We start from the raw sequence: 130,617 nt of genomic DNA on the forward strand, positions 1-130,617 counted from the left end.
AAAATATTAAAAGTATTTAAGATAGCAGATTATACAAATAAAAGGCTAGATTAAAATTAAACCTAAAATAAAAGGAATAATTTACAAATAAGATAGTTTTTTAAAAAAAATGCAAAGTATATAAATGTATAGGGACTAGGACTAGAAATAATCCAGGTCCCAAAACGCTGCACCTTGGAGTGGACTAAAATGGAATGGTGTACAAATTTTTGGGGAAAAATTAAAATAAAACACATGGATGCTAATGGGGTCTGCTGGAATGTGATGCAAAAATGAGGGATTAATTGTGGAAATTTCCCATTTGACATATAAATGCACAAATTGGGTCTGGGCATGGATCAACACGCGGCCCCCACCCTTAAACACCACCGTTTCAATATTAAAAAAACACAAAAAAGAACCACTGAGCTCTGTCATTTTTACTAAAACTTATATCTAACCGCCCCCATTTTTCTCCTATTCTTTACCTTGGCCGACTATTAGGCTTCACCGGCGTATAATACGCCTCCACCACCGTCGCGGTTTTAGCCAGACCACAAGGATCTGTCAACCATCAGGCCGGAGGAGCCAACGTCGACTAAATCGACAACAAAAAAGGTAAATAAACTCCTCTTTTAGATTTGTCAAGTAGATTCAAAATACGGTAAAAAAAGAATAAGAACAGAAAAAAAAGTGCGAAAACCTTGAAATCACTGCTTTTTCTATTTTTTGTTGCTTTGTAATGCTCTCCCTTTTTGTTATAAATGTGCAGCAAGTAAAGATCAAGAAGAAAGAAAACGAGAACCCAAAAAATCAAAAAAGAAAAAAATCGATCTGAAAATCACCTTCAAGTCCTTTTTTGTATTCTCTCTATGTAACCTCTCCCGTTTTACAATCGGTTTTTCCTCTCTAATCCCCCCTATTTACAACCGGTTTCCCTAAAATACAATCGATCCCCCCATTTCAAAATACCATCCGTTTCCCCTCAAATCCCTCATCCAAAATACAATCTGTTTTCCCCTCCTTTTAAATATAAAAAATCGTCCCCATTCCAATGATAGATTTCGGCTTTTAAAGCCAATATATTTGTTTTGTTCCTTTTGTTTATTACTTCCCCCATCATTCGCATGTTTTCTTTGCTGTTGTGTTTGTTCTTGTTGCAGGTGGTGGGCACGGTGGAGCAGGTGGGAGTGTCAGACGCGTGGGGCGTGGTGGACGAGGGGGCCACGCATGGAAGCTTGCGACGGCTAGCTTGGGGAAGCAAACTAGGGTTTGCTGAAAATGGGGTTAATCTTGGGCTAGGGTTATGTTTGTTTTGGGTTTAGGGTTAATTTTGGGTAGTTTGGGCCATATGAAATTTGGGCTGCAATGTATTTGGTTTATGTTTTATTTTTATTTTGTTTTTGTTTTGCACTGGGCCCGGGCAAAATGGGCTCGTACATCATTAAAAGACTAATTTATGATGATTTTTAGTTGATAAATACTCAGGATCATTAATGGGATAATTTCATTTTTTTAAACTTGGGTGAGTGATTTGTGACAACTGAGATCGAGATTTGAGTTGCAATTGCTTATTTATATTAGGGTGAATTGAGCTTAAGTCAAGACTCTGCAGATATAAAATCCTTGTGTTTGAATTGCGTTAACAAATAACGTTTGTGTTGGTTCTTTTCTGCTCTTATTTTTTACATTATATGCTTTTGTTCTAATTGTTGATTTATCGTATTTGTAGGCTAATTATTTTTCATAGATAACACTTATCTTTTAACTCGTATCAAAGACAAAATAAGAAAAGCAATAAATATCACAAATTTTTTACAACTAAACCCCTATAACATCCATCTTTTTAACGCTGAAGTAATTTAATACATCAATCCTTTTTTTACATTCGTTATACCAAATGAGGCGTAAGGGCTTATAGTGTTATAAGGATGAAGGTGAAGATTGGGGGTGATATTGGTTTGGTTTAGTCGAGCTTCAAGGATTTTTTGAGCTAGCCATCTTAATTCGGTCTGGCTTGATTCAATTCTCAGTTTTTCATAATAATCTTTTATTTTGATTTTTTAGTCTTATTTTGACAAAATAAATTTTGTTTTGTAATTTTTAGATATTATTTGACAAAAATTTAAATTATTATTTATAAATATTTTTAAAAAATAATGATTTTCAAAAAGTTTTAAATTATTTTTACTAATTTAAATATAAAATATTTACTTGTATATAAAAAAACTAAAATTAATATATATTAAAAAAATTGTAACCTTAATTTTAAAGCTTACATTCCATAAATCATATAAATATACCAATTCGGTTCGATTTTCAATTTTTTAAAATTTCTTACTTAACCTGGTTACTATCTCTAACTTAAAAAAACGTATGATTAATGAAATCTCCTAATCTCTCTTCTAAGGACGGAGCCAAAAAAATTTTGGGGGATAAAGTTGTATTTTTTTTATAACAAATGTAAAATTTTACCAGTTTAACAGTCTATATATTTATAAAATTTAAATGATTAAATCAAATTTTTCTCATTCTTAGGAGGGTCAAACTATAATTTTTATTATATTAATTTAAAATTTTTAAAATTATAAAAAACTAAAGATGAAAATTTTCATTTTAAGGAGTCCAAGGCCCTGCCAACCCCCTTCACTCCACCCTTGCTCTCTTCACAGATTTATTATAGTATTAGGCTCAACAAATCCTATAAGGTGGTATCACAGTTCTCAAAATATGCTAGCAAACAACAACTAAGTTCTTAATGAACCTTTGGGGGTAAGGAATACCACCAAGATCGTACCACTCCCTTCAAAAAAGTAATGGAATATGGCATTGTAAGGGATCTTTGATGCCGCATATACCATGGAAATACCTAAAATGATTCAAGTGATCTGCAAGACTATTACAAGTTTCTGAATAAGCTTTTATCTTGGTGGTATTGGGACCTATCAAACAACCATAGACAATGGGTTGTTTTATACACTAACCACTCGTAATCATCCTTAAATGATTGTTTCAATTCCTTGAACTTTTGCTTTAGGATTGCTACTTGTTTGACTAAAACAGGACCAACACATGGGAACTGTTAATCATGCTAGTGGTGTTCAACATTCTAGTGGCGCATCATGCGAGTCTATTGTCTGTTGTGATTTCTAGATTCAAAATGATGTTTGTTTTCAGAACTGGAGCTTTGAGCATGATGTGGTGGAGGAGGTAGAGAGTCTTTCCGTGGTCGAGGAGGTACCCGGTTTTGTCTTTGTTGTCAGGGAGTTGGTCGTTTATTATTGTTTTTTGTTTATGGTTTGTTGTTGTAAGGCCAATGTGTTGAATAGGAATCGTTTTCAGGTCTGGTCTCGGGAGTGGAAAATTCGCTGTTATTGAGCTGATGTAGAGAGAAAGGTGGTATAGTCGTAGAGGCCCTAAAAGAAGACTTGGGAATGGATAAAAGGACTATAAGCGCCTGGGGTCATGTAATTGAAATTTTAGAAAATGTCAATTCCACCCCCTTAGATGTAAGCAAGCCAATTCCACTTCAAATTTATGGTTAAAATATATCATAAGTCCTTATATTATTTATAAATTTGAAATTTAATCCATATACTTTTATTTCTAAGAATTTAATTTATTTACCTTTCATATTTTAAATTTCAAAAAAAAACAAACTTAATAGTAAAGTAATTGAAAATTTGACTTCATTATAAATATGAATTTAACAAGATAATTTTAACAATATTAATAATTGAACTAAACTTTAAAATCTGAAAAAATAGATAACTTAAATTTTTAAAAATAAAAATATAAAAAATAAATTTTAAATTTATGAGATATATGAAAATTTATTCCATATTTTAACTTTTCTTTTCAAAAATTTTAAAATGTCAGTACATGTAGATGGCACATTTATTTTCGTACCCAAGTGTATTTACTTTTTTACACCTAATTTCAAAGTGTTAGGTTGAACTTCAACGTGATAGTTTTTTTTTTCTTTTATCAAATATCGTGACTTTATTTTAAATTAATCTACATTTTGTATTATTATGTAAATGATTTTTAGCTGTTTAGCACTTCAGTATGTACTTTAGGGTAAATTACACTATACATCCCCAAACTATATAGTATATTATAAATTATCTTTAAATTTTAAAACAAATTAATTAATTCTTAAAAATATTAATATCATTTCAATTAATCCATTCTGCCAATACAACTATCAGCTTAAGTATTGGAAGTTGACTTAGATATGACACAAAATATATTTAAAATACATGTAATTAAATTTTAATTATGGGTAATTATTATGTAAATAACTTAAGTTCGATGTGTATGGGATATGATGTAAAGCATACTTAAAATACATAGATGAAATTTTAGATACATGTACTTATTATATGAATAGTTTAAATTTGATGGTTTGTAATTAAATTCAAACTGTTAGGGTTGTTTGGTTTTCCGAGTCTTAGATTATGTTTTGTAATAGGATTACGGAAACGTAAATTATGGGTGGAGTATGAGATTATATTGCTTGGTTGATTTGATTGGAATGTAATATTGATGTGTTTGGTTGACGGGATGTAAGATTATTTCGAAGCACGTTTTACTTAATTGTCCTTGTTATGGAATTTGTTTTTTTTAACAATTTTAATTCCTTTAATATATTTTAGACTCAAATTCTATAAAAGTATGATAAATTATTACAAGTTTTTCTTTTTTATTACAATTTATATATTAATAAGTAAATCTATTTTGTTGAAATAAATTTATAAATCATAATTATATATTAATAATGTTAATATTCACCGAGTTAAAATTCAATCAACATTTATGAAATATATATATTTTAAAATAAAATCATATTCATTAAAAAAACGAATAGATTAGAAGAACAAAACAAAGTGGAAACAACTCAGGGCACAACTATATTCAAACCAGCAAGCTTGCCCCTTACACTTTTGCCTAAACCCCCTAGTTTTCACCCAAATGCTCCAATCTATCAACATGAACAATACCAACAACAGAAGAAGGACAACTAATACAATCAAAGTAGTTCGCTTTCAATAAAGTCACCATTGCTAATGTACAAGCTGTTTTATTAGCGTCCATACCAATCCATTAGACATATAGAGTGAAAACTTGAAATTATATATCATAATCAAAAACGTCCAAAGCACTAGAAGAGAGAACTTTCCACAATATTTGATTGTCAAATTCAAGAATAATATCATCCCTATAACATGATCGAAACTAAGATAAAACTTTAAAAAGGATAAAAATTTCCATAAAATTGGAGATACACTACACAAAATTTCCCCTCCTCATTATGCACAAATGCAGCCCATTCCATATGTCCACTATCAACAAAAATCGCACCGCATTTATGATTTTTATTTATTTATTTTAAGTTAGTTTAATAATATATTGTATTTGTAAATATTATAAAAATATATTTTATACCGTAGAGAAGCTGAAATAAAAATTTTAAAACGTTTATTTTGAGTTTGACGTGCAGCCGCGGGATATTTTACTGAAAAGTAAAAAAGATAGGGGCCTCAAATGCCTTGGACTTTCATGAGATAGTTTCTTCTCTATGCTGCAACTCCAATCTTGACATGGAGTCAGCACTTTCAGTTACAGTGCCCACATTGGCTCTCTTCTCCATCCCCAGAGCCTTAAACCGTCATTTCTACTACAACAATTGCTCTCTCATCGCTCGATGCATCCGTTCTCGTCTCTTTCCTCAGGGCCGAGGAGTTACTCTTCTTGCTTCCCGCTCTTATTCGTCTCCACTTAGGAGCTTGTGCGCTGCTCCAGTTCCCCAACGTTTACACCGCCGTTTGGAGTGCGTCGCGAGTTCCGCAGCTTATTTTGGGGCTGCTGGCGGCGGCGGCGTTTATGGCGGCGGCGATGGAAGTGGTAGCGGTAGCGGTGGCGGAGGTGGAGATGGTGGGGAAGGAACGGGCGACGGGGACTTGAAGGCGAAATTGGGAGCGGGAGCCGTTGACGAGCCATCTGCTTTATCTCCCGATATTATTATTCTTGATGTTGGGGTATGGTTTCCCTTTTTTTTTACTCCGTATTTTATTCATAAATTTAGAAAGAAAAGAACTAGCGTCAGGTTACTGATTCTTTCCCTTAATTTCTCCGGGCTTAGGGAATGACTTGCGGCGGGTGTGCTGCGAGTGTGAAGAGGATACTAGAAAATCAAGTAAGTTGTCTCAATTTTTTTCTCGCTTCTTTTGTAAATCGAATCAGTTATTCCTATCTCATTGTATCACCGATTTGAAATGCAGCCCCAAGTGTCCTCTGCTAGTGTCAATCTCACAACAGAAACAGCAATAGTGTGGCCGGTTTCCGAAGCCAAGGTTGTACCAAATTGGCAAAAGGAGTTAGGGGAGGCGTTAGCTAGACAATTGACTAGCTGTGGCTTTAATTCTAACCTTCGAGGTACTAAGTATTTTCATCGTCTTGGTCGTCCAACTTTTTGTTGTTTGAATATGCTTTGCATGTTTCTTTTCACCTATTTCTAGAAAATGTGCTCGATTAGAAAACTTCATCAATTCTGTGTAAAGCAAACTGTTTGTGCTTCATTTGGTAAGTGCTTTTTTTGTATTTAATTTGAATTTTTGTTGCTTTTTTCCACTTCTATTCTTTTTTTCCTTTTTTTTTTTGCTAAAAGAGTGGAAGTGTTAACCAAAGGGAGCCTTGATAGTTGATAAGACCAAAAAGTGTTGCTAAAATTTCATCATGGTAGTAAGGATTAATCACGATTTGAGTTAGTATGCATTTAGATGGCATGGTAGAGCTATGTACTTAAGGGCCCGTTTCTAAAATTTTGGTGTCATGCACATGGCTCTCGGAGACCATGAGTTGTATTGTTCATTGAGGTTTCAGTCATAGATTTGAACTTCCTCTGTACTAGTAGCTTGAAGTATAATCTATCATCTCTCATGTAAGATTATCAATTATGAAATATTGGACGGGCCAAAATGTTCATGGTCTTGAATAATAAATATTATAGCATCTCTTGTGAATGACGATCCATTAAGCTCCTCTAACTTTAGATGAGAGAGTCATAACACATGTTGACATTTTTTTTTCATATGATTCATGTATGTTTGGTGGGTTTAGTGATAGGTCAGAGAACTACTGAAGGAGATGTCTTACTATAATAATGAAAAAGGTTTTGTTGAAGAGCAACCATAATTCCTTATGGTATGTCTCTGAAACTCAAGACTCTCATCTATATATAGATGCAACAATACAAGCATTGAAGTCATAGATATAATTAATTTACCATTTCTCCTTTCAATAGGTCAGCTGTGGCGGCCACTTGGATAAAATGGTTGGAGGATTTTCTGGTTGTGCGGAACGCTAATCTTTTGAAGAATTAGTTGTGTCCATTCTATAGTAGCTATAACAAGAGTCCTCATTCTATGTTAATTTACAGCAAAGTTGTTGTATTGCAGTTGAAGACTGAAGGAATACTAACAACCTTAATTTTGTTTTGGAGGTTCTTATCGGTGAATCTCTTGCGAGTAACCTGTATGCATTACAAGGGGGCTATCTAATAACAGTTTGTTAAATAAGACATGATTGCTTCAGCTTCATATTATGGCCGTGTATCTCTTAATTTCCTATAATTTTCCTCCCAATTGTTTTACACTTATTAATTATTAATTTGTTTCCCCATATTTTAACCCATACCATATGGTATTTGCCATTGTTTGAGAGCATGGATTGATATGATCCTAAATAGATTGTCATGGTGGGATCTTATCTATGTAGCCATCTCAGTGTAAAAAAAAAGGCTCTCTTGTTGTTTTGCTTTGAGATAAATTTCTAGAAAAGATTGTGCTGCCAGTCAGTCAAGTATAATTTAACTAGGAAACTTTTCTATTTATTCTTATTGTTCGTGGCCAAGTTTAGCCTTTCTGATCTATTTTCTTGACAGACTTCCCTTGGTTTGCTTCCTGATATGACTTGTGTTCTGGAGAGTTGTAAATTATTCCATAAGTTCCTCCTACTAATCTACATTATGGATTGATTGCTTGGCTTATTTCTTCCATATAGATTCAGGTCGAGATAATTTCTTCAAAGTTTTTGAACGGAAGATGGATGAAAAGCGCAGCCGCTTAAGAGAAAGTGGTAGGTACCTTTCCACATTCTTTTTACTTTTCAGTAGATAAAGTGGTAGATACCTTTTCATATTTCTTTTGCTTTTCAGTAGATTGTTAATAGTATGCTAATGTTTGTCTTCCTAAGTAATTCGGGTTTAATTGCTTACACTGTTATAGGTCGCGAGCTTGCTGTCTCCTGGGCTTTATGTGCTGTGTGCCTCATTGGCCATGTCGCCCATTTTTTAGGAGCTAAGGCTTCATGGATGCATGCATTTCACTCAACAGGGTTCCATTTGTCATTGTCTTTGTTTACATTGCTTGGTCCTGGGCGTCAACTTATCTTTGAGGGTGTGAAAAATCTTTTTAAGGGAGCTCCAAACATGAACACTTTGGTTGGTCTTGGGGCTTTATCCTCTTTTGCTGTTAGTTCTCTAGCTGTGTTAATACCAAAATTGGTAAGTCTTGATACTTTTTCCTACTTGTGTAGTCTATACTTGTGTAGTCTATGGATATCCACCTTTGTGTATGTAGACATACGTACATATGAAATGCAGTAAAATAACTTACGTTTTGAAATCTATGTTGTTTATAGCATGTTTATGACTTCAAAATTTTGAGTGTCATGTTATGACTTCTGTTTTTCCTATTAACAAAGCCATGTCTTGTTGTAAGCATACTTTGACTTCTCATTGTAAATAAACTTCTAGGTTATTGATTCCTTTTTCAGTACTTAGTATCAGCTTCTCATATTTCATTTCAATTAGTTTCACCATTGAGAGTAATTTTGTGTTTAGAGTCAGCGTATATGATATTCAGATTATTATTTATACATTCTAGAGTAGTTTCAGTTCAGGGTTTCCTTGACTTGTTGACTCTCTTGTTATTCTTTTTGCCTTCCTTCCTTCTGTTATTGTATTTGAACTGAAATACACCTTGTATGAGTTGACAAATACCAAAAGTTGCATGCCACGATGTATTAAGGCCGTTTAGCATGAAAAACCAAATAGCATCCACATATTGGAATTTAGAATAGGTAGAAGAAAAGCCAATCACAAATATTCTAAGTTTACCGTCACTTGCTAACTACTAAATTTATTATGGAATTGTTGCCAATCTCAACTTTTGTGGTTCATTCTGACTTCTCACTATCATAGCTGTTGGGTGATTGTATGGTCAAAAGAACATAAAGATGTTTTAAGCAAATAAATTGAAGGCCTTTATCATCTATTTCAGTCTTGTATAGTATATACGGGGATACTTCTCAAGCAGGCATAGTAAGAGGATAAAAATGGAACCTAGGGGGTGTAAAAAACCTGGATATCTTATCAGAAACGATGAAGAGTTTTATAAGACCGACATGGCTGCTGAGATTTGTATGCTTAGTTCTTCCATATATATATGCTATTTATCTGAGAGATGTGACTGTTCATTATCTGTTAAGTAAATAAGAAAGAAACATGGTAAATTTGACTATTCAGAATTTGACTATTTAGGATTGAATAGTTGGGAGTCCTCACAAATATTTTGTTTCTTTATATGGGTAAGACAGCTTTTTCTTTAGTTAGATTCTGGTTTATTCCAGTTTTATAATATTTTATTGGTTCTTGCATGGAGTTCCATCTCCGGTTGTTCTTACTAAATTGTAAAATTCTTCAAATAATTTGAAAGCAGACGTTTCTATCATATGGTTTGAGTTGCAATTTGATTTGCTAGTGTATTTGCAATGATTGGTCTGGTTTTCAGATTCTGTTGCATGATTAAAGTGGGGGTGTAGACTGTAGAGAGCATGTGAAGGGGACATTCAGGTTAGACATCAGTCCTTTTTAATTGATATCGTGTTTGCAGGGTTGGAGGGCATTCTTTGAGGAACCAGTCATGTTAATAGCCTTTGTCTTGTTAGGAAGGAATCTTGAACAGAGAGCAAAAATCAAAGCAACCAGTGATATGACTGGACTTCTTAGTAGTTTGCCCTCACAAGCTCGTCTGATGGTTGATGATTCAATTGTTGAAGTTCCTTGTAGCAGTCTCTCTGTTGGAGACCAAATTGTCGTACTGCCAGGAGTAAGTAAATTAGACTTGTGCTTTAATCTGTTATCATCTCGTATCTTAGTGCTTTCCTGTTTGGTGTGTCTGATGTTTACTGTTTATAATTTTGTTATTCATGTTCAGTGTTTATTCTATTAGCAAAGAGTGTTGTTCCTTCTTAGGACATATGAGTTATGTTGCTGCTTTCTTTACTTTCTAAACTTAGGAAGCTATATTACTATTGCTGATTTTCACTGTGATCCATTTAATATGTTGAAGTGCTAAACAGTTTCATGAATTTTCTTTTATTGTAGAAGACTTTGTTATTTCTTGACAAATATTCTTGTTTTCTTCTAGGACCGTGTTCCTGCAGATGGAATAGTCAGAGCCGGTAGAAGCACCATTGATGAGTCAAGTTTTACTGGGGAGCCAATGCCAGTAACCAAAGAACCAGGGGTATGGTTTTAAATTTGCCATCTTCATTCCCTCCTCACGGAAAAAAAATTTCCTTCTCTATCTCTTCGTCCTCTTTCTACCTGATTCACTTTTCATCTTTGAATTGCGTCATCTAATGTCAATCACTCAGTCCCTAGTATTAATACTGGCCTCCTTTCATCATATTATACCAAATTGAAACTTATGTTTGTGCTAGAGTCAAGTTGCAGCTGGAAGCATCAACCTTAATGGAACTCTTACAATTGAAGTACGGAGACCTGGTGGTGAGACTGCAATGGGAGACATTGTTCGTTTGGTGGAAGAAGCACAGAGCAGGGAAGCTCCAGTGCAGAGGTTGGCCGACAAGGTTCTTCAATTTGTTCCCTATATTTTTTGCAGAACTTATTTCATCTTCAGTGGGATAAAGGGATCTTTTGGTAGATACATTAAAAATACAAGGAATGTTATCAGAGAACTTGTTTGGAATTACTGTTCACATGGTTAACATGGATTGCTTAGTTGTGGAAAATAGGGCACTAGTCTTATCTGCTCTCCGGTGCCACCTCAGATACTAAATGGTTTTAGAACACCACCTCCCCCCAGGTTGAATAACTCTGTTAGGCTACTTTTTACTTACACACATGGCAATCTTTCGTCTATGCAACATGGTTTTCTTCAGCCTTTCAGCTGCAAACTAAAGAAGTAATTCTGGAAAGCATATCATGTCTGGATAAAATTTTGAATGATGCATATTTGAAGATTATAATGGAACAGTAAAATTTTTATTTTTCCTGCATCAGTTTCACATGACCTTTATCCTTGCATGCATGAAGCTTTATACATGGTTGATAAATTCTGGTTGATTCTGATCTCCATGGTTTAAAAGTTAAAAAACTCTGTTGAAGTGAGGAGCTGTTGATGTGAAAGGTGACTTAATTCCTCCCCTCCCCCCCTTTTCTTTTTTCCTTTTCCTAGCTCAATACAAAGAAATGAAATAATCAATCAACATAAAGAGTTGTATTCTGGTATCGTGTTCTTAATTAATGGGTGTAACGAGAAAGAAAAAGAACCATGGCATGTGTTGTTTACTTTTGGTGGAAAGGCAATTTAACTTTCTTCAAAAAAAAAATTGGAATTCCAGGTGGCTGGACACTTCACTTATGGAGTTATGGCTCTCTCTGCTGCTACCTTTATGTTCTGGAATCTGTTTGGTGCACGAATTATTCCAGCTTCTATTTATCAAGGAAGTACAGTTTCACTTGCCCTGCAGCTTTCCTGTAGTGTTCTGGTATGATACATGGAAATCTACATCCATATTGAACGATTTTTGTGTGTGCATTATATAACTAGAAAGTGAAAAAAAAAAAAAAGAAAAAAGGAAAAGAAAAAAAGAACAGTTCACATATTATCTGATTGAGAAAAAAATATGATGAATTGGTTGATATTGCTTCTTCAAAGTGCCTCCTAGTTGTTGCTTTACTTCATAATCTGATGTAAATGTGGATGTTTTGGCATCCATTTTGATATACTCTAGAATTATATTAGTAACTTCCATTTTGTTTTCTTTCTTAACTTTTTAGTGAGTTTCATTGAACCTTTATCTGTTGACATAGGTTGTTGCATGTCCATGTGCCCTGGGTTTAGCCACCCCTACAGCTATGCTGGTAATCCTTGTTTCACCATTTTACACCATGTTAGACTAGTGACATAGTTGAAGTTATAGTTGATATTGTTTTATTGCCTATATTTGGTATTTTCAGGTCGGAACTTCATTAGGGGCAACAAGAGGATTGCTTTTGCGTGGTGGAAATATTTTAGAGAAATTTTCTATGGTGAATGTAATTATATTTGACAAAACGGGAACCCTTACTATTGGCAGACCTGTTGTGACAAAGGTTGTAACTCCAAGTGGCATGGATCATAGTGATTCCAGGTTGAGTGGTTTCTGAAACTTTAACATTAAATGGCTCATATTGAACTTTCTGGAGTAGAACTATCAGTGATCGAGTGTATTTAATCTAAAACTATCTTTACGTAAATTTTTGTCTCTTTTTTCTTCATGAACTGCCTATGTTGCTATCCAAATATATATTTTCTTGTGGACTGATTCTTATTCTGCTCATGTTTTTCATGTTTGATGATGAACAATTTAGGAGATCGATAAAACTTGAGTCTTCATTCAACCGTCAGTTTTGCTGTTTTTTTGCAGAAGGAAAAACAAAACATATTAAAGCAAAAGATAAATTTTAGGGAGTTTAAAATTTAAAACTGACTTTTATGATGAGAAAAGGCTTGGTTTTACTTCTATGTGGAACTATTTTATTTATATTGGTTTATTTTTTGCTTTTTATCCATTCTTTATATTATGATTTTTCTATTTGCTCTTGCCTTATAGCAAAATATGAGAAACAATAAAAAAAAAGTGTAAAGGATATGTAGCCTAAATAAGATGGTAGTCCTAGCTCATAAAATTTATGCATATGTGCCGTTCTGGCTCTATATTGTTATAAGTTATTCAGTCTGGAAGTGTAATATTTGCTAAAAGACCAGTTTCTGAATCCATGATATGAAATTAATTGAGAATCGATAATTTTGATGGTTCATCTACACTATGGCTGGATAGAAGATATCCTTGGTGCAAGTCCCAGTTTAAAGTTGCCAAGTATTATGCTAACAAAAATGTGTGCAGCTTTTGCCAGGTTATACATTTTTTATGATGATAAAATGTGTGCTTTGGTGCAGACAACATTTCAATGGTAGTTGGTCTGAAGATGATGTTCTTAAGTTAGCTGCCGCTGTAGAATCAAATACCATTCACCCAGTTGGTAAAGCAATCGTGGAAGCTGCCCAGGCTGTGAAAAGTCCAAACATAAAGGTGCTTAGCATTTTTTTCCCCCTATCTTTGATATAGGCTTCTGTTTAGGTATAAATTTAATCCTTCCTTTGATACACAAATATGCAATAAGAAACGCAAAAATTTATAGTAAAGAACAAATAACTGTGACTTAGCTTTCAATATTACTGTCATTTTCAATCAGCAATGAAATTTCCTTTTCTTCTTTTTGAGCTTTCAAGCTCAACTTACAGTGACAGTTCTTCAGTTTTCCGGAAACATCCATGTTCATTACATCTGTCTGGATAGTGATGATGTCCTTTCCATTTATCTATTGGCTGTGATTTTCATGCAAAGGGCTTTCTTGCAGGTAGTGGATGGAACATTTGTTGAGGAACCTGGATCTGGCGCTGTAGCTGTCATTAATGATAAAACAGTGTCAGTTGGGACATTAGAGTGGGTTCAGAGGTATGTATTCTCCGTGTGTGTGTGTTTTCAGTTATTATATAGTATACTAGTAAATGTGATCTTTAAGAGCAGTTTCATTTAGCAGAAATTCATCTTTTTATTTTTAAAAAAGTTGAAGGAATGATTAGGTAATTTCTGACATAGGGATCATCAGGTAATTTCTGTCTGACATAGGAGTTTATTTTCTGCAGGCATGGTGTTGGCGATAGTTTGCTTTTGGAAACAGATGAGGAGCTTAGGAATAAATCTGTGGTTTATGTTGGAGTGAATAATAAGCTCGCTGGTCTTATTTATTTTGAGGATCAGATCAGAGAAGATGCCAGGCACGTCGTTGATTCTTTATATAGGCAAGGAATTAGTGTGTACATGCTTTCTGGGGACAAAAGGAGCACTGCTGAGTATGTTGCATCAATTGTTGGAATCCCAAAGGATAAGGTAAGTTTTTTCCCGATGATTGAACACATTATCCATATAGGTTAGCATTTGGTGTGAAATATTACTTGCCTTTACGTCCCTGCTTACGCATGGGGATTTATAATTTTTAATATATTCTAATTTTTTTTAATTATGAAAATTAAATTTATGATAATAATTTAAGGTTGATTAATTTTTTTAAACTTATTTCTGAGGCATGTTTGGGATAATCATTTTAAATATGGGTTAAATTTGGATATTAAATGAAACTCTAGATAAACTTACAAAATAACTATTTTTAATATTTTTAAAAATGTTTTAGAAAAATTACCAACAAATTATGTATAGATTAAATATACGACCATTAATAATATTATTTTTGTTATTGCTAAAATTAAATTTATGATAATTTATAAAGATATTTGTTTTGAATATTTATTTTAATTTTAAATTTTTTTTTGGATTGAGTAATGGTCAAATACTAGTAACTTTAAATACATTATTTAAATTTTATTTTTGTAAGGATTTATTTCAGTTTATTTATTTATTTATTTAAAATTTTGCTTGTAGAATTAAAAAGTTTTAAGTGGAAATTGATAGGATAATAATCCTAGAAACATAAATAAAACAATTTGCAAGCAAATCAAATATGGATTTAAATCAACTTGGAAGTAGATGCATGAAGAAAAACATTTCTGTACTTTATTCAAAATTAAAATAAAAAAATAAGTAGTTAAATATTTGTTTACTTGAGACATATGCTAATATTAAATCAATCCGCGATTCAACATCTAAACTAATAGTTTTTAATGCATTATTTCACAATAAAATAATGATGTCATTTTCATATAAATTCATAACAATAAATATACAATATTTTAGAAAAAAAACATGAACATGAATATATAATTTCTCTCTCTCTCTTTCACTCCTTAGTTTAATTATGTCCCTATCTCCGTACTCTTTCAAAATTTTGAAATTTAGTCTTCTACTTTAATTTTAGGAATTTAACCCCTCTACTTGACTGATTTAAAAATTAAAATCAAATTGACAACAGTTTTATTAGACTTCTATTTATTTTGAATATGTGGCATTTTAATATTCAAAGTTTGTTTTAAAAAATAAAGTTTAAGTGATCATAAACATAAACATATTCAAATTTAATAGATATCAATTAACAATGTTGTCAGTAACTTTATTTTGTAAATGAAAATAGTAGATGGACTACATTCTTGAAATTAGAAGCAAGTAAAAAGACTAAATTCATAAAATTAAAAGTAAAGAGACTAAATTTTAGAAGATTGAAAAGTGTAAGGATTGACAGGTAATTATACCTTTTTTCTCTCTTTCTTTCCCTCCCAACTCCAACCAAAACCAACAAAAAAAAGCTCCTAATGTGTCATCATTTGGGACCTACACTTCTACAGTACTCCAATGTTTCTTCTTTTTATATATAGTTATAGATGTTAGTTTTTGAGCTCTGCTTGAGAAAGAGATGGTTAGAGCTACTTGGGTTGTATCAACTTTAAGAAATCATTGTTGAAGTTAAACGTATCCTGACTGGTATTAAGAATTACTGTTTAACATATATGTAAACTACTAACCATTATGAATGCTAATCAATCTATCATAGGCCCAACACTCTGTAAACAAGCTAAAGCTTTAGATTTATGGACTATATTTACTATCAGAAGAAATTTGCTTTGTTTAGTCCAGGAAGAGAGAATCAAGAAAAGAGGTGGGAGGTGGTTGGGGTTTATGTTGGTAGCATTAGTTGACAGAAATTTATGGAAGAATAACAGGATAAAAAGCAGATGCAACTTAAGAATCCATGCTCGGTGAAGGATTAGAAAACTTTCTCAATCTGCAATATTTTGTTCCTAGCCTATAAGAAAAAAGAGGCAATATGTTATATGAAGATTATTCATACTTTCCCTTTTTACAGAATTTATAGTGACCATCTAGAGCATTCAGACACTAAATCGAGCTTGATTAGATATTAAAGATGGTGCTATATGGTTTCCAGGTGCTCTCTCAAGTTAAACCAGATGAAAAGAGGAAGTTTGTAAGTGAACTTCAGGAGAATCAAAATGTGGTAGCTATGGTTGGCGATGGAATCAATGATGCTGCTGCCTTGGCTTCAGCACATATTGGAGTTGCCATGGGTGGTGGTGTTGGTGCTGCAAGTGAAGTATCTTCTATTGTATTGATGGGCAATCGACTGTCACAGGTATCGTCTTAAACTAAATTTTGTGTACCAAATGGTCGAAATAAATTTTTTTCTTATTTTAAAAGTTAAATCTGTTGAGTTCCATTTCAGTTAATGAATTAAATTTTTATTTAGGGTGAACACATATGCGTAAAAAAATGTCAATTTTATTCTGTCAAACATATTCTTTCTATATGCAACTTGGTGCAAGCATTTCAAGCATATTGGCTATGTCTATCACAATTCTGGCAGGCCTTAAAAATCCGGAATGAACGCAGTAGTATATGATGAAATATATTTTGTGAATTCAGTTGCCTTTTCTCCTATCAACTCCATATTCCACATTGCCAAATGTATAACGTAAATCGACTCGATTTATCTTCATGCAGTTGCTTGATGCCTTGGCGCTAAGCCAGCTAACAATGAAAACTGTGAAGCAAAATCTTTGGTGGGCTTTTGCATACAACATTGTAAGTTTTCATCTGTTTTTTTTTCTTTTGGATTTGCTTATGGCTCTCTTTCTTGCAAAGCAAGCAAGTAATAAACTTTGATAACAAGTGTTTGCCGCTTCTTGTAGCATTGTTGTTACCAGAAACAATTTCATACCAACCCTTTATATCTTACGACTTCTGTAAATATTGGGTGTGCCTGAGCCTGACTGAAAGGCAAAATCCAGTTTGTTCCTTCTAATAATTCACTTTTATTTTACTTCTTTATGTGAACATCTGATACTGCTTTGGTTTTTACTAATATAGGTTGGAATTCCAATTGCCGCTGGAACATTACTGCCCCTTACGGGGACAATGCTAACGCCATCAATTGCTGGAGCCCTTATGGGTCTGAGTTCTATTGGGGTGGTAACAAATTCGCTGCTCTTAAGATTCAGATTTTCCTTACAACAGCAGCAAGCTTACAGATCATCACTGCAACCGCCACCGCCACCGCCACCCTATGCTGCCGTTGATATCAACAATGATCTTGCGATGGATCATTCAAAAGCAAAATTGAAGAAGCCTGATTCTATAACATAGCTAAGAATATATTCTGCCTCTTATAGATGGAATGAGCTACAACTGCAGAAATGTTAGAAATTAAGGGACCCAACTCTTTTTCCTCACTTACATTCAAATAAGTTAAAATCTTTTCGGCTGATAATCTGTAAACAACTCAATGATCCCTTAATTTCTTTTTTCTTATAGTGTATTTTCATTTTGCTGGCTATTGAATTTTTTAATCTAATTTTTGTTTATAATTTGAATATCACTGTTTAAAATCAAATGTAATATTATTCTAATTTGGTAACTATTCAAATTTTCATAGTAAAGATTTGGTTAAAAACCTAATAGAAAGTAGTTTTTACATATTGAATCCGCATATGTAGGGATACAAATCTTCTGAAAAAAATTATGAATGATAGATTAGACCGTTATTGTAATGAACTGATAACTGTAAATTTTGTTTAAATAGTATATTTTCAATCAGTATAGAATTCTAAAATTAATAAAAAAAGAAAAAAAAATGATGGGATCAAACTTAGAATGATGTTCCTTCCTTTCAGTCTATGTTCCTGTACCGTAAACTGTTAACGGCACTACAAGAAATAATAGAAAATTGTGAATCCTGCTGTGATTAATACATCGGTTGGCTGGGTTGTAAGCCGGTGTGCGTGGATGCTGCTACTGGTACGTTAAGGGACATATAAGTGGTATTTTGATTGTGTGTATTAACAGGTTCCATGCTCTACTTGCACCAAGATGTAAGGGTCTAAACTCTACTCTCAAAAAAATTTTCACATCCGTACGCACCACAGGATCCCGATCGCACCAATTGCACCCCTTGAGTTCAATGATGACAAGGGGCGATAGAACATGCAAGGTTTCATCGGCTCTTTCACTTCATTCTCATAATGTTCTCTAACCATAATATATTTCATATATCCAGACTGAGATTAAGAGGTTTTTGCAGTCCTTGTATGGCCTGGAAAATAGAAAAGGTAAAGACACAAAACATGCAGGGAAAGAGAAGAGGAAGCCACTTGATTGCTACACCAAGTTAGAGCAAGGCCTAATGCTTTCACTGAAGAAGAACCCATTTCTCCTTGCTTCTTATCCCTGTTAGTGCTAATCCAATACAAGTTAATATCAACAGCTGACAGGTGTAACTAATCACAGTTGTTTGCTTTCTTTTCCTTTGTTTTCGTTTTAGTAAGGGTTCCCCACATAGGAGCAACTGGCCACCATATGTGCCTACCCAAAATAAAGCAGACAATCTACCGAAGCCAAAGGCGATCTTTACGGATAGACAATCACAAAGGGTATGAAAGTTGGCAGGAGGATTATACCAGATCAAGACAATGCTGCCAATTACGCACATGGCAGTACGACATTGCTAAAATAATATATATATACCTGGTGACATTAACGTCAACCAATTGAATTGGTCTGGGTGGTGTAGTTGGTTATCACGCTAGTCTCACACACTAGAGGTCCCCGGTTCGAACCCGGGCTCAGACAGAATTTATCTTTTTTCAACCATTTTCTCAGTTTTGCAATTTATGAAACCAAAGAGAAGAAAGATATATGGTAGCTGAGAAAATGCCAACAGTGTAAGCCATACTTTGCAATTATTATCGTTAATACAATTCATCGTGGTCCTCAATTTATACAAAAACATAGATAAATATAATTCAAGTTTGCATCAAGCACGAACCTTTTAAAGAATCTTCACGATCCACAACATGAAGTCTTAATGATAACCAAGAGGAGCAGGCGCGGCTTTCAATTCCTTTCCGGCAAAATGAATATCCTGCTTATAACAACATTGAAACCACCCCATATATATCACAATCAAGTCCCCAAAAACAATGTATGAAACTGTTAGAGGCAAATATGATGGCAAGAAACATTGATATATAGTGAGGGAAAGTAATACGTACAGAAGCGAAATGGTTTACGTCCCTATGGTGAGCTTCATCAGCACAAATTACAGTTATAACCTCCTTCAACCTAGCATCTTTAGGCAATCTCCAATAATCTATTGCAATGGCAGGGGCTGCAACATTTTCTATTGCACCACTTTCAATGTCCTTCAAGTACTCTGTATACGAGTGAATGGCTTCCTCCTCCAAATACCCAACAATTCTATGTGCCAATTTGGGTGAAAGCATATACAGAACAAAGAAAGCATTGAAGAAGACTCCCTGCACAGTTAGAACAAGAAGCCTTTCATACCACTTGGGTTTCACAAGCTCCACCATTGTCATTAAATGCATCCTCTCGTTCTCTGCTTCTTCAAGCAACGCTTTGATCCAACCACCACTTTGTTGGAACTTACGGAGAGATTTCAAATGCAGAAGCATCCCTCCAACCATGCCAGGGACGGCCGCTACTGTTTCCAGCATCATAGCTCGAGAGCCGTATCGTCTCTGCGTTTCAAGAAAGCCATATATCAAGTCCATTGTCACCGTTATTGTTGGAACTGTTGTTCCAATAGGGTCGGAAGCGTGTAAATTATTGTACTAAAAAATCACACAAAGTTCAATTCCCAGGGAAGAGAGGTGGATCACATGGATCTCTTAAATACCAAGTCTTTCCTTAGACAGAATATCCCTTCTATAGTAATTTAATAGCACAATTAAATACTACTATTATACCCTCAAATATTGAAAGAAAAATAGGACAAGAAAGAACACAAGAGATTTAACGAGGTTCGGTAAATTATACCTACGTCCTCGGGCACTAACACCAGATGATAACTTTACTATCTCCAAAATATTACAAACAAATAGAATTCCTTAAGAATTCTCAAATGGGAGAAGAGAGAAAACTAAGAGAGAAAGATTAGTTGGGATGGTTGAAATGAAAAATGAAAAGGCCTATTTATAGTTGAGGTTCAGGGACTAACTTGCAAATGGCCTAAAAAATTAGGGACCAAAATTGCAATTATCCCATTCAACTTTTCAACATTCGGTGCAACTTGCTCAACCTTTTTAACAAGTTGCTTCCTACCTTTGTTGACTTTTCAACAATCTCCACCTTGAAGATTTGATTAGGATAATCACATCTTCACATACTTCCTTCAACTCCCCAAATTCGATAAAGCTATCTTTTGTAGTGCCTCCAAATGCGCTCTCGAGCGCCATACACCTAAAGGTGCTCAAATTCTCAGGATGTTAATCAAGTTCAAACAATGATTAAACTTGATTGTTGTTACCACCTTGGTCATCATATCTGCGGGATTATCTGCTGTCGGAATCTTCTGAAGTAGAATTTTTCCTTTTTCAAAGACTTCCCGCACAAAGTGATATCTTACGTCGATATGCTTGGTTCTTGAATGATAGACTTGATTTTTCGCTAAATGAATAGCACTCTGACTGTCACAATATAGACTAATGTGACTTTGAACAACTCCCAAGTCTTTCAATAATCCATTAAGCCAAATAGCCTCCTTAACAGCTTCTGTAACTGTCATATATTCTGCCTCTGTAGTAGACACAGCTACTGTAGACTGTAAGGTAGACTTCCAACTCACTGGGGCTTTCGCAAGAGTAAACAGATACCCCGTAGTTGAACGACGTTTATCTAAATCACCAGCAAAGTCGGAATCAACATATCCAACTACAAACTGACCAAGTGCTTCATCCTGTTCAAAAATTAAACCAACATCTACGGTTTTTTGAAGATACCGTAGAATCCATTTCACAGCTTGCCAATGTCCTTTTCCAGGATCATGCATATACCTGCTCACAACTCCAACAGCTTGTGAAATGTCAGGCCTCGTACACACCATCGCATACATCAAACTCCCAACTGCATTAGCATATGGGACTTTTGCCATGTATTCTCTTTCTTCTTCAGTTTTCGGAGATAATTGAGCACTAAGTTTCAAATGAGAAGCAAGTGGGGTACTTACATGTTTTGTGTTTTCATTTACACCAAAACATTGTAATACCTTTTTCAGATATTGCTTCTGATTCAAACAAAGCTTGCCTCTCTGTCTATCTCTACTTATCTCCATGCCGAGAATCTTCTTGGCCTCACCTAGATCTTTCATCTCGAACTCTTGATTCAACTGAGCCTTCAGCTTATCTATCTCATTTTGGCTCTTCGAAGCGATTAACATATCATCAACATACAAGAGTAGATAAATGAAAGATCCGTCATGCAGCTTCTGCAAATATACACAATTGTCATATTTGCTTCTTGTGTACTTCTGCCTTCTCATAAAGCTATCAAATCGCTTGTACCACTGCCTCGGGGATTGCTTCAATCCATATAGCGATTTGTTCAGCTTACAAACCCAATTTCTACCACCAGCATCTGTGTATCCTTCGGGCTGAGTCATATAGATCTCCTCTTCTAACTCACCATGCAAGAAAGCCGTCTTAACATCAAGTTGAGCTAGCTCCAAATTCAACTGTGCTACCAAGGCCAACAAAATTCTAATGGAGGAATGCTTCACAACAGGGGAAAATACATCATTGTAGTCAATTCCCTCCTTCTGAGCGTAGCCTTTAGCTACCAATCTTGCCTTGTAGCGAATATCCTTCTTGCTAGGAGATCCATCTTTCTTTGCGAATACCCACTTGCATCCGATTGCCCTTTTACCTTTCGGTAATTGCGCCAACTCCCAAGTATTGTTCTTCAGGAGAGACTGCATTTCTTCATCCATGGCGCTTTTCCATTTATCACTTTCTAAGCTTTGCATTGCTTCTTGATAAGTGATAGGAATATCATCAACAACGGGAAGGGCGTAGGCTACCATATCAGTAAATCGAGCAGGTTTACGAATTTCTCTCCGTGGCCTTGCAACTGCAACTGGTTCTGGTGTACTTAGTGGTTCTTGGGTCAGAACCTCTTCAACCTCTAATTCCTCCATTGTGGCTGGAGAATTAGACTTATTAACTGGGCAAATCCCCATCTGCTCAAACTCCACCTGTTTTGGAGTACACTCCACCTGCTGTGGAGTATTGCTCGTCTGAATATCTTTATCTGCTACCTTTTTCAATGTGGCAGATTCATCAAAGGTAACATCTCTGCTACAGATCATTTTCTTTGTGCTTAAGCACCAAAGACGAAATCCCTTCACTCCAGAAGTGATTCCCATAAAGAGAGCTTTCTTTGCCCTCGGATCTAACTTTGACTCCTTCACATGGTAATATGCAGTGGATCCAAACACATGTAAGGAATCATAATCTGTAGCCGGTTTTCCAGACCATACCTCCATAGGAGTTTTTCTTTCTAATGCAGATGATGGCAAACGATTAACAAGATGGCCAGCGTATGTCACAGCCTCAGCCCAAAATTGCTTGCCCAACCCAGCATTGGACAACATACATCGAACTTTCTCCAGCAATGTTCGATTCATACGCTCTGCCACTCCATTCTGTTGTGGTGTATCCCTAATTGTGAAGTGTCGAACAATACCATACTCTTGGCACACATCGAAGAACGGATCACTTTTATATTCCCCTCCATTGTCCGTCCTAAGCCGCTTGATTTTCTTGCCAGTCTGGTTTTCGATCATAGTTTTCCATTTAAGAAAAACTCCAAGCACTTCATCTTTAGTTTTCATGGTATACACCCAAACTCTTCTGGAAAAGTCATCAACAAAAGTAACAAAGTAGTGTTTTCCTCCCAACGAAGGTGTTTTGGAAGGCCCCCACACATCTGAGTGAATATATTCCAAAATACCTTTTGTATTATGGATAGCAGTGCCGAATTTCACTCTCTTTTGCTTTCCCAGAACACAGTGCTCACAAAATTTTAATTTGCAAGCCTTTGCACCTTTCAACAATCCTTGCTTTGCCAGAATTTGCAAGGATTTTTCGCTGGCATGTCCCAACTTCATATGCCACAACTGCATTGAGTCCAAGTCTTTGTTACCGGAAGCTGCAGCGACTGCTCCAATAACTGTACTACCTTGGTAGTAATACAAGTTATTTTTCCTGATGCCCTTCAATATCACAAGTGCGCCAGATGTCACTTTCAAAATCCCATCTCTCATAGTAACAACTGAACCATTGGATTCCAAGGCTCCCAATGAGATGAGATTTTCTTCAAACTGGGCACGTACCGAACATCAGTCAGAACTCTGGTTGATCCATCTTGATTCTTTAATTGGATTGAACCTATCCCAACAGTTTTACAGGCATTGTCATTGCCCATATAAACAACTCCTCCATTTAGTTCTACTAAATCAGAGAACCACTCCCGTTAGGGGACATATGATAGGTACAACCTGAATCCAATATCCACTCATCTGAATGGAACGACGATGATGATGCAACCAGTGATAGTTCAGAGTCACTAGTATCATGCTTAGCAACACAAGCATCTACAGCAGCTTTTCCCTTATTCTTCAGCTTTGGACAATTTTTCTTCCAGTGGCCTTTTTCATGACAAAAAGCACATTCATCTTTCCCGAGTCTGGACTTTGACTTTGATCTCCCCTTTTGAGTTTTCTTCCGAGTGTATGAACGACCTCGGACTACTAAAGCTTCTGTATCTCTGATTGAGTTTTTCTGTTTGTCCTTCTTTCTCTGTTCATAACTGTATAAGGCCGCACAGACTTCGCTCAGAGATATATCACTCCTGCCATGAAGTAGAGTAGTTTCTAGGAACTCAAACTCCTCAGGAAGTGACCCCAACAGCATCAAAGCCAAATCTTCATCTTTGAATGTCTCATCCATATTCAGCAAATCAGTGACTAACTGATTAAATTTGGTGATGTGATCATTCATTGTGGTACTTGGGACGTATGTGAAGCGAAATAGTCTTTTCTTCAAGTGGAGCTTATTTTGACTGTTTTTCTTCAAAAAATTTTCTTCAAGTGCCACCCACAACTTATTTGCAGAAGTCTCCTTTGAAAAAGCATACCTCTGCTCTCGAGAAAGGCATGATCGAATTGTGCCACATGCCAACCGATTGATCGCCTTCCAATCTTTCTCCTGTACATCATCTGGTTTTTCTTCATCAATGGCAATGTCTAGACCCTGCTGAAAAAGGGCATCTAGAACCTCACTTTGCCACATACCAAAATGGCCTGTGCCATCAAAGATCTCCACGGCCAATCTTGCATTTGCAATTGTCGGTCTTGTCCACATGGACGATGTTGAAGCTCCTACACCGACCGTTTTCTCCATAATCTTTCAATATACCTAAGGAAATCTTTTCTGATGTGGAAGATCAGTTTAAACTGCAACCACAGAGCATACTACGATTAACCTTCGGCTCTGATACCACTTGTTGTTCCAATAGGGTCGGAAGCGTGTAAATTATTGTACTAAAAAATCACACAAAGTTCAATTCCCAGGGAAGAGAGGTGGATCACATGGATCTCTTAAATACCAAGTCTTTCCTTAGACAGAATATCCATTCTATAGTAATTTAATAGCACAATTAAATACTACTATTATACCCTCAAATATTGAAAGAAAAATAGGACAAGAAAGAACACAAGAGATTTAACGAGGTTCGGTAAATTATACCTACGTCCTCGGGCACTAACACCAGATGATAACTTTATTATCTCCAAAATATTACAAACAAATAGAATTCCTTAAGAATTCTCAAATAGGAGAAGAGAGAAAACTAAGAGAGAAAGATTGGTTGGGATGGTTGAAATGAAAAATAAAAAGGCCTATTTATAGTTGAGGTTCAGGGACTAACTTGCAAATGGCCTAAAAAATTAGGGACTAAAATTGCAATTATCCCATTCAACTTTTCAACATTCGGTGCAACTTGCTCAACCTTTTTAACAAGTTGCTTCCTACCTTTGTTGACTTTTCAACAGGAACAATATGTAAGTCGTGAGTTCGAGCATGCCACTACGAATAGTTCAGGATTTGTATAAGAAAATATCAAAATAATTAGAAAAAGGTCAAAAAAAAAAAAAAGGAAAACCTGGAAGAAAATATCTGTAGGAAGGCGAAGGAGTTTAACAGTCCAGAAAGCGAATTTATCAACGAAGTTCTTTGGGACATGACGCTTTTTCAAGTCAATTGACAGCTCTGCGCTGTAAGTTTCCCATGGCTACATTAGGAGTCCAAACAAACAGACGTCAAAGCTAAGGAGTAATGGAAATCACTCAAAACGAATCTCTAAATCTTTCAGATCAGCTTTAGATGAAATAATAATAATTTAAAATGCTGTAACAGAACATAATAAGGAGTTCATTTCTCAATTCTGCAACATGTAAATGTTTAAGTAAAGCTGAATTACTCTTTTGACTAACACGAAGTTATTCATTTTAAATCTTTAAATTATCCGCTAATAATTTTAAAAAGAATGCAAAGAACAGAGCAACTATAGATTGTTACACAACAAGAATAAATCAAGTTTAACGTAAATGGAGAAGACGTAAAATAGAACAGAAGAAGATAATAAACCGCTAATTATCATGAAACGAGATTTGAAGTTTAAAGTTAAACTATGGAAAAAAGATAAAATGGTACCATGAAACAATTCCAGGGCCAGTCGGTGCCGTCCGTTCTGGTGATCTTAGGTCTAGAAATCCCCCAATAACTTAACGCCGACGAATCCTTTCCCTTCGTCTCTTCCGTCACTGAGTTCTCCATTTTCTCTTCCCTTCCAGAAGACGCATTTCCCACAGAAGCAGGAGTAGAGCTCATCATCCTTCTCCATTCAAATCTTACAAGCGTCACAACGTTATGTTGTCCGCTTAACTCCAAGCTTCTCTCAACTATGGCGGAGCTGCAAACGTGACCGTTGCTGATGCTTCGGCCATGGCTCAGGTGGCTCTGCATCACCGACCTTACTATAAAACGATTCATTTTCTTCCCTCTCTTTTTTCGTTTCGTTTTATTTTGATGATGAATTTGTGGAAATCGAATAAAAGCGTGGAGGTTATATAATATGGAGCGAAGAAGGGGAAATAGTTGATGTTAGTGAGCTTCATACGCAGATCAGATATTTGAAAAAGCGTCAACCTATTATGACGTTCATGTACACCACATTTTTAGCGAGCTGCCAAATTGTTGTCGAGAAACAATAATTGCCGCCAAATAAGCCTCAATTAAATTTTAAGCGGAGCTGCTACTACTAGGCATATAGATGAAATTAAATAAAATAAGCATAATTTAATTAGTAAATATACACAAAATTTGACTAAAAAAATTAGAAATATTAAACAAAGTGTTCATGCACATGCCAAATTCCAGCAAAGTTGAGTGTGATACATACTTTCACATTACTTGATTTAAATTATTTATATTTTATAAATGAATAATTCCAATTCAACTAAATTTATATTTTCTTTTATTGTTCTTCTATTCGATCTTTTAACATTTTAGATTTTTTGTTAAGTCTAATTAATATTTTTTTAATATTAAAAAAATACAATTAAATAATATGAACCTAATTTATGCAATAAAAGGATTGAAACTTAGTATTACTTTACTCGGAATTAGAGGTGTACATGGATTGAGTCGAGTTTGGGCAAGTCCAACCAATATTTTAGGCTGGGTCCGGACATGACTCGAAAAACGGACTTAAAATTTTATCTAAGCCCGATTCGAATAAGAATGCTAAAACTTGGCCCAGCCCGATTGTATTAAATTTTTTATATATTTTTTTAATAATATAATACATAAAAAAATTGAAACATTAAAATAAATGTTTCCCAACGTATTAAAAATAAATTTTTAAAAAAATGTATACTTAAATAATGCTAATATAAATCGAACTTAACAAGTAAATGCCTCTAAAATAATATCAAAATTAACAATAAAACAAAAGTTATACAATATCCAAATAATAACAATAAAATAATAGTAACATAATAGTGAAATGATAGTAAAATATTGAAAAAATAATAACAAAATAACAACAAACCAGCAAGAAAACAAAAAAAAATTAGTTTTTTTCTATTCAAGTTTGCGTTGGATCGACTCAAAAAAGCCTTATATATGTTTTAATTTATTTTCTATACAGAACTTATTTTTTTGTCTAAATTTATTTTTCAAACTTATATTTTTACTTAAACACTCCTACTTTTTAGATAAATTTATCCGGCCCACCCATGAAGAAGTCTTGGAATGCTTCATTCGTCATCATCAGAACCGTTGCGAGCTACTGGTGGGGTAATAATATGTCGGCCATGATGTTTTTAAGTCTCAAGGCTAATATCGTTTAAATTCTTCAGTCTGAATCTGCTAAACCAAAATGGGTTCAATTTGCACGAAAATTAACGATATCAACGCCATTGTCTGTTTTAACATAAGTCCATTCACGCCCGCCTTCATTGTACATTGCACGTCTAATGCATCGCCTGTTACCACCACTGGTACCAGCGCAAAGGCTGCTTCATCAACGCTGAATCTCTTTCTTTAAATCGTCACTGTCCGTAACATACTGCCTTGGTCAGCTTTACAAATGTAAAATAATATCCCTAACGGTTACAACAACTGTCTGGGTGGTGTAGTTGGTTATCACGCTAGTCTCACACACTAGAGGTCCCCGGTTCGAACCCGGGCTCAGACAATGGTTTTTTTTTTTTTCAATTTTCATAAGAAACACCAGAGAAGAGCAGGAAGATACGGTGGTTTTTTCCTTCATTGAAGATACGGTGTTAAGATAATGTCAAATACTCTCCATTTATAATGGTCACTTAATATTGGAAAATTTATCATATTAATCGTGGTCCAATCGTCCATACATCAATATACAAAATGTAACGTAATTCAAGTATGCATCAAGCAAGAATCTCGGACAGATTCTACACGATCCAATATCAGTCTCAATGATAACCAAGAGGAGCAGGCGCCTCTCTCAATTCCTTTCCCTGAAAATGAATATCCTGCACACAACAACATTGAACCCAGCGCAAAAAAGCATTAACATCATAATCCAATCCAAAAAATATTATTAAATAACAGATAATGAGAAAGAGGGAATATAATACGTACAGAAGCAAAATGATTTACATCCCTATGATGTGCTTCATCAGCACGAATCACAGTTATGACATCCTTCAACGTGGCATCTTTAGGTAACCTCCAGTAATCTATTGCAATGGCAGGGGCTGGTACATTCTCAATCGCACCACTATCAATGTCCTTCAAATACTCTGTATATGAGTGAATGGCTTCCTCCTCCAAATACCCAACAATTCTATGCGCCAATTTGGGCGAAAGCATATACAAAACAAAGAAGGCATTAAAGAAGACTCCCTGCACGGTTAGAACAAGGAGCCTTTCGTACCACTTGGGTTTAACAAGCTCCACCATTGTCATCAAATGCATCCTCTCGTTCTCTGCTTCTTCAAGCAAGGCTTTGATCCAACCACCACTTTGCTGGAATTTACGGAGAGATTTCAGGTGCAGAAGCATGCCCCCAACCATACCAGGGACGGCCGCCACTGTTTCCAGCATCATAGCTCGACAGCCATATCGTCTCTGCATTTCAAGAAAACCATACATCAAATACCAAAATAGTTAAACGAAAGCTTTCAAAATCATGTCAAGACAACTACGGATCTAAGCAAGTGTTGGCGTATACACATGTATAAGTCAAATGCGAGAAGAACGCATGAAAGTTGAATTGAACCAATTACATAACAATGTAATCATAAAACGGAAAAGGTAGAAGGAAAACCTGGAAGAAGATATCTGTAGGAACGCGAAGGAGTTTGACCGTCCGGTAAGCGAATTTATCAGTGAAATTCTTTGGCTTATGGTGCTTCTTCAAATCAATTGACAGGTCTGCTTTGTAAGTTTCCCATGGCTACATGAGTACAAACAAACAGAACAAATTATCATCGGTCAAACTACAGAGCAATGGAAATTTCTCAAATCCTTAGAACTCTTTCAGATCAGTTTTATATGAAAAGATTAATAATAATTTCAAAATCCTTCAAAAAATAAATAAATAATGAGTTTATTTCCGCTACATGTAGATATTTCTTTCAAGTTGACTCTTCGATTTAACGAATTTATTCATCTTTAATCTTTAATTTTATCCGCTAAAAAAATCAAAGAACAGAGGAATCGTACTTTGGTTTCTATAACATCCAAACACGACCTTAGATTTTGATCTACAGTTACAAGTCAGTTAGACCCAAGAAGGAAAAGAAAAAATAATGCAAAAAAAGGCTAAATCAATAAGATCATTAAACCTTTCAGAAAATTATTAAAAAAAACCAAAGAAAAGTCAAGTTTAACGAAATGGAAAATGCATAAAAAAGGAACGGATGATAATTAAACGCTCATATCTTGTAAAAATAAAATGAATTTTGAAGTTTAAAGTTTAAACTAAAGAAGATAATATGGTACCATGAAACAATTCCAAGGCCAGTCGGTGCCATCCTCTCTGGTGATCTTAGGCCTTGAAATTCCCCAATAACTTACAGCCATAACCTCATTTTCCTTCGTCTCTTCCTTCACCGAGTTCTCCGTTTTGTCTTCCTTCTCAGATGTCGCTTTTTCCACAGAAGCAGGAGAAGAGCTCATCATCCTCCTCCATTCAAATCCACCAAACGCCACACCGTTACGTTGGCCGCTCAACTGCAAGCTTCTTCCAACTATGGCGGACCTGTAGACTTGCCCGTTGCCGATGCAGATGCTGCTACTGCAATAACTTCGGCCATTGATCAGGCCCCGCATCACCGACCTTACTACAAAACGATTCATTTTCTTCTTCTTTTGCGCTCTTACTGTTAAAATGCAACAAAAGCATGGAGGGGTAGCGGTTATATATAATAGAGGAAAGAAGCTAGAGAAGGATCAAGAAAGGTTGGAGGAGGAGGAAAACAGTTTATGATTCGCTGTTTCGCGGTGTATCTTTATTGACTTACTGGGGTCTTAATCTGCCGTTCCTTGGGGGGCAAGAAATTTTATGCTAAGCTCAGATTTGAAGAGGGTCAAATATGATGTGACTTTTGCACTACCAAATTGTTACCCAGCGAATATCGCTGGAGTGTGGCGGCTACATTCTGATCTGAATTCTCTACGGGTGAAAAAATAGTTATTTATTGAAGATATTTTTTTATTAATAATCAACGGCTGTAATTGGAATCCTACAAATCTGAAGGATGAGATCTAATCAAATTTGTATTATTTATTTAATTTATTAAACGCTTCATGGTAGCTAACGTTTATTATACCCTTGATTTTTCACAAAATTTACGTCCCTGCCACTAGATTTTCCTATCTTATGGGAATTTAATTTAGTACAATTATTACGGCCACGAGTCTCTTCTACGAGCCGCTTGTATTGTTTTGACGTCGCGGCTCAGCATTTTAGTGACACGCGTCAGATTAATAGGCAGATATTTGAAAATTATGTCAACCCGACCTGACGTTTGCTGTCCAGAAAAACAATTACCGCAAAATAACTGAAAATTAGATGGTTAAAAAAAGCTTCATAACTTTTATGGGGTTAATATCACGGTTAACCCCTGAATCTTATTGAAACGTGTAATATGATACTTACAAATTGCAGTTTAGTGCCTGCACTATAACGACAAAGTTATTTTTCACGCATGATGCATTTTGTTCAATATCGCTGGAGTGTAGCGGCTTTACATTGCATATAAAAAAGTATTTAATTGCATAATGAGGCTAAATGATTTTTAAAAAAGTAATAATATTCTAAAAATATATTATTTTAATTCGCAGACATTAAAGCACAAATAATGATAGAAAGTAAGGACAAAACAAACGTTTTTATAATTCATGAATAATGAGGAAAAGTAAGAACAAAATAAACAAAGAATAATGTAATTATAACTCACATATTACAACAAATAATTTCATCTTTAATAGACATGAACAGGGGCGAAACCAGGGGGGGCAGGCATGGGCCCCGCCCCCTAAAATGGGAAATTTTCATTTAGGCCCTTTAGATTTTTTTAAAATTTTAAATTAGTAAAGGTAAAATTTCACTTTGGCCCCCCCTAAAATTATAAAAATTCAATTTAATCCTTTAAAAATTATAAATATATAGACTATAAAAAATTAAAATTTCCTTCGGCCCCCAAAAATTTTTTTCTGACTTCGCCCCTGGACATAAATTATTCAACTAAAAAGTTTATTCCTATTCCACCCCAACCAAGTAAAACACAAGAAAGAATATTCAAGTCACTAAACCACATACAATCATTATCACCAGCGGCGGAGCGAGGGTGTCATGTCCTTCAAATGAAAATTTTCTCATTTAAATTTTTTTATAATTTATAAAATTTTAAATTGATAATAGTAAAATTACACTTTATCCTCTCAAAAATGATAAAATTTGATATACTCCTTCAAAAATTATTAAGATATAGGCTATTAAAATAATAAAATTATATTTTTATTGTCGTAAAAATATACAATTTAATTCCGCCACTAATTATCACTAAGCAAAATACAATTCTTTCATCACAGTTGCTTTTCGAATAGATAAACAATTAGTTATAAAATATGTTTCATTTCTATGAGTAAGAATTGAACTCTAAAATAATAAATTAGAGTAACCACCCCATTACTTATAATTGTTTGTTGTTAGTGTTGGATTTTACTCATCAATCTAAATATCATACCACCCCAATATAACATCAAAGTACTTATAGGGTACAACCTTGGTTAATCTCGTTGCTAGTCCCTCGCATACGAATCTTTATTCTCACTTCTCTTTAAGTACATTCAAATATAAATATTCCATTCACTATCTCGATTTTGAAATTTTAAAATATGCTTTAAATCTTTATACACTTCGTACATTTGAAATTTAGATTTTTCTACTTTTATTAAAAAGAATTTAGTCATTGATTTTCAGATTTCAAATCTCAAGTTCAATTGTTAAATCTAACTAATTTCTTCTGTTAAATTTATTGATGTGATATTTTGAAATTAAATAAAAGCACTCATTTATTATTCATATAACAAAAAATAGTAATGTAATGAACCTAAATTTAACAAAAGAATATTAGTGATGAAAGGGGATTAAATTTTAAATTTACAAAAAAATATAAAGGGATCTAGAGCATATTTTTCCATATTGAAAACATGGCTTTTTAAAGTTTTGGCATATTGCTAGAAAAAACAAATTTGATTTGGAATTTGAACATAAAAAATCTATTGTGATTTAGGAATTCAGGTTCCAGAAACATAATTTGATTTGGGAATAAAATATGCTAATTAGAGTTCCAAAACCTAAATTAGGGTTTATAATCCCTAGCCTTTTAGTTCAATTATTATCCAAATTGAGTGCTTGAAATTGCAAATAAGTATATTTGGATCGATTTAGGCCTTTGGGCCTTTGCCAAAAAAGGAAAAAATTGTTTTGGGTCCAATCTTACTATTGGATTTCGATTTGGGTCATTCATATATGAAATTGTTTTAGGGATTTATTACTATTTTTTCTTTTTTTCAATTACTAGAGGTTCAAGGGATTCAGATTATATTTGGAACTTTGCGTTTACTGCTACTGATTTCCGATTACCGGGGCTTCAGATGATTGAAAATAGATTGTGTTTCATCTTTTTATTATGCTTAAATTTGGTATTTAACTAACTTTAATTTCTAATGTAATTTGATCTTTGTAATTTTATATTATTATTATTAAGTAGTCTAAATAATTAATATCATTAATTTTTTAATTAAAAATAAAGTGATTTTAATAATTTGAATACTACAAGGGTTTTAGAGACGGATACATGGCTTTTATTTCTATTAGATTCTCTTTGTTTTTTTTTTTATAGTATAAAATAATGATCAAATTTCAGTTTTAGCCCTTATATCATATTGAAACTTGGTGTTTATTCTATATACCTTATTTTTAACATAAAATTGATCCTTTTATTTTTATAATGTCATTAGTTAGTTTAAATATTTAATATTATTAACTATTCCAATTAAAATGTTCACGTAAATTTTTCTTAAAAATATTATTCTAATTAAAAATATATTTTATTAAGACAAATTCGAATGAATCTTTTTAAGAAAAAAATCTATATAACCCATCACGAAACATGGGAATCATACTATTTCCAAAATTGGAAATTCTTTTTCAAAATTTTAATTTGTTAATAATTTGTTTGAAATATTGTTGGAATTTAAAAATAAAATGTTATTATTAATCTATTGTGAAGAAAATATGAAAAGGTCTTCTAGAAATGGGTTTTTTGACAGTTTTTCCAAAATCTAAGCTTTCAGCTTTTCCAAATCCATTTAATTCAAACACAATTTGAAGATAAAAAGCATTGAACTCAATTGGTTGATAGCGCGTGCAAATATTAAAAAAAAAGTGTCATTTTCATTATTAACAACTATAGGTTAAATAAGGCGAATATGCGATTTTTTTTTAAATTAGACTTTTAGGTTGATTTTAAATTTAATTTAAAAAATAGGCCGTTGTTAGAAAGATAAAATGTAAAAGCGGTTCTAATTGGACGAGTTTTTCAGGACCTGACACCTATCTAGAAAATTCGTTCAGCTAAACATGCTTTTTATTTTTCTTTTTTAAAATTGACCTAAAAGCCTAATTAATTTAAAAAACTATCTTTTGGCCTAATTTAGCCTTAATTTTTGGCATAATAACTTTTAATATTTATATTTTTTATTAATTTGACTATTATTCTTTTTTTAAGCTAAATTATATTAAAAGAGTCGAATTTAACCATCAATTTTTCATAAAGAGTTAAATTGTTAGTTTTTTAATAGAAATATTGATTAAAATACTAAATTTTCAAATATGGCAACTTATAATGCAATCTATGAGTATTTTATACTATCTTTTTTAGTTTTTATGAACTTTTTTTTATATTTTTTGAATATTTTTATAATTTTTAAATTATTTGTTGACATATAAGATAAATAGTATCATGTCAGCATAAATTACGTACGGATTATCATACAGGTTGTCAATCTAATATCATTAAAAAATTAATAATTTAGTCCAGTTAAAAAATAATTTAACTCTTTTTAAAAGATTAATAATTAAATTTAACCCAAAAATTAATGACCAACTTGGTGAAAAATATAAATATTTAAAACTAAAATCATGAAAATTTTCATAAATGACTCATTAGCGTATTCTATAAATTAACTTTATTAATGAATTTTTTTTAGAGAAAAAGAACTTTTGCGATGATTGATAATGACAGTTTCAAATTACACATTTTTTTTTCTAATTTGAAAATTTTTAGTGCATTTTTCATTTTAAAGGATTTTGGACCATCTGGTGTCATTAGTCAAAAATAAAACTTTATTAAAATTTATTATTAACCGACCAACTAAATAAAAATTAAAATTCAACAAAGTGTATGTCATTAGTCAAAATTAAAACTTTATTAAAATTTAATATCAATCCACCAACTAAATAAAATTAAAATTCAACACAATTGTATTTAGGGTAAATTACGTATGTTTAAGTTTTTTGAACCAGTCAAACATCCATATTTACAAGTGAATGAATTAAAATAAAGTAGTCGATTGAATCTTAGTTCTATTTGTATGAGTATTATTGTCAATGCAAGAGGACGTGCGTTTTAAGTGCATTGAAATACATTATCTTTCTATTTATAAGCTGTGAAGGGATTATGAATAGTCCTAAGCATCGTCTAAAGAAGAACATATACAATCAAAACATATAATATATAAATCACTTAATTTCGAATAACATAAAATTAGCCTAAAACAATCATCTTGGTATAGTTGTTTAAGCTTTATGTTAATTTGGCAAAATTGCATTCATTTTATACAAATGCAGGTAATAGTTTCAATTTTTTATATTTGCTTTAGTTAAATCAATTAAATTTTCAATTTTAATTATTTGATATATATATTCACTTTTAATTCAGTTTCATATTTACTTTAATTAAATTGAATCAATCAAATTATAAACACTTTATCTATTTAATATTACAATTATGAACATAGAAATTTATATTTAATTATTTAAATCATTTTGAATATCATATATATGAACTAATGAATGAAACATTTATATTATTAAATACATTTTATAAATTTCTAAGCAAAAAGCTTCAATTTAATAAAAATATTTTAATTAATACACATTATCAGTTCGTGTGAGAGTAAAATAACTAGTATACATACTATAGTAATATGAGATTACAAAAAAAAGAAAAGAAAAGAAAAGAAAAAAAGTAGTCATGTTCAGATTCCAGTTTTTGACACTTGACACTCTTTATTTGAGTAACTTATTTACAATATAGGTAAATTACTCACTTACCCTTTATCTTTTAAAATTTTAAAGTTATTTTGTTTAATTTTTTTTTATAATTTTTATATGTTAAATATAAAGTCGATTTTAAATAAATTATCTCTTTGTTTTAAGATTTTATGTAATTGAATTAACTTTATGATATTAAAATTAATGAATATTAAATTATTAAATTTAAAATATAATTTTTTAAAAAGAAGAAGCATATTAATAACATTTGTTAAATTAAATTTATATTTTTAAATATAATAAGAGTTAATTACATTTATTAATCAAAGTAGAGTAAAGATAAAAAAAATTACAAAAAAATCAAATAGTAACAATTTTAAAATGAAATAACATTAATATAACCTATTTTTAGCCAAATATTTCAAAAATATTTTTTAATTATATTAATTTTGTAATTTATTGATGATTTTTTTAAGAAATTCATTGAAATTTTTAAACAAAAACTATAAAAAATAATAAAAATTTAATATACACTTATCATATGAGAATACAAATTAATTAAAGACTAAATTAGCATAATATATTATTTTACCAAATAAAAGGTTACCAAACATTTTTTCCTTACCAACTTAACAAAATGGATAAAGTGACAAACTTGAAAATGCAGAGTCATCATTTTATCATTTTTTTTAATATTTAAGTGATTAAAATTAAAATCGGTGGTTGAATGACAATAAAATCACTGTCTTTTATTTACACTTAATAAAAGATAGGAGAGTGAAAATAGTTATTAATTTTTCAAAATTTGAATAATACTTAAAAAAATATAATATCACATTTGGTACTGTACTTTTTAAAATGTTTAATGTAATACTTATATTTTGAAAATGTCTAATATGATAATTGAATTGTTAATATGAGTTTTATTATGGTGTTTCTACTTTCATAATTTGTCCAATGTGATACCTGAACTATCAATATGTATTTTATTATGCTACCTGGAGTTATATCGTTTGTGAATTTTCTTTTCCAAATCATCAAGCCTGCGTGAATAATATAACACTATGTGAAATAACAAATTTTTATTAATTTTTAAACAATATTTTTAATCTCTATAAAATTTGAAAGTTAGGAACTAAGAACAATTAATCACTATGTTAATGTATTTCATCAATTGTACATATTTTTTTGGTATAATAATAAATTTAACCATTGATGTTTATATATTTTGTGTAAATGTTGATAGGATGTGTAAATATTTCGAGTTAATTTTGTTAAATCAATATTAAATTGATAGAATTTGTAAATTTTACGGGCTAAATTTGTTGAATTAAGACTAATTTGACAAAATGAGTAAACTTTGAAGACTAAATTTGTTATTGTATCAATAAAAAAAATGTAAAAATTGTCGAAAAACATTAATGTTATGATTGATTGTCATAGTTGCTCACCTTTGAAATTGAGAATGATTAAATTGCTCTAATTTTATTTGAGAGTGACTAATTTACTCAACATCAAAATTAAGAGTAACAAAAAAAAGTCTTTGTATTTTAAAAATCACATTATTTATGGCTTTCCTATATTTAAAAACATTTAAGAGAGGGATTTTTAAGCCAAATTGGTACTTTTTTTTAAGGAGTTGACTAACACCGTTAAAATACGTTAACATGACACTAATGATCAATAGCATGGGGATATGTGGTGGCTTCACATTTTGACATGTGACAAAAAATAAAAAATAAAAAATAAAAATTTATTATTTATTATTTATTTGACATATGTCAAAATATGAGGCTGTCACATGAAACCATGTTATTAGTCGTTAGCACCATGTCAGTATATTTTAATAGTGTTATTTAGGAACCTACAAAAAGTACCAAGTTAGCTTACGGTTTTCAAGTTTAAGTACCAATTAGGTAAAAAAAAAAGAAGCTTAGGTGCTAAGTAGGTATAAGTTGTCAAGTTTAGGTACCTTTATATATATTAACCTTTCTCTAACAAAAATACATTATCGAAGAAAAATTATTCCCTTTGGATTATTGCATTATTTGGGCATTGAATTTGACAAGTGTTCTCACGATAGAGTTTGAACTCTTTTTATTGATTAAGTTAATCATTCAACTTGACAATTAAAATGAAAAAATTTCCATTTAGGTCATTTTAAAATTTATAAAAATTTAAATTAGTAAAAATAAAATTATACTTTGACCCATTAAAAATAATAAAAAATTAATTTAGTCTTTTAAAAATTATAAATATATAAATATTAAAATGGTGAAATTATATTTTTACTATCGTAAACATATATAATTTAATTTTGACCTCCACTAATAAAAATTTCTAGCTTTGTCCTTGGTCTACTCATGTTAATTCTTGAACTTAACAATTAATCCCATATCCAGGCTTGAAATATTTTTGTCCAAATTTTTTTTTGTGAAAAAAATGAAGGAATAATTGGGAAAAAAAAGTTTCAAGGACTAACCCATTTGTTTTATTTCGCCTAACTTTCCTTCCTTTTGAACCAATCATAACATGCTTTTAGAAAAAAAAAGAGTAAAACCGAAAAAGAAGTGAAGTAAAAGCGGTACTAAAAAGAGTAGTTTCAGATCCGCCGCTAAGAATTTGGACGCCGCCACATGTCGCCCATTAATTGGTGAACATTAACTTCCTACTATTCAACAACCTGAACCTTCCTTGGTCTTTCGACTTTCACACAGGAAAATCCTTTTCACATTTTCCTTATTCAGAAAAGTCTTCTCAGCTCCCAGGAATAAAAAGGGAAAAGAAAAATATTAACAGTCAAAATAGAAGAAATTATCTCATCTCAGCTTTCGTGTATCCTTTGCTTATCTCCAAAATCAAACAATAAATTCAAATAATTCAAATCCATCAATCTTTTCGTCTTCTCATGGCGGATCGAGCCTCGTATAGTTTGGCTCCCCGATTAGGTCAGCTTTCTGTCGGTCTTTTTCATCAATTTTTTTTTAATTTGATATATTGTTGTTTAGATTTGCTTACACTTTTAACGCGTTTTTAATCTGAACTTGCGTGTCTACTATTGATTATTATTTTTATATTGATACCTGGGATAATTGTGTTTGTTTTAGTGGGAATTTACGGGGCTTTTTCTTGAGAAAATAGAGTTAGGTCCAAGGTATATGGATTGATTCTATAAGTGAGACTCTGTGGGAGGAATTGATTCATTGATAGAATTTAAGAATTCAAATTGTTTGCTAAAATTCCATTAATTAGGGTTTGATTGTCCAATGATTGAATGAACAGTGATTTTAGCTTTCTTCTGCTTGCTCAGTGGACTGGAAAGTAGCTATAAAGTTGTTTTGAAGTAAGATCACTTTGTATAAGCTTTAAAGACATTGAAGAGATAAATAATACTAAACAGTTCTTTCAAATAGGCATAATGAATACGAGAATGTGGCAGCGGTAATCATTTCTGATATATATATCAATTGGAAGTGCAATTTGATGCTTGATAATCTGCTATAAAAGCAGAAAATTAAGTTTGCGTCCTAGGTTATGCAAAGCAGAAAATGGAATTGGTGCATGATTTGAGTTGGATAATTCTTTTCATTCATTAGCAGACCTCAAGTTTTTTAAGCGAAATATGGGTCACAAAATGAATGATGGCATCAATGAAGCTTTTTGCTAAAATAGCCCCCCCTCTTCCAGACACATGTGAACTCTGGACTAATGAATTGATTTCGCTTTTTATGTTTTCTAGATTCAGGGTTTTATTACTCCATTTTCACATGTTTGCTTGTGGCAATATGTATTCTATTAATTATATCTTTTTCCTGATTGCAGATATTGACCAGATATTACTGGAAGCCCAGCATAGATGGTTGCGACCTGCTGAGATCTGTGAAATTCTTCGTAATTATCAAAAGTTTCATATTTCATCAGAGCCTCCTACTGGACCTCCGAGTATGATTGTTGAAAAACATTTCAGAGTTGGATAAAATTTATGACATTGTTTTCTTTAATGTGGATAGACATAGTTATCATGATCACCAAGCACTTGATAAAAAGCATGTAGATATAATTCTTTTGGAAGTAGATTAATCTCGTTCTGTTGTTATATATTACATTCCTAAAAAATTGCTTAATTTAATCATTAAGTTGAACGAGTGCTTTAAGTAAAACATGCAAATTGGTCTTATGATTGTGAAAGATTATTTTATTAATTTATTGTTGATTTTATGGTTAGAAAACCAAGTGGATTGATGTGAACTTTAAACCTGCCAGGTGGTTCACTTTTTCTTTTTGATCGGAAGGTTTTAAGATACTTCAGGAAGGATGGGCATAATTGGAGGAAGAAGAAGGATGGAAAGACTGTGAAGGAAGCTCATGAGAAGCTGAAGGTAAGCAATGCATCTATAGAAGATGAAGTTTTTATCTTCTTGTAATATAATTTTACCAATTCAGAAGTCTTTATTTAGTGACTTATACTCCTGGATTGGAAAATTTGCCTAAGAGTAACTTCCTTTAAGCAATTTTTAGGTTGGAAGCATTGATGTGTTGCATTGCTACTACGCCCATGGAGAAGAGAATGAAAACTTTCAAAGGCGCAGCTATTGGATGCTTGAACAGTATGGATTGATATGTATACGTATCTTTTTTGCTTTTGCAATCACTTATAGGCATTCCAGGACGTCATGCTTACCTAAAATTAGTTACTTTTATATTTTACTCTAAAACTGTTTGCTAATGCCGGAATGCTTAGTAAGGTACCTTTATGCATTCCAGCAATGAGGGTATAAAGTAGTGTTTCAGATAACAGTGTTCAAATATTTGTTTATGGTTTTGCCTCATGGACCATATAATACATGTGTGCTTCTTAAGAGGCCTCTACTGGTTCGTAACAGTAGGAGCTTGTGAAGTATAGTTATGGCATGATCCATTTTCTTTAGAGTTTCAGTTACGAGAGTACATCATCTTCTCTTACATAGACTTGTAAAGCAAGTTGAGAACCTTTAGGGTTGCACGTTGAGCATTTTTAGGGCTGAAAAGTTTATATCCAGTAATTTGCAAATAATGTAACAATACTATGTGTTCTGTAAGCGTCATGGGTCTATGACATCATTTGGGATCTGCTTTGTTGAAAATTTCATGTTTCTGGTTTTGTGAAGTATTTTGTAATTATATACTTAATTTCTTGTTTATAAGCTTTGTTAATTTTGGTTTGAATGATTTTGTTAATATCGTAGGGATTTGACGCATATAGTTTTTGTGCACTATTTGGAAGTCAAGGTACTGCTCACTTCTTTAAATCCCTAATTTTTATTTTATTTTTAGGAAGGCTTGATGATTGATTGTTTGGAAGAATTATTGTACTGTAACATACGGTCTCTAATATGCGGTATTCTTACCCAACAACTTCATATAAGAAATGAACAAAGAACATTGGTTGGTACATCCTTTGTTTTTTTATTGGAACTTTAAGAAATTTAAGAGATGTAATCAGCATGGATTAGGACTCGGGTGGACTAGTTTCTTTGGCATCCTAAATCCATGTCTGGTAGTTCATTAATAAATTAAGAACTATTGCTTGACTGGTTTAAGGGGAGGGCAGGGATTGTGGGGGATATTTGTGAGGGGAGGGCAGTTAAGGTTGAACTTGATAGATATTGTGTTGTTCCTTGTTGTATTGTGCTCAAGACTAAAATTTTCAATTTACTATTGCTGTCATAAGTATCAATGTTAATCGATTGAATATTCAGAAATTAATGATTTTAAATTTAAATTTAATTTTTAAACTATTCTATTTCCTGCCTAGGTTATTGATTATTTGACAGTTCGACTTTGACTAAGCCACCATTTAGGTTTTTTGAATTGTTAATTACTCCACATGTTAAATTTTTTCTTATTTCAGACCATGTTGTTTTCTTTTCCTTCAGGGTAGGACAATTGGAGGCATAAGTCATGTATCAAATTCACAAACAAGCAGTCCTTCAACTTCTAGCTACCCTGATAGTCATACAAAAGCACCTTCTGGAAATGCGGATTCGGCAAGCCCTACCAGCACTTTAACATCCTTATGTGAAGATGCTGATTCTGGTATTTTTTTTTCCCTTTGTTTTTTGTTCAAATTCATATACAAATGCCATTATAGTGTAATTGTGGTCAAGTTACTTTTTTCTTCTCCCTCATTGTGCATACAACTTTTGAATGTAACTTATATGAGATTCAATACAGAAGATAGTCACCAAGCAAGTTCTAGATTCTGTACATTGCCCCAACAAGGAAATGCTTCTGTGATGGACAAGATAGATTCTGTTTTCTCGAACCATTGTTCTCCGCATCAGTATCCAGGTAAGAATTATCTTACGATTTTGTTTTCATCAACAGATTCGGTTAATATCTTTTTGCTTTATGCTTTGCATGATTTTGCATTTGAACCATATGGAAACCTGAAACTGTTACAATATGATCATGAAGGTTGGTCGTCAATTCCTGGAGTAAATGAAGTTTCACATCTTCATGGAGATAGACCTAGGGATATTGATTATGGAACTTGCACGACTGAAGCTCGAAGAACACCTGATTTGCCATCTTGGGAACAAGACTTGGGGCAATATTTGCCTGTATATGCTGCTGCATCTTCTCATACTTCAGCGACTTCCATTCAACCTGATACTATGAGTATCAGCCTGCAACAACAAAACAAGATGAAAGGAAAGTTATTAACTGTCGAGAGTGCTAGCCCAGAGTTTGGGAATCCTCTGTCAACAGAATCAAATTGGCAGGTATTCGTGGTGACTGCATTTTGTGGCTTAGTTATAAATCATTTAGTTTGCATCTCATGGTCAAGCTTCTGAGATTGAGACATGAAAACTGATATTTACACTTATACAATTGTCTGTAATTGGGTTTTTTTATTTAAATTTTTATGATGTATCATATAATGTAGAATTTTGTGAATCTTTGAATGTTTTAGTGTGGTTTCTTGACCTCATTAGTAATGCAAAATATTTTATATAGTGCTTTAATGCTAGAAGGTAGTATTATTTTTGCTTTCCATAGTGTCCATCCTTGCATACAGTATGGAATGGTGTCATAAGTTGATCAAAAGACGGTTAAGGTGAACTGTCAGGTTTCAGTTTTTTTTCAGTGGCTTATGTAATGCCCAAAGGATTTGTACTTTTTATCTTCAAATCTATCTGAATCTTTTCTCAAATCCATTCTCATATATAGATCGTCTAACTCCAGTACTCATTTCAGATTCCTTCAGCTGACAATGCATTGGAGTTGCCCAAATGGTTGATGGATTCATCATCAAATTTCGAATTGCCATATGATACTAGGTTTTTTGAGCAAAAGACTCATGATTTTCAGTTACCGAATGCTCTTGAGGAAATTACCAGTCATGATGTTCTAAAAGATGATGATTCTGATTCTGTCATGAAAACATATCCTGAGAATGATATATATTTGGATGGAAACGTCAGCTATGCTTTCTCTCTGAAAAAATCATTACTTAATGGAGAAGAAAACTTGAAGAAAGTTGACAGTTTTTCACGATGGATTACTAAAGAACTTGGAGAAGTAGATGATCTGCAGATGCAGTCCTCATCTGGTCTTGCCTGGAGCACTGTTGAGTGTGGAAATGTATCGGATGATGCCTCTTTGAGCCCCTCTCTCTCCCAAGACCAACTTTTCAGCATAGTTGATTTTTCGCCAAAGTGGGCTTATATAGACCTAGAAACTGAGGTATTAAAGTTTTTATGCTTCTGAAGTTAAGTTTCTGCAGGAACTAGAAGGATGAAGATTTAATTGTATACTTGCTTATTCGCTCAACTCTGCTTGGTATGAAGGATGGAATATTTGTTAATCCAATGGTTAAGCTAGAAAGTAGGAACGTGGATATGAATGTTAACCATTAGATTAACCAATCCTTCATCTTTGCTCATTTCCATCCTCCTTGCCAAGCAAAGCCATAGCCTTTTCTATCTCCAGCTTTCTTGTTGGAAAAGAGATAACTGTCATGCTTTATTGTTCCTTTTTTGCTTTTATCTTATTGATGTTATATATGTCACTGCACATTTTCCTCTCCCCTCCTGCTGTATGTGTTGCTCAAGTTCATGTAACCACTCCTCCCCACTTTAGATGTCTATCTGGTTTTCACTTTCTTGTGATGTCTTCTTATTTGATAGATGCCAAGTTAGTAAAAGTGGGTTCCCCTTTCTCATTTTCTGTATCAGAAACAGGTGTTGATTATTGGAACATTTTTGAAGAGTCAAGAGGAAGTAGCAAAATATAACTGGTCATGCATGTTTGGTGAAGTGGAGGTTCCGGCTGAGGTTATTGCTGATGGCATTCTTTCCTGTTATGCTCCACCTCACAATATTGGGCAAGTCCCATTTTATGTCTCATGTACCAACAGGGTAGCTTGTAGTGAAGTCCGAGAATTTGACTATCGAGCTGGGGTCACTAAAGACATAAATGTTTTTGATATATATGGTCTTACTTCAAGAGAAATGCTGCTGCGACTTAAAACACTACTTTCTCTGAAATCTTTCAGTCCTTGTAATCATCATTGTCAAGGTGTTGTGGAGAAACGAGAATTAATTGCTAAAATTATATCAATGAAAGAGGAAGAGGAACGTCACCAGTTTGTAGACCCCTCATCTGACCAGGATTTGTCTGAATATGAAGAAAAGGAGCGCCTACTTCAGAGATTGATGAAAGAGAAGCTATACTCATGGCTTCTTCACAAAATAATGGAAGATGGTAAAGGGCCGAATATATTAGATGAGAAGGGGCAAGGTGTGCTACACTTAGCAGCTGCACTTGGTTATGATTGGGCAATAAATCCTACTGTTTCTGCTGGAGTGAGCATAAATTTTCGTGATGTGAATGGATGGACTGCACTTCACTGGGCTGCTTTTTGTGGCAGGCAAGGACCTCCAAACTTACTCTTGTTTGTGTTGTGTGCACACTTTGCACCTTGGGCCTTCAATTTATATTCTGACTGATATTACACTGTTTTTGCAGTAATCTCATTATGTACTCTTTGGTTATGAATCATTGATGACATTTCAGATTTGTGTTCTGTTTTTTTCCTTGAAATTCAGAGAGCGAACCGTTGCAATTCTAGTCTCTGTGGGAGCAGCTCCTGGAGCTCTTACAGACCCATCTCCAGAATTTCCTTTGGCCAGAACTCCAGCTGACTTGGCTTCTGCTAATGGACACAAAGGAATCTCTGGTTTCCTTGCAGAATCTTCCTTGACCAGTTACCTTTCTTCACTCACGATGGATGATCAGAAGGAAGCTGTACAAACAGTTTCTGATCGAATAGCAACTTCTGTCAATTATAATGATGCGCAAGACATACTGTCACTGAAGGACTCAATTACTGCTGTATGTAATGCTACACAAGCTGCTGATCGAATACATCAAATGTTCAGGATGCAATCCTTCCAGTGGAAACAGTTGAGAGAGTCCAGTGATGCTGTGTCTGATGAACATGTTATTTCACTTCTAACTACTAAGACACGCAGGCCATTTCAAAGTGATGGGGTAGCTCATGCTGCTGCAACACAAATCCAGAAAAAATTTCGTGGTTGGAAGAAAAGAAAAGAATTCTTATTGATCCGGCAAAGAATTGTCAAAATTCAGGTTCATTGCTGCTCTTTTCTTTTTCTTTCTTTTCCATCTTTTCCTTGGCAAGGGGTTATGTCATAATCCGGTTGTCTCTATGTGCCTGCCTTACGGCGAAGAATACTTCATCCTGTCATGAAAAACTTGGTGGCTTTTTGATATAGTGATGTTTTCATAGGCAGTTTTTCTCATTGACTGTTTTTATCTTAAATGTAAAATTTAACACTTTAGTTTCAGGATCTGTTGATCTATTATTTACCTCAAGAAAATTTTTCAAATTTATTGATTTCTAATTTTGTGGTGTGAAGGCCCATGTCAGAGGACACCAGGTGCGGAAACAGTATAAAACTTTTGTCTGGTCAGTGGGAATTCTGGAGAAAGTTATTTTACGGTGGAGACGTAAAGGGAGTGGCTTGCGAGGATTTCGTCGGGATGCAATTATCAAACCTGACCCACAGTGCACACCCCCAGAAGAGGACGAATATGATTTTCTCAAGGAGGGAAGAAAACAAACTGAAGAAAGGTTTCAGAAGGCACTTACTAGGGTAAAGTCCATGGCTCAGAATCCTGAAGGACGAGGTCAATATCGTAGATTGCTGACATTGGTTCAAGGGATTCAAGAAAATAAGGTATGTGTTGTTTTGATATAAATTTCTCTTTTAGTAAAGTTCCAATTCAGAAGGCTTCAATGATGTTTAGATATCCATGATCATTCAAACAATCGAGGATACTTTGTTTTGATTGTGAAAACATGTATAAAGAACTGAATTGTTTTGAGATAATCCTTCTGCAGGCTTGCAACATGGTTTTAAACAGTACAGAAGAAGTGGCTGTTGCTGATGAAGACTTTCTCGACGTCGACTCTCTTTTGGATGACGACACTTTCATGTCTATTGCATTTGAATAACCTGGCTGGATGTCAAACGTTGTACATAGACAGGTGTTTAACTTCGTTTAACTTCATTCTGTCTGTAAATACAATATATCTAACACTTTTAGGTTCTAATGTACTCAGCACTATCTCCTTGTTTCTAGGTAACGTAAAAGAGCAGCCCATTTCTATTATTCAGGTTAATATATAGTTTTAATCTCATAAATTCTCAGTTCAAGGGGTAGAGTAGTATTTATTGGTTGCGAGTATTTTGTAAAATCTGTTGAGAGGAATGATGGACTTTGCTTTGTTAATGGGGCTGGCTAATTATTGTGGAGTTCTGATATTTCATGTAATACGAACATATACTGATTCCTTGTGTGTTTTACTTCGTCCAGATGTGACTTCATACACTCAACCTATATAAAGAGGAGGCTTAGAAAATTCCGGTCAGAGATTTCGTAACGGTTCAATTTTAATAAATTTTGGAAAAATATTAGTAGTTTGATTTTTTAAAAAAGTCAAACCAAATATCATAAGTTATCTAACTAAATTGATTTTTACCGGTTTGGATTTGTTCATCGGTTTTTAAATTTTACCATTCTGAATTTTACTGTTACCATATCTGCATTGTTAAATCTACCGAATTTTACCTGTTAAAAAAAATTTCAAGTTTTTTCACCATTTTCAAAACTGTGTTGGGAACTGTATTGGTTCGAAATAAGAAATTAGACCGATTGATTCATGGACATGTACAAATTAATTGAATCAGATTAAAAAGTCAATTGAATCAATTCTCTATTTTTAATATATATTTTTTATTTTTATAATTTTTTAAATAATTTATTCAATTAAATTATACAAATTAATTGAATTGATCAGATGATTATTTAATCGGTTCATAGATCTAATTTTTGCCCCATTTACTGTAGAAAGAAACAAAGTTCCCCTGCATTGCTAAATTCTCTTTACCACTACCGAAATTTTAGTAGCAAAGAAGTTCATGAAATGGGTTTATATTGAGAAAAGGAAGTAAAAACAAATTAGTGAATGAATATACATATGAATCAAGTCCCTGTGACAGGAAATTTTAGACTATGGATTAAGCATACAGAGTGCTAATGAATGGTTTGACTTTTGTTTTTGTTCATTCATCGGAAGAAATAGATGATTTTTTTGTTTGTTTTTTGTTCATTCATCGAGCTAAATAAATGATCATGAATAAGATGAATAAAGATTCGAGCCGGATGCTAATATTTTCCCGGAGAATATAATCTTTGGAGTTGCAGGTATAATACAAATGCTTTCAGCTCTTCATCTTATTGGGTGGTACTGTTCAGAGACCCGCTTCGGAGGCAATTTTCGAAGAATGAACAGTACCAAAGCTGATGGAAGGATTTCTACGAACTGTCACACCCACAAGAAGGAAAATTAGAAAAAGAAAAAGAATGGGAAAATAGGGCAAGTATTCCTTGAATAAACTGGAAAATATTCATAAAAACTTCACAATATGCTATAAGCTTTCTAGTTTGTTCATATCTAGATTTACTATGATTCTAACCTGTCCTTCTATGGACCTAACATGCTTGTTACAGAAGAGAAAAGACACCGAAATCTCAGCTCCAAAATAAAGGTTAGATTGTATATTTCTTCTTCTTGGTTGTTTAAGATGATGTTAATGAATAAATGAGTCTTTAAGCAAACAAACTGGTCTAAGATGATTAGAAATCCTTCTAATTGTTGCATGAATAAATGAGTAGCACACTATAGAAATAAAATGTACCATGTAATAGATAAGATTTAGGATTGGATGATCTAGAACATCAAGACCAGCATTCATGTTGGCCGAGAGTGTGGACTGCAAAATAAAACCAAGAGAAGCCATTTTTGTTACATATATGTAAGTTGAATGTAGTATTTACTTCTAAATCGAATATGGCTCACCACAATGCATCTTATCAAGCAACAAGTACAGCAGATTCCTGTTACAAAGCCGACCTGTCATAGAAATAAGGCACTGTTATTGCTAACTTTCAATGCACAAGTCATCTTTAAACAAATGATAAATTCTTAAATGATACAAATTAACATACCTCGAACAGCTTTCTTTGACGACCTCTTGATTCGATAGGGAACCGCCTCAACATGAAGAACAACCTACCGACGAATGAAAAGTGAATAGGTAAGGAACAGAAACTAAAACCCGTCAGAGGGTTGATATCGATTCTTACCTCCCACCATATATCATGAACCCCAATGCAGCACAGAATGATATTACTGCAAAAACAAAAAATGAAATGACCAGACATGTCCATTACTTCGGTTCGGTTCTTGTCAGTTTAATGCAAATTAATAGGGTTATTGAGTCCAATAGCTGATAAAATATAAAGAACTTACCTGAAATGAAGAGTCTACTAAGTTCCACTGCAAGATTGCTTTGACTTAATCTTACTGATATCCATAGGCATGCCTGGTAGCATAGGAAACAAAATAGGCAACCTAAGATGGATTTTCTAGTTAATAGCTCTGATAAGTGATTACATTTTTACTTTTACCTGAGCAAAGTATATAAATCCGTTGATGCTATAGTATGCAGGCCGAAGTTTATTAATGGGAAGACTTCTTGCCTAAACAATAAAAAGAAAAGAAGAATCCCTGAGCATCTATCCGTAAAGTGATAGTGATCACTTATGTCGAATTACTTTGTAGAAAGGGATATGGTAGTCTACCTGGTGATATATCTCGGCCCAGAAAAGGACAAGTAATGTATATGTTGAGAAAAATAAAAGACCGGGAAGATCCAGAAGCACCATTTCAAGTGCCTGTACAATGGAGCAAATTATAAGCAGGGGTCTAATTCCGAAGAGATAACACATGCTTAAAAGATGGAGCAGATCATAATACGGTTCCAACGTACCGCAAACTAATAGGTACGGAGTTATCTATTGTCTCTAATATACTTCAATGATCAACTAATCTAGTTTCCTATTATTGATAGTGGACTTAAACAATATGAACTCTTAGACATCATATATGTACGTATGCGTGCATGCATGTATCTGTGTATGTATGTATGTATGGATATATGCATTTTTTTATTTACGTATAATATGACAGGCTATTCGCGTGTTTTCTTATATCAATGTACCAGAAATCAGAAATGAGTCCCGGAATAAAAACCGGAGCACAGGTACATTGACTGTAAACAATGATGCATACCTTAGATTTAACGAGAAACACGCTCTTGTAGAAACCGAATAGAACAGCCCTCACTGTTAAAATGCAGCAGAAAGTTATTAGCAAAGCGATAAAACAGCTGCTGGCACAACTATGGCAGAAAAAAAACACAACCCTTACATCCGTTCACAATAAAGTTCATCAAGTGGAAAACCTTTTGTGTTGTCCACCCATACTCTGACACTCTCAACTGAATGCGACATAGTTGTACCTATAAATTGAAGCATTAAGCATTAATCCGTATTCCGCACTCATTACATAGGGCAAGAAACATGAAAGTCGAGCGAAAATAGCAGTGTCGGGATTCACATGAATCACACTAGCATATTACAGATCCGAACACGACAACAATCCATAAGATTATAATTGCAAACAACATAAAGACTAACACTACAGTCCCTAGGAGTTACTGAATCCCTCTTCATTTTTTGAATTAATTCTCCGATGTTACTCAAATTCTTCATTTTCACTAAAGTATCGGGCACTTTACGACACTCCAAATATATGAAAAAACCTTAATAAAATTGCGAGTAAGACGAATCAAACACATATCCATACCAAGCATTCACCTCAAATCCATGTAACATAACTTCCCCCTACAAGGCTAAAGAAGAGCACCTAAGCACTTGTTGCCTATAGGAAACGATGGCAAAAAAAAGTTAAATTTTCAGGGTAATGCAATGAGCTAACATACAAATAGGTACCTTAATGTGATCCCAGAATCACCAATCAATATAATTATAATTTCAACAATTATATATTTGATTTGATTTGATTGAAGATTCAAGATTACAAAAAATATTACATGCATGCATGCATGATAAAAGAAATACACCCACAATAATGGCTTTTTAAAGTTCCATTCTAAATCACATTATTTTTCCTTCCAATTCCAGTTCTCTATCTGCAAAATAGACATGAAAATGAAGCTAAGTAAAAACAGAATATTACCAGGGCAACAATGGAAACCACAGCATAGGAGGCAGATAATAAATGGAAAATGAATCTCTGCCATTCCTTAGATTCATCAATCTCATCCCACCAATCAAACATTATTCTTCCATCTTTAAACAAGAGTTTTTCAGTTAAAACAAAACCCTTTACTCTCACCATTTGAACTCTGCAAAACAGCGAGAGATCAATGGACACAAAAAAACAGCAAAAAGAAAAAAAATGGATCAAAAAGAGAGAAAAGAACCCAATAGAAAAAAGTTTATAGAAAGGGAGAGAAAAATGAGAAAATGGGGGGAAGGGGGGACACGTGGAGAGAAATGAAGGAAAAGAAAACACAGAGAAATAATGGAAGATGGGCAACGTGTGGAAAAAAAAAGGACAACGGCCGAAACATAGTTGGTGGCATATTCGTTGATTTCGCAACAGACAATGCTTTGCTTTGGCTTTGGTAATGGCTACAAAAACTTATAAACTGTGATTAAATCGATGCTAAAGCTAAAGCTAACCAGATATCGTTGTTTTTCTGCTTGACTTTACTTTTTATACAATTCCTTTTTTCTTCAAACTTAAGATGGCAGCCATGGCCATAACCTTACCCCTTTATAGAGTTTTTTTCTTTTCATACAAAAATGGAGTTTCTTTCATGAAAACCTTTGGATTTTTCTTTCTTAGCTGCAAACATGAAGAAAGTCTGTGATTAAGTTCGTTTAAATTGAATTTATTGTTGGGGTAGTGATAAGGAATAGTACACTATGATAAAAAAAACAATAAAATAATATAAAAATATTATAAAAAACATGTAAAAATGGTGGATCGTGCAGGGATGAGACAGGTTTTTGGTACTAACAAAGAAAGAAGTAAAAGGCCACATGGGAATCTTTTTAAGTTGTGCCTCAGGATTTTATACATCAAATCGATGTTGTTTTAGCAAGGGAATAATATTGGAGAGGGGAATGAAATTACTTGAGATCATACCCAAGCATTTGTAATAATAATATCCTTTTGTTTTGTTGTACTTGTATTTTGTTTAATTACTTCGTTGGTATGTTGCAGGCTAATTTAATTGGTTAGGACTGCTACGAAGGCCACTTCATGAGCAGTGTTTTTTTTTTTTCTTGTTTGCAGGTGATGTTTGTGTGATCCGAAATTTCTGTAGGGGAAAGAGTATATGAATATGGAATGGACGAGTAAATGTCTTTTCATTGTCGGCTCAAGTCTGTTTAATTCGTGTTTAAACATAATATTAATATATTTTATATCTATTTAAATTTAGATAAATTCAAATTATAAATTAAAAATATTTTTTAAATTTATTTATTTTGTAAATAATTAATTTAAAATCATTTTCAACCCTTCCATATTATTTTTTTAAAAATATTTATATTACTTTTAATTTAATGTTTATTAAATTTATATGTATTTTCATTTACTAAAATTTCATATAAATATAATTTAACATTTTTTAATATAAATATATACAAAATACAAACTTAGAAAGTGGGTTAGGTTGGGCTAAGCCTAAACCCAACCCATATTTTAAACAAACTTATTTTTTTAGCTTAAACTCATTTTTTAAGTTTAATATTTTTGTTCAAACCATTCCAAATTTTAAGCCGACCTTTAGGCTTGGACAGGTAGCTCAACCCATAAATATGTCTATAAGTAATTGGATAAAGAAAATTACTACATGTTTATTTAATATTCCTGTTATGACTGTCATCAATGATTTTTTGCATGAAAGGCAAATTGTAAAAACAAATATTAACTTCGCGATTTAGGTTTAACTAATGATAAGTTGCATTATATGGTTGAGTTATAATGCTATAAGACAATTTATATTAACCTGCAATCTAAACTATTCATAGTCTATGGAATCAAATTGAGCAAATGATTCATGTTAAGACTATTATGTTATCTGTAAGTCTGGTTAAGGAGATAACTTGTCTTCACTATTAGAGTTGGATTGACTCCCAAAATAGATATATAGATGTGATTGTCTAAACTAGTAATACATTATTATAAGACAATACTTGTATTGTTTATGGTGTAACTTACCTAAATCATGGGTAGGTAAATAATCATGTGTGTAACTTTCATATGATATTTTGAAAACATTTACTCTCATGGTAATGGGTCAAAAATTGATATGTTGAGTATAAGGCTCATGCATGACATAACTTCATTCACAATAATGGAATCATAGTTCGATTAAAAAAGTTAATATGAATTATTTGGAGTATTTTTAAAAATTAGGATCAAATTGTAAACACTTTTGTACCTATTATATGAAGAATTTGGCTTTGATATGTTTAAAAAAAAAAGGACAATGTCATTAAAATTTATGAAAATTTATTTAACAAGTCAAATTTTAAGCAATTCAAACAATAAACATACACGTATTTATAATTTGACCTATATATTTTAAATATATTTCACACTAAATTTGAAATGATATTCAACGATAAAGCTAGTGGAGATGTTGATATAAGGATTTGATTATAGGATATCGATACTTTGAGGAATTTGATTAGAACTTTTTGAAGTCTAAGGATTGAATTCAAATTTGGATCATAGTTCGAGGACATATAGTGAAATTAACCCAAAAAGCAAACAAAGTCTATAAAGTCAATTTAATTTTATATTAATATAAAAATATTGATGCATGGACAATGTACACTATCAATAAATCAAATGGAGATACATTATCGTAAATTTTTAAAACTAAATTTTCTAATTTTATTTTTAAAATTTGTGCCATCAACTTATTCATGGACGATGCATAAAAATATACATCATCAATGTTTCACTCCTATGAAGTCTACTATCATCTTCTGTTTCCGTAGAGGTATGGCTCTTACTTTTACCTTCTTTAATCACATCTGCCGAAATAATAAGAAAAATGAGAAGATAAAAAGTACCCGTTTTCCAAAATGCGGTTTTTATAGTATACTGTTTATCAGTGGATAGGCAATTAGGTGAAGCTGATGTCACCTTTTCTTCAGGAAGAGAAGTTTCAGCATTTTGGTCAGCATGGTTGCTGGATGAAGTTGTCTGATCCAAAACTGGGGTGGACTTGTCCTCCTTGAGGCTTTTGTTTTCTGAATTTTTGACATTCTAGCATCCTGATGACCGGCATCATTGACAACACTGCCAAACTCTTTAACTCACATCAGATATAAGAGCCACAAAGTGGCAAGGAGATATAAGCTTGAAAAAGCTTTACATACCTCTCAGAACCAGTTTGTTCCTTCTTGTCATCCGGTGGATCTTCCAAAATAAAGCAGTTCCTTGCTGCCAGTTGAATGTTGGGATCAGTGAAGTCTGCGCTGAAAACACAGTCGGATGAGAAACGGAAAGGCTTGTGGATTTTTCGTTACCATTTGGCCGAAGCAGAAGATGCCATATAAATTCATTTTTTAGAGGTAGAATTCCCTCTTGCTCTCTTAGGAACATAAAACTGAATATAACATGCATACGTAGATGAATACATATATCAATTCCACCCCAACAGATATAATTGGTGCAGTTATTCTCTTTCATAGTGCACTCAATATTTTGAGGTTAAGACTAATTACTAGTCAAGTCACAATTCACGAACCAATACTTCCTGCCTTGCATCCAAGTCGCCAACTTCAATATCTGGCAGATCTTTCGACTCAATTTGTACACTCGGATTTGCATGAAATTTCTTCATAATCCTATTACGTCTCCAAGTACACATCAGGGTATTTCTCATTAAAGATTAATAGTAAAATTTGACCTTTTAATTATAGAAAAAAAAAGCTACAGCTATACGATGGTTGAATGAACAAACTCCAGTTGGAACAGGTGAAAGTATAAACCACATTTTATGTTATTTCATAATTTCAAACAGTAATAAGTCTCGGTTCTATATAACATATTATTAAGCAAATCCCCTCATCGAGAAGTAGCCATATTTGCATTTGATTATAAATGTAATATATCATTTTCTTATTAACTACTAATATGTAATTCATTCATTAAAATAATATTTTCATTGACATTGCTTTTATGTCTCTAAACAAAAGAGACTAATGAGAGCAAAATGTTTCATCCTATGGTTTGAACTGGCAGCAACATTTTTAGTTCGTCTTGTTCCACTTAAATTCAAAAATATTCTCACTCTTGAGCTTCATAAAACATTGAAGTGTGAGTAGACTGTTTGATCAGGCTTGACAACTTGATCCGGTAATATGAGCCACGTTTAATGTTTGAGCTATTTTCTCTAAACCGCCTAGCAGCCCCAAGAACCTGAAGGTGTGCTTGAGGTCGAAAACATTGTAGCCGAAGAAATAAGCCAATTGATCCACGAATGAGTGAAGCTGCAAAGGCAATCAACTTTGAGTAAGAATCTTTAGCATAAACCGGAAGTCATAAGCACTGTGAAAAGTAATCCAAGAAATACTTTTCAGATTATAGCAATTGAAAACTAAGCCGTAATCTCAAACCTTCTTTGCAAAATCTTTAGAATCATTCCCCTTCTCTTTATTCTTCTCAAAATCTATCATTTGACGTTTGAGCAGCTCAATCGAATCTCTAGCATAGCAGGCTCGAAAAGGGAGAATCAAAGTCCAGTAAATTAGCCCGAGCATCCGAAAGACTCAAGCCGAGCTGAATAATTTGGAGCGCGTCAACATTTACCTTCATATAGTGACAATTGGTAACTGAATTGCCTTCATGGATCACTTGTTTATTGGATTTAAATATCGTCCTAGTAAATTCAGTATCTATAGATACAAAAGAATACCTCAAAATTGCAGCCTTAATCAATGAGAGTTCACTGCCCAAATCTTTAGCAAAAACCCATCTCACAACGATTGACTTATTGCCATAAATCGACATTGTTGGTCACAATAATCTCTTCTTTCTCTGTTTTGTAGTGTTTTAAATTGTTATTGTCTCTGCCGAGTGCAGACTTTAAGAACTTTTTTGTGCTGACTTTAAGAATTGTTCTAAAGCTTGTTTATTGAATATGTATAATTTCACTCAATTGAGTTAAGATTGTATATAAGCCCAGAATTAATCCCACTTCAATTAGTATTTATATAAGTTTTTCTTTTTAATATTTCATTTAATATTCCCACCTCAATTAGGATTTATCTTTTTATTATTTCATTTAATCCCTTCTCAAGATTTAGTATGTCAATAATTAATGCCATTTACAGTTTTTGTTGCAACTCAGATGTTGGTAGCCGGAGGCAAGGGCTCCCAGGTTTCTAATTATTAATTCATTAGTGGCCATAGTTGCAAGGAATGTCAAATGTGATGTCTTTTCTCCTTTTCTTTTTTCTTTTCTTCCTTTCAAACATTCTTTTGTGATGAGCTTCGAAGAGATACTTGCAACTGGGGGTTGGAAATTACACCTCTCATCATATTTATAACAGTGAATTATTTTATACTTTAAATATTTTCCGTAAAATATCACATGGTGTAACATTTTAAAATAAAAAATAATATTGTAATTAACTTGAATTTAATATAAATTTAACTTTATTGATAATTAGACTTAAAATGTAGCACTAATTTTTTTTAAATAAAAATAAAGAGACTAAATTCTAAATATATAAGGAATAAAAATATTCACAATTTAAGAGAAAATATTTTCAAATATGGATGTCATAAATGATAGTTAGTTATTCCCGATCAAATTCTGTTAGGGGCGGAGGAAGAGTTTGTCGATATGTTTTTGAAGGGAGGAAAAGGGAGAGAGGAGTTGGAGGTTCTGGCAAAGGATCTACCACTAGGGGAGAATGCATCCGTAAGCACTTGCTCAGTACATGTTGCTTTGATAAACAAATGTTTGTTATCTATTTTAGGCTCTTATTCACTCGTATTTGCATTGTTATGAGTAATTTTTAATTAGTTTTGAATCTCTTAGATTGTTGTAAGATGAATCTTTGCTAATTTTTAATGTTTTAAAGTTATTTTTAGTACTTGGATTACAATAATTCGTTTGATTTAGTTTTATTTATTTCTCTTTCATTATGCTTATTCTCATATATTTTATGTTTTAAGCTAAATTGTTTATATATATATATATATATGGTTGAGAGATTCATAGATTAATAATTTAGTAATTAAAATACGATTAAAATCTGATTTAGAAAATATGATTACAGTTAGTTTTCTTAATTTATGCAAATATTGTTAATTTTAAATGGAAGTTTAGGGAAAAGTGGGTTTTCAAATCAAAAGTTAATCAAGATTGGACGACCATGATAGTCAAATTCAAAGTTGATAATTGTAGCATACCATTTGGGGGTGATTAAGAAGGTGCACAGTAGATATATTTGTGATCTTTAAGCACTTGGCTTAAATCTGGAGATGCATTCGTGTCATTAATTCTAAATTAAGATTAATTCAACATAGATCGTTAATTAACTACGACATTCATAGAGGGTTTTTATTGTTCTATTTATTTTTTATATTTACTTGTTTTATTATTATTTTTACTTTGTATTGATAAATTAGTCAGTAAGTTGAGTTAATTAGTTCAAGTCAACTGCTCACTTTTTTACAAATTTAATTCTCAAAATACTTCTTAATGAATTTACTCCATTGTAATTATTACTTGACAATAATATTGTGCACTTATCGTTATTATGTAAGTATAAATTACACAATATTAATAATTTAATTGTATAATTTAAACATGTTGGATACATAATTTGGCCATTAAATTCAACTTGAGAACCTAATTCCTAACAAAATTCCATAGACTTTTGTTTGGAAAGGAAAATTATGGTTGCAAGACACCTGGAATCTAAGGCCAAAAACAATCTTCTTCTTCTTCTTTTTCTAAATTAGAAAAGTGACACAAAATGCTATATTATCCTGAGTTATCTTCTTTTTAATCATAACCAACAAATTTCAACATGGATATATTATATAATCATTTTAATATATTTTCATATTCTATTTTTATTGGAATCTTGAATATTATAATTTATAAATATTATAATATGCTCCTCATAGGTAGATAAGAAAATTCTTGTTTATAGTAAAAAAAACTAACATTATGTTTGGTTCATTGTAATAGAGTAGAGATGTAATTAATCAGTAATTCAATTATTTGGTTAAATGAAATGATGTTATAATAGCATATAAAAAAAAAACTAAAATAACTAGAGTACCCTTAGTAGAATTTTGTTTAGGTAAATGGCTATTGTTAGATATTATTATTTTTATTAAATTATATTTAATATATTTTTGATCAATCTCATTATAGGTTCTAATCATATCTAATCTTTTTGACATAATGTGTATAACTACTCATAACCCTTCCCTAACTCATAAATAGAACACACGTCCTCCTATATTGCCAATAATACTCATATCAATCGAACAAAAATTCAATCAACAACAAATCTTACATTATACAATAAATGAAATAATAAAAGAAAGTTTATTTCTTTATATTAGAATCTCATTTTGTGTAAGTTGGATAAGATTTCAATTTAGATTTAATTTTTATATATATTTTTTAATTATTTAATTTGATAATATTTATTTTGATTTTAATTATTACTTATCATCTCTTATAAAAAATATATTTTCGGAAATAGTTATTAAAATAAGTAACCAGAATTCAAGTATTTAATAGATAATATTATTAGGGTTAGTCAAGATTAGCCCAAAAATGGATATTTGATTCCCTCAAAGTAATGGTCCTTACTTTGAATATCGCCTGTTATCATTGTTGGATATTTAATGTAGAATTATAATTGTTGAAAAAAACATATACCCAATACATTAAATATTGAAAATTTTAAAACGAACATAAATTTCGAAAAATTAATTTTCATGAATGAAAAAAAAAAAAAACCAGTTCTTTCATGTACATTTCACAAAATTCAGTGCAAGAAGCTTACATGCGACCATTATCCACTCTGGTTCTATATGAACAAAGTTGATTTGACTAGAAATCTAGCAGACCACGACAAATCTTATCTACAAACAGGATCCAAGATATTTATTCCACCGAAGGAGTTTAAAAAAGAAACTGAATCTGGTTCTGCACTAAAAATTTTCTTGCAGGGATCGAATAAATTATGAGACTTATAATTTTAGCTTACCCATCAATTCTTTTTACTGTTTCCCTTCCACCCTTAAATAAAGCCTTGAAAATTCTTCATTTTTATTAGACACATACGCATCGACCCATTTTAGCAGTATATCCATTCCACCCACAATGGCGAGAAGAGAACGATGCAATGGATGTAAGCTGTATCTGATGGTTCCACCAGAAGCACAATCCATTCGTTGTGCTGTGTGCCATACCATTACCAATACCAACAACGCAGCCATTGCTCGATGGGGTCATGTCCATGACTCGTTGATAGGACCAAGGCGGACCAGGTTTACTTGTTTTTTTATCAGTCTTTTTACATGTTATGTTGTTGCTGTTCGGTATGTGTTTTTTTACAGTTTTTTTTTTTGTTATGAAAAGCCCTCATGGATCAGGGACGCATGCATTTCCCTACGTATATGGTCCTCATCAACGACCTCCGCAACCACGGCCTCCATTATCGCCTGTTTCGGTGCATGGGAGGAAAAGAGCATTGCTTTGCGGATTGAATTACTATGGCAAACCTTATGGACTTAAAGGAAGCATCAATGATGTCAAGTGTATGAGGTATCTTCTTGTTGAGAAACTGGGGTTTCCTATTGACTCCATTCTCATGCTTACAGGTGCTGTATATATATATATTTTTCACCTTGTAATCACTTTAAACTCGAAGTTTAGTTCGATAGATTTAGATGACATACATCAAGTTCGAATTTTAGTCTCTGTCGGAACCTTTTATTTATTTTATCTTTGCTTCAATTGATCTGCAGAAGATGAGAAAGACCCTTACAAGATCCCAACAAAACAGAACATCAGGAAAGGCCTGAAATGGCTGGTCTATGGCTGCCAGCCAGGGGACTCGTTAGTGTTTCACTTCTCTGGCCATGGTGATCGGCAAATTGACTATGACAACGACGAGGTCGATGGATTTGACGAAGCCCTATGTCCTCTAGATCACGACACCGAAGGGAAAATCATCGATGATGAAATCAATGCCACCATTGTTAGGCCACTGCCTCGAGGAGCCATGTTGCATGCCATCATCGATTGCTGCCACAGCGGAACCATTCTCGATCTGCCTTTCGTTTGCAGGATGAATAAGTCAGTCCATTAGTCTTCTTTTTTTTTTTTTTTTACATTGATGCCATTATTCATTTCAATGAATCATTAATTGTCTCCCATCATTTTTTGTTTTGAAATTATGCAGGGAAGGGTTCTATATATGGGAAGATCAAAGAAAACCTTCCTTTTACAAGGGTACAAGTGGAGGATTAGCCTACTGTTTTAGTGCTTGTGATGATAATCAAGTTTCTGCAGATACCACTGTGAGTATAATGGTTTTGACGTTATGCCTTGATGCATCAACATAAACCAATAACATTATAGATTATTTGAATTGGTTTCTTTGTAGGCTTTCACCAAAACCAGTACCAGGACCGGTGCCATGACGTTTAGCTTCATCCAAGCTGTGGAAAACGAACCTGGATTGACTTACGGCCGCTTGCTTAATGCGATGCGCAATGCGATTCGCGATGCTAAAGCCGGTTTACGCCTATCTGGTCCTATTGCAACTCTGGTTAACAAAGTTTTCTTTGGATCAACATCACAGGAGCCACAGCTATCTTCATCATATACATTTGACATTTACTCAAAGCGGTTTGTGCTCTAGTAGCTTCCCTTCTTCCAAAATTGCCTACAACAACGATTTGGCTTTACGGTCATCGTCTGTATATACATGTTCATGTTTTAATCGTGTTTAAGATAAATATATGTACGTATATTCTCAGACTATAAACTTATTTTGTACAAATAGTGTTGTGTATATTTATGAACTTTTCTTAGACGCTGTTGCTATATGCTTCCCTTGTATAATGAAACCTGTTGCAATAGAGGACTACATAAACTTGCTGAGCCTTTTCCAAATTTTTCTTTATGAATATATTCGGATAATGACTAAAATAATAGACTTATACTAGGAACAATTGTTTAAAGGTTCATATCCGTATAGGCAACCAACTCAATATATTGTATTACACAAGAAATTCTTTCTGGTGAACATATCTTCAATGGAGTAACAAGAGTTTCCGAGAATTGGTACACCAGCGACAATACAAGGCATGAAGGTTGGGCCAGTCGGAGGATGAGCAATATGCGAAGTGGTGGAGCCACAGGCTGAGTACTTGCTCTTGCTCCTCGTGGTCTAGTAGTTCTATGGTCTCTTCCAAGACCTTCTCTAGCTCAGCTTTTTCGTTTATGCTGAGCACTGGCATGTCGGTGCCATTGCTAGCCCTGCAAAGCAATGGCAACCATGACGTTAGCATCTTCATCTTTGTTTGCCTGCGGCTCTCTTCATAGAATTCTTCAGTCTCATCCAGTGCCATCTCCATATCCCTTGCTTGTTTGAACAAGAATGCTGCATTTTTTTAATAATTAAGCAATAAGTAAGAACATCAATCTTCTATTTTCAACAATTAGTATATATACAGATAAATCCAAGAGAATCGTTTAATACTGAAGCATGTTTCTGTTGAACATAAATGACAGGCAATTAGAGACTTTCTTTGGAGTCCTTATCCTTTTGAAGAAAGATTAGAATGGAAACTCTGCCAATGGGCGGATCAAAGACCTTTACTGATATTATTTAACTAATGAGTAGAATTGGCATCAGTTGCAGATATTTTGAAACATAGTGAAAAGGAGAAACTTTCTATCAAACACGATTGCTCACGAGACTACATATTCAACAATTTTTCTTATAAAAATAGAAAAGGTTTGGTTATAAAAGCAAATACTAACCAAAGTCCTAATGAACAGTCTGTCAAACCTCATTTGCAACACCATTGCACTATAAGCAATAACAGAACTCATGAGACTATAAGCAAGCCACATTAATTGCTGGTTTAAGACCTTGAATGTTATAATTCCTTGATAATAATTTGTATTGATCTTAGTTTATAGGCTTAAAAGTTAAGGATAGGCAGTGTCATCTCCACCTTGGGATGGACTCGCAAATGTGAAATTCCATACCTAACAAGTAAAATCACCACAATCATAAATTACTCTAATTTCAATGTTAAGAATGAAAGATACTGTGATACAGTACTACAAACTCCTAGGAACGAGAATGTCATTCAAAAAAGGGAACGTAAGTTCCAACAGATGAGAAAAAGTGGAGCATTGCAACTCAAAGAAATTGTGGGAAGCGCTAATTAGGACAAACGAAAGATAGGTGAAACGAAAACAACTTTAACAGGGTTCTAACTTGGCACAAAAAAAAAAAAAAAAACAAACGCCATAAAGAATTAAGTCCCTCCTTGAATAATACCTCTTCAACCCTAAGCACTTTTCAGCCAACAAAAGAAGTTTAAAGAAAAAATAATAATAAGAATTGATTAATTAGGCTAAAGGACTAGAGTTTTTAGAAGTATTTCACCACCATTTTTGGCAACCATTTTTTTAAATCTATCTATATAAACAGATAAAACTTCAGCAACAAAAATCCTCAATGCTGCAGTTCATACAGAATCAGGCAATCACTTGGAGTTGAAGTTAAAAGCCAAATTTCATGAATTAAAGGCTAAACATTTTTGTTAATTGACATTCTTATCCAAATCTACATCAAAATGGGAGTTATTAAATAGATTATAAATTAATGGTTTCTCATATCAAGGATTGTATGAAATCGACCCAAATTTAACTCCCTATAATAAAATGGCAAACCCCCTTTGAAACTTCAGCACACATCAATAACGAAAGATACCCAATTCAACAGAAGTATCTAAGAAGGGGAAAAAACCCTAATTCACCAATTTGAGAAAATATTAACGATTTAACAAAGGAAGAAGAAAGGGGAAACATACTCGAAACCTTAACCAGGGAACCTTGAAGGCGTGGCTCAGCCAAAAGAGAAAGCGAAGCCAGATTTGAAGCCGATGCCCACCTCTCAACAGCCTCTTCCCCAAACCCACAATCAACCAACTTCTGCGCCAACCAAAGAAGCTCAGCAGCCAGCTTCTCAGCCGAATTTCCTGACCGGTTCACATCCTCCCTCACAGCTCCACTCCCTTCCCTAGCCCAAACCCCATCCCCAACAGACCGAACCACCCGTAAAGCCCTTTTCACCCAATACTGAACCGGAGCAGGTCCAGCACCATCATGACCGATCCTATCTTGCCCCAACTCAACCATAGCAGCCTCAAGATAAGAAAGAGTCCTCGAAAAAGCCGAAGACAAAACCGCCCGGTTCACTTCACGTAAACCCTCAGCATCTTCCCTACGGTTCTCTTCTATAAGTCCTTCAGCTAAAGACCGAACGATCCCGTACTTCCTCGAACTAACAGGAATGTCATTAACAATCGATAGTACCTGCGAAAGGGCCCGAGCTATCCCGGAATCGCTGACCCCAGAACCAATCAAATAGCGGTCGTTGCTTTTGGGAGGATTAAACGTATAAACATGCGACTGGGATTTAGGGGGTAAATCGGAAAGGAAAAGAAAAGAAAGTAAACGAAGAAAGAAGAGAAAGGAAGTGATGAGAACATAACGAATGATTTCAAAGGGCTTGAATTTCTCAGCTAAGTTGATGAACAATTTGTCAGCATAAGTAAAAACAGAAGAAGCCATCGACCGGAGGAGTAATGGGGATATGGTAGATGGCAAGTTCTCCATCATGTCCATCTCCACCTCCATGATTGCTTAATTTTATCTTTTTCCTTTGAATTTCTTTTTGGGGTTGAGTTTTTGTATAAATGGAAAGAATTTCCAGAGGAAGAAGGAACAAACAAATAGAGAGGGATCTGAAGTTTTGGGTTTTTGTTTTTTGTTCGAAAAATGCGTTAATTAGTATGGGATCTTTTGGTGCCGTGGGAACCGAAAACAGATGGTTTTCTTCAGTTTCGGTCGCTGCTTTAACGGCTTTATCACGAACCCAATTTTGTTTCAAGTTACCAACACCGTTATTTTTCTAAAGGTTAAAATCTGCCATAGATCCCTCTGTTCTTCACAAATTTAGAATTTAACCCTATATTTTTATTTTTAACAATTTTGTCTTTTTACTTTTCAAATTTTAATATTTAGATCCAATTTTTAAATTCTTTTGTTAGATTTGTTAGTGTAACAATTTGAAATTTAAAAAGTAATACTCAATTTGTAGTAATATAACTAAAAAATGACATTATAATGTACCTGAATTAATAAAATAATTTTTATAATGTTAATAATTGAACTCTTTAAAGTAAGACTATATTTTTCTAAATAAAAAAATAGGAATTAAATTTTAAATTTACGAAAAATAGAAAGTTTGTGTATTTTTTTAGCTTTTTCTAAAATATAATTTAGAAAAATTAAAATAAAAGGAGAAAATATTTTTAAAAAAATAATATTTACACTGAAAATCATTTATTACAAATTAAAGTTTTTACCATTTAATTTTAACATTTATGTAATTTAATTTAATTAAAAATATTTAACTCATGATATATTAACTTCAGTTAAACATTAAAGTAGAGGTAATCATGGACTGTGTCGAATTGGGTTTAGTCGAATCTAAGCATGATATTAATATATTTTATGCTTGTTTAAGTCCGGTCCGATTCAAAATATGAGCCTAAATTTTTTTCTAAATCCATCTATATTTACAAAAAAATTAACCTAAACCATTTCAAGTCCACTCATATTATTTTTAAAAATTACTTATATTATTTCAATTTTATATTTAATAACTTTATAGTCGTCATAACATCATTTTAATATTTACATTAGTGCTGTGCTATATATTTAGTATAGATTTATTTTTTTAATATGTTATAAATTACATAATATAAATGTTTAAACTTTAGTCTGATTCATATTTTAAACAGGTCTAATTTTTTTGTAAAAATCTATATTTCGAGTCTAATATCTTTATTTAAATCTTTTCAAATTTCAAACAAAATATCATGCTTGAACGAATAACCAGAAATGGTGCATCAAGCTAATAATGGTATAAGCCGCCTGAAGGTGTACACCAAGCAAAGATAAGTCTGTGCCTCTCTAACAAAGCATGTTAATCACAACCATAGCAAATTTGAGGGTCGTGATGAAAGCCCTGAGTAACCTTTTTTTTTTTAATCATTTGTTATAATTTAACTATTTTAAAGCTAAAATTTAAATATATTTTAAGAGATATATAATATTTTCTTAATTTTATTGTGAACTTAAAATTTTCACCGTTAAAAGAAAATAATTTGTTTATTAATAATATTTTAAACTGTTCCAACTTCTTTACTTATATTACATGTTAAAATAAGGATAATTTAAGTAAAAAAAAATTTATTTTGTCAACTAAATAATGAAATATTATATTCTAGCAAAGTAAAATAAAAATGATAGCAAAATAATATTATATTCATAAGCGAAGATAAAAAAAAATTTATATGCCTAGTGTAATATAAAATGGTTATAAATATGATCAACATTCATGGTAAAAAATATTTGGCTTAATATAATAGGAGCTCTTAAATTATGCCCTTTATTTTGTCGAATAAGGCATTTAAATTTTATCTTGTAATTGAAATTGGTTTCGTTAAGAAAAATCGTTTCAACCAATCAAAAAGTGTCAGGTGGCGATATCTGATTGGATTTACCCTTTTTCTTAAGGAATGTAACAAGGGCCAATTTCAGTTATGGAATAAATTTTAAGTACTTGGTTCCAAAAAAAAAAAACTAACTAAAACAAAGAACATAGTTTAAGGACCTCCTACTGAATTAAACCAAAATATTTTTAACAACATCATTGAAAAGATGGGAAGAGTTGGAATGAGATAATCTCCACCACCCCACTTGCATTGGACGTTCTACATTTAAGGAGTTCAACGAATCTTGTCTGTAAGATTATAACTTCGGAAAACCCGCCTCCGGACATCCCAATTAAGTGATAATTTAAACTATTAAGTTCACAGAAAATATTCATAATTCCTCAAAATCAAACAGAAAATATTAATAATTAATATAATGCTTAATATATTATTTTATACTTGAGTTTTAAATTTTTTTAAGGTAGTATTTATATTAATTTTTAGATTTTAAAATTAATTTTGTTAATATCGATAAATTTATATTTTTCATGATTTTGATCCGATTGATATTTTTTAATTTAGGTTTAAGATTGATTTAATAAAAATATTAATTAAATATTTCATCAAATCAAATATGACAAAAAAAATAGCATAGATGCCAAATTCTGTATTAAGCTTTAATATTATTAAATTTAAAAAAAAAGAAATTAATGGCTGTAAACGAGCTTTGAAGTTCCTCCTTTGCTTTGCAAACAATTCGTATTTCTTAATTTTAATGTGAAAATGTTTGCATTGTGTGACAATTTAATCTCTAAATTCAAAAGAAATGCCATTTTTTTTTCTCCGGTGCAATTTTTGCGGTTCTTGTGAAGAACAAATTAAGAAAAAAAAACCAATAAATCGAACTTTTACTATTTGAAAATCGATTTTCTGAAGGGAAAAAAAGAAAAAGAATTCTCCTTGATCTCTGAACTTTTAGTATTCTAAATATATTTTTAATATTTGAATTTTTACACTTTTTTCCAACAATTACTAAACAATCAAAAACTATTAACTAGCATTATTTTTCACCATATAAGAAACTTTTTAACCCCCACTTTTTTTTTTCCCCTTTTTCCTATTCAACATAAATGCTAAACTAGCAGTTGAATAACTTTTAATTGTATAGGTGTCTCAACAAGATTGCATAGGTCGAACATATACTGATTACACAGAAACAATGTGTCGAAGGAAAAGAAATTGCGGCCAAAAACTGCACCAGCAGCACCCTCTAACCAACATGCTTTTACTTTGATTTTCCGTTTACCGAAGGTTAGGGTAAATTGCACAAAGATTGCGCCTATCTTCGGTCAACCTTGTTTCGCATTTGTTAGACAAGAAGCGAAGCAGAGAAGAGCAGTATCAACTAACCAGTTTTCGTAGTCTTTTCTCTGCGAGGTTGGCTACTTTATTTTGAGGCTCTAGAACCAATGCGTGTTTGAAATCTGCAAATGCCAAACCAAGAAACCACTCAAGAGCTTAGCAAAATCGAAACTGGTTAAGATGAGTGGTATGATGCATAGTGTTGAATTTGTAAACTTTTAAAATACAAATAGATCATGCTGGGGGTAAAGGAAAATTATTGTTCTAAGATCGAGGGGGTGATAGGATTGCAGAGTGAAACATGCATCAACTATTATACTATTTTATATCTCTCACACTTATGACAGATTTGAACACCGTATTCATCTTCAAGGGCCTTCAACTATTAAACTATTTCATCAATTATTAAAGTATTCTCACCTTCAAGGGCCTCTTTATAACAGAGTAGTGAGTCTCTGGCTGTCCCACGTCTCAGATATGCCTTCACATTCTGCATAGAAGTATTAGTTGACTAATAGTATCACTCGAGAACAACAGCTTTGTTCTCATGTGTGCATACGTATTTCAAAGTTCCAACATTAAAACTTAAAAAAAAAAAAAAAAGATATTTCATTACCTTTTTGTCAAATGATATTGCCTTATTGCAGTCCTCTTCAGCTTGCTGAAAGCTGCATTTTCAAAAGTCAGATCCCTTCGGAAGTTTGTGAATGTGAAACAATGTAATGAAATTGGTAGCAACAAATATTAGCAACAGCATACCATCCTAGTTCCAAGTAAGCTGCTGCCCGGTTGTTATAGTATGTCGCATTTGTCCCATTTAACTTAATAGCTTCAGTGTAATAATTAACTGCCTTGTTCCATTGCTTTCCCTTAAAAGCAGCATTTCCCTGAAATGGAACTTGTCATTAAAAGCCTTATAACGGCAGACCTTTCTGTGAATTAAAACTCACAGCAAACCAAACATACTACTTTAAATTATAACAAGTGCTAACGCTGCAGACACCGAAACTAAAAATAATGTTCACCAGCATTTAACACAGAAAATACTACTTTTAATCCAGATCACACTCGCTCTTAATGACCTTAAGAACAAAATGGCATACCATATAAACATGAGGGGCTTGGACGCTACATTACTTAGAAATGTTGCAACATAAAGAAAGCAGAAGTTGAGCAAATAATTAAGAGAGAATAGCAGTTATTCATAGTTCTTTACAGGTATAATAACTTAGCCATCCAAATAACAAGCATTCTTTCCACTTTTCTTGTCAAGATGATTGTAAGAACTCATCAATTTTAACATGCCATTTAGTAAACAACTTATAATCTAACAAGGTGCAAAGTGACTCCCAACAATAATAAACCCTGTGGCATCATTCACATTTGCAGAAATTTCATTAGGCAAATCAAACCATTCAGATATTGGGAGATGTTAGAGGAGGGAAAACCTTTTCCTTCAACAGTTCAGAAGCATCCATATTACCATTGAGATCAGGCAATGGTGCTGAATTGGATGCTATGCTGACTTGTTCTTGCAGAGAAGCATACATGTCCAAAACTGTATCAAGAAGAAATTTGTCCGCTCCATGGTATGTGACAAATGAAACAGAAATAGGACAACCATCATGCTCTCCTAATGGAACAGAAACCTGGGAGGAGATTGTAAGGTTAAATAAATTTCTGATATCCAGGTTACAAACAACATACAAGATTGAAAACTTAAGCCTTGTGCCAGCAAAAGCCACCTGACAGCACCCAGACATGCTAGCAACACTCAATAAAGCACATGCTCTATCATGAAACTCGGTGGAACTCCCTTTCTTAAGCTTTAGTGGAGGATCTGCAATCGTGGGAATAACTAATATCCCATCATCCTGAAACAAATAGGACGACTCAATTAAGTAACATCATCCGATTCCAGGCCATCCCTATCATCCAAGCCCATACCATTTCAAGAGAAGCAACAGAAATCTGAAAGCCATTTGGAGACCATGAAAGTAAACCCAAATTGAACAGTGTTATGATAATGACATACATCAGACATTTAATATATATACATATTTAATTTGATCAATTCTAGCTATCTCTCATACTATATTCTTCTGATCATTCTATCATTTCATCTATCGCAACAATCTCCCAAATATCAAATTTTAAGTTTAAATTGTTACTAAGATGCAAATTGCTCCCATTTCTTATTAGAAAAAGAGAAAACTAAGTTTTTATTTATAATTACAAGACAAGATCATTCTACGAAGTTATCATAGTACCAAAACTATCCTGGCAATAAATGGGACACAACTCATTTGTATTATTGTCTATAGTACACACTCTTGTCAAAAATGGTAACAGTAATTAACCATAACAAAGGCCAAGAAAATTAACAGCTTAGCAGTGTGAACAAAATAGACACAGAAAGAAAGCGGATGTAGGAAAAGAATCTGCCACACCTTTAGAAGACTCTGCATTGCAGCCCGCATCTCAGTCCTGACTTTGTACAAACTTTTTATATTCTCATATGTATTGTTGATTGCAGCAAGAACACAACGAGAAACTTCAGGTCCTAGTCTTGGTTTAACATCTTTAAGCCATTCTTCATGGTTTGTTTTAAATTCATATCTAAAAAGTAGAAGTACTAAATATTAGGTAAATAGGTCGTCTACAAAGCCAGAAACAAAATTCTGCACAATAATGATGATCATTATATCCCAGTTGAAGGGTTGCAACAACTGAAGCAGGTGCAAGAGGTATATGGTCCTGCATGTAATGACAAAGTATTCTCAGATACCTTTGTAATGACACCATTGCAGATGAAAGGGCTTGCAAAGCAGAAATTCCATTTTGCAGGTTTGTGGAATGTTGACAAAAACCCTTTAGACTGGGTACATTTGAAGCAATGAACAGACAAAAGTTGACATGCTTTGGCAGCTGATCTGTGCAATTAGCAAGAGGTCGACACATCAAGAAGCAAGATTCACATCATTGTAACAGAAGAGGTAGCAGTAGACTATAATTAAGATTTTCAGACCAGAAAATATGCAACTGATATGAATAAAATTGAAGGCCATACAACTTACAGCCAGAAAGCTTTTCAACTGCTTTGCTAATAACATGCACTGTCTTTTGCTTGGGAACCTTTGAAAGCTCGAATAAGTCATCAGCAAAGACAAGGTGCCTTCCCCTTCTGGGTTCCACTGCTTTTAGTTGCAATAAAACATTCCCAACACGATGTAGAATAGATGGATCACAAGCAAACCATCCTTAGATATAATAATTTGACAAAATCAGTAAAAAGAAACAAAGGAACTCTAAAAAACAGCAATGTGAACTCTCCAAAATTTTAATGCTAAGCAAGAAACTAGAATATTAAATGCCCACTAAATATACGAAATTGGGCATTCTTATAACAAAACAACACATATGCTACAAAAACCTAGTGGGGAACTGCTCTGTTTATCGGAGCAGTATCCATCCATTAATATATCATGAACAGTTACGCCACACTTTAGTAAAAAGAGAAAGAAGGTCAAGGCAAAGCGAGTTGGCATAATCATAATTCATACTAGCTAAAGATATCAACACCTATAATCTGCAGGGAAAGGCAACAAAATATTACAAACAAGAATGCCACATTACAATACCAATGGCATCCAAACTTTGTGAATTTGGAAGAACTCCAATCGTAGATACAGCTCCATGAGATGGACGGAACCCAAGAACACCACAAAATGATGCAGGAACTCTGACACAACCAATTGTATCAGTACCTACAAAGTCATCAAAATAGTGTTATATGTTTATAGATAACACTAGGAAGAAAACAACCAGTATATCAACAAGATTCAGCAGCAAAGTTACCTAGAGCAAAGTCCACAAGTTCAGCAGCAACTGCAACAGCAGAACCACTTGAAGAACCTCCTGGAACATTTGACGGCATGTTTGGATTTGTAGGTGTTCCATAATGCTTATTTTCCCCAGTTATTCTATTAACATTAACAAAAAGAAAAATATTACATTGTACTAGATACATTCTTCCCAGAAAGAAATGGGAAATACCAAAGGACGAAATAAAAGGTTACCCGAAAGCCAGTTCATCCATAACTGTCTTGCCAACACATTTAGCCCCGTTTTTCAACAAAGCAGTTACCACAACCGCCGTCTTGTCAGCAACCTCGTGTGTTCTTTGCCAATCGGGATTCCCAAACCCCGTCGCGTGACCCTTCACATCAAATCTGTTACGATCATTAAAAAATAAATAAATAAACGATTAAAAAAATATGATAGAAAGTATTAACTAAGGGGGAAAGACATAGTGATGGAATTACGAACATGTCCTTGATAGCGAACGTAAAGCCCGATAGTGGAAGTTTGGCGGCGGGTGGTGGAGGCTGAGGAAAAGGAATCAATTCGAAGCGTTCCATGAAAGCGCCAAAATCTTCTCTTTTGATGATCATCGCTTTTTTCCTCCTTCTACGGGTCTCCGCCACCACTATAATTCCGGCCACCGTTATTCCCGCCACGAGCCATACCTTGGGGTTGGAAGCGTTGGCTTTTATTAGATTCAGCGTTTTTGACATGATCGGATTCGGAAAAAAAAAATGAAGGTAAATAAGAATGGCGGAGCAGCTAAAAGGGTTTTGGGAGGGTTTTAACCAAGGATTTTTTATTTGATCAAAGAGGAATGAAATTTGCTACAGTAAGGCGTAAGCATGGATTAATGGTTAAGCAGCCGTAAATAATACGCGCCGGGCTTCGGGCTTTGGTAGGTATGGGAATTTTGCGTGCCGTATTGCTGATGTTTATTTTGTGACTGATCCGAATTTCTTAGTTTTAACCTTTACTAATTAAAATTAGGGTAAACTACCTACTTAGTCAATCAACTTTTAGAAAGCTTTCATTTTGGTCACCTAAAATGAAATCCTCGCAATTTGGTCACCAACTTTTAGGAAAATTTCATTTTAGTCACCTATGCATTGAATCTCCAACGGCAGTTAATTGTACACGTCACAACATGTTTGCCCTTTCGTTTTAGTCACCTAACTTTGGGTCGTTTTAATTTTGGTCGCCCAAAACCTAGCTTTTTTAAGTCTTGATTGGGGTAAAAAAATCAAGGATTGAAATGAAAAAACGGTTAAAAACTACAATAATACACAAAATTGTCAACTTGTACCTGTTTATCACATTCCTAAAAATTTTAAATTTGGGTTTTGAAATATAAATTTTTAAATATTAAGATTCAAAATTATTGTAGCAAACCCGTAGACATTATCAATGGATAAAAAAATCTCAACAATTTATTTAATTTTAGTTTAATATTTTGAAATTATTTTAAAAAATTATCAATGAAAGTATTGCCTTTAATAGTTGTTTAAGAAACTCAAATTTCTTTTGATTACATGATCTTTTGAATTTTGAATCTTAACAAAAGCAAAAAAAAAATATTCCTTACAATTAATTAACTTAATTAATTTTATCTTCCATTCCAAATAAAAAAATTTCATCGCTTCTTTACCCAAACAACAATACAAGCAATTAATTTAATTAATTGCAAATATTTTTCTTTTACTTTTAGCTTAGTATGAAAGATTCGAGAATATATAATCAAAAGAAATTTAAGTTTTGTAAACAAGTATTAAATATGAGTTATTTTAATTGCTTTCGTTGATGATGATCTGAAAACATAAAATTAAAATTTTAAATTAAATTAATTTTAATATTATAGTAAAAAAAATTTTGGCATTATTAATGGATAAAAAATCAACAATTTATTCAATTTATTTTGATATTTTGAAATATAAATTTTTTATAATAAAAAAAATTAAAATTTCAACTATGGGATAAAGAAGTACAATCTAATAGTTTCTATGTATTATTTTAGTTTCTTTCTCTTTTTCACTTTAATTCTTAATTTTTTTACTCCAATCAGTACTTAAAAAAATATTTTTTAAGTGAACAAAATAAAAACGAAAATATAAAAATAATATGACATGTACAATTAAATGTTGTTAGAGATTTAACTTTTTATGGTGCCATGCAATGGTAAGAGCAATTACTCGGATGAGAGTTCTTTTTTTTTCGGTAATAGATGAGAGCAATTGCTCTCATGTTAAAGAGAGTTATATTCTCTAAGACAAAAAGCATGGGCGAAACTTCAATGTCATGGACGAAATCCTTTTTATTAGAGAAAGAAAAATATTTTAAGAAGTACATGACTTGGGAAGGTCAACTTTGAAAAGTTAATTGGCTAAGAAAGCAAAGTCTTATAAGTGACATGGAAAGTAATTTTGGAAAGATCAACGCCAGACGAGGGAAGGTGTATCTTAAAAGGTATGTGACTTGAAAATATCAAAAGCTTCAAAAAACTTGACACCTCTTCTCATAAGAGATACAATACTATGCAACCTGAAAAGGTCAATAGCTTTGAAAAGATCAACACCTGATAAGCTGAGGTGTATCTTAAGAGATACAACACCTTAAGAGATATACAACCTAAAAAAAATCAAAAGCTCTAGAAAGAGTGGCACTTGATGGGATAAGGTGTCTTTTAAGAGATATGATACCTTAAGAGGTACATGACCTGAAAAAGCCAACGGCTTTAGATAGCTCGACGCCTAATGAGGTGAGTTGTATCTTAAAAGTATAAGATACCTTAAGAGGTATGCGACCTGAAAAGATCAAGAGCACTGGAAAGCTCAACACCAGATGAAGTGTGTATCTTAAAATACCATGCTAACTACACCAACAATTAATACAAGCTTTAGATTGAGAGTAGAAATGATTCACCCTGAAAGGGAGGAGAGCCATAAAGACGAATGATCTTGAAAGAATGGTGAAACAAAGGGAGAGAAGCTACACTTCATGAAATATTTAAAATGGGGTTCTCATGTGAGGGAAGGTGAGGGAAATGGAAGAGAGTTCTCATTTTTCTTTTGTCCTCTGAGGGTATGTATAAAGGGCTTTTTTGTGAGACCCGTACAATAATAACTACTATGAATCGGATGGTTATAATGTCTAATATTACAAAGTTCAATTGATAACACTGTTAATAAATTTTCGTTAACTTTGACCATATAATATTTAAGCCTCTGATTAAAAAAATTAAAATTCAATTTATAAAACATATTTAAATTTGACAGAAATTAGTTATCAATGTATCAACCAAGTAGATGGACTAAATTGCAAAAAAACTGAAAAGTATAAGGACTGGAGACATAATTAGACTTCAACAAATCTGAAGAGCTGAAGCTATTTCAACAGATTTGAGCTTTTCCATCTTCAATGCCTTAAGAGGTGCAATGCAAAATTATACATAAAATTATGGAAATGAATCTACAATGAAGAATTCAACCAAATACCAAAGCCAGCAAGCCGCCGCTTGCCGCCACAAACGCTAACACTCTGTTTGGTAAGAAGGAAAGTAAAGGAAAATTGAAAGGAACACATCTAATCTAATGACTCGACCAAGAACATATAGCATACATTGATCTGATTATATGCACGAATTTCAACCATTAGATTATTACTCTTTTACTTTCTTTCCTATCAAAGGGGGTACCTTAACGATATTGAAATCTACTACAAACTTTCAGCATTATGCATTTTTAATGAGATTGCTAGTTGGTGTTTACCCTTTTGAATCGTATCTCATTTGATCGAGGAACTGTTCTTCCATTGCATTTTTGGTTTTGCAATTAACCCTTGAAACGAACTACAATACAGGAGATATCATCCTTACTGTCTCGGTTCAGTGACTCGGTTATTAGCCTTTTAGCTGCTCGAAGCGGGTCCTTGGTCTTTTTGGCAATATCAACGGCTTCTTGATTGGACATGACCTGGATTAAATTTGCATACAAAAATGAGAACAAAATAAACTATAAATTAGACATTGTTGGTCTTCACAGAGAGAGACATGGATCACCTTCCATAGTCCATCACTTGCAAGGATGAGAAGTTCGGTATCCGAGTCAATATCGACAGTTTTCATGTCGGGATCGGATCGGAGGTGTGACTTAAGATTCTTATCTCCAAATGCGCGAGAAACAGCAAGTTGGCCATTCACTCTTGCCACATCCCCTGGGGAAAAATATGCCCCAACAAGATTGATTATCAACAAATAACAGTACAAGTCATCATCATATAAAATTTTAGTGCTAATTAATTTGCATTCGGAGGCAAAACCGATATAGTGCGATAGATTAGCAATCTCAATCAATAAGCTTTCTATTAAGTTTAGAGAACTTATTTACTTTCAATCTGTAAACAAATTTTCCTTAAACAGAAAATCATACATATGCACGGGGGAGATGTGAAATAATAACCTGGCATGTTTGAGACAAAGCCACCTCTGTTCTCGATGCTGCCACGCTCTGTGTTCGGCTCATGATCGATACTCATTTGTATCGCCTGCCCTTTCTTTGAGAGAACAGCACGTGAATCTCCAATATTGGCAACCCATAATTTCTGCCCATCTATCAAAATTGCAGTGACAGCAGTGGATCCCCCTCGACCCAAGTCGGGAGTGTGTGTGAGAATCGCTTGGTCCGTCTGCTCATAAGCTTTAGAGATGGACCCCCTGGGATTGGTCCAAAACTCCTCCTGCAAGTTATTACATAACACAAGGACATACTTTAACAGATGCAGCCAGGGAGTTGAGGCTATAACAATAAGAATCAAAGCACCATCATTTCAACGCCAATTAAAAAATTTATAGCTTCGCCTTTCATTTTCAAAGATAATTTTAAACAGAATCACCATTGCTAGATCAATAAAGACACTCTTTTTCGAGTGTAGCATTTAACTGACAAGAATTATTCTGTTTGACTGTGGTATCTGATGCCGCTAAGCCCTAATGAATTATTCATATTGGATTAATCAAGAACTCACATCCTTCAAGATATTGGAAAACAAATGCTTTTGAAGATAGGCTGGTACGCTATCTCCCAAATGGCCATCATATATGGCAAAAAGTCCGAGCTCATGTCCCCGATGCTGAGCAAACTTTGCAACATGATAATCCTCCATGGGATGATTTGCTTTTCCTTTCACCAATGTGAAGCCATACTTGACAAGCCCCTGATGGCTTCTACCCTTTCCAGAGCTACACGAAGAACGTCCTCCCTAAAAGATAAAAACTTTTATGATATTACATAATGGACTGCAGCCAAAAACAAATTGAAAGAAAGCAACGGAGAAGAAGAAACAGCAACCAAGCTCTATCTAGGTATCATCTTTCTAACTACCAACAAAGGTAACAGTGAAAAGTTTCATAGGATCGTGTTTCCACATGGGCAACATCAAATTCAAAACTGAATAGTATATAAGAGAACTTTTTTAACTGATTCCTGAAAACTAAGAACCAGGGAGATCATGATGACCACTTTTGCAGGGTAAAATCATTGCCTCGATTCCTCTAGTTGTTAACCAAACAAAAAACAGAGAATCTGTCCTGAAGCTTTCAAAAAGACTAAGAAAAAAACCGAGTAAAGCTAAAACGAAGATATGTTTATTAGTATACAAGCAAAAAATTAGCGATATTCTTCAATGCTTTCAAGATCCAACACAAACTATAAAAGGAATACGAATGCAGATATCAACAACCCTAAATGAATCATATATAGAAAACCAGTACGGTATATCTTCCGTATTTCGCATATAACATCAGAATAAATCAAAACACCACAGATAAAATGCATTAAAACTGTTTCAAACTTATTTTTCAGTGTCCTCACTAAAACAAAGGTATCCTGTTTTATTGAAATAACTAAATTTCAGGATTCTAGTGCTGTGCAATCATCTAAGCCCCAAATATTCCCATAATTTAAAGGTAGCATTTCAAATCTCAAAAAATACTTTCATGTTTCATTTGTTTCTTTTTGAACACCCCCCCCCCCCAAAAAAAAAAACCAAAATAAAGCTTTGGCACTGAGCTACAATAGCCTATGCACTCAAAGTGAATGAAACAAAGAATCTGGCATAAAGTCAAATCTACCACTAAACTAGATCATGGCCTTACAAGAATCTAACTGAAATCACCAACCAAATATATACAGGTATATACATAAACATATGATGAGAACAACTAGGAAACTGATATATAGACTTGAATAATTCAAATATTCAAAGTTAAATCGAAAAGATTGAACTGAATATATGCTGACCTGAGAATAGACTGAGTTGAAGCAACATAGATTATCCATAAAATTCAATTCCCCCTCCACACTTCTCACTTCTTTATCTATTATCACTCAACATCTAAAAGAAAACAATATTCCCCCCAAGAATTTTTCAACCTGCATAATCAAAGAACATTAAACAGGCAAAAACAAAAAAACCCAGCAACAAAAACAACTTTAAACACCCCCAGGCCTAAATTTTCCCATATAAACAGAAAATCAAAACAAAATCATGAAATGGGCATGTTAGAATTTTCCTTACCGATCCACCAAAACACCCAATTCACAAGAAGAATAAAAATACTAAGAACAAACAAACCACAGCTGTACAAGACTTGAATTTCCCCAATTGTTGACTATCCTTCCCTTGTTCTCAATAGAGAAAAGTGACAAATATATGTACAAGAATTAAATGCTTACAAAATAAGGACAAAAAACCTTAGAATAGTATATTGACTGATAAAGAAACGCAAAATAAAGTCTTTGGAGGGGCAAAAGGAAAAAGAACGAAAATAAATAGGGTACCCTTATTGACTTTTCTCTATGTCTGGGTTTGGTTTTTTTCATTGTTTACTGAGTACTAAGAAAGGTAATATTTTTACCATTTTTTTCTTTTTCTTTTTCATTATTTTATCAATCTCCATTAATTAGTGCTTGAGAAACTGGAAATTGGGAATTCTTGGATCATTCACCAAAGGACGTGGAAGTCCCTTTAAAGTCAGCTCATTTGTTTAATCTTCAAGTGCCAACTGGCAAACCATCTTTATTTATTCCTTTTTTTTGTTATATATTTATTATTTAATTTTAATTGATTATTATAATTCATCTTTGTGTTCGGAAAAATCATTTTATAAACCTTTTCTATCATATTATTCATCGTTTTTTCTAATTATTTATTGATATTTTAGTAAATTTATTTATTTTATTGATATATAATTTTAATTTTTTTACCTTAAATCCTAAATTTAAATCTTTTGAGATTCGAGTTTAAGGGTCCGGGTTTTGGGATTCAAATTGTATTTTGAAAGGGAGGATAGATAATGTGGTGGGAAAAAATAATTTCTCTGGTGTATGCAGTTATATAGTCTTTCATAAATTCTAAATTTTATAGGATAAATTACTTAATTAGTCACCCAACTTTTTAAGGTACTTTCATTTTAGTCACTTAAGTTTTAAATCTTTAATGGCGGTTAACTGAACATGCAATATAATGTTTGTACTTTCATTTTGATCACTCAATTTTTAGGTCGATTTCATTTTAGTCACCAAAAAAATATTTTTTTAAGTATTGATTGAGGTAAAAAAATCAAGCATTAAAGTGAAAAAGAGATAGAAATTAAAATTATATACAAAAATTGTCAAATTGTACTTGTTTATCCTAAAGTCAAAATTTTAAAAAAAAATTAACATTAAAATTTTAAATTTCAAAACATCAAAATAAATTGAATAAATTGTTGAAATTCTTTTTTATTAATTGATTATGTCAATCGATTTGTTTATATAATATTAAAATTAATTATTTTTTAAAAAAATAAATTTTATTTTGTGTTTCCAGATTATCTCTAATGAAATAAACTCAAAAAACTCAAATTTAATAATTGTCTATGAAACTTAAATTTCTTTTGATTATATAATCTCAAATCTTTCCATGCTAAGCTAAAAGTAAGGGAAAAAAACGTACTTACAATTAATTAAATTATTGCTTGTTTTTGTTTGGGTAAAGAAGTGATGAAAAAATATGAGTTTTTGTAACAACCAATTTTTAAGTGGTTTCGGGGTTACCAAATCTAACGAGTAAGTTCGTAAATATTATTATTTAATATTTACGAGTCAAATGTGATTTTTTTAAAAAAGGTTTTTGATTTGATAATTTATGTTATATAAGTGATTTATTAAGTTCAAGTGGTCTTTGTTTTTATAAACCGAGCCGTAAATATTTACGTAGTGTCATTAAGATGGTATTAAAGTTTTGTTAAGAAATTTTAATGTTTCGATGGTTACTTAATTAAAAAAGATCAAATTAAAAAAAAAGTGTACTTTTAGGTTTCTGTTTTCGTAAAACGGACTCGTAAATATTTATTAATATTTACGAGGTTAGTTGTGTAGTTAATTAGGTTCTGATTAGGTGAATTAGCTTGAATTAAGAGTACTTAGGTATAAGGATTAAATTGCATAAAAAGAGAAAATTGAATTATAGATTAAAGAAAGGTGAAAGGACTAAATAAACAATTAAGCCATAAATTAACAAGTGTTTGGTCTTGGTAAGGAAATGTGTAAAATTTATATACATATATTTATTTATATTACATACTTACTTAATATTTAAGCATATATAAATATTATTATATTATATTATTATAATTAAAACATAAAACAAAATAAAAGAAACAAAAAGAATTAAAAGAAACAAAAAGAGTTAAAACGAAACAGAGAATAAAAAGAGAGGAAAAAAAGAGAGAGGAGAAATTAGGGTTTTAAGGTTCAAAGCTTAATTGGTAAGTCAATTTAGTCCATTTTCTTGTAATTTTTATGTTTTTAACATCCCGGTATTAAATATTGCTTAACCTATGTCAAAATTTTTGAAAATATTGAGTTTTTAAATGTTTTCTATATTGAATAATTAGATTATAAGGGACTAAATTGCTAGATTTTTAAGTTAGAAATGAAAAAGGATTGAATTGTAGAGTTGATAGTAAATTTTGAGTAATAGGGACTAAATTGTGAAAAATTAAAAATTTAGGTATTTAAGTGAAATTAGAGAGTTAAATCTAGTTTAAAGTGAAAATTGAATAAAAATAAAGAATTGGTTGTGAAGAAATAAAATTAGTCTCGGTTTAGGGACTAAATTGGAATTTAGACAAATATTAAGTAAAAATTTAAAATATGAAATATGCAACATGAAATTGAATTGTATTGTATTGATGAAATTTTAATTGTTTTAGTTCCGTAGCTAACGTCGTACCGGAATCCTCGATTGAAAAGGGAAAATATAAAGTCGACGAGAAATAGCTCGGAATTTTTTATTTGTATTTCTATAATCCGAATTTAGTTGTTAATTGTTATAATTTAATTTAATGTATATGGTAAGTGTTGAGGTGAGGATTATTGTGTTTTACAATTGAAATAAATTGATTTAGTATGTGATGAATTTATATGAATTGAATATATGTTGATTATTTGAATTGAATTGAATATTGGTTGTATTTGAAAAGTGAAGTTAAACCCTATTAACTGTATCGGGCTGAGTCGAATATAGATGGCATGCCACAGGATTGAAAAAGTTCAGAGATTTCTTCGACTTTGAGTCAATGAGACACTGGGTGTTAATTTACTACTTTAGATTAATTCGATGAGGCACTAGGTGTCAATTTACTTCGGTTTAGCCGATGAAATACTGAGTGTCAAATTATTGCTTCGAATTATTCGATGAGGCACTGGGTGCCAAGTTGGTGTGTTTTGGTTGGATCCGTGTATCCATCTGAGTCCAAGTTGTGTTAGTAGGGGTAATTAAAAGAAATGACACTATGATCGATATTGGATGATATTATATGTGAAATGAAAATGGAACTGTGAATTGAAATATGGATTGAGACACATGAATTGTGTATTCATGCATTGGACGTGAAATGAACATTATTATTGTTTAAGTGAAATGTATATTATATTGTGAGAAGCTATTTTGTGGCAAATAATGAGAATTGAGTATGATACAAAATGATGTATTTATGATTTGAGTATTGAATGGTTAATGTTATTGTATAAATAAATGTGAATTTTAAATATTCAATTGTGCTTAATATTTAATTGTGTCTATTATATTATTTGTCTTTAAATATTCGAATTATAGAAATACCACTGAGTTTTACTCAGCGTACGGTTTTGTTTCCTGTGTACAGGTTAGGTACTTAACTTTTAATCGCCGATTTAGCATCCAACAACGATCCCGAACTCAAATGTGGTGATGCTTATCCTTTGTGTCGGCATGTACCTAGGGTGTCTAAATAATAGTTATTTTGTGGTTTGATTGTAAATGAGATTATAAGTTTAATTTTGGTTGGTTTATACATATAAATATGTGTTTGTTTTTAAAGCCATATTATAGCATGGTAAATTGAACTAAATCTAAATAGGTGGATGTAAATTTAATTCTATGTTTAAATGCTCATGAATTAGGCAAAATTGATTTAGATTTGAATATTTATAATTTGGATTAAAGTGATGCTTTGATGACATGTTTTGATGATATGAAATGTTTGAAATTTCTGTCTGTTTGATCTGTAAACTTCGGTAATGCTCCGTAACTCGGTTTCAGCGAGGGATACGGGTTGGGGGTGTTACAGTTTTGTTTGGAATGAAACACAAAATTAATGAATTCAATTAATTGAAAGAATTTTTCTTTGTTTTTATTTTAATATGAAAGATTCAAGACCATATAATCAAATGAAATTTGAGTTTTGCATACAACTATTAAAGTCGATACTTTTCAATAATAAATTTTGAAAATAATTTCAAAAAATTAAAATAAATTATAAAAAAACTTATCCATTAAAAATATCTATTGATTTGCCACTATAATTTTGAATCTTAATATTTAAAAATTTATATTTCAAAATCGAAAGTTAGAATTTTAGCAACGGGATAAATAACTACAAGACAAGTTTTGTGTATTATTTAATTTTTGCAGTCTTTTCAATTTAATCCTTAATTTTTTAAACATGATTTATATTAACTTATTTGTTTTTAAACATGTTTGTCTCTGGTTCATATTTATTAATAATTTCAAATTTGCGTTCGTCTTTGTTTAAAGTTATTTGTGTTGATGTTCATGTATTTAAGTTATATTAATTTATTAGAGAACATTAAACAAGCATGCTCTTAAAAATTAAACGACCATGTTTAACAAAACATATAATTGAACATGTTCGCAAAATATGTTTATAAATACTAAGTAAACAAACCATCAATAAATATATATTATTTTTTAGACATGAAATAATCAAATAAATATATTATAAATGAATAAAATATAGGATTATTATCATGTACACTATTAGAGGTGTTTTTGGGCCGGGTCGGGACGGGTTCAGGTCGAGACTAAGCATAATATTAACATATTTTATTTTGCCCAAGCCCGACCCGACTCAAAATATGGGCTTAAAATTTTGTTCAAACCTACCCATATTTGCAAAAGACTAATACAAGCCCATTTTAGGCCCACCCATACTATTTTTAATTTTTTAAAAATATTTATATTATATTATATTATTTTAATATTTAATAATTTTATACATTTTTTATTTATTGAATTTTTTATAACATTATTTTAATGTTTACATTAGAGTAATATTATATATTTTGTATAAGTTTATTTTTTTAATGTGTTCTAAATTACATAGTATATATAAAAATAATATAATATAAGGTATTATAAACTTAAAAACGGGTCAGGTTGGGCTCAAACCTTAAATGTTCAAGCCCGAGCCTGGACCATATTTTAAACGGATCTAATTATTTTTTTGCCCAAGCTTTTTTTTAGGGCCTAATTTTTTTTATCCAAACCCTCTCAAATATTAGGCGGGCCTTCAGGTCTGAGCAAACACTCTTTCTTGATATTATCATTTAGCGAACTTAATTTATAATATTATTTTACATAAATAAAATTATGTTATTTAATAAATTAAAAATAATCACATAAATCAAATATAAAAATATATAATATTAAGAATTGGATAAAGAAAAGAGGAAAATTCCTTGGTAATTATGAAAGGAAAATATCCATAGATTTTTTTAATGATTTAATCTCATTCAATAAGAAGGATTAGATAACACTATATAATGTGTAATTTGGATTCGATATCCACCATGAATTTCTAACAAGTGCCATTACATGATTTATACTACACTCTGTATGTAGAGTTATCTTATTTTAATTGTTTCTACTATATAATTTTTAATTAATTTTCATTAACAACTTATAAACCATATTTAGAATAAAAATTAATAATTTAATAAATAAAATTAAAAATGTTTGATCACACCACTAGAGAGTAAATTATATGTTAGCGTGAGCCTACAAGTCAATCGTGATTCGTTTGTAAAGATTAAACAGTATTTAATTGTAGTGATATTATTATAGTTTTATAATAATAAATTGAAGTATTTCTTTATCCATGAGTAAAGTATATGATATTTAACACTTGTACAGATAAAGCTCATGGAACACATTAGGCTATACAAGAAAATTATAAGGAATTATAATTATGATCTCTCTATGCATTAAACTCATTATTCCTAAATTGTTTTTGGTTGTTGTATTATCGAGATAGGACATTGATAATACTCAAAGGTCAACATATGTTAAAACTTCATGCATAGAATGCATGCAACTAATTTCATAAATTGAAATATAGGATACTTAAGGATAACATTTAGGTGCTTGTTATAAGAACTGATATATTGACCATGACTTGTTATAAGAGTTTCATTTGGCATTTCACTCACGTGTCTATGGAAATACTTTTATGTGTCGGTAGTGTAAATAATCCTTTGACTTGTGGCACTGACTCACATTGTACGTTCAGTGTCATACTTTGATTCATCACGAAATGGGTCCCTATTGACAAATGCTTAAGGTAGTTTTGGGTATGACATAAGGCATACGAAGGTGGTGGAGTGGTCTAGAGATGATCCATCACTCCAACTAATATGAGGAGACATATCCTATATGCTTTAGACTTGTACTAGCCACAAGTCTTTGGCCAAGACAATTAGTCAAAGTTAATACGAGTAGTAGACTAACATGAATAAGCAAAGGTAGACACTGTGCCATGATTTTTAGCTTATTAATTTGGGATATATGACGAAATGTTCAAATTACATATAAATACCAAACACTGAAAGACTTTGTCGAAAATATATTTTGACTATTCTAATAATTAGGGGTCATCATGGGTTGCTAGATATCGCTCATGAATCTAAAAATATAATTATTTACAGATTGAAATGAATTATATTTCTTGTCAGCGTAATTGGAAGCCTAATGGGTTGCACACGATTATTGAATTTGAAAATTAAAATGAAAAATATTAAATTGAATACTTCAACAAAATTCAAGGGTTAAAATCAATTAATCAAAAGTTGATAAAAACCCTAGCAACATATCTCTCGTATTCTTTTTTCTCTTTTTTTTTTCAGAATAAACAAAAAGAAAATAGACGAAAATCATTCTTTAAATTTATGTTTTTAGTTTTCTTTTCATTATTGAGATTGAAACTGAAAAGGGTGTGGATCCGCGTGATTAGATTGCTAGCTAACACTATTTTGAGAAAGGTTTTCTAAATTTCTAGTGTAGATTACTCATAGTGGCTATACATTTAGATGACTATAGGTTCTTGATAACCGAACCTAGTATTCGCACGAAAATGAAGAAAGAATTGAACGAGGATGACAACCACGTTTAAGGTATAAATTCTTCTACTATATTTCGAATATGATGACATGATAAAATCATTTAAACTATAATATTCTTAAATGGAATCTAATTCGTTGTATATTTTAATTTTTACTAAATTTCTTTTGACGATTGTTTCGATTATATAATGAGATTAAATAAAAAATGTTTCAACCCAACAGATAACATTAAAGCATTTATTATTAATTTGGAAGCATTGTACATTGTAATTGTTCATCATACAGAGAGAATCTACACAGTGCAATAATAAAAATGTTTTAGGTACACACCAGAGATCACCTAATGACGATGATCCAACCTTTTATTTTTCTTCAACCTTCTTATTGATTTTGGGTAATAACGATCTTTGTTCAGTCAACATCTCACAGCACTGAATCAATCGGCGATATATATGTATACATATATAATGTTGCAGCAATATAATTTGTTTACAGGAACAAATGCTTTTTGTAAACGTCGAACGCTGCCGAAGACGAAAGAAGTGGTGTCTACATAGAAATCAAAAACAAGGAATTAAGCCATGCATATTGAAATGTAATGTTAATCAAGAAATGGATTAAGTGTATACTAAATGACCTGTGAGAAATTGGAGTTGAAGAGTCTCCTCAAGAATCTTGTATTAGCAAGGCAACTAGATTGGTTAACGTTATTAAGGGTTTCATTAATTAAATCGAATAAGTCTCCATACGTCGGGCCTGGTAATTTCTTCAGAATCTCCGCCAATATGTAGGTCAGTGCACCGTTCATCTCGCCGGGGGTAAAGGCCTGCACCAGTATTCATGTGTTGTAAATTCATTATGAGAATTTAATTTCTATATTCATCATCATCATCCATGGATAGTTAATATTTGAAAAATGAAAAAAAATTTACACTTACAGAGGAATCGGCGGCGGCTTGGTGATCAAGACAAGCACTAATAGAAATAGCTAATCCACCACTTGTACGTTTCTCTGCTCCCGACGGAGGACTGTTGTTTACCCAGTTTTTCCTGTTTAATGAGGACGATGTAAAGTAAGGGTATAATGAACAGGTTGTTTGAGTAGTGCCTCTCACTTTCAAATGGGAAAAAAAGTTCAGTTCGTTGAACTTAGAGAATAGAATATCTGTTTATCTGATATTCTTACTTATCATAGAAAGGCAAAAAAATTTCTTTGGGAATATGAGAAGCTTACTCTTCACTCATATAAACTTTGGGAAGATCTAAAATGGTTCCGCTATGGCAAGCGTCAACAATGGCATGAAGCGTAACGCCAGGGGTGAGTGGCCGAACGATGAGGGTATTAAGATCATTATCCACTATCATCCCTGCTTCTTGGGAATCAACCGGACATATAGCTTGATCGAACCCATCATCCTCATCGTTGTTAAAATCCGGTTGCCGTAACCCATGACCGGAGTAGAAAAACACCAACGAATCTCCCCGCCGGCTGTCACTCACCAACCAATTCAATGAATCCTCGATGTTTTTCCTCGTCGGTATAAACCGTGGGTCCGCCTCCTCTTCTGCAGTTTTTCTTTTTCCATTAATCATCACAACGGAAATGGTAAAACATTAAACAAATATAACTGAAGAACATACCGGTGAGAACCCGAATGAAATGTCCAGGGTACCCGAAATTATTAATCAACAAATCTCTCATGTTTCTGACGTCGTTAGTGGTTCCTTTAAGCCTATACTGCTTCCGGTTGTTGTAAGTGATTCCGCAAAGCACTGCTCGCTTGCTTGATCTCTTCATCAAGTTGAAAGCCGGGGGGTCGGGATTTAAGGAAGGAGTTACCGTACTTTGATGCACTTTTCCTCTGATTTGGCTATAAAAGCATCTCATTCGGCTGCGTAGCCCATAGTGCTGCTGCTGGCTCGAAGAATATTGTTCATCGGCTAGAATGGGAAGATAGTTTGGTTTGCATGAAGGGCATTCAACATCTGCACCTTTGGTCATTGATTTCGCCATAAAACTTTGCCTGCATCGCGAGCAAGATGTATTTCTTCGCATATCCATGCTTGCCGATGGATGCTTCTCAATCTTGGCGAGAAGAAAAAGAGGGTTTTACAAATTGTTACTTATAACTAATTAAGTTTGTAATCCACGGATTATGAGGCGACTGATCTTTGGGTTTTATAAGCATCGATGATGAAGATTAGTGTAAATAAATGGTGAAATTATATGCATATTACTCATTAAAATTTTAGTCAATAAATTAACAACAATATAGATATTAAAATAATTTAATTGAAGAATATGGACAAAATCTTTAACCATATACATAATACATGAATAAATGAATTTAAATAAAATTTTAAAATTAAAAAATTTAAGGACAAAATTGAATAATTTAAAAAATAAAAAGATTAAAATTAATCAAATTAAAATATAAAAATTAAATCTATAACTTTTACAAAAGACTAATAGTAAATTTTAACTTTTAAGGTCAAAGAAAAAAAAGGTACTAATTCACATTATCTGTAAAGTACTTTTCGAGTTAAGTTAAATTCTAGTCTTGTCAAAAAAAATTAATTGGAACTCCTGTGATTTGCCAATCAAAAGAATAATGCCCAAAAAGGAAAATTTATGGTAGGTACCATACTTGATTTTATATTATCTCCGTTATTTTTTAATATGAGAATGATAAATTTTTATTTTTTATTTTTTAATAGTGTCCTAAAATAAAATTTTAAACATTTTTTTAAAAATTAATTTTATTTTTTAAATATAAATTATTACACATAATTGAAAACTTTAAATTACTAAATTATAATATTTTTTAAACATTAATTTTTTTCTTAACATTTAAATTATAGGATAATGCGTTTCAGTGTAGTTGAATTTATGTCATCCTGTATTGATAACAATACCAATACCAATCATGTTAAGACTCAATCGGCTATTACAACAATTTTAAAGATTATAGTGATTGCACAATTAAGAAAAAAATGGAACCCTTTCTTTTTTCCGGAAGTTTATGACTTATTTTTTTCTCTGAAATTAAGCTATTCGTTCTCTAGTAGTGGAGAAGCTTTAAATAGGTGAAGGTATATATGCTTCGCACTAAGCGGCTTTTAAGAGTAGGGGGAAGAAAATTTGCTATTAATTTTCGTAAATCTGAATTTGGATTTTATTTTTAGGAATTTATCCCTTTGTAGTTTTTTTTATTTATCCATAAACAGGAAAGAAACTCAAATCTAACTTCTGACTATTCTCATGAACATTATTTCAATTTGGTCAGCATTCAAAGTCAACTTAGATTTTTATGGGGGCATCAATGAAAACATGGTATTTTATTGCTCTCGTTTTCATAAAAGTTGTCTAGATCATTTGTCTCAATATATATGTTTAATACGAACAAATTATTTCCGCTTCAATATATATTGTATTGAACGGATTAACGCATTTGATGAAAGCTGTTTATTTACTTTGTCAATGAAATTAATAGCTGTCAAGCTGTCCATTTTGAGAATCAAATTTTTAGTCTCCAAAGACCGTGCCATTTTTATACGATCACATCTAAATATAAATTTAATATAAAAAATTTAATGATGTTAATAAATTAAAATAATATGTTTAAATTCAATAAGTAGAAGACTATTATGGGTTCCTTACATGAATAATATAAAATAAATTAATATATACGAAAATAGGATAACAAGAATAATATTTACGAGAATAGGCAAAATACATAGTAAAATATGAGTGTCACTTAATCAATCGGCGATACCACTTTATTTCTAATAAAAAAATTCATTTTTTGGGTGCAGCCGGATCAATCGACGGCACCCATATTTTGTATAGTAAATACGAGTTTTTTTCAGTATAAAAAAAAGTAAAAAAATTTATTTAGTGCCGCTGATGTATCAGGCGACACCTAAAAACTTAAAAAAGAATTAGTTAAAAAAAGGAACTTGTGTTTTAAAATTTTTTTTCGATATTAAAAACACGAACTCGTGATAGAATGATGACAATAATTCTAGAAAAAGAAATAAGTAGAATAGGGAAAATTTTAATGAAGAATAAAGAACTTCAATTTTAACAAAAAAAAAATATAGAGCATTTATGTTTTAATTTAATATTTTTGTACTACCAAAAAAAAGTTATTTTCCATTTTCTAAAATGGAAAAAGATTTACTTACCAAAAAATACTCTCAAAGTAGTAAATTTTTATGTTTTTTAATTAAATAAATCCAGTAAAAGTATCACAAAACTTCCTGTATTATATTATAGATTGTATTTTAGTTTTTTATTTAAAAAAAGGGATACAAATTAACCCTTGTATGTCTGATGAGTGAGCAAAACAACCTCTTCGTTAAAATTGCATGGTTAAATATTTATTTTGGTGTTTATAAGGTATAATAACAAATTTAACCCTCAACCTTTACAAATTTATTCAATTTGACCCTACTCTTTTATTGGATCGGTATTGTTATTTTTAATAAAATTTGTTATAACTTTTTAAATAAATTTTGTTTATATTTTTATGATTTTTTTAATAATTTTTAAATTTTAAAAGGGCTTAATTGATTTTTTTACAATTTGTTACTAAGACCTTTTTGACCTTTTAGCCTTATTAGTTTTAAAAATTTTTTGTTTATAGAGTCAAATTAAATAAATGTGTAAAAATTGAGGGCTAAATTTATTATTATATCTTATCTACAAATACCAAATTCTAACAAAGGGATTGTTTTGCTCACTCATACAAGGGCTAATTTGTCCAATTTTTTCAATAAGAAAAACTAAAATACAATCTATAAAATATAGTACAAAAGGTTTTATGATGCTTTTACCGATAAATCCTTTTCATGAAAATACTTAATTTTCTTGACTTTTATTTTATTTTTTAAAAAACATCTTTGGACAAACACATTTTAAAGAAACTATTATTTTAATCTATAAAAAAATACTGAAATTAAATAGGTTAAATTGTATTTCTAGTCCCTTTACTATGTATAATTTATAGATTTAATCTTTTTTACTTTAATTTGATCATTTGTAAACCTTATACTTTTTTAATTTTTAAAATTTCAGTGTAGTAGTTAAATTTTTAGGTCAAATCATGTTATTAATCTTGTAGTATGCATAAGTTGTGAATTTAGCCCATAATCTTTAGTTTGATCAATTTTAATCCCTATGATATACTTTTCAAATCTTAAAATTTTAATCATAACACGAATAGTAGCTGTTAAATATATTAACTAAAATGATGTGCTTTATTTTTGTGTGAATATGATGTAGGAATAAGAAATTAACATGGTATTGCATAGTGATAATATGTTTGTCGCATAAAATTTTAAAAATAGTATAATTTAAATTATGAATCTAACTACTACCATATTAATTTCAAAACTAAAAACCACATAGATTAAAATTAGCTAAATTAAAATATAGGGACTAAATTCGCAAACTATGCATAAAATATAGTGATATCAGTATCATATCTCAAAAACATTAAATTTTGAGTATCGGATTTCTCCCAAAGGGATTTAGACTTTTAGTTCAAGGGCTTTAATTAACAAAAATCAAAGAATAGTGTTCATTTAATTAATAAAACACTAAATTTTAGTTAAACAGCCCATCTCAAATTCGAAATTCGAATAATTTCTATCCTCATAAATCTTAAAATTATACATGAATTTTAATTTAACGTGCAATTATATGCATGAACTGTAATTTGGTGCAATTATACACGTGAAGCTCTAATTTTGGTTCAAATGTATACTTGAAACTTTAATTTTGATTTAATCATACACATTTAAATAAATAAATACATCAATTTATTTTTATATTAGATAAATACAATTATTTTGTGTATGCAATATACGAACATAAAATGATGTTATATCAATAATTATATTAATAATTTACAAGAATCGGATCAAATTAAAATTTCATGTATACAACTGCAAATTAAATCATAATTTATGTATGGTTTTAATATTTATCCCTAAAGAAAATTGTGCAAACATAATAATATAAAAATATAAAGGAAATACGTAAGTTGTAGCCTCACCACACACACTGTTTGTATATAATATAAGAATAAATAAAGTTAAAAGTAGCATTAAAGTTTATGATTTATTCAATAATGAAAATAAATAAGTCTAGAGATTATATTCTGTGTAGGCTTGTAGCACTGAAAATCCATTTAAAAGGTGATATTACCTTGCCACTCCCCCATATAATTGATTCCTTACAATTTTGTATCTGATCCGATTCTTCTTTACAATCTTTATGTACTAATATTTTTATAATTATAATTTCAAATTTTATGTGCGGATACAATAGCAACATTTTATGTTTACGTATCATATTCATGATTAATTATATTTATTCAATATAAAAAATAAATTGATGTATTTATTTAAACGTGTATGTTTAAATAAAAAACTAGTGTTTTATGTATACATTTGAGCCACAATTTAAATTCTATGTTTATAATGATACCAAATCATTATTTATATACCAAATTACACATTAAATCAAAATTCGTATATAATTTTAAATTTTATTTTTTATATTTTATACTTACTTCTAAAATAAATTTATTATATGTTTTGATTATATCTATTTTTTTTACATTATATCTAGAACTACCCATAGTTCCTCCCGAACCCATAAATAGGAGGAGAATGTTTTTTAGCTCATTCAAATCCATATCATTCTACATTGATAATAATACTCGTACCAATCGAGTTAAGACTCAATCGACATTTTTTACTCATTTTTAAGAAACCATCACTCAAAACTATTACACATTTTCATATTCTGTTTTTGTATTTTCAAAATTGTGTAGAGTTCTAGTAAAGTCGTCGTACAATTCTTTCTTCTTCTTTTTTAATGTATTTTTCCTTTTTCTTTTTTCTAGTACAGATGATATTTATGTATTTGTATATATATATATAGTTTATACTATCATTTTGAACCACTCCTTTATGCAAAGGACAAAGCTGTAGCATCTTCTGGGATTTTCACTTTTTCTTTTTGCCAAAATCTTCAAATCAATTTGCTATACATAAGACTGTGTGTGAGTCATGGTGCACCTGTCTTAAAAAGTTTTTGGCTTCTCAATCTTGTCCTATTAATTAATATAGATTTTACATATGTTCCACAATAAATTAAGTTGGACCGTATAACACATTCATCATGAATATATATATACATTAGTTTGCTGAGTGATTAAGCCACGTATTTTATTTTATTTTTTTGTTTAGAAAGAAAAGATAAGTTGAATGTGGATTGATTCTTAATTTGATTGACATGGGTATTGTTGTCAGTATAAAAGGACGTGGATTCGAGTGTACTGAAGCGTATTATCCTCTCATTTAAGACGTTATGTTAAAAAGAGCAGATATAATCAAAATCTATAATGAGATTATTCAAAAAAAACAAACCTGAAGAGCGAATCTCCTCCCCTTAGGGGAGACTTGTTGATATACAATCTATGATAACCATCTCGAATTATTTTATGTAATTTTGAATGCTATTTAGTTGGATTCTTAATCAATTTAACCAAATGAATCGAGATTTTTTCTTGAGTGAGAGAGATGATGGAAACTCATTAAGGGGAAAGATACTTTTTGAGCTAAGACTTTGCTACCAAAATATGTTCAGGACCCTAGAAACCTTTAAGCAATAGGTAATACTTCAATGACTTGAAAGTCACTCAAGAAAATAAGTCATATCATTGCATCAGGCCTTAGATAGGTGATAAGGGATGGACAAAAAGTGAATTCTGGCACAAAAACTGGTTTGAATTGGGTGCATTCAAAGATATTCTCTAGGAAGACTTCCGAGAGATGAAGGCTTTAGGATCTTCCACTAAGTTAGAGAAAATTGGGAAGTGTTAGGACACCCAAGTATTTCGGTCCAACTACCTCAAGAACTTTTAGAGGCTTTCTTGAGCACACCTATTATTAATTCCCCTAATAGTAATGATATCTTATGCCAGGGTCTCTCGAGCAATGGTTGCTTTACCATTTTAAGTGCATATTTTCTCGTTGCAAGCAAAAATTCATGTGGAGCTCATGGAGAAATTGAACTATGGAGATTTATCTAGGAAGCTAAAATTCCTCCCAAATTAAAAATCTTGCGGAAATGTGGTCATAAGGCTATCCCTACTATGGCTTTTCTCCTACACAAGAAATCTAATTGTGGAGGCTCTTTGTCCTTTCTACTTTAGTTCCCAAGAAGACATCGATCATCTCTTTAGAGAATTCTCTGTCACAAAACTTGTCTAGGGGAATCTATCCAAGTTTGATTGCATTCAATTCATACTCTCGACCTCTCTCAGTTGGGAAGATTGGATATTTATGAATCTTTCGTCTAATACTTGGATTTACAAGCCAAAGTTATCCCGGAATACCATATTTGTATTTGTTCTATGGGAAATTTGGTTGGTTAGGAATGCCTGTATATTTAGTAATTCTCGTCCTAAAGAGAGTTTCATTACTAGGGTCCTTTCAACTATAGGGGAATAAAAATGGGAATAAAAATCTAAACAAATCCGCTTTAGGGTCTTTAAAAGTAGTTTCTAAAAAACCAGAACATTTTCAGCATAATCTTAAAGAACACATGGCTGCCACTAGGTCTTTTTGCACTAACCACCAACAGTGTCGCTACATTTCTGGGTTCTTAATTTTAGTGTTACTATATGTTAATCTTTCTTAAGAGAGAAGCTTGTTAAATTCTCCATAGTGGAACTATAGAATTTCTTTACGTTTAGAGGAGTGGTAAAGAAAATGTTATTAACTGGCACCAAGTAACCCAAAGCTCTCAAACCCAAGCTAGAGTTAGGATTATAGATTGCCATTTTTCTTTCACAACTAAAATTTTTAAATGTAAAAGATTAAATTTATTGAAATATTTAGAATTATTAGAATTAGGGTTGATTTGATAAAATGTTTAAAAGTTGATGACTAAATATGTTATTATATACCACCTCACTATTTCTGTTAGGGTGATCAAAACAAAAATAAACCATTTGAAATTGAAAGTTTTTGTAATTCAATGACCCCAAACAACACACTAATAGTTGAGTGCCGTATATTTTACTCAAAATCTAAATTAAAAAAAAAATCAAGTGATGAGTGTCACATCATGATATCTTACCGTAATCCAAATTTAAAGACCAGATAAAAAAAAAACTGTCAAGTTCTAAGACTAATATGGACAAAAAAAATTCAAAAATCCAAAATTAGGGATTAAATGTTATTTTATCCCTCAAATCAAAGGGAGCCATCTATTTTATAACAGCAACAACAAAGCACTGGCAGTTACATCAAGGTGAAACCTGAACAATATTACTTTTATCTATGACAACCTGGTCCAAGGTAGCAAGGTTAGATGTGGAACACAAGAAAATGGCAAATTACGTTACATGAACTCGGTAGGAATCTACTACGACCACATTATATATAACACAATCTTTTACATCAATTTTGAAAGATCAAAGTGTCAGTCCTACGTAGTCTGGATGGCATAAAGCACTAATCTAGCATAAGAAGACAATATTCCAAGATATGCTACTATAGAGGAAAAGATATATCAAGCACCACATAAGCCATAGGAAAAAAATACTAGGATTAAAAAATAATAACAGAGGTAGGCTCTGCAATATACAAATATCAATTTAATTTAAGTTACCAACATTAGGGGGTTCTATCTCTGTAACTTTGTACATGAAAGGCTTACCAAAGGTGGAGATCATTCATAGCTGAATCACTGTTGTTTTTATCCTTTTATACATGGGAAATGAACTGCATGCTTATTGTAATGAGCTGCCTAGAAATTTGGCCTTGCAGGTTGGACACATATAACCAACTGAATCTGATTGTATTTCAGAATCGACGGCCTCCTGGTTGAACTCCGTCCCACACCATACACACAGAGTTGTAAGCTGAGGCTTGCCAGCCATATTTAACAAGACTTCTGACCCAAACTGAACCGATGAAGTGTAATCACCTTCTATAGCTGGATTATTAGCCAACTCTACTGGAACCTCTGGCAACGAGGAAGATACTTGCACACCGCCGATGCTCAAATTGATCGCCTCTGTTTCAACCAACTTCGGCTCATCAAATCCTGTAACATTGTCAAGCCTCTCGTTGATGCTGCATAAACCATCTTCTCCCTGCTGTTACACATAGAGAACATGAATATTAAAGTAATTTCTTCAATGAAACCACTTCTCCTCGATGACCTAGCATTGGTAAGAAAACTATGACGTCTACCTCCCCCCCCCCCACCCAAAATGCCAGGATATATAGGCAACTGATATAGCATATTAAGTAAACCATCAATAGGTCACGTTGCACAACCTTTCTTCTGTGCACAAAGAAGAATTTAACATAAAATAAAAAGTTAATAACCTTATTTCGATTCTATGGATGTAAACATTTCTGTTTAGTTGAGAAAGTTGTAAAAATTCTGAAACTACTCATAAAGGAAGAAATGAGGAACCATCTAAACTTTTTTTTGATGAACCAGGCCAAACAATGTAAGCAATCAAAGAGGAAAGCTTACTGACGGCAACTATACAACCAAACTGAGGCAAAGTGCACTCCAAAAGAAAAAAATGAATGATAACATCGATAAATGGAGAGGAACAATGATACAAGAGCTCTAGTAAGCAGAACAATAATCTCAAACTGTTTACATCACATTGTACTGATAAAGCAACAAAAATCAGAACAGTGGCTTTATACCTTGTCCGAGATAGAATTTGCAACCAATGGACCATCGACTGGTAACAATAGGGGCATTGATGATTCAGGGACTTCAGCCTGAAGTACATTTTCTCCAGATGTTTGACGTATAGTCTCTGGTGAAACATCTTTAGCTGGCTCACAACTATTCCCTAAACCAACAACTAACTCAGAATTGGTACTGATATCCACTTCTTCAGGTTTAGGATTCTCCTTTGTGCCCGCACCAACTAAATTGACTTCATTCTCAACATCACAGACACCCTGATCGGTGGAGGGAACAAGTAAATTTCTTTCAGGACCTCTATGTTGCTCAATGCCAGACTTGTCAGCTTCTTCGGCATGAATTGTTAAGCCATATTTTCTGACTACAGTTTCAGATGTACTACCATTTTGCTCGTCCATACAATCAGAAATTGTAGCATCAAAAAGAGAATCCATATTTGCAACACTGATAGCTTCATCAATCTTCTTCATCTTCTCATCAATGACCATAGGCTCACTGGTTTGTTGACATAAATCTTGATCTAGCGTTCTATCAGTCACTTCATCCTCTGTTCCAGAATCACTTGAAGGCGAATCAGAATTCATTTCATGATCAGAAGTAGAAGCAGGAATATCTGGAATTGGAACTGCATTCAATTTATCAGGACTCGATCCATCATTGAGTTCATATCTAGGCACAGCAGTACTAGTTTCAAGAATAGAATTCTGTGCAATTTCAATTAAAGCATCCATTTTGGAAATCCTCGCGGGCAACTCTTGCTTAGTTGCAACCTCAGTTCTCCTGGGAAGTGTCAGTAAACCAGGTGAATCTTCAATTCCTCTCACAAAGTTCCTAACATGGATCCCTACATGGCCATTGTACCTACGCCGTTCATGAAATACCTTATGGCAGAATTGGCATTCAAATTTCCCATCTCTAAGTATCACACCATCTCCAACAGAAGAACCAAGCCTGTACCTCCTTGTAGTCCTTTGGTGAAATGATAAAAGATGTTGTAAATATGCATCCTTCTCATCAAAAGTCATATTGCATTTATGACATTCAAAAAGATCATGTATTTGAACTTCTGCCAGGTTATCCATTCCCAGTAAGTTGACTTCCTTCTCACGTTCAGTCTGCCTTTGATCATCTCCTTTCTGGATTGCACCTTCCTGCCATTGCATGAACATAAAAACTGTTAAGAATTTCTTCTTCTTTCACGAGTTAAAAAAAATGTTCCCCGCAAACATCACTTACAATTTCAGGAGCCATTTGATAAATATGCTGAGCAATGTCGCCATCATTATCCATTGTCAAGGGTGCATCATGGAGACCAAAGCAGGATTGCAAGTATGCAGCGACTTCTTTACATGATATAAAATGCCGCCCACCGGGACTGAAAACAAAAAGAAATAATGATGATGTCTATGATATATACATACAAAGGAAAAATACTGTTAATGTTAAGAATAGAGTGTCTTTGATTAACTAAAATATAACCCAAATTCAGAAAAATTATAAATTTATGATTTGTTCTTTTGCACTCACAATAAAACTACAAGAATCTACAAATAAACCTACGAAGAAATCACCTAATATATCTCCGGCAATATACAGAAGCACGACCTTCCTTCCTCTTTAACCCTAACAAAAGCTTCCACCCTATCGGCAGGACATCTCCGAAGATGCTAGCATCAACAATCTTCCTCTTCCTTCTCCTGCTACACCACTGCCCACCCAGATCCCTCATAAACCCTAGCAAAGCCTCCTCACTTCCCGCCATTCCCTCGGTCCTCCTTTTCAATTCCTCCGCATAAGGATCCTCCAAACCGCCCAATGCGACCAAATCGACGGCAACTCCATTTTTGTTCACAATCTCTAAACCCCGCTCTCTCTCTTCCTCGGAATTAACAGCCTGCACATTGGGCTTCCTCCCTCTCTTCCTCTTCCCAAGGCTGATCATTGCATCTTTAATCTCAAAATCCACCATGGTATCCCTCATCCCGTAACTTACAATGGCGTCCCTAGGGGAGGAAGGAGGGGTAGTGAAATCGAGATGCTGGAATTCAGGGTGGGATTTGAGGGAGACCTTGAGGGAAGATATTATGGATCGGTTCTCTAGGGCTTCGGGGTCATGTAGAGGAGGGAAAGGAGGGGCCGGTTTGGGGGCCGGAAGGAGGCCGGGGATGCGGTGGCGGAGAGGGTGGTGATGGGAGGAATGATGGTTGTTAGGGGAAAGACGGGCGAATGTCTGGCGACGGGATCCAGCGGATTCATTGAAGCTGGAACGGTCGATGGAAGGGATTACGAGGTTGTCGGAGCAGTGAAGGTCGAAGGCGGTTGGGGAACAAAGGGAGAGGGAGAGGAGCTCGGATTGGGTTAGGGTAGTTAAGTCTACGGAAGGGAGAGAATCCAGGGTCAGTGGCTGGTCGGCGGTGAGAGTGGCCATTGCGGTGGTTCAAATGGCGGCGGCCACCTAAGATGATTTGGATGATTAACTAATGTCTAATGCCCTAAAACCTGAATGCAGCATTTCGGTACAAATTGAATTGAATTGGGCCTTAGTGCTTACCTATTCGTGCTAACAAAGGAAAGAGTAAATAATAATAATAATAATAATAATAATAATAATGTTAAAGGATCAAAATAGTCAATTTTATTTATCTTGGGTTAAATTTTAGTTATTTATTTTTGAAATGTTACGTTTTAATCACTTTTATTATCATATTGTAACATTTTAGTCACTGAGCATTAATTGTCGTTAACAATGTAAGAGTAAGTTCATTGGCATATTAAATCATCATTTCAAATAAAAATTATAAGTTAAATTATACAATTGGTCCCTACATCTTTGTCATTTTGAGCAATTTAATTTTTTTCTTTTATGTTCTTTGAAGTTTCCTTTTCTTTTCTTTATTTTCCATTCCTCTTCTTCTTCTTTCTCTATTTTTCCCCCTTCTCCATTTCTTTTAATATATTTTTTTCTATGTTTTCTATTTATTTTTGTTAAAACTAGTCCATATACTTTTATTTTTTTTGAACAATTTAATTTTTCTTTTTATTTCTTTATTTTCCTTTTCTTCTTCCCCTTTATTTTTCTCTTTTCTCATATTTTTCTTTGCATAAACATAATTTTTGCCTACTAAATGAATCAAATCATTGTTTCTTTCACATGATTCCTAAATTGAATTTCATTGAAAACTGAATATCAATTATTCTTAATCAAATCTCAATTTGAATATAACCTATTTTTGAAACTAAAATTGGATCTAACTAATCAATATAAAAAATCATATCCTTAATCAAATCTAAACATAAATTGAATTCTTCATATTCAAAACAATTTTTTTTCTGTTTCCAAACTTTTACAGAATCATGTAGGTTATTCATTTCCTTTTCTTTTATTTTTTGATGAACAAAATTAAGCAAATGATAAAATTGATCTAAACCTTTTTGGATATCCCAAGCAATCTTGATTGGAAGATGTGCATGGATGAATCGAAAAGAGAAAGGGAGCATGGAACCAAACAGTTTGGGTAAAGTTGAGGGTAAGTTTCGTATGGTGATCGTTTTAGTCATTGATAGTGTAGAGTTTGTTTGAAGAATCTGTGAAACAACGTAGTTTCAAGAGGGTAAGAATGTTATAAGTAAGATAGATAAGGTGGTTGTGAGGGTTGGTTAGGAGGTTAAGGTAACAGGTTCGAGAAATTTTGTTGAGGGTGGACTGCCATAAGTCACGACTGGCGAGGCCTTTGAGTGAAACGAGCTTGTCGACTAGGTCATTGAGATATCCAAATTAGTTTGTTAAAGCAATGATTGACAATGAGGGTTTATAATTATGGGGTGAGAATATGTGAAGTAAATTTTGTTTTGTTTTCAGCTTTTTCTAAGATTGAGAAAGTTTAGTTTGGATCTTCTTTGAGTTTGAGAATAAGAATGTTTGATAGTGTGGGGGATTAGGGATTGGTTTTTTAAGATAAAAGTAAAACATTATGAGATTAAGAATTGATTGTTGAGATTAAGAATAAAGAGAAGTGCTTTGCCAAATGAAAGTTATTTCCAATTTTATTTACATTCAAAAAGTTTTATATCAATGCAGGAGAATATGGGTTCGAGTATGTTGAAGCGCATTATTCTCCTATTTATAGGTCCGGGAGAGGTTATGGATAGTTTTAAACATTGTGTCAAAAAGAATAGATATGATCAGAATCTATAATAAGATTATCAAAAAAGTAATAATCTACGTTATTGGATTTTAGGAAAAGAAACTGAGAGAGGAAGACCATCCAAATTACTATATATATTACATAAATGTTCACTTTTACAGGCCTATACATTATATATTTTCTATCATTCTCCATACCGTTACTATTATTCTTTAAATTTTTAAAGGGATAGTGTCACATTGGGTACATATACTTTCATAAAATGTCTAATATGTATTTTATTATAATACATGTACTTTAATAAAATATCCAATGTGATACCTCAACTTTGAAAATGTCTACTGTGGTAGTTGAACTATCAATATGTGCTTTTTCATTATGGTACATGGTGTTAACACTGATTGAAAATTGTTAAACTAGTCAATGAAAATTCGAAGAATCTTATTAATAAAGAAGAAGTAAAGATTAAACTTACATGAAAATACTTCTACTTTCATGGATAACATTAAAATTATTTAAAAATCAATTAAAAATATTATTTTAAATGGAAAACTCTTCGGAGAAAACGAAGTTTGTTTACTTAAATGAAGAAGATGACATTTTTGCTTATGTAAGTTTAATACTTATTTAAAAATAAATTAAAAATGTTATTTTGAACTAAATTTAGTCATTAACTTTCTAAAAAGAGCCAAAGCTTTTTTAACAAAAATGATAACAAAAATATTAATTTTTAACGAGGTTGGTGTGATAACTTGCGTAGCAATCCACATGTTGAGACATAGCTAGGCGTAGGCAGTGGCTTTGCCCCCCTTAACTGAGGGGTAAAATAACAGTTTTAGTCTATTGTAGTTATGAATTATTTAATTTAAGTCTTTTTTAAGCTTTTTTTTTTTTACTTTTTGCCCTAAACTTCTAAAACTTTATTTTAGCCCCCTCCCCCCCAATATCACATTCTTGGCTTCACCCCTATTCGCATGTACTTCATGTTGACGTAGTACTATTTGTCTTATATGTCATGTCAATAAATAATTTAAAATTATAAAAATAAAAAAAGTTATAAAAAATTAGCATGAATTAGACTTGGATTGCTACGATATTTAAAATATTAACATTATAATCAATATTTCTATTAAAAAATAACAATACTACTCTTTTTAAAAGGTTGATGGTCAAATTCGACTATCTTCAATTGGTTGGGGGCCAAATTTAACTAAAAAAAAAAGAATAAGAGCCAACTTGTCAAAAGATGTAAATATTAAGGGCTAATTTTATCATAATGCCTTTGGATTTTAGTTTTCAAATTTCATATTTTGGGTTTCGAATTTCAAATTTGATGTTTTTGTATTCATTTATATTTAATAACCATAATTTATATTTATTTTTAAACTCTTCATCATCTTATTAACTATTGGTGTACGAAATTTTTGCACTGACGATACATTAAATATTCTTCCAAAATTTTATTATCAAAGAATAATCCATTTAACTTGAAGTTCTGATCTAAAAAAAATATAATACTACTAATTTGCTTTAAAACACTTATTGCCATTAACAATTAATTGTATTTAATTAATTTATGATATATATTTGAAAAACTTTGAACCCTTTATTTTCTACCATATTATTAAATTAGTATTTAAAGGTATTTATAATTTAAAAACAAATTGTATAAAATTTTATTGATTCTAAAATAGAGTTATAAAATGAATAAAAGTATAAGCATATTCATTACAATAAATCAAAATAACTTATAATTAAGGTTAAAATATTAATTAAAAAATTATTAATTATTTTTATATTTTATAATTAATTTTTATACTTTCATATTTATTAACGTAATAAAATAAAGTTATAATTTTTTTTTTGTGAATTACAAGAGAAGGGTAAAGTTCTAATAGGGGCACGACTCAAACCTAGGCCACACGTGGGGCGATGAACACGACCAACACACAGGGTTCAAATAAAGCTATAACTTGAATATAAGTCTAAGTATAAAAATAGAAATTGATTTTATCTTTTAATTATCAAATTAATTAGTGTTAGAGTTATATATCAATTAAAATTAAAATTTAGATCTATAAATGGCATCCATTTGTAGCATTTAAGAAAAATCATCAATAAGAATATGAAATTACATCATAAAGATATTCAAATGATAATGACACCGGAAAACATCAAAGACATATTAAGACCATTAGATAGACATGTAAGATAAATTTTTTTTTTAAATTACAAATTGTTTCTTATGTGCGAAGTTAATACTCATTTATACTTTCTTTTTTATTTTATTATTATTATACATGAAGTTATAAACAGATGAAAGAGAGATTTAAAAAAAATTACCATATAAAATTTTAATAATTATTTTTTAATCATCATTATTAAATGTGTTTATTACTTTAATGTAAATATTTTTCATATTTAATTAATTTAAATATTATTTGCATTAAATATGTTGTATATGGTATATAATTTATTTTTAATTTATGAAAAATAAAAGCGTTGGGTAAAAAGTAACACTTTTTCTATCAATTGAAATAGAGGATTATTCGATCAAATAGATTAACTAAAAATGTTAAATAGTGAGAAAAAATAAATATTTTTTTTGAGGTTTGTACTTTCGTCCTTCATATTGAAACCCACATGAGAACTTGTCAATAAAGTTAAGAAATACACTAAAGAGTAAAGAAGAATTCCATCATGTCATTTATAGAGATAAGGAGGGTATTTAATACAAATATTGCTGCTAACTAACTAACTGAATTACTGCTTAACTAACATAACTGCTAATACTAAAGTTATTCATAACATGCCCCGAGCTTTGCCAACTTCCTTTCATGAACCATAACATGCCCAGAGCTATGTCAACTTCCTTTCATGCTTAGAGGTACATGATCATTAGACACCACAAGCAGCTGGCTTCTGAACTTGCTGAACAACCCGATTGAGAGAGGTTTGGTTAAAATATCAGCCACTTGATCTTGGCTGGATACATGCCCCACTTGCAAAGATCCCTCAGCAACCTTCTCTCGCACAAAGAAAAGATCCAACTCGACATGCTTAAATTTCGAGTGCATGATAGAATTACTGGCAACAGCAATAACAGCCGAACTATCGCACCAAACTAAAGCCTTGACCTTGATTGAAGCAGAAAGCTTAGATAGTAAGAACTGAATCCAGATCATTTCAGTGGTAACATGCGCAAGGCTCCTGTATTCTGCCTCTGCAGTTGATCTAGAAACTACCTGCTGTTTGCGAGAACTCTAGGAAACGAGATTACCACCAAAGAAAACACAGAACCCCGAAGTGGATCGTCGATCATCCGAGTCAGACCCCCAACTGGCATTGGAGTACCCTTCAAGTAAAAACTTTGAAGACCTAGTGAACTGCAACCCATGACTCAGGGTCCCTTGTAAGTAACGTAGGATCCTTTTGACGGCCTTAAAATGAAAATCCAAAGGCTTGTGAGACAAACCTTATTAACAGCAAATGCAATGTCCGGCCTAGTAATGACAACGTATTGGAGAGCACCTACAATGCTTCTGAACAGATGCTCATCTTCAATGGGATTACCCTCATGACTAGAGAGGTGGCAGGTGGAGACCATAGGTGTAGGAGAACTATTTGCCTTGTCCATTGAGGCTCGACAAAGTAAATCTTGAATGTACTTTTGTTGACTGAGAAATACACCATTAGCGGAATAAGTGACCTGAATTCCAAGGAAATAGTTTAACCGCCCAAGATCTTTGAGAGAAAACCGATCATGAAGTTCTGTAACAAATTTATCTATTGCTGAAGAGTTGGTTCCAGTGACAACTATATCATCAACATAGACCAGGACGTATATCAACTGAGACCCCGTCTTTCGAACAAAAAGAGAGCTATCAGCCTTAGACACTTGAAACTTAGCCTCGAGAAGAAACTCTTTTAGCTTATAAAACCAAGTTCGAGGGGCTTGTTTGAGGCCGTATAACGTTTTCCTCAGCTTGCAGACAAGTGTTTGACCACCGGGCCCTAGTTGTTCAAACCCCGGAGGTTGCACCATGTAAATGTCCTCCTGTAAATCACCATTTAGAAAGGCGTTATTGATGTCCACCTGCCAGAGAGACCACCCTAGTGAAATAACAAGAGCCAACACTAGCCTGATCGTTGTGGGTTTGACAACAGGACTAAAAGTCTCCTGGAAGTCAACTCCCGCTTCTTGAAGATAACCGTTAACAACCAACCTGCCTTTATATCTAGCCACCGAACCATCCGAGTTTCTTTTCACCTTAAAGATCCACTTGCAGCCAACAGCTTGACGTCCAGCAGGTAGGGGCATGAGATCCCAAGTACGATTTGAAATCAAGGCATCGTATTCTGCTCGGGCAGCAGCAGTCCACAGAGGGCTCTGAAAAGCTTCACTAATGGAAGAAGGCTCATTGTCAGCTAGAATAGAAGAGAAAACTTTTGGTTTGAACACCCCACTCTTAGACCGAGTTTGCATGGGATGCAAATTTGTAGTTGAAATGCCTCTTGTAGAAGAATCAGGCTGAGCAGGTAGAGCTAAAATATCAGCTGGTTCTGAAGAACTAGACCTTGTTGGAGAGGGAGATCGAACTGAAGTACCAGCTGCTGCTGAAGAACCAGAACACGTAGGAAGAGAAGCATGACTAGAACCAGGAGCAGGCACAGGAGAACCTCTAGATGGTTCAGAAGAAGGAGAGTTTGTTGAACCAGGCGAAAGAGTTTGAAGAACCAAAGGAACATAAGACTGTTGACGATCAACTCTGACTGATGCCACAGGTGAACAGTGAGAGAACCCCAACTGAAAAGGAAACTGAAACTCGTCGAAAACCACATGCCGAGAGACAAGAACATGACCAGAATTAGTAAGGCACTTATAGCCTTTTTGATTGTCACCAATACCAAGGAACACACACTTTGCAGACCGAAATTGTAACTTATGTTGATTGAAATGCCTTAAGCGAGGAAAGCAGGCACACCCAAAAACCTTCAATTGAGAATAAACAGATTGATGCTGAAAAAGCTTCTCATATGGATTGATATGATTTAGAACAGGTGTAGGCAACCTGTTAACGAGATGAGCTGCATGAGCAAACGCATAATACCAGAACTTCAATGGCTCAGAAGATTGAGCTAACAAGGTCAACCCCATTTCAACTATTTTCCTATGTCTCCTTTCAGCAATACCATTTTGCTCAGAGGTGTGGGGACATGTGATTCTGTGATGAATGCCAAGACGAGACAGTTCCTTGGACAGCGAACGATATTCGCCCCCCCGACACTTTGAAGAACCTTGATTGAGTGATTAAACTGCACTTGCACCATTCAATAAAAATGAAGGAAACACTGAAACACCTCAGACTTGGACTTCAGAAAATACAACCAAGTATATCGGCTATGCATGTCCACAAAAGAAACATAATAGGAAAAACCATTAGAGTGCACATAAGCTGGTCCCCAAACATCAGACACTACATGTTCAAAGGGGAAGGAATACACCGCCTTTGAAGAATTAAAAGGCAATTTGTGGGACTTGCCAAGGTGACAAGCGGTACATATATTGGGTAAACTAACGCTCTTAAACGAAACATTACAAGAACGCAAAACATTAGCAAGCGTAGTAGCACACGGATGACCGAGTCTGTTATGCCATAATACAGGAGATGAAACTTGAGCTGTGTAAATAGCAGGCAGTTGAGACTGTTGAACATCAACACCAGTATGAGAAGATTGCGAGAAATCAAATCTATAGAGTCCCTTATGCATGTGGCCCTCTAGCAGAGTTTTCTTTGTCTGTAAATCCTTCACAAAACACAAATAAGGGTGAAACTCAAAGTAAACAGCATTATCACGAGTAAACTGTCCTACAGACATTAAATTTTTGCACACTGTAGGAACATGTAGAACAGTCTGAAGGTGTAAAAGCCTTGAACCAGCCATGAAGTGAGAAGTACCTACATGAGCAATGGACACAGAGGCACCATCACCCATAGAAACTTGACTTGTACCTGTGTACGGGGAAGCAGTAGCTAGATTGGCTATATCAGGAGTGATGTGATTGGTTGCCCCAGAATCAGGATACCAAACCTGAGCAGGTGGAGAAGAAACATGAGCCCGAGAAAGCTGCTGACCGGATGAAGGTTGAGGACACGACCCGCAGCAATGAGACACAAGTGAGCAAGAAGAACAGTCTTGACCATGTAACCGATGGTACTTGACTGATATCGAGCTAGTGGAACCAACACCAGAGAAGTTCTCATCAAACCTGTGATAACAAGTTTGAACCAGATGTCCAACTTTACCACATAGTTGACATTGTGGCCTGGAGCGCGACCAACCTCGACTTTGCCCTCTGGACCTGTGATACGAACTGTCTCGAGCAGAGACGAGTCGTATGTAGATTGCCCGATCGTCTACGAGAAGTTACGTTAGGATTAGTTGAGTTGAAGGTATAGTCAGAGTAGAAAGAGGGGTACGAATGGAATGGTAGGAACGAAAGGGTAGGAACAAAATGGTATGAACAAATTGGTCAGTTTAGGTTCGATTAGGTAAAGAAGAAAGAACGGGTTTGAACTACTAAAGGTACTTTCAAGAACCAAATACCGAAATGGTATCGACCCGTTGATTTAGCCTTTTGAGTTCGGTTATAGGTTTGGTAAAGGAAACCTCGACCCACTATCTAACAAGATAGGAACCTCGGTATGTTGAACGCCACACTACGAATAGTGATAAGTTCGGGTACGACAAAGAACACGGTTGACACAACTAGAATGCTAGGAACACCAAACGAATCTTTGAACGAAATATAAGAAAAGTATGCCTCACAATTTCGGCAGCATAACATTAACAAAAGTTTCAAAAGTCCTTTACATGGAAATTGAACAAGTATTTATAAGCCTAAGTCTAGGTAGCCGAATGGCCTTTCATACTTACACATTAATTAAAAGAAAATTCTAGAAAAATAACTCTTAATATGCATGACCAGATTCGGTTTTGGGAATGGTGGATGAATGCATCTTCATGCTTAAGAAAACTCAAAGTGAATGCATGATATCCAATGGTCACTTGTAGATTTGGCCAACCTTGTTAAATGAAGCAATGTTTGGCCAAAAAGTATGAATTAATTGTGGACACTCTAAGGGCCATCATGAGTGTGAAACCGAATGTTGAAGAGTCTTCTAGTGTGAACAAGGTGAACCGAATGGTCTTGCCATGTGAACATAGGTGTGAACGAATTAAGGAGAGTCATGGGGAAGCTAATTGGCCAAGCTATCTTCATGCATGTGTGAGTGCCCTTTGGCCGAATGGTCACATTGGAGAATGAAGAGATAGCATACCATACATGAATAGAAACATTCATGAACCTTAAAGACATTGAATATGGTCATACACGCACTTGGCCGAACATGCACCTAAGAGATTCAAGCCCCCCAACCGTCCATGCACCTTCAAAATTCATGCTTGCTTTTAATCTCCATATGTCCATTGCGTTCCTACAAGAAATGTGAACATAATTAATTCAAACTAATGTGAACACAAATATCAATATTAAATTCGGTTATGTCAAATTTAATTATCATCAATAAACACTTTTAAGACATACTTAATATAACTAATGTGAACTAAATTTAATATGTAGGATATTAATTAACTAATTATTGAACTTATTAATTAAAAAGTCAATAGTAGTCAAATGAATTCAAAGTGAACTCCATGAGCTGATGGTTAATTCATAAGTTAAACCCGAGCTGGGCCTAAACTCGTGAGCTGATAATGAGCTGGTCCCGAGCTAATGAGCTGGTGTGGAGCTACATGGGAGCTAACTTGAACTGAAGGTGAGCTTGGTGAGCTGAAATGAACTTGTAGAAAAGTTCGGCATGGATTTCCAAAATGGCCACTAACTGGTTCGATAGGTCTAGCATTGACATCATCCCACACATGCTGAACTAAAACTATAACAGCTTCTTTAAATTGTTTTGCACGAGCCCTTGTGATCGGCCCTTGAGGTAGCACCATCGGATCTCGGCTTGGACTTGGCTTACGGGAAGCCGTGATCGTATCATCCTCCCCCTCTTGAAAATGACTTGTCCTCAAGTCAGTATCTACATCGAAAGGAGTCAAGTCAGAGACATTAAAACTAGCACTATCATTGTACTCACCTGGTAAGTCAAGCTTATACGAACTTTCATTGATTCGCTCGATGACTTGGAAGGGGCCGTCTCCTCACGGCAACAACTTAGATCTTCGTTGAGCTGGAAACCTTTCTTTTCTCATATGCACCCAGACCCAGTCTCCGGGTTCAAATACAACTCGTTTTCGTCCTTTCTTGGCTCGTTGGACGTATTGCTCGGTTCGAGATTCAATATTCTCTCGAACCTTCCTATGTAATTCCTTGAGAAATTCAGCCTTTTTCCTTGCATCTGTATGGACAAATTGATCAACAGGAAAAGGTAATAAATCAAGAGGAGTAAGAGGATTAAATCCATATACAGTCTCAAAAGGAGAGAATTTGGTTGCTGAGTGAACAGAGCGATTATAAGCGAACTCGATGTGGGGTAAGCATTCTTCCCACGTCTTGAGGTTCTTTCGTACCAACGCTCGCAACAAAGTTGACAAAACTCGGTTTACCACCTCAGTTTGGCCATCCGTTTGGGGATGACAAGTGGTTGAAAACAATAACTTCGTCCCAAGTTTTCCCCATAATGTCCGCCAAAAGTGACTCAAGAACTTTGTATCTCGATCGGAAACAATCGTTCTTGGTAATCCATGCAGTCGTACAATTTCCCTAAAAAACAAATTAGCAATATGCACAGCGTCATCAGTTTTAGCACAAGAAATAAAATGTGACATTTTAGAGAATCTATCGACTACAACAAAGATTTAGTCTTTCCCTGTCTTAGTTTTTGGTAATCCAAGAATAAAATCCATAGAGACATCGGTCCACGGGGTGTCGGGAATAGGAAGTGGTGTGTAAAGTCCATAAGGTTGGACCTTCGACTTAGCCCGTTTATAAATTAGGCAGCGTTCACAGATCCGCTCCACGTCTCTCCGCATTCGCGGCCAGTAAAAATGTTCATGGAGGGTTGACAATGTCTTGCTTATTCCAAAGTGTCCCATTAGGCCACCACTATGCGCCTCCAACACAAGTAACTCTCGAATGGAGCCTTGTGGTATACACAACCTATTTTCTTTAAAAAGAAACCCTTCGTACCTGAAAAATTTCTCAAAAGACCCATTTTCACAAGCAGCATATATATTTCCAAAATTCTCATCATTAGCATACAACTCTTTCATATGATAAAAACCAAGTAACTTAGAATCAAGAGTGGTCAATAAGGTATATCTCCGTGACAAGGCATCAGCCACTACATTTTCTTTACCTTTCTTGTATTTGATGACGTAGGGAAATGACTCTAAATACTCGACCCATTTTGCATGTCGTTTCTTGAGTTTATGCTGAGCTTTAATAAACTTAAGTGCTTCGTGATCGGAATGAATCACGAACTCCTTCGGTCTTAGATAGTGCTGCCAAGTTTCAAGTGATCGAATCAAGGCATACATCTCTTTGTCGTACACCGGATAATTGAGGGAGCGCCACTTAATTTCTCACTGAAGTACGCCACCGGTCTTCCGTCTTGGGTCAACACAGCTCCGATCCCTACACCTGAAGCGTCACACTCAATTTCAAATGTTTTAGTAAAATCTAGAAGGGACAATAGAGGAGCTTTCACAAGACATTCTTTAATCAAATTAAATGAACGTTCTTGATCTTCAGACCAGTGAAATGCGAAGTTTTTCTTAATCACGCTTGTTAAGAGTGCTGCAATGGTACTAAAGTTGGGCACAAATCGACGGTAGAAGCTAGCCAATCCATGGAAGCTTCGAACTTGGCTAATGTTCGTCGGACATGGCCATTCTTGAATCGCTTGAACTTTTTCTTGATCCACCTCCAAACCGTTGGCACTCACGACATAACCTAAAAACACAACTTTATCAGTGCAAAATGAACACTTTTTAAGATTAGCATACAATACCTCTTTTCGTAAAGTTTCCAACACCGCTCGTAAATGTGGTACGTGCTCCTCTAAAGTTTTGCTGTAGACCAAGATATCGTTAAAGTATACAATACAAAATTTACCAATAAACGCATGTAATACATGGTTTATCAATCTCATAAAAGTGCTGGGAGCATTTGTAAGGCCGAATGGCATTACCAACCATTCGTACAAACCCAATTTCGTTTTGAAGGTCGTCTTCCATTCATCGCCTTCTCGCATTCGTATTTGATGATAGCCACTTTTAAGATCGATTTCCATGAAAATCTGGGCTCCACTTAATTCGTCAAGCATGTCGTCAAGACGGGGTATCGGGTGTCGATACTTGATAGTGATTTTGTTGATGGCACGACAATCCACGCACATCCTCCACGACCCATCTTTCTTGGGTACAAGCAGCACCGGTACTGCACAAGGACTTAAGCTCTCTCGGATGTATCCTTTGTCTAGGAGTTCAGTAATTTGCTTTTGCAATTCCTTCGTTTCTTCGGGATTACTCCGATAAGCAGGACGGTTGGGTAGTGCAGCTCCGGGTACTAAGTCTATTTGATGTTCGATGCCTCGGATAGGGGGCAGCCCACTTGGTTTTTCGTCCGGAAATATGTCTTCAAATTCCTGAATCAAAGACAATACAGAAGCAGGCAAGTTTTCAGGTAACTCGTTAGTATTCAACAATGCCTCATTGTACATAAATACATACATAGGCTGTCTCAAAAACATCGCTCGCCGGATATCACTAACCCTCGCAAACACACTCATTTTTCCACTTTCTTTTTCCTCTCCCCTTTTTACTTGTTTTTGTTTCTTTTCATTTTCTCTCGTATTTTTAGTCTTTTCTCTCTCTTTTTCCTTAATTTTCTCTTTTGCACTCTTTTCTTTTTCTCTCGCTTGTTCCATTGAAAGTTTAAGTTTTTGTTGATCCTCGTACACTTGCTTCGGAGTGAGGGTGCAAGTGTCACGTTCTTGCCAAGATGTTTGAAGGAGTATCTATTAGTGTAACCATCATGCATCACCCGTCGATCGAACTGCCATGGTCGTCCTAGAAGCAAATGGCCCGCGTGCATCGGCACTACATCACATAATACTTCATCAGAATACTTCCCGATGCTAAAGGACACTAGGACTTGTTTTGTCACTTTGAGTTCACCACCATCGTTAAGCTACTGGAGCTTGTATGGATTCGGGTGCTTGGTGGTTGACAGCCCCAACTTTTCCACCATGAGGGTACTTGCCACATTTGTGCAACTCCCTCCATCGATTATGATGCTACACACTTTCCCTTGCACTTGGCATCTCGAATGAAAAATGTTCTCACGTTGTTGTTCGTCTTCCACACTTTAAAGACTTAGGCTTCGCTTGACGACGAGTAACTCACCTTCAACGGGTTGTTCTAAGTCCTCCTCAACTTCGGAATTCGATTCAGGATCGTTCTCTTCCTCGTCCTCCGTTTCAATCTCACCGTCGGCCCTTATCACCATGGTACGTCTATTCGGGCACTGACTCGCTATATGTCCACGACCAAGACACTTGAAGCACTTTATGTCCCTTGAACGGGCGGTGGAACTTTCAGGAGCCTTACCTTTACTTGACTCGGCAATAGGCTTATTCGCCTTAGATATTGTTGAAGAATCCTTCGTTCGATTTGTTGGAAAACCCTTGCTTGTGCTTTGGCCCCATTTAGAAGGATTGGTGTTAGGATAGGCTCGGTGGTACCTTTTCGCTTCAACTGCTTCTCCACTTTGATAGCCATGTGGACCATGTCCACAACCTCAATGTAATGTTGCAGTTCTACGACATTTGCAATCTCTCGATTAAGTCCGGCTAGAAAGCGAGCCATTGTGGCTTCTCGATCTTCTTGTACATCGGCACGGATCATAACCACTTCCATTTCTTTATAATAATCTTCCACACTCTTCGTCCCTTGGATGAGATTTTAGAGTTTTGATGCAACTCCGATGATAGTAGGATGGAATGAATCGTTGTCGCATAACCGCCTTCATTTCGGTCCAAGTAGAAATGGGATGCTCCCCGTTACGCCTCCGACTAGTGGTCAACTGATCCCACCATATCATTGCGTAATCTGAAAACTCAATTGCGGCGAGTTTGACTTTCTTATTTTCAGAGTAGTTATGACATTCGAACACTAGTTTGATTTTCTTCTCCCACTCAAGGTACGCCTCGGGATCAGATTTACCTTGGAAAGGAGGGATGGAGAGTTTGATATTCTTCAAGTCATCATCTTCCCGCCTTCGATCTACTTGTCCACGGTTTCGAGGACGTCTCCTTTCTAGGCTTATGTTAGACCCCTGATCGCTTTCATCTTCACTATTTTCATTAACAACATCATCTTGAACCCTTGGTGTTCTTCGTCATTGATCGGGCCCTTCACGTCTTTGCCTAGCAACTTCAGGATATTCATCGCGTTGTCTTTGGGCCTCGACTTGGTAGAGTCGATCTTCAAGAGGATTAAGCCTTCGATCAAGTAATCGTTCCATCTCACGCAAAAGGGCTTGCATTTGCAAATCTGGAACGTTTCTGACGGGTTGTCGCCCTTGTTGTTCTTCCATGTTTTGTCCACTATTTTGGGACATCTATTCGTTTAAGATAGCCTCACAAACAAATCCTCTCAATCCGCTCAGAAAGAAAGAAGCTTGATGACACTCACACTCGTGTTTACACTCTTAGTTCGGCTTTTACCTCCCCTCGAATGCGCTCACGCTTTCTTGCCTTTTACCTCTCTTGACTTTTCTCGTAATTTTCTTAAGCAGATTTGTTAAGGCTCGGTCATTGGTCTAGGTGGTCAGTTCAAAAGGGATAGCAAGTGATTGATGTATTCGATATAAGGTAGGCTGAAAGAATAGGGAATTGGGTAAAAAATGTGGCGAATTAGGGAGAGTAGAATAGAAGAAGGGTCGGGAACTATATCAGATCAAAGCTTGACGATCAAATAACAATTGACTTGCATAAATCACTCTTTTTTTCGATTTTTTTTATTTTGATTTTTTTTCGAATTTTTTTTTGATTTTTTTAAACTTGTATAACTTTTTTTGTTGTACTATATCGACAAGCTAAATACAATAAAAACACTTTTGTACACGATTTTTTTTTCTTCGGCTGCGTAGATTTTTGTTTTTATAGCAACAATAACAAACTAATCAAAATGAGAAAACTTCGGTATACAAATTTTTTTTCTGAACCTACCTCGGGAATACTCCGCTTTGAACGTCTAAGCTTCTCGTTTTAGGTAGCTCTGATACCAGATGATACGAACCGTCTCGAGCAGAGTCGAGTCGTATGTAGATTGCCCGATCGTCTACGAGAAGTTACGTTAGGATTAGTTGAGTTGAAGGTATAGTCAGAGTAGAAAGAGGGTACGAATGGAATGGTAGGAACGAAAGGGTAGGAACAAAATGGTATGAACAAATTGGTCGGTTTAGGTTCGATTAGGTAAAGAAGGAAGAACGGGTTTGAACTACTAAAGGTACTTTCAAGAACCAAATACTGAAATGGTATCGACCCGTTGATTTAGCCTTTTGAGTTCGGTTATAGGTTTGGTAAAGGAAACCTCGACCCACTATCTAACAAGATAGGAACCTCGGTATGTTGAACGCCACACTACGAATAGTGATAAGTTCGGGTATGACAAAGAACACGGTTGACACAACTAGAACGCTAGGAACGCCAAACGAATCTTTGAACGAAATATAAGAAAAGTATGCCTCACAATTTCGGCAGCATAACATTGACAAAAGTTTCAAAAGTCCTTTACATGGAAATTGAACAAGTATTTATAAGCCTAAGTCTAGGTAGCCGAATGGCCTTTCATACTTACACATTAATTAAAAGAAAATTCTAGAAAAATAACTCTTAATATGCATGACCAGATTCGGTTTTGGGAATGGTGGATGAATGCATCTTCATGCTTAAGAAAACGCAAAGTGAATGCATGATATCCAATGGTCACTTGTAGATTCGGCCAACCTTGTTAAATGAAGCAATGTTTAGCCAAAAAGTATGAATTAATTGTGAACACTCCAAGGGCCATCATGAGTGTGAAACCGAATGTTGAAGAGTCTTCTAGTGTGAACAAGGTGAACCGAATGGTCTTGCCATGTGAACATAGGTGTGAACGAATTATGGAGAGTCATGGGGAAGCTAATTGGCCAAGCTATCTTCATGCATGTGTGAGTGCCCTTTGGCCGAATGGTCACATTGGAGAATGAAGAGATAGCACACCATACATGAATGGAAACATTCATGAACCTTAAAGACATTGAATATGGTCATACATGCACTTGGTCGAACATGCATCTAAGAGATTCAAGCCCCCCAACCGTCCATGCACCTTCAAAATTCATGCTTGCTTTTAATCTCCATATGTCCATTGCGTTCCTACAAGAAATGTGAACATAATTAATTCAAACTAATATGAACACAAATGTCAACATTAAATTCGGTTATGACAAATTTAATTATCATCAATAAATACTTTTAAGACATACTTAATATAACTAATGTGAACTAAATTTAATATGTAGGATATTAATTAACTAATTATTGAACTTATTAATCAAAAAGTCAATAGTAGTCAAATGAATTCAAAGTGAACTCCATGAGCTGATGGTTAATTCATGAGTTAAACTCGAGCTGGGCCTAAACTCGTGAGCTGATAATGAGCTGGTCCCGAGCTAATGAGCTGGTGTGGAGCTACATGGGAGCTAACTTGAACTGAAGGTGAGCTGAAATGAACTTGTAGAAAAGTTCGGCATGGATTTCCAAAATGGCCACTAACTGGTTCGATAGGTCTAGCATTGACATCATCCCACACATGCTGAACTAAAGCTATAACAGCTTCTTTAAATTGTTTTGCACGAGCCCTTGTGATCGGCCCTTGAGGTAGCACCATCGGATCTCGGCTTGGACTTGGCCTATGGGAAGCCGTGATCGTATCAACCTGCCACGAGACCAGCCACGACTTTGCCCTCTGGACCCTTGTTTATGATCTTCAGAATAATGACTGGACTCAACAGCCTGTTTCGAACTATCATTATTCCCTAGTTGTCGAGAAGCCAAATTGGCTTGGCAATGAGCTTCTGTTAAGACTTCCAATTATCGTGCCTCACAGTCAAGCAACATTTCAATCAACAAATCAAGAGACAAAGGAGTCGCAGACGTAAATACCCGAATAGACTCAAATTCAAGAGAGAGACCAGCCAAGATGACACTCACTTGTTCTTGCTCAGAAACAGTACTACCAGCAGCAGTCAAAGTATCACTAAGACACTTTACTTTAGACACATACTCTTTAACAGAAAGATTCGCTTTCTTGAGGGAGTATAAAGCATGACGCATACTCGAGACTTTAATGGTAGACTTTGCACTAAACCGCCTTTCGATGGTCATCCATATATCAAAGCTGGTCTTGGCAGTAGTAAGATGAGCCAAGATATCATCTGTCACAGTGGACAATAACCAAGAAGCAAGAAACTTATCTTTTTTCTTGTGAACCAGAAAGGCTGGATTTTCATATTGTTGACCATCAGACCCAACGATGAAAGGAGAAGGGGAAGGAACAGTACCTAGAACAAATCCTTCAAGACCATATCCTTCAAGAATCAGCAAAAGCTGATGTTTCCACAAAAGGTAGTTGTGATCAGCAAGTTTGATAGTGTCGTGTTTGGAGAAGTAATGGACGGTAGGTGTACATAGATTGCAAGATCCATGCGAGTGAACAGCTTCACCAGGACTAGAGGAATGACGAGGTGTGTCATCCACAGTACAGTATCAGGAATGGTGTCGGTCGCCATGAGAGGGAAAAAAAATTTACACCAAGAAGACCATAGCTCTTGATACCAAGTTAAGAAATACACTAAAGAGTAAAGAAGAATTCCATCATGTCATTTACAGAGATAAGGAGGGTATTTAATACAAATATTACTGCTAACTAACTAACTGAATTACTGCTTAACTAACATAACTGCTAATACTAAAGTTATTCATAACAAATAAAACACCTATATACTTCGGATACTCTACTCGATTAAGGGCCAGTTTAATATTATTTCTCAAAAGTACTTTTGGGATAAAAAATACTTTTGAGATAAAATTATTATTAAATAAGATACTTTTAAGTTTTTTAAAAGTGATTTTAGGAGGCCAAAAGTATAAGCAAAAGCAAAAAAATTTAGCTTTCACTCAAAAGTGCTTTTTGAGGCCAAAAATATATTTGAAAAATATTGCTAAACTAGCTCTAAACCTTCAAACCAGCTAGCCTCCAATCACCGTTGATCTAGGATTCAACCAACATGCTATAAATTTGAAATCTAAAATCATACAAAGCTATGATCATTAACATATTTTATAACATAATTACACCGAGCTCTTTTCGTACTCGGGGCCATTTACAAGCCCCTTGAACAAGCACTTCTACTTTACATGATAGCTTACATGATTAATATTGATACACACTAACTACTTGCGTTGTCTCTTATCCACACATATAGGCGTGGCTGATGGATTCATCGTGACCTGTAGTGATGTGCAAAACTCGATTCGATTAAAAAAATCAATTTTTTTTCGATTTTTGAGTTAATCAAATCGAGTTGTTTGAATTATTTGAGCTAACATAAGTAATTCGAGTTTCGAGTTCGAATTGAGTTGAACTTTACAATTCAAATAACTTGAATAATTCAAATAACAAATTAGTGTAAAAACCCTTTTAGTCACTGTCAAGTTTGAAAATGAGCAAATTGGACTCTCTCAACAAAAATTACAAAAAAATTTAAAAAATTCAAAATAATTTTTAAAATCTAAAATATTTATAAAAAAATTCAAAATTTATATTTTTAAATAAATTATAAAAATTTCAAAAAAAATTCTAAAAATATATAAAGGAATTTAAAAAATTAAAAAATTTCTAGAACAATAATTTTGGGACATAAATAAGTTAATTAATCATTCAAGTTTTTTATACTAAAGTATTTTTTTTATTTTCCTTTGAAAAAGTTTTCAAATAAATATGATTTCAAATATATGTGCTCTAATATGAAATTAGTTGTATTGTAATAAGATTTTAATTTGTATGTTTCATTTTTTAATTTATCTCGAATAATTTCACTCAATTCGACTCGATTCAAATTTCACATCATTTAACTCGATTCGAAAAATTTTAAATTGCGTTAGGATGATAGAATAAAACTCGTCATATCAATTAACTCAAAATTGTTCACATGATTCAATTGAACACTTGATGCCCACAAAACCAACTAAAAATTCGACTAAGGCAAGTGCACATATCAATTAATAGTATAGCTATGGTGAGCAAATGTATCGTTCCCACAAGAAAACTAAAAATACTAGTAATTACCGTCTTTCTATTATTTAATTGATACATTAGAGTGATTAATTAAAACAAAAATTAACTAAACTAATTAATTACGAACATGGCAAAGAACAAATCAGGAAAATAACCTATTAACAACCTATAATCAAAGTAATATCAAGGAAAGAATTCACCTAGACTTCATCTGTCACTATCAATCCAAATTATGTAAATTATTTACTTAGTATCTTGATCTATAGAAATCCCTAAATTATGCTAATATCTCTTTCAAGAGCAACTGATTTTAGGTTGATTAATTGAATTTTTTTAATTAAAACCCCTATTATCGCATTAACTCAATTTATGGATTTCCTTATTAGATTTTACTTTAATTCGGTAGATTTATGTTGTACTATTTTTAGAATTGCATGCAACTTCATTCAATTACACTAAATCTACTATTAAACATGGTCTATTCCTCCTTTGATTTAAGCACATAAAAAATGAATCAATAATCTAAAAATATTAAACCAAGACTTAAACACACATGATTGAGAACAATATCTAAGTATTTAGAAAATTAGCTCATACTTAAAAATAAAAACATCCCAAAGACAATATATCTGAAAGAAAAAAAGAAACTCATTACAATCTCCTTAGAAATCAACTGCATGCCTCCAATCTTGACGAAAATATGTTTTAATGGTGTTTTTTGAGTTGTTTTCTTGAATGTCCTATAACGACTTTCTTCTATCTTCTTATTTTTGTCATATATATGTCCTAAAATGCCTGAAAAACCTAAAAATTGCGTTTTTCCGCTGTTCAAAATGTAAATTCGTTCAATCGACACTGTAACATCCTTAACCCGTATCCATCACTGGAACTGGGTTACAGAGCATTACCGAAATTTACAGATCAAACAGACAAAAATTTCAAACATTTCATATCATATAAAATTCAGACCAGAAACCAATCAATTCATACATATTGTCCCTTATTCGAGCCCTCAAGGCCCAAAATACGCGTTAGAAATAAATCGGGATTAATTTCGAAACTCAGAAAATTTTTCAGATTACATTAAAAATTTTTAAAGTTGCAGGGTTCACACAGTCGTGTGGACCTAAAAGGTGCCTTAAATAACCAATTTACCATTTTCTACATGCTCTGGCATTAAACAACTCAAAAACCATTTGTTTAACCAGTTCAAAACATGATCAAATACGTTCAAAACATACCAAAACAATCATCCTAAGTGCGTAACCAATGTACCCTCATTTGTACCACATTTATATTATCAAAGCATCATTCACATCAAAATTATAAACATACCAAATTCAATCCATTTTGCCTAGTTCATAAGCACTTAAACACTAACTTAAATTCACATGCACATATCTAAATTTGGTTCAATTTATCATGTTATAATATGGCTTAAAAAACAAACACATGTTTATATATATGCCAAACCAACATTAAACTTACAACCTTATTTACAATCAATCCACAAAATAACTATTATTTAGACACCCTAGGTACATACCGACACAAAAGGTAAACATCACCACATTTGAGTTCGGGATCGTTATTGGATGCTGAATCAGTAATCAAAAGTTAAGTACCTAACCTGCACACAGAAACAAAATCGTATGCTGAGTAAAACTCAGTGGTATTTCTATAATCTGAATATTAAAGACAAGATAATATCGTATGCACAATTTAATATTATAAGCACATATTAATATCTAGTATCATGACTATCATATTTCATTTGTTAAACAATGTCCCAGTACACACAATTGCTATATAAATAATTATTCACATATTAAACCACATATATTTGTACAATGGCATTAGCCATTCAATACTTAACTCATGAATACATCATTTCATACCATACTCAATTATCACACTTACTATATAATAGCTTTTCACAATTTGATCCACATATAATTTAAACAATAACTTTATCCATTCCATATCCAATTCATGAGTACATAACTCATGTATCTCATTTTCATGTTTCAAATCACTATTTCATTTTCAATTCACAAACAATATCAACCAATATCAATCATAGTACCATTTTATTTAATTACCCCTATTAACACGACTCGGACTCGGATGGATACACGGATCCAACCAACACATCAGTTTGGAACGTAGTGCCTCATCGGATAAACCCAAAGTAATAATTGCTCCCAGCGCTATATAAATTTGACACCTAGTGTCTCATCGGATAAACCAAAGTAAATTGGCACCCAGTGCCTCATCGACTCGAATTCAAAAAAATCCCTAAACTCTTCCTATCCTATGGCATGCCATTTATATCCGACTCAGCTCAATATAGTTAATAAGCCCAATACAGTTAATAGGGTTCCAATTCACTTTCCAAATATAACCAATATCAAATTATCATATTTGTACATTATCACATTTACACATATATATTCATAATATATATATATATATATCAATTTAATCCAATTCAATCAAGTTTAATTCAATTCAATATCAAAGTACCAAATATATTTTTCATATAATCCCATAAACACATGAAATCAATTCAATAGTCGAAGTTCCACATACTCACCTCAACCATTTACCATATACATTAAATCAAAATACAACAATTAACAACTAGGTTCGGATTACAGAAATACAAACCAAGAATTTCGAGCTATTCGACTTCGATTTTATCCTTCCCTTTTTTTAGTCGAGGATTCCGGTACGACGTTAGCTATGAAATTAAAACAATTAAAATTCATCAATATAACATAATTCAATTTCATATTAAATATTTCAATTTTGACTCAATATTTGCCTAAATTTCAATTTAGTCCTTAAATCGAGACTAACTTTATTCTTCACATTTAATTCTATATTTTCATACAAATTCCACTTTAAACTAAATTTAACTCCCTATTTTCACTTAAATCCCTAAATTTTGAATTTTTTCATAATTTAGTCTCTATTACTCAAAATTTACAATTTATTCTACAATTTAATCCTTTTTCATTTCTAACTTAAAAATTTATCAATTTAATCCCTAATACTAAAATTATTCAACATTAACAACCTTTAAAAACTCAATCAATGCTAAAATTTCAACATGGGTAGGGTAACCCTAGGTACCGGGATTCTAAAAATAAAAAAATTACAAGAAAATAAACTAAATTAACTAATCAAGTGAACTTTAAACCCTAAAAATCCCTAATCCGTGCGATGAACCTTCTTTCTCCCTTTCTTTTTTTCTTTCTTTTCTTTCGGTTTCGTATGCCTTTCTTTCTTTTAATACTTTTATTTTTTTCATTCTTTTAATAACCATCCCACTTAAAGCTTTTAATAACAGTCCCACTTAAAGACCAATCGTAAAATTACTTCTTTAGTTCCTTTAATTATTTTTAATTTATAATTTAACTTTCACCCTATATGCTATTTAGTCTTTATACCTAATTACTTTTAATTCAAGTAAATTCATTTAATCGAAATCTAATTAACTACACAACCAGCTTAATAAATATTTATTAAAAATATTTACGAGTCTGATTTATGGAAACGGAATTCTAGGAATGCACTTTTTTTTCAATTTTGTTATTTTTAATTAATTAGCTATCAAAACGTTAAAATATTTCAACAAAACTTTAATACTACCTTAATGACACTCCGTACATATTTATAAAAATATTTACAGCTCGGTTTTTAAAAATAAAATCCCGATACCTCATTTTCTAAAACTACTTGAACTTAACAAATAACTTATATAACATAAATTATCAAATCAAAAACCTTTTAAAAATCACATTCGACTCATAAATATTAAATAATAATATATTACGAACTTACTCATCGGATTTGGTGGCCCCGAAACCACTGTTTCCGACACCACTGAAAAACGGGCTATTACAGACACAACCTGACACATGGCTGTATGGCAGGCCGTGTGGAAAAGGTCAGCTCGTGTGACTCTTGTACCTTACTTTAATTTTTCGATTTTCACTCATTTTGCTCCCAAATGTTCTCCTTAAGTATAAAAACATGAATTTAAAGTATTAAAAGCATCAAATTTATCGTTAAAATCGAATAATCACCAAAAAACATATTAAAAATAAAATTAAAACATGTTACTTTTAATATTTTATCAACGCTCACCCTTAGTGACTTGGGCTTTGTCCTTCCAAGTTGCCGACATGAATTTTCCGATCACCGCTTTTTTCTTCTCGGTTGTCTTGATGATGATCAAAAACAATGTTCGATAAAGCACAACCATTGCAAACAAGATAGCAAGGTCAACCCACTTAGAGTATGTCATTTCAATACGCCAAGTTTGCTTCAAAATTTCTTCACCAGTAATGGTTGGTGAGCTTCCATTTCCAGCTTGAACATTATTGGGAAAAGTCAAGCCTACAAACTCGTTCTTAAACAGTCCCTGATAGGCATACTTGTGGAAAGCGATGTAGTACAAGGGAAATTTAAACACTGGCTTGGGAAGATCAGAGGGTAATCGGAAGAAGCCGCCAACCAATATCATTAGCCCTTGAATTCCAGCACCCACTATGATTCCCATCAGGAAATTGGGTACCACACTTGCCACAATCATCATTAAACTCTCCACCAACATCATGCAAGCGAATATTATGATGACGAAGAACAAGAAATGTTGATATCCAGGGTGAAGTCTTGGAAGGAAATATGTAATTGCGCCTGGAATAAGTGCGACCAGTGCCAAGAATGGCAGAGCAGATAAAGTATTACCGATGACAAAGGGAGTGACACCGTAGTGCCCATTTAGTCTTTCACGTTCGAATACCTTCATTTCCTCTACAAAAGAAGGGAATCCACCAATGGCCATGAAGGTTAGAAATGATGCCACAAACATCATCAGTGAACCTCTAGCCTGAAAAAAAAAACCCTTATATGATCACTTGCAGTGTTGAAATCGATCGATCAATATTATGTATTCATTTACGAACCTGGATTGATCCATTGTCCATCCCGATGTGGACAAACACAGAGCCAAGTACAATAGAAAGTGAAATGTAGATACCTAGACGCAACCAATAGTAGCCAAGGTCACGAGACATGTTAATGAAAGATCTTCTGGTAAGGACATGGCATTGGTTGAAGAGCCCAGACCGCCTTTTATTTTTCTGCAATGCTCCACCACCCTGACACGCACCATAATCACATATCCAATATATATGTTCAATCCCTTCATGTTATACATTTCAGATCTATTCCGAGAGGAAAAAAAATAATGAGCTGCCGTCAACTAACCTGTTTACAAATCTGAGCAATCTCTTTCTGAACCATTTGGTATATATCAGAAGACTTATATGACTTCACTAGGATATCAATAACTTCCTGTGTGGGGATTCCATTAGCAAACCCTAGCTCAATATCCTGTTTAAAATTGCAAAACGTCAGACTGGATACTTTATTTACGTTGGGAAATATTTGTAAACTAGTTTCTGAAGAGGGAGAATATATACCTTTTCAAAATCCTTGTTAATGGTTTTGAGGAAGTGATCAGATGGGTTCTGGAGGCTCGGGCAAGGGAATCCATTTAAAGCAAAAAACTACATATTATTTAGAAAAATAGGAGGGGTTAGATGTTTTTCCATGTATATATAATATTATATTATGCTACTGAAAAAGATCATACTTCGTTTGCTGCAGAAACAGGACCAAAGTACACAGTTTTGCCTGCAGATAAAAGGTAAAGATTGGCGAATAGTTGAAATACTTCAGCGCTAGGCTGATGGATGGACGCAATGATTGTTCTTCCAATATTATCTTTCTGATTCATGCTTGCGATTCTGCTCATCACATAATATGAAGCAGCACTGTCAAGCCCACTAGTGGGTTCATCCAAGAACAAAAGCTTAGGGCGTGTCAATATTTCAATGCAAATGCTAACTCTCCTCTTTTGGCCACCGCTTAATCCCTTAGCACCCCACCCACCAATCCTAGTATCCATCGAGTCTTGCAAACCCATTTCTCTGATCGTCATTTCGGCTCTCTCATTCTTCTCAGATTTGGCCATTGTATCCGGTAACTGAAGCTGAGCTGAGTAGTAAACAGCTTCTCTTACAGTCAGTGTTGAAATCAACGCATCGTCTTGGGTTACATATGCCTGCACGGTAGTAATTAATTTTATTTGCATGAAAGAAGTGATAACTTTTTAATGAAATTCCTTACAGATGTTCCATAAGCCAAGACTTGTTTACGTCCATTGATAAGAATATCTCCTCCTTGCCTTGTTTTGGGACCCTGTCTCCCTGCTAAGGTATCAAGAAGTGTGGACTTGCCACAACCCGAAGGACCCATAATAGCCAACAGCTCACCAGGGTGGGCGTAGCCAGCCAGTCCCTGAAGGATCGGTCTTCCACCAGCAACCGTGACCCACAAATCGTCCCAAGTCAAGAACACTCCATCCTCCATGAACCTGTTACTTCGGCTACCTGTGTCACTCCCTGGCATTGGATTAAGGTTTTCAGCCATGAAGGTTTCTGGTCCACCCTGCAGTACTGGCTCTGATTTACGAAAAGAAGTTGCCGTAGTTAATGTAACTAAGATCAAAATGTTATGGGGCAAACGAGAAATATGTATACTGTATTTATAATGGGATCTTAGTGTGGAACTGTGGATTTACATATAGATATTCAATTTTAAAATAATTTCTTTGACCACAAATTAAAACAGCCGTGTACCATACGAGATTTTTGGAGGAGCATATGTTTCACTATACGAGATTCTTTTAGTATATATGAAAACAAAAATCAGTTCATGTCAAACAGTTAAACTAAATGGACTAATGGTGATTATTGATTAACCCATCACATAATGCATCATGTCACGCATTAAGGAAAAAAACAGTATCTACTGTTAGTACCAAAGAAAAAAAAAGCACCTCGTGCTTCTTAATTATGGCGATCTTTCCCATTGAGAGGGAACTGCCGAGCTGGGTGAGAGTAACGCCAAAGGAGGCGGTTTTAATGTTAGTGTGTAATTATTATATCCAGAAACTTCATAAGGTAGTCAATATATGCGGCGGAAAATAATGTTATTCAATTTTGAAGGTTAGACGTGGAGGTGGTAGATTTAATTACGTTAAACCTCATTATTATATTTAAGGATTAATGTAAGTGTGATTGAATTAGTTAAAGCTAATTATTATTTTATTATTACGAGTTAACACCAATTTATTTTAAAAATTATAAAAATAATTCTTTATATATTTTAAATAAGCTATATAATTAAGAGAGTACTTTTGTTTTTTTCTTATTTTAAAAGAAATAAAAAAAAGTTGCAAATATTAAGCATTAAACTTACATCATCAACATTTATACAATTTTTTTTATCACTTAAACCAAAGTTATATTTTGATATTTTTAAAAATTTTAATTTTATTACATAAATTGTTTCACCTATATATACACGTATTATTATTTAAGTGTGTGATTCAATTGGTGGAATGAGTCACTTGATATTAACGTAGTTAAAGAAATTACTAAAATAACTTTATCTATCATACTATTATTTAGAGAAACTATACATATAGTCACCCAACTATGCCTACGTTCCTATTTTGGTCACCCGATTTTAAAATTTTTCAATTTAGGCATTAATACTTGAATTTGTTCTTTTTTTGGTCATCTGCCATTAAATTGATAACGGAAAGCTTTTTTCTAATTAGTATAATAACACAATTAGTCCTCAATACTTATATATTTTATCAATTTGATCCTAGTTCTAAACATTTAAAAATTCTATCAATTTGATCCTTAAAATTCTTAACCAGAGTTTTCAGCTTTTAAAACTAAGGCATTCCTCAACTATTAATTGTTTTATTAATGGTTGAAATTATCCAATTTGATACATAACCCTTTTTTATTTATATTTTTAAGAAGTTAGTGTTATAAATTAACTAAATACCATTAAAATAATAGAAAGTAATATAATTTGTAATAAAAATATATATAATTTACTATTCTACAGTGCATCCCTCAATTACCTTGAGACTTTCCTTTATATCATTCATGGAATTCTCAAGTTTGACAACCCTACCTTCCAAAGTTGACAACATATCCATTGATCTTCTCGCATTCCTGATCCTCTGCTTCTTTCTCCATCTCAACTTGACACCTTACGAACCTTGACTCATGATACTAACTGTACGGCCTTAGGCGATAACTTTGCTTCAAATCCACCTAAGCCAACCTAACTCTAAAAGAAAAAATAAGAATTCTCAAAAAAAAAATTTATTACAAATGAGGGGAACACCTATTTATAGTTGAGCTCCTCTAGGTCCAACGATACATTTTAAATTACACCAACAACCGATATTAAAATCTATTTACAAGATGAGCATCCTAAGAGATTTAAGCACTCCATAATCTTATCCTTTAGGATTACAAAACAATTACATTGGTAACTCTAAATTATTGGAGTGTTTCATCGGGCCACCAAACTTTAAGTAGATGAGCTTCCTTTAATGTTCCAAACAAATCAGACCAAGTGGGTTAAATAAGTCCAATTTAATCAATTGACTTCATTACGCAGTTTTATGTTCTATAGTCACAAACTTTAATTCGCGACTCATGATTAATACATGTTTGATAAATATTCTAGTTATTATAATTTATCTGATTGAGTTATGTGTGATGAGTTAAATGACACTAACTCATCTAACTCAAATATAGCAAAAACTAATGAAATTTAAAAATAGGACAAAGGAAAATTATATAACTAAACCATTTTATGCGTATTTGATAGGAAAAATTATATTTCATGGTACGTGATAACACAAGATTATTAATTAGATGTACATTCTAAAATTTGAATTGAATTTAACATGTTATACACTTGACAATTAATAAGACTAAAGGTGCATAGTATATGTTAATTTAATAAAATCAAATATTATGGAGATTAATATGATTAATCTTTAAAATATCATAAATTTTGTTGATTGAGTTTTAGCTGAATTAGTATGAATATTATTGTCAATGCAGGAAGATGGAGGTTCAAGTGCGCTGAAGTGCATTATCCTCTTATTTACAGGTTGATGAAGTACTATAATTTATTCTAAACATTGTATCAAACAAAATAGATATAATTTAAAAAAAATTACCATTAAATTTTGGAACTCGTAAAATTGTTTGAAACAACTACCCATCTACCCTAGGAATTTGAAAATGACCATTCTTTCTTTTCTGAAAGCGAAATTCGAAAATGACTTTTTTTTTCTTTAATTCAAGAAAATTCCAAATGAGTGATAAAGGGGAATGAATCAAAATTTCTTAGCTGATAATATATATATTTGGTAAAACAAAAATAATTAAAACTACTCAAATTGTTCCTACAATATCAAAGGCATCATTTGTTTTGTCTCTATAAATGAGTTCTAATAAAATTGTAACACTAGGCATGGAGATTACACATTCATAATTTATGGTTGGTTGGGTTGATGTAGGATACTGCCAATTGAAACTCGAGGTTAAAAACGAGCGTAGACACTTTAGGATTTGTTGGAAAAATTATAATTTTTTGAAAACTTTGAGGCATATTCTCGATTGGTAAAAGTGGAGAGTTCAATCATAAAATCATGGTTTTATATTCTACTCCATGAGACCTTCATAACGGTATATCATATGCTCAAAATGATTGAGTGATGAATGAGAAATTGATGCTTAAAGTACGCTATTTAGAAATATTTGTTGAGGAAAAAAAAACTTAGATCTTACATTGGTTAAATACCAAGTATATGAGAATTCACTTGAAGGATGGATGATTGAATGACTAAGCTTGAAACTTTGCCTTGTGTGTAGGGGGTGTAGATCCAAACCCTTCGAGGTTGGGGTGCACCTGTATAGCGCGGGCGATGCGAAATGTTTGGACTGGTTGAGCCCAAAATGGTCCTGAATTTTAAAATCTAAAAAGGAAAGTAACTAAATTACTGAAATTAAAAGTACAAAAAAAGCGAGTACGAGAACTTATGGCATATTTTACCCTAATTATGAATAAAGAACGCGATCATAGTAATACTGTTAACCCTTAAATGGTTCAGAATTTTAAAATCTGAAAAGGAAAGTAACTAAATTATTGAAATTAAAAGTACAAAAAGGAAGAAGAAGCAAATTTCTATTTTATGAAGAGTACGAGAACTTATGGCATATTTTATCCCTAATTATGAATAAACAATGCAACCATAGTAATATTGTTAACCCTTAAATAGGAAGATAAAAAGAAAATGTTCTATAATAATGGATTCGAGTCCATAACCGTAGGTTCCAATGCACGAGATCTTGTTGCACTTTCCAATGAGACCCTATCCATTAGTATTACACAGAAGAAATCAATTATAGACACTAATACAATTAGATAGGAATGGTTGTTGTACAAAATGTACGTCTAAGTAATTGCCCTTTAGATCCTATATCTATCTATATGAAGAAAAAATCACGTAACAAAAGGGATTCTTATTTGTACAAATGGTACTTCGAGCTTTGGAATGAGCATGAATATAACAATATTTCTTTATCTTTTGAGTTGTTCTACCGGATCGATCGCTCAAGACCTTTGGTCTTTATCCGGACCTAGTGAAAAAAATGGGATCACTTCTTATGGGTTTGTTGAGAATGATTTTGATCTAGTTCATGGCCTATTAGAAGTAAAAGACACTCTGGTGGGATCCTCACAGATAGAAAAAGATTGCAGCCAGTTTAATAATAATCGAGTGACGTTGCTTCTTCAGTCCAAGTCAGGAAATCCCTTATATATGATACAAAATGGATCTTATTCTATCATTGATCAGTGAAATCTCTATAAAAAATATGAATCGGAGTTTGAAGAAGGGAAAAGAGAAGGAATACTCGACTCACAATAGATAGAGAAGGATTTATTTAATCACTTAGTTTGGGCACCTAGACTACGGCACCCAACAATAATAATTTCAACCAAACTAAAACTGGGTTAGCAACTATATTTGTTGTAACGCATGAAAACAAAACCTATTGATACACACTGATTACAGCCACCGTCCCTTATCCGCACAAGAAGGCGTCGCCGAAGGTGTGGCCGATGGATTCACCGTTACCTGCGTTCTTTCCTTGCGAATTGTGGACATGAATTTCACCATCACCGGTTTTACCTTCTCGGTAGTCTTGATGATAATCAAGAACAATACTCGATAAAATACAACCATTGCAAACAAGATAGAAAGATCAACCCACTTAGAGTATGCCGTTTCAAAATGCCAATTTTGCTTCAAAATTTCTTCACCAGTAATGGTTGGTGACCCTCCATTTCCAGCTTCAACATTGGGAAAAGTCAAGCCTAGAAACTCGTTCTTAAACAGTCCCTGATAGGCATATTTGTGGAAAGCGATGTGGTAGAAGGGATATTTCAACAACGGCTTAGGAAGATCATTGGGTAGTCGGAAGAATCCGCCGACCAACATCATTAGCCCTTGAATTCCAGCACCCACTATGATTCCCATCAGGAAATTGGGTACCACACTTGCCACAATCATCATTAAACTCTCCACCAACATCATGCAAGCGAATATTATGATGACGAAGAACAAGAAATGTTGATATCCATGGTGAAGTCCTGGAAGGAAATATGTAATTGCGCCTGGAATAAGTGCGACCAGTGCCAAGAATGGCAGAGCAGATAACGTATTTCCGATGACAAAGGGAGTGACACCGTAGTGTCCATTTAGTCTTTCACGTTCGAATACCTTCATTTCCTCTACAAAAGAAGGGAATCCACCAATGGCCATGAAGGTTAGAAATGATGCCACAAACATCATCAATGAACCTCTAGCCTGAAAAAAAAAAACCCTTAAATATTATTGCCATATGATCACTTGCAGTGTTGAAATCAATCAATCAATATTATGTATTCATTTACGAACCTGGATTGATCCATAGCCCATCCCGATGTGGCTAAATACAGTGCCAATGACAATAGATAATGAAATATAGATACCTAGACGCAACCAATAGTAGCCAAGGTCACGAGACATGTTAGTGAAAGATCTTCTGGTGAGGACATGGCATTGGGTGAAGAACCCAGACTGCCTTTTATTTTTCTCCAATGCTCCACCACCCTGACATGAAAATCCAACATCCAATATGTTTAATGCCTTTTGGATTATCTATTTTAGATTCTGTTCAGAGAAAAAAATAATGAGCTGTAATAAACCTGACTAACCTTTTTACAAATCTGAGCAATCTCTTTCTGAACCATTTGGTATATATCTGAAGACTTATATGACTTCACCAGGATATCAATAACTTCCTGTGTGGGGATTCCATTAGCAAACCCTAGCTCAATATCCTGTTTAAAAGAACAAAACATCATACAGGATACTTGATGTACATTGGGAAATATTTGTAGACTAGTTACCAACCCATATTGGGCTCACGGTCTTGACCATCATACCTTGTCAAAATCCTTATTGATGGTTTTGAGGAAGTGATCAGATGGATTCTGGAGAGTTGGGCAAGGGAATCCATTTAAAGCAAAAAACTACATATTTTAGAAAATAAGATAGGTTAGTTTGTTTTGCCAACTCTCTCTTTATATATATGTTATACTAGTTAAAAAGAACATACTTCATTTGCAGCAGAAACAGAACCAAAATACACAGTTTTGCCTGCAGATAAAAGGTAAAGATTGGTGAATAGTTGAAACACTTCAGTGCTAGGCTGATGGATGGATGCAATGATTGTTCTTCCAATATTGTCTTTCTGATTCAGGCTTGCGATTCTGCTCATCACATAATATGAAGCCGCACTGTCAAGCCCACTAGTTGGTTCATCCAAGAACAAAAGCTTAGGGCGTGTTAATATTTCAATGCAAATACTAACTCTCCTCTTTTGGCCACCGCTTAGTCCTTTAGCACCCCACCCGCCAATCCGAGTATCCATGGCGTCTTGCAAACCCATTTCTCTGATCGTCGTTTCGGCTCTCTCCTTCTTTTCTGAATTGTCCATTGTATCCGGTAACTGAAGCTGAGCTGAGTAGTAAACAGCTTCTCTTACAGTCAGTGTTGTAATCAACGCATCGTCTTGGGTTACATATGCCTGCGGTGTGATCCATGGTAGTAATTTAATTTGCATGCAATTAAAAAGGGAACTTTATAATGAAATTCATTATTATGGAATTTCTCCTTACAGATGTTCCATAAGCCAAGGCTTGTTTACGTCCATTGATAAGAATATGTCCTGCTTGGCTTGTTTTGGGACCCTGTCTCCCCGCTAAGGTATCAAGAAGTGTGGATTTGCCACAACCCGAAGGACCCATTATGGCCAACAGCTCACCAGGGCGAGCATAACCAGTCAGGCCCTGAAGGATCGGTCTTCCACCAGCAACCGTGACCCACAAATCGTCCCAAGTCAAGAGAACACCATCCTCCATAAACCTGTTACTTCGGCATCCATTGTTACTCCCTGGCGTTGGATTAAGGTTTTCAACCTCGAAAGTAGCATGGGTTTGTGATCTACCCTGCACTGGTTCTGACTTACGAATGGAAGCTGCCATAATTAAGAAAACAAAAAGAAACTGAGATCAAAAGAAGTTAGGACTGAGGTTAAATGTATATTCTATATTTATAATGGGATCTTTCACTCCAGGTCTTACATGTGCCATCGTGTAAGGGTTTTTTTTTTCCCCAAGAGTCTACCTCTTGTATTTACTTGTATAGAGTCGTGCTTAAAGATTTTAGTTTTATTATTAACATAAAACTCCTATCACATAAGTATACGATTGAAAATTAAGTATTTTTATTTTAATTGTTTATCATGATGTTATCATTTTATTTTATTTAGTATCGAGTTGACTTAAGACATCAATTTAATCAACCACATTATCAATATATATAATAATGTAAGTAAAACAATTCGTGTAATAACATTAAAAAGCATAAAAATATTAAAATAAAACTTTGGTGTAATTTATAAATTTTATTCACTAGTGGCACTGGTTCGGGTTCAAATCTACACATTTGCAACTTTATTATTAGTTTTTAAAAAAAAATCATAAGAAAAAGGTAAAAATACGCTTGTAATAATATAATTTTTTAAATTTTGTGAGGATGTTTTAGTATTTTCATACATTAAGTAGGTGTCGAGTTGATTCAAAACACCAACACAGTCACACACTTAAATAATAGAATAGATTAAATAATGATATAGATATACACAATTGATAGAGGTAATAAAGTGTGTATAGTAAAATTAAAATGTAAAAATATATCAAAATAAAATTCTGGTTGAGTGGTAAGTTGAAGGAAATTTGTTAATCTAAATGGCTTGGTTTCAAATTCATCTATGCATATTTTTATTCTTTTTTAATAAAAAAGATTAAAGTACGCTTAAATAATATAATTTTTTTGATAAAATCAAATAATATAATTTATTTTAAATGCAAAGGGACATTAAA

General features: G+C 33.2%; 13 protein-coding genes and 2 non-coding genes across 29 annotated transcripts; 5 read left to right on the plus strand and 10 right to left on the minus strand.

Moving 5' to 3' along the window:
* Window positions 1-5,444: 5,444 nt before the first annotated feature.
* Window positions 5,445-17,695, plus strand: LOC107887448 (copper-transporting ATPase PAA1, chloroplastic). 2 transcript variants are annotated; one of them, XM_016811710.2, is made up of 17 exons: window positions 5,445-6,020; window positions 6,125-6,178; window positions 6,264-6,417; window positions 8,044-8,118; window positions 8,268-8,545; window positions 9,936-10,151; window positions 10,473-10,571; window positions 10,768-10,917; window positions 11,692-11,838; window positions 12,164-12,214; window positions 12,311-12,483; window positions 13,293-13,425; window positions 13,754-13,851; window positions 14,043-14,286; window positions 16,292-16,495; window positions 16,864-16,944; window positions 17,230-17,695. In XM_016811710.2, the coding sequence occupies exons 1-17, from the start codon at window positions 5,583-5,585 to the stop codon at window positions 17,503-17,505; spliced, it is 2,871 nt and encodes a 956-aa protein (XP_016667199.2). In that variant the 5' UTR covers window positions 5,445-5,582; the 3' UTR covers window positions 17,506-17,695. The 2 variants fall into 2 exon arrangements, with proteins under 2 accessions (XP_016667199.2, XP_016667200.2); XM_016811711.2 differs by having other exon boundaries at window positions 5,481-6,020; window positions 17,052-17,695.
* A 1,218-nt stretch (window positions 17,696-18,913) lies between these two features.
* Window positions 18,914-18,987, plus strand: TRNAV-CAC (transfer RNA valine (anticodon CAC)). The gene has a single exon. It is a non-coding gene; the product is annotated as a tRNA-Val (tRNA).
* Window positions 18,988-19,057: 70 nt separating this feature from the next.
* LOC107888202 (ubiquinol oxidase, mitochondrial) lies at window positions 19,058-26,404 on the minus strand. 2 transcript variants are annotated; one of them, XM_016812315.2, is made up of 4 exons: window positions 25,929-26,404; window positions 25,378-25,506; window positions 19,410-19,898; window positions 19,058-19,279 (listed from the first exon to the last, which is right to left on the minus strand). In XM_016812315.2, exons 1-4 carry the CDS (start codon window positions 26,265-26,267, stop codon window positions 19,220-19,222), a joined length of 1,017 nt encoding a protein of 338 aa, XP_016667804.1. In that variant the 5' UTR covers window positions 26,268-26,404; the 3' UTR covers window positions 19,058-19,219. The 2 variants fall into 2 exon arrangements, with proteins under 2 accessions (XP_016667804.1, XP_016667805.1); XM_016812316.2 differs by lacking the exon at window positions 25,378-25,506 and having other exon boundaries at window positions 25,929-26,383.
* A 1,497-nt stretch (window positions 26,405-27,901) lies between these two features.
* On the plus strand, window positions 27,902-27,975 carry TRNAV-CAC (transfer RNA valine (anticodon CAC)). The gene has a single exon. It is a non-coding gene; the product is annotated as a tRNA-Val (tRNA).
* A 131-nt stretch (window positions 27,976-28,106) lies between these two features.
* LOC107887447 (ubiquinol oxidase, mitochondrial) lies at window positions 28,107-30,376 on the minus strand. Its single transcript, XM_016811709.2, has 4 exons — window positions 29,766-30,376; window positions 29,089-29,217; window positions 28,401-28,889; window positions 28,107-28,291 (listed from the first exon to the last, which is right to left on the minus strand). The coding sequence occupies exons 1-4, from the start codon at window positions 30,120-30,122 to the stop codon at window positions 28,232-28,234; spliced, it is 1,035 nt and encodes a 344-aa protein (XP_016667198.1). The 5' UTR covers window positions 30,123-30,376; the 3' UTR covers window positions 28,107-28,231.
* A 7,864-nt stretch (window positions 30,377-38,240) lies between these two features.
* Window positions 38,241-46,680, plus strand: LOC107887445 (calmodulin-binding transcription activator 2). Of its 6 annotated transcripts, none has more exons than XM_041101835.1 (14): window positions 38,241-38,558; window positions 39,433-39,552; window positions 39,874-39,989; window positions 40,129-40,217; window positions 40,836-40,878; window positions 41,526-41,685; window positions 41,824-41,940; window positions 42,067-42,374; window positions 42,850-43,338; window positions 43,836-44,524; window positions 44,703-45,246; window positions 45,537-45,857; window positions 46,022-46,168; window positions 46,264-46,485. In XM_041101835.1, exons 1-13 carry the CDS (start codon window positions 38,519-38,521, stop codon window positions 46,133-46,135), a joined length of 3,150 nt encoding a protein of 1,049 aa, XP_040957769.1. In that variant the 5' UTR covers window positions 38,241-38,518; the 3' UTR covers window positions 46,136-46,168; window positions 46,264-46,485. The 6 variants fall into 6 exon arrangements, with proteins under 6 accessions (XP_040957769.1, XP_040957771.1, XP_016667192.1 ...); XM_016811703.2 differs by lacking the exon at window positions 46,264-46,485 and adding an exon at window positions 46,498-46,680 and having other exon boundaries at window positions 38,262-38,558; window positions 43,830-44,524; XM_016811702.2 differs by having other exon boundaries at window positions 38,262-38,558; window positions 43,830-44,524.
* A 419-nt stretch (window positions 46,681-47,099) lies between these two features.
* Window positions 47,100-51,435, minus strand: LOC107887446 (tobamovirus multiplication protein 1). Of its 5 annotated transcripts, XM_041101846.1 has the most exons (13): window positions 51,138-51,281; window positions 50,887-50,962; window positions 50,288-50,456; window positions 49,457-49,547; window positions 49,319-49,371; window positions 48,829-48,921; window positions 48,655-48,726; window positions 48,497-48,569; window positions 48,331-48,376; window positions 48,193-48,256; window positions 48,044-48,097; window positions 47,883-47,957; window positions 47,100-47,506 (listed from the first exon to the last, which is right to left on the minus strand). In XM_041101846.1, exons 3-13 carry the CDS (start codon window positions 50,447-50,449, stop codon window positions 47,414-47,416), a joined length of 876 nt encoding a protein of 291 aa, XP_040957780.1. In that variant the 5' UTR covers window positions 50,450-50,456; window positions 50,887-50,962; window positions 51,138-51,281; the 3' UTR covers window positions 47,100-47,413. The 5 variants fall into 5 exon arrangements, with proteins under 5 accessions (XP_040957780.1, XP_016667196.1, XP_016667195.1 ...); XM_016811707.2 differs by lacking the exon at window positions 50,887-50,962 and having other exon boundaries at window positions 51,266-51,435; XM_016811706.2 differs by lacking the exon at window positions 50,887-50,962 and having other exon boundaries at window positions 51,138-51,338.
* Window positions 51,436-58,309: 6,874 nt separating this feature from the next.
* Window positions 58,310-60,287, plus strand: LOC107887444 (metacaspase-3). The gene is made up of 5 exons (XM_016811700.2): window positions 58,310-58,669; window positions 58,761-59,002; window positions 59,150-59,480; window positions 59,587-59,704; window positions 59,791-60,287. Exons 1-5 carry the CDS (start codon window positions 58,503-58,505, stop codon window positions 60,046-60,048), a joined length of 1,116 nt encoding a protein of 371 aa, XP_016667189.2. The 5' UTR covers window positions 58,310-58,502; the 3' UTR covers window positions 60,049-60,287.
* LOC107887443 (uncharacterized) lies at window positions 60,288-63,314 on the minus strand. Its single transcript, XM_016811697.2, has 2 exons — window positions 62,240-63,314; window positions 60,288-60,792 (listed from the first exon to the last, which is right to left on the minus strand). The coding sequence occupies exons 1-2, from the start codon at window positions 63,066-63,068 to the stop codon at window positions 60,443-60,445; spliced, it is 1,179 nt and encodes a 392-aa protein (XP_016667186.1). The 5' UTR covers window positions 63,069-63,314; the 3' UTR covers window positions 60,288-60,442.
* Window positions 63,315-66,078: 2,764 nt separating this feature from the next.
* LOC107887442 (outer envelope protein 64, mitochondrial) lies at window positions 66,079-71,053 on the minus strand. The gene is made up of 13 exons (XM_016811696.2): window positions 70,625-71,053; window positions 70,375-70,527; window positions 70,154-70,278; window positions 69,937-70,062; window positions 69,373-69,555; window positions 69,084-69,228; window positions 68,746-68,914; window positions 68,041-68,169; window positions 67,744-67,944; window positions 67,055-67,182; window positions 66,912-66,963; window positions 66,716-66,785; window positions 66,079-66,417 (listed from the first exon to the last, which is right to left on the minus strand). The coding sequence occupies exons 1-13, from the start codon at window positions 70,870-70,872 to the stop codon at window positions 66,335-66,337; spliced, it is 1,812 nt and encodes a 603-aa protein (XP_016667185.2). The 5' UTR covers window positions 70,873-71,053; the 3' UTR covers window positions 66,079-66,334.
* Window positions 71,054-73,586: 2,533 nt separating this feature from the next.
* LOC107887441 (probable protein phosphatase 2C 10) lies at window positions 73,587-77,148 on the minus strand. Of its 3 annotated transcripts, none has more exons than XM_041101856.1 (6): window positions 76,993-77,148; window positions 76,453-76,584; window positions 75,179-75,412; window positions 74,614-74,890; window positions 74,214-74,368; window positions 73,587-74,127 (listed from the first exon to the last, which is right to left on the minus strand). In XM_041101856.1, exons 2-6 carry the CDS (start codon window positions 76,489-76,491, stop codon window positions 73,987-73,989), a joined length of 846 nt encoding a protein of 281 aa, XP_040957790.1. In that variant the 5' UTR covers window positions 76,492-76,584; window positions 76,993-77,148; the 3' UTR covers window positions 73,587-73,986. The 3 variants fall into 3 exon arrangements, with proteins under 3 accessions (XP_040957790.1, XP_016667182.1, XP_016667184.1); XM_016811693.2 differs by having other exon boundaries at window positions 76,730-77,148; XM_016811695.2 differs by lacking the exons at window positions 76,453-76,584; window positions 76,993-77,148 and adding an exon at window positions 76,730-76,975.
* A 6,952-nt stretch (window positions 77,149-84,100) lies between these two features.
* LOC107887440 (metacaspase-1) lies at window positions 84,101-86,029 on the minus strand. The gene is made up of 5 exons (XM_016811692.2): window positions 85,519-86,029; window positions 85,112-85,442; window positions 84,816-84,927; window positions 84,515-84,703; window positions 84,101-84,426 (listed from the first exon to the last, which is right to left on the minus strand). Exons 1-5 carry the CDS (start codon window positions 85,937-85,939, stop codon window positions 84,367-84,369), a joined length of 1,113 nt encoding a protein of 370 aa, XP_016667181.1. The 5' UTR covers window positions 85,940-86,029; the 3' UTR covers window positions 84,101-84,366.
* Window positions 86,030-93,486: 7,457 nt separating this feature from the next.
* On the minus strand, window positions 93,487-97,216 carry LOC107887439 (uncharacterized). 2 transcript variants are annotated; one of them, XM_041101858.1, is made up of 4 exons: window positions 96,211-97,216; window positions 95,876-96,014; window positions 94,633-95,790; window positions 93,487-94,058 (listed from the first exon to the last, which is right to left on the minus strand). In XM_041101858.1, the coding sequence occupies exons 1-4, from the start codon at window positions 97,065-97,067 to the stop codon at window positions 93,693-93,695; spliced, it is 2,520 nt and encodes an 839-aa protein (XP_040957792.1). In that variant the 5' UTR covers window positions 97,068-97,216; the 3' UTR covers window positions 93,487-93,692. The 2 variants fall into 2 exon arrangements, with proteins under 2 accessions (XP_040957792.1, XP_040957791.1); XM_041101857.1 differs by having other exon boundaries at window positions 93,487-94,061.
* Window positions 97,217-120,216: 23,000 nt separating this feature from the next.
* Window positions 120,217-122,725, minus strand: LOC107887935 (ABC transporter G family member 1). The gene is made up of 6 exons (XM_016812149.2): window positions 122,365-122,725; window positions 121,829-122,299; window positions 121,656-121,742; window positions 121,441-121,566; window positions 121,137-121,331; window positions 120,217-121,060 (listed from the first exon to the last, which is right to left on the minus strand). The coding sequence occupies exons 1-6, from the start codon at window positions 122,665-122,667 to the stop codon at window positions 120,305-120,307; spliced, it is 1,938 nt and encodes a 645-aa protein (XP_016667638.1). The 5' UTR covers window positions 122,668-122,725; the 3' UTR covers window positions 120,217-120,304.
* A 4,117-nt stretch (window positions 122,726-126,842) lies between these two features.
* LOC121221312 (ABC transporter G family member 1) lies at window positions 126,843-129,756 on the minus strand. The gene is made up of 6 exons (XM_041101860.1): window positions 129,352-129,756; window positions 128,790-129,260; window positions 128,617-128,703; window positions 128,386-128,511; window positions 128,087-128,281; window positions 126,843-127,996 (listed from the first exon to the last, which is right to left on the minus strand). The coding sequence occupies exons 1-6, from the start codon at window positions 129,715-129,717 to the stop codon at window positions 127,196-127,198; spliced, it is 2,046 nt and encodes a 681-aa protein (XP_040957794.1). The 5' UTR covers window positions 129,718-129,756; the 3' UTR covers window positions 126,843-127,195.
* Window positions 129,757-130,617: the final 861 nt, after the last annotated feature.

Source organism: Gossypium hirsutum, chromosome A03, assembly GCF_007990345.1.
Source record: "Gossypium hirsutum isolate 1008001.06 chromosome A03, Gossypium_hirsutum_v2.1, whole genome shotgun sequence".
Classification (NCBI taxonomy): Eukaryota; Viridiplantae; Streptophyta; class Magnoliopsida; order Malvales; family Malvaceae; genus Gossypium; species Gossypium hirsutum.

Bases quoted from the DNA above. Each gene is read 5' to 3' on its own strand.
- LOC107887448 (XM_016811710.2), top strand. From the start codon at position 5,583: ATGGAGTCAGCACTTTCAGTTACAGTGCCCACATTGGCTCTCTTCTCC. The intron at 6,418-8,043 runs GTACTAAGTATT...TCTTCCATATAG, and splicing joins CTTTAATTCTAACCTTCGAG to ATTCAGGTCGAGATAATTTC. The intron at 10,572-10,767 runs GTATGGTTTTAA...TGTTTGTGCTAG, and splicing joins CAGTAACCAAAGAACCAGGG to AGTCAAGTTGCAGCTGGAAG.
- LOC107888202 (XM_016812315.2), bottom strand. From the start codon at position 26,267: ATGAATCGTTTTATAGTAAGGTCGGTGATGCAGAGCCACCTGAGCCAT. The intron at 19,899-25,377 runs GTTTTCCTTTTT...CTTGAAACGCAG, and splicing joins CTACAGATATTTTCTTCCAG to AGACGATACGGCTCTCGAGC. The intron at 19,280-19,409 runs GTACGTATTACT...TGTTATAAGCAG, and splicing joins ACGTAAACCATTTCGCTTCT to GATATTCATTTTGCCGGAAA.
- LOC107887447 (XM_016811709.2), bottom strand. From the start codon at position 30,122: ATGAATCGTTTTGTAGTAAGGTCGGTGATGCGGGGCCTGATCAATGGC. The intron at 28,890-29,088 runs GTTTTCCTTCTA...CTTGAAATGCAG, and splicing joins CTACAGATATCTTCTTCCAG to AGACGATATGGCTGTCGAGC. The intron at 28,292-28,400 runs GTACGTATTATA...TGTTGTGTGCAG, and splicing joins ATGTAAATCATTTTGCTTCT to GATATTCATTTTCAGGGAAA.
- LOC107887445 (XM_016811703.2), top strand. From the start codon at position 38,519: ATGGCGGATCGAGCCTCGTATAGTTTGGCTCCCCGATTAG. The intron at 41,941-42,066 runs GTAAGAATTATC...ATGATCATGAAG, and splicing joins TTCTCCGCATCAGTATCCAG to GTTGGTCGTCAATTCCTGGA. The intron at 45,247-45,536 runs GTTCATTGCTGC...TGTGGTGTGAAG, and splicing joins AAAGAATTGTCAAAATTCAG to GCCCATGTCAGAGGACACCA.
- LOC107887446 (XM_016811706.2), bottom strand. From the start codon at position 51,199: ATGTATAAAATCCTGAGGCACAACTTAAAAAGATTCCCATGTGGCCTT. The intron at 48,727-48,828 runs GTAGACTACCAT...TTTATTGTTTAG, and splicing joins GGGCCGAGATATATCACCAG to GCAAGAAGTCTTCCCATTAA. The intron at 48,098-48,192 runs GTATGTTAATTT...TTTCTATGACAG, and splicing joins GTCAAAGAAAGCTGTTCGAG to GTCGGCTTTGTAACAGGAAT.
- LOC107887444 (XM_016811700.2), top strand. From the start codon at position 58,503: ATGGCGAGAAGAGAACGATGCAATGGATGTAAGCTGTATCTGATGGTT. The intron at 58,670-58,760 runs GTTTACTTGTTT...TGTTATGAAAAG, and splicing joins ATAGGACCAAGGCGGACCAG to CCCTCATGGATCAGGGACGC. The intron at 59,705-59,790 runs GTGAGTATAATG...GTTTCTTTGTAG, and splicing joins AAGTTTCTGCAGATACCACT to GCTTTCACCAAAACCAGTAC.
- LOC107887443 (XM_016811697.2), bottom strand. From the start codon at position 63,068: ATGGAGGTGGAGATGGACATGATGGAGAACTTGCCATCTACCATATCC. The intron at 60,793-62,239 runs GTATGTTTCCCC...AAAAAAATGCAG, and splicing joins TTCCCTGGTTAAGGTTTCGA to CATTCTTGTTCAAACAAGCA.
- LOC107887442 (XM_016811696.2), bottom strand. From the start codon at position 70,872: ATGTCAAAAACGCTGAATCTAATAAAAGCCAACGCTTCCAACCCCAAG. The intron at 68,915-69,083 runs GTATCTGAGAAT...TCTACTTTTTAG, and splicing joins GCAATGGTGTCATTACAAAG to ATATGAATTTAAAACAAACC. The intron at 66,786-66,911 runs GTAATGAAATAT...ACTTCTATGCAG, and splicing joins CAATATCATTTGACAAAAAG to AATGTGAAGGCATATCTGAG.
- LOC107887441 (XM_041101856.1), bottom strand. From the start codon at position 76,491: ATGGATAATCTATGTTGCTTCAACTCAGTCTATTCTCAG. The intron at 74,369-74,613 runs GTTATTATTTCA...ATTTTTCCCCAG, and splicing joins CTTTGTCTCAAACATGCCAG to GGGATGTGGCAAGAGTGAAT. The intron at 74,128-74,213 runs GTGATCCATGTC...AATTTAATCCAG, and splicing joins CAAGTGATGGACTATGGAAG to GTCATGTCCAATCAAGAAGC.
- LOC107887440 (XM_016811692.2), bottom strand. From the start codon at position 85,939: ATGGATATGCGAAGAAATACATCTTGCTCGCGATGCAGGCAAAGTTTT. The intron at 85,443-85,518 runs GTATGTTCTTCA...GAAAAACTGCAG, and splicing joins TTTCATTCGGGTTCTCACCG to AAGAGGAGGCGGACCCACGG. The intron at 84,704-84,815 runs GTAAGTGTAAAT...ATACTGGTGCAG, and splicing joins AAGCCGCCGCCGATTCCTCT to GCCTTTACCCCCGGCGAGAT.
- LOC107887439 (XM_041101857.1), bottom strand. From the start codon at position 97,067: ATGGCCACTCTCACCGCCGACCAGCCACTGACCCTGGATTCTCTCCCT. The intron at 96,015-96,210 runs GTGATTTCTTCG...TTTTGTTTTCAG, and splicing joins TATTGCCGGAGATATATTAG to TCCCGGTGGGCGGCATTTTA. The intron at 94,062-94,632 runs GTATAAAGCCAC...TATGTGTAACAG, and splicing joins CAAATTCTATCTCGGACAAG to CAGGGAGAAGATGGTTTATG.
- LOC107887935 (XM_016812149.2), bottom strand. From the start codon at position 122,667: ATGGCTGAAAACCTTAATCCAATGCCAGGGAGTGACACAGGTAGCCGA. The intron at 121,332-121,440 runs GTTAGTTGACGG...GGTGCGTGTCAG, and splicing joins TTGCTCAGATTTGTAAACAG to GGTGGTGGAGCATTGCAGAA. The intron at 121,061-121,136 runs GTTCGTAAATGA...TTTTTTTTTCAG, and splicing joins TGGACAATGGATCAATCCAG to GCTAGAGGTTCACTGATGAT.
- LOC121221312 (XM_041101860.1), bottom strand. From the start codon at position 129,717: ATGGCAGCTTCCATTCGTAAGTCAGAACCAGTGCAGGGTAGATCACAA. The intron at 129,261-129,351 runs GTAAGGAGAAAT...ATCACACCGCAG, and splicing joins CCTTGGCTTATGGAACATCT to GCATATGTAACCCAAGACGA. The intron at 128,282-128,385 runs GTTAGTCAGGTT...TTTTCATGTCAG, and splicing joins TTGCTCAGATTTGTAAAAAG to GGTGGTGGAGCATTGGAGAA.